This window comes from Cetorhinus maximus, unplaced genomic scaffold (assembly GCF_964194155.1).
Source record: "Cetorhinus maximus unplaced genomic scaffold, sCetMax3.hap1.1 HAP1_SCAFFOLD_1061, whole genome shotgun sequence".
In the NCBI taxonomy this organism is placed as follows: domain Eukaryota; kingdom Metazoa; phylum Chordata; class Chondrichthyes; order Lamniformes; family Cetorhinidae; genus Cetorhinus; species Cetorhinus maximus.
Genome location: NW_027597003.1, coordinates 1 through 114,739, shown reverse-complemented (window position 1 = coordinate 114,739; position 114,739 = coordinate 1). Strand labels below are relative to the sequence as shown.

At 50.6% G+C, this 114,739-nt stretch overlaps 2 protein-coding genes across 2 annotated transcripts; one reads left to right on the top strand and one right to left on the bottom strand.

Annotated features, from left to right (window-relative positions):
* The first annotated feature begins 7,892 nt into the window (after positions 1-7,892).
* On the top strand, positions 7,893-38,301 carry ap4m1 (adaptor related protein complex 4 subunit mu 1). Its single transcript, XM_078536271.1, has 15 exons — positions 7,893-8,026; positions 8,235-8,320; positions 8,898-9,004; positions 10,783-10,879; positions 13,319-13,429; positions 13,663-13,743; positions 17,170-17,232; positions 17,486-17,552; positions 17,917-17,970; positions 27,131-27,237; positions 29,846-29,937; positions 30,267-30,314; positions 30,465-30,515; positions 32,485-32,602; positions 37,783-38,301. Exons 1-15 carry the CDS (start codon positions 7,969-7,971, stop codon positions 37,972-37,974), a joined length of 1,332 nt encoding a protein of 443 aa, XP_078392397.1. The 5' UTR covers positions 7,893-7,968; the 3' UTR covers positions 37,975-38,301.
* Positions 38,302-40,178: 1,877 nt separating this feature from the next.
* LOC144675627 (cohesin subunit SA-1-like) lies at positions 40,179-111,379 on the bottom strand. The gene is made up of 36 exons (XM_078536270.1): positions 111,208-111,379; positions 105,906-106,005; positions 102,823-102,948; positions 101,986-102,123; positions 97,776-97,913; positions 96,878-96,988; positions 95,511-95,607; positions 91,116-91,192; positions 90,162-90,366; positions 89,574-89,725; positions 89,150-89,223; positions 88,779-88,902; positions 86,681-86,779; positions 86,264-86,343; positions 85,303-85,410; positions 79,937-80,051; positions 76,615-76,732; positions 75,817-75,920; positions 74,984-75,076; positions 74,096-74,185; positions 73,721-73,924; positions 72,806-72,876; positions 70,708-70,795; positions 68,987-69,067; positions 65,144-65,236; positions 64,462-64,630; positions 61,852-61,976; positions 59,826-59,927; positions 56,025-56,173; positions 55,367-55,495; positions 46,115-46,308; positions 45,325-45,508; positions 43,375-43,467; positions 42,356-42,455; positions 41,937-42,011; positions 40,179-40,491 (listed from the first exon to the last, which is right to left on the bottom strand). The coding sequence occupies exons 1-36, from the start codon at positions 111,369-111,371 to the stop codon at positions 40,483-40,485; spliced, it is 4,179 nt and encodes a 1,392-aa protein (XP_078392396.1). The 5' UTR covers positions 111,372-111,379; the 3' UTR covers positions 40,179-40,482.
* Positions 111,380-114,739: the final 3,360 nt, after the last annotated feature.

The window sequence follows — 114,739 nt, the reverse complement described above, 5'->3', positions numbered from 1 at the left end:
TCTCCCCCTTCCAATCTCTCCACTTCACCAGTAATCTGCCCTTTCACTCTCTTCCCCTTCACTCACTCTCCCCTTCACTCTCTTTCCGATTCACTCTCTCTCCCATTCACTCTCTCTCCCCTTAACACTCTCCCCCTTCACTCTCTCTCCCTTCACTGTCTCTCCCCTTCACTCTCTCTACCCTTCACTCTCTCTCTCATTCACTCTCTCCCCTTTAATCACTCCCCTTCACAGTATATCCCCTTCACTCTCTCTCCCCTTCACTGTCTCTCCCCTTCACTCTCTCTACCCTTCACTCTCTCTCTCATTCACTCTCTCCCCTTTAATCTCTCCCCTTCACAGTATATCCCCTTCACTCTCTCTCCCCTTCACTCACTCTCCCCTTCAATCTCTCTCCCCTTCACTCTCTATCCCCTTCACTCTCTCTCCATTCGCTCTCTCTCCCCTTCACTCTCTCTCCCCTTCACTCTCTCTCCCCTTCAGTCTGTCTCCCCTTCTCTCTCTCTCCCCTTCACTCTCTCTCCCCCTCTCTCTCTCCCTCTCTCTCTCTCCCCTTCACTCTCTCTCCCCCGTCACACTCTCTCCCTTCACTCTCTCTCCCTTCACTCTCTCTCCCATTCACTCTCTCTCCCCTTCACTCTCTCACCCTTCATTCTCATCTTCATTCTCATCCCATCAATCTCTCTCCCCTTCACTCTCTGTCCCCTTCACTCTCTGTCCCCTTCACTCTCTCTCTCCATCGCTCTCTCTCCCCTTCAGTCTCCTCTCCCCTTCACTCTCTCTCACCTACACTCTCTCTCTCATTCACTTTCATCCCCTTCACTCTCTAGTCTTCACTCTCTCTCCCTTCAATCTCTCCCCTTCACTCTCTCTCCCCTTCACTCTCTCTCCCCTTCACTCTCTCTCCTCTTCACTTTCTCTCCCCTTCTCTCTCTCCCCTTCATTCTCTCACCCCTACACTCTCTCCCCTTCACTCTCCCTCCACATCAATCTCTCCCCTTCACACTCTCCCCTTCACTCTCTGTCCCCTTACGCTCTGTCCCTTCACTCTCTGTCCCCTTCACTGTTTCTCCCCTTCACTCTCTCTACCCTTCACTCTCTCTCCCTTCACTTTCTCTCCCCTTCACTCTCGCCCTTCTCTCTCTCTCCCCTTCACTCTATCTCTCCTTCATTCTCTCTTCCCCTTCACCACTCTCCCCTTGCCTCTCTCCCCTCTCAGTTCTCTCTCTCCCCTTCACTCTCTCTCTCATTCACTCTCTCCCCTTCCCTCTCTCCCCTTCACACTCTCTCCTCTTGTGTCAGTCTCTCTACCCTTCACTCTCTCTCTCTCTGTGTCAGTCACACTGTCCCCTCTGTCTCTCTCTCTCTCTGTGTCAGTGAGCACTGTCCCCTCTGTCTCTCTCTCTCTGTGTCAGTGAGCACTGTCCCCTCTGTCTCTCTCTCTCTGTGTCAGTGAGCACTGTCCCTCTGTCTCTCTCTCTCTCTCTGTGTGTCAGTGAGCACTGTCCCCTCTGTCTCTCTCTTTCTCTGTGTCAGTGAGCACTGTCCCCTCTGTCTCTCTCTCTCTCTGTGTCAGTGAGCACTGTCCCCTCTGTCTCTCTCTCTCTCTCTCTGTGTCAGTGAGCACTGTCCCCTCTGTCTCTCTGTCTCTCTCTGTGTCAGTGAGCACTGTCCCCTCTGTCTCTCTGTCTCTCTGTGTCAGTGAGCACTGTCCCCTCTGTCTCTCTCTCTCTCTTTGTCAGTGAGCACTGTCCCCTCTGTCTCTCTCTCTCTGTGTCAGTGAGCACTGTCCCCTCTGTCTCTCTCTCTCTCTGTGTCAGTGAGCACTGTCCCCTCTCTCTCTCTCTCTCTGTGTCAGTCACACTGTCCCCTCTGTCTCTCTCTCCTCTGTGTCAGTGAGCACTGTCCCCTCTGTCTCTCTCTCTCTGTGTCAGTGAGCACTGTCCCCTCTGTCTCTCTCTCTCTGTGTCAGTGAGCACTGTCCCCTCTGTCTCTCTCTCTCTCTCTGTGTGTCAGTGAGCACTGTCCCCTCTGTCTCTCTCTTTCTCTGTGTCAGTGAGCACTGTCCCCTCTGTCTCTCTCTCTCTCCTGTGTCAGTGAGCACTGTCCCCTCTGTCTCTCTCTCTCTCTCTCTGTGTCAGTGAGCACTGTCCCCTCTGTCTCTCTGTCTCTCTCTGTGTCAGTGAGCACTGTCCCCTCTGTCTCTCTCTCTCTCTGTGTCAGTGAGCACTGTCCCCTCTGTCTCTCTCTCTCTCTTTGTCAGTGAGCACTGTCCCCTCTGTCTCTCTCTCTCTGTGTCAGTGAGCACTGTCCCCTCTGTCTCTCTCTCTCTCTCTCTGTGTCAGTGAGCACTGTCCCTCTGTCTCTCTCTCTCTGTGTCAGTGAGCACTGTCCCCTCTGTCTCTCTCTCTCTCTGTGTCAGTGAGCACTGTCCCCTCTGTCTCTCTCTCTCTCTCTGTCAGTGAGCACTGTCCCCTCTGTCTCTCTCTCTCTCTCTCTGTGTCAGTGAGCACTGTACCCTCTGTCTCTCTCTCTCTGTGTCAGTGACACTGTCCCCTCTGTCTCCCTCTCTCTGTGTCAGTGACACTGTTCCCTCTCTCTCTCTCTCTCTCTCTGTGTCAGTGAGCACTGTCCCCTCTGTCTCTCTCTCTCTCTGTGTCAGTGAGCACTGTCCCCTCTGTCCCTCTCTCTCTCTGTGTCAGTGAGCACTGTCCCCTCTGTCCCTCTCTCTCTCTGTGTCAGTGAGCACTGTCCCCTCTGTCTCTCTCTCTCTGTGTCAGTGACACTGTCCCCTCTGTCTCTCTCTCTCTGTGTCAGTGAGCACTGTCCCCTCTGTCTCTCTCTCTCTGTGTCAGTGAGCACTGTCCCCTCTCTCTCTCTCTCTCTGTGTCAGTGAGCACTGTCCCCTCTGTCTCTCTCTCTCTGTGTCAGTGAGCACTGTCCCTCTGTCTCTCTCTCTCTCTCTCTGTGTGTCAGTGAGCACTGTCCCCTCTGTCTCTCTCTCTCTCTCTGTCAGTGAGCACTGTCCCCTCTGTCTCTCTCTCTCTCTCTCTGTGTCAGTGAGCACTGTCCACTCTGTCTCTCTCTCTCTCTCTGTGTCAGTGACACTGTCCCCTCTTCTCTCTCTCTCTCTGTGTCAGTGAGCACTGTCCACTCTGTCTCTCTCTCTCTCTCTGTGTCAGTGAGCACTGTCCCCTCTGTCTCTCTCTCTCTCTGTGTCAGTGAGCACTGTCCCTTCTGTCTCTCTCTCTCTCTCTCTCTCTCAGTGAGCACTGTCCCCTCTGTCTCTCTCTCTCTCTCTGTGTCAGTGAGCACTGTACCCTCTGTCTCTCTCTCTCTGTGTCAGTGACACTGTCCCCTCTGTCTCCCTCTCTCTGTGTCAGTGACACTGTTCCCTCTCTCTCTCTCTCTCTCTCTCTCTCTCTCTCTGTGTCAGTGAGCACTGTCCCCTCTGTCTCTCTCTCTCTGTGTCAGTGAGCACTGTCCCTCTGTCTCTCTCTCTCTGTGTCAGTGACACTGTCCCCTCTGTCTCTCTCTCTCTGTGTCAGTGAGCACTGTCCCCTCTCTCTCTCTCTCTCTGTGTCAGTGAGCACTGTCCCCCTCTGTCTCTCTCTCTCTGTGTCAGTGAGCACTGTCCCTCTGTCTCTCTCTCTCTCTCTCTGTATGTCAGTGAGCACTGTCCCCTCTGTCTCTCTCTCTCTGTGTCAGTGAGCACTGTCCCCTCTGTCTCTCTCTCTCTGTGTCAGTGAGCACTGTCCCCTCTGTCTCTCTCTTTCTCTCTGTGTCAGTGAGCACTGTCCCCTTGTCTCTCTCTCTCTCTGTGTCAGTGCGCACTGTCCCCTCTGTCTCTCTCTCTCTCCTGTGTCAGTGAGCACTGTCCCCTCTATCTCCCTCTCTCTCTGTGTCAGTGAGCACTGTCCCCTCTGTCTCTCTCTCTCTCTGTGTCAGTGAGCACTGTCCCCTCTGTCCCTCTCTCTCTCTGTGTCAGTGAGCACTGTCCCCTCTGCCTCTCTCTCTCTGTGTCAGTGACACTGTCCCCTCTGTCTCTCTCTCTCTGTGTCGGTGAGCACTGTCCCCTCTCTCTCTCTCTCTCTGTGTCAGTGAGCACTGTCCCTCTGTCTCTCTCTCTCTGTGTCAGTGAGCACTGTCCCCTCTGTCTCTCTCTCTCTCTCTCTCTGTGTCAGTGAGCACTGTCCCCTCTGTCTCTCTCTCTCTCTCTGTCAGTGAGCACTGTCCCCTCTGTCTCTCTCTCTCTCTCTCTGTGTCAGTGAGCACTGTCCACTCTGTCTCTCTCTCTCTCTCTGTGTCAGTGACACTGTCCCCTCTCTCTCTCTCTCTCTGTGTCAGTGAGCACTGTCCACTCTGTCTCTCTCTCTCTCTCTGTGTCAGTGAGCACTGTCCCCTCTGTCTCTCTCTCTCTCTGTGTCAGTGAGCACTGTCCCTTCTGTCTCTCTCTCTCTCTCTCTCTCTCAGTGAGCACTGTCCCCTCTGTCTCTCTCTCTCTCTCTGTGTCAGTGAGCACTGTACCCTCTGTCTCTCTCTCTCTGTGTCAGTGACACTGTCCCCTCTGTCTCCCTCTCTCTGTGTCAGTGACACTGTTCCCTCTCTCTCTCTCTCTCTCTGTGTCAGTGAGCACTGTCCCCTCTGTCTCTCTCTCTCTGTGTCAGTGAGCACTGTCCCCTCTGTCCCTCTCTCTCTCTGTGTCAGTGAGCACTGTCCCCTCTGTCTCTCTCTCTCTGTGTCAGTGACACTGTCCCCTCTGTCCTCTCTCTCTCTGTGTCAGTGAGCACTGTCCCCTCTGTCTCTCTCTCTCTGTGTCAGTGAGCACTGTCCCCTCTCTCTCTCTCTCTCTCTGTGTCAGTGAGCACTGTCCCCTCTGTCTCTCTCTCTCTGTGTCAGTGAGCACTGTCCCCTCTGTCTCTCTCTCTCTCTCTCTCTCTGTATGTCCGTGAGCACTGTCCCCTCTGTCTCTCTCTCTCTGTGTCAGTGAGCACTGTCCCCTCTGTCTCTCTCTCTCTCTGTGTCAGTGAGCACTGTCCCCTCTCTCTCTCTCTCTCTGTGTCAGTCACACTGTCCCCTCTGTCTCTCTCTCTCTCTGTGTCAGTGAGCACTGTCCCCTCTGTCTCTCTCTCTCTGTGTCAGTGAGCACTGTCCCCTCTGTCTTCTCTCTCTGTGTCAGTGAGCACTGTCCCCTCTGTCTCTCTCTCTCTCTCTGTGTGTCAGTGAGCACTGTCCCCTCTGTCTCTCTCTTTCTCTGTGTCAGTGAGCACTGTCCCCTCTGTCTCTCTCTCTCTCTGTGTCAGTGAGCACTGTCCCCTCTGTCTCTCTCTCTCTCTCTCTGTGTCAGTGAGCACTGTCCCCTCTGTCTCTCTGTCTCTCTCTGTGTCAGTGAGCACTGTCCCCTCTGTCTCTCTGTCTCTCTGTGTCAGTGAGCACTGTCCCCTCTGTCTCTCTCTCTCTCTTTGTCAGTGAGCACTGTCCCCTCTGTCTCTCTCTCTCTGTGTCAGTGAGCACTGTCCCCTCTGTCTCTCTCTCTCTCTGTGTCAGTGAGCACTGTCCCTCTCTCTCTCTCTCTCTGTGTCAGTCACACTGTCCCCTCTGTCTCTCTCTCTCTCTGTGTCAGTGAGCACTGTCCCCTCTGTCTCTCTCTCTCTGTGTCAGTGAGCACTGTCCCCTCTGTCTCTCTCTCTCTGTGTCAGTGAGCACTGTCCCCTCTGTCTCTCTCTCTCTCTCTGTGTGTCAGTGAGCACTGTCCCCTCTGTCTCTCTCTTTCTCTGTGTCAGTGAGCACTGTCCCCTCTGTCTCTCTCTCTCTCTGTGTCAGTGAGCACTGTCCCCTCTGTCTCTCTCTCTCTCTCTCTGTGTCAGTGAGCACTGTCCCCTCTGTCTCTCTGTCTCTCTCTGTGTCAGTGAGCACTGTCCCCTCCTGTCTCTCTCTCTCTCTGTGTCAGTGAGCACTGTCCCCTCTGTCTCTCTCTCTCTCTTTGTCAGTGAGCACTGTCCCCTCTGTCTCTCTCTCTCTGTGTCAGTGAGCACTGTCCCCTCTGTCTCTCTCTCTCTCTCTCTGTGTCAGTGAGCACTGTCCCCTCTGTCTCTCTCTCTCTGTGTCAGTGAGCACTGTCCCCTCTGTCTCTCTCTCTCTCTGTGTCAGTGAGCACTGTCCCCTCTGTCTCTCTCTCTCTCTCTGTCAGTGAGCACTGTCCCCTCTGTCTCTCTCTCTCTCTCTCTGTGTCAGTGAGCACTGTACCCTCTGTCTCTCTCTCTCTGTGTCAGTGACACTGTCCCCTCTGTCTCCCTCTCTCTGTGTCAGTGACACTGTTCCCTCTCTCTCTCTCTCTCTCTCTGTGTCAGTGAGCACTGTCCCCTCTGTCTCTCTCTCTCTCTGTGTCAGTGAGCACTGTCCCCTCTGTCCCTCTCTCTCTCTGTGTCAGTGAGCACTGTCCCTCTGCCTCTCTTTCTCTGTGTCAGTGACACTGTCCCCTCTGTCTCTCTCTCTCTGTGTCAGTGAGCACTGTCCCCTCTCTCTCTCTCTCTCTGTGTCAGTGAGCACTGTCCCCTCTGTCTCTCTCTCTCTCTGTGTCAGTGAGCACTGTCCCCTCTGTCTCTCTCTCTCTCTCTCTGTGTGTCAGTGAGCACTGTCCCCTCTGTCTCTCTCTCTCTCTCTGTCAGTGAGCACTGTCCCCTCTGTCTCTCTCTCTCTCTCTCTGTGTCAGTGAGCACTGTCCACTCTGTCTCTCTCTCTCTCTCTGTGTCAGTGACACTGTCCCTCTCTCTCTCTTCCTCTGTGTCAGTGAGCACTGTCCACTCTGTCTCTCTCTCTCTCTCTGTGTCAGTGAGCACTGTCCCCTCTGTCTCTCTCTCTCTCTGTGTCAGTGAGCACTGTCCCTTCTGTCTCTCTCTCTCTCTCTCTCTCTCAGTGAGCACTGTCCCCTCTGTCTCTCTCTCTCTCTCTGTGTCAGTGAGCACTGTACCCTCTGTCTCTCTCTCTCTGTGTCAGTGACACTGTCCCCTCTGTCTCCCTCTCTCTGTGTCAGTGACACTGTTCCCTCTCTCTCTCTCTCTCTCTCTCTCTCTCTCTCTCTGTGTCAGTGAGCACTGTCCCCTCTGTCTCTCTCTCTCTGTGTCAGTGAGCACTGTCCCCTCTGTCTCTCTCTCTCTGTGTCAGTGACACTGTCCCCTCTGTCTCTCTCTCTCTGTGTCAGTGAGCACTGTCCCTCTCTCTCTCTCTCTCTGTGTCAGTGAGCACTGTCCCCTCTGTCTCTCTCTCTCTGTGTCAGTGAGCACTGTCCCCTCTGTCTCTCTCTCTCTCTCTCTGTATGTCAGTGAGCACTGTCCCCTCTGTCTCTCTCTCTCTGTGTCAGTGAGCACTGTCCCCTCTGTCTCTCTCTCTCTGTGTCAGTGAGCACTGTCCCCTCTGTCTCTCTCTTTCTCTCTGTGTCAGTGAGCACTGTCCCCTTGTCTCTCTCTCTCTCTGTGTCAGTGCGCACTGTCCCCTCTGTCTCTCTCTCTCTCTGTGTCAGTGAGCACTGTCCCCCTCTATCTCCCTCTCTCTCTGTGTCAGTGAGCACTGTCCCCTCTGTCTCTCTCTCTCTCTCAGTGTCAGTGAGCACTGTCCCCTCTGTCTCTCTGTCTCTCTGTATCAGTGAGCACTGTCCCCTCTGTCTCTCTCGCTCTCTCAGTGTCAGTGAGCACTGTCCCTCTGTCTCTCTCTCACTCTGTGTCAGTGAGCACTGTCTCCTCTGTCTCTCTCTCTCTCTCTGTGTCAGTGAGCACTGTCCCCTTTGTCTCTCTCTCTCTCTGTGTCAGTGGGCACTGTCCCCTCTGTCTCTCTCTCTCACTCTCTGTGTCAGTGAGCACTGTCCCCTCTATCTCCCTCTCTCTGAATGAGTGCAGTTCCCTCTGTCTCCGTGTGTCACCGTTGCCCCTCCTGCAACATAATATTTCTCTCTTTGCCTTTTCTGTTAGGAGAATGATCTCACAGCTCTTCATCCTGTCCTCTCGAGGAGACCATCTGATTTACAAGGACTGTATCCATTTGGCGAAATCTGGCATTCGCAGGCATCACATGGTGCTTGTGAGGGTGAAGTGCCTGCCTATGCATTTCTCTGCAGGCTGTTCGAGGGGTTTGAATGGGTGACAGGATGGGGTGTGTTTGGGGACATGTCTGATGTCTAATGTTTCCCCCCCAGCCTCCCGAGGCAGGGCCCATTGTTTTCCTAACTCTCATATGATCAGTCCGAGGGGAGGAGTCCAAGGATGTTGTTGATATTTTCTACCAGAAGGTGAGGGGTTTACCCCGCGATCAGGCCCCTGTTGTCATGGTGAGTGATTTAAATTTCTAATCAGTTCGTGTTAGAGAAAGAACTCAGCGTCAGGACCCCACCCTCCGACCCCCCCGTCCGCACTCTCTGCCCCTCTCCACTACCGATACCGCCTTCATTCCACCCCCCCTTCTATCCCAGCACCTACCCACCCAGCCCCTCTGCTCCCCACGCCCGCTCCCCAAACCACTCTCCCTGCCCCACCTCCTCCCCTCTCTCTCTCGGCCCCTTTCCCTGTGCCTCTTTCATCCCCCCACCTCTGACCCCACCACACCTCCCTGTGGCCTCCCTTCCACCCCCACCCTCCTCCATGAGCCACCTCCGAACCCACCCACCACCCCTCTTTGAGCCCCCCCTCTCTGCCCCTCCCTCTCCACCCCTCCCGTCTCCCTTTTCTTCCCTCTCTCGGCCCACCCCCCCCTTCACCCTCCCTCAGCTTCCATGCCCCTCCTTCTCTGCTCCCTCTCCCCCCCACCCCCCCCCACCCGAGTCCCCTCCAATTCCCTCCCTCACCCCCTCCCCTCTTCCCCGTTGCCATGTCTCACTCTGAGCTGACCTTCCTTTTGTCTTCCTGCAGCATCACCAGGGTCTGCAGTTTCTTCACCTTCGCCAGAACACAGTCTACTTTGTGGTGACGACTCGCTCCAACACATCTCCATTCACGGTCATCCAGTTCCTCCTCAGGTACAGGGAGAACCCGCCACCTCCCACGGGAAGGCACTCCCAGCAGGTGCTGGTGGTGGAGGGGGTGGTGGTGTCCCATATTTTCATACATTGTACCGATTGCTTTGTCTCACCCTCCCCAGCGCTTGGGCTAAATGTTGGGGTGTGGGGACTGGGTGCGGGTGCCCAGTAACTGCCCCCTATACCCACCCCAGCACAATTCCTCATTCAGACCAGCCCAGCAGAGAGGGACCATGTGACCCAGACTGCCCCCTGACCCCAGCAGAGAGGGACCATGTGACCCAGACTGCCCACTGACCCCAGCAGAGAGGGACCATGTGACCCAGACTGCCCCCTGACCCCAGCAGAGATGGACCATATGACCCAGACTGCCCCCTGACCCCAGCAGAGAGGGACCATGTGACCCAGACTGCCCCCTGACCCCAGCAGAGAGGGAACATGTGACCCAGACTGCCCCCTGACCCCAGCAGGGAGGGAACATGTGACCCAGACTGCCCCCTGACCCCAGCAGAGAGGGAACATGTGACCCAGACTGCCCCCTGACCCCAGCAGAGAGGGAACATGTGACCCAGACTGCCCCCTGACCCCAGCAGAGAGGGAACATGTGACCCAGACTGCCCCCTGACCCCAGCAGAGAGGGACCATGTGACCCAGACTGCCCACTGACCCCAGCAGAGAGGGACCATGTGACCCAGACTGCCCCCTGACCCCAGCAGAGAGGGAACATGTGACCCAGACTGCCCACTGACCCCAGCAGAGAGGGACCATGTGACCCAGACTGCCCCCTGACCCCAGCAGAGAGGGACCATGTGACCCAGACTGCCCCCTGACCCCAGCAGAGAGGGAACATGTGACCCAGACTGCCCCCTGACCCCAGCAGAGAGGGACCATGTGACCCAGACTGCCCCCTGACCCCAGCAGAGAGGGAACATGTGACCCAGACTGCCCCCTGACCCCAGCAGAGAGGGAACATGTGACCCAGACTGCCCACTGACCCCAGCAGAGAGGGACCATGTGACCCAGACTGCCCCCTGACCCCAGCAGAGAGGGACCATGTGACCCAGACTGCCCACTGACCCCAGCAGAGAGGGACCATGTGACCCAGACTGCCCCCTGACCCCAGCAGAGAGGGAACATGTGACCCAGACTGCCCCCTGACCCCAGCAGAGAGGGACCATGTGACCCAGACTGCCCCCTGACCCCAGCAGAGAGGGAACATGTGACCCAGACTGCCCCCTGACCCCAGCAGAGAGGGACCATGTGACCCAGACTGCCCCCTGACCCCAGCAGAGAGGGACCATGTGACCCAGACTGCCCCCTGACCCCAGCAGAGAGGGACCATGTGACCCAGACTGCCCACTGACCCCAGCAGGGAGGGACCATGGGACCCAGACTGCCCCCTGACCCCAGCAGAGAGGGAACATGTGACCCAGACTGCCCCCTGACCCCAGCACAAGAGGGGCTGTGTGACCCAGACTGCCCCCTGACCCCAGCACAAGAGGGGCTGTGTGACCCAGGTTGCCCTCATTCCAATATTGGTAGCCGTGCCTCCAGCTGCCTTGGCACTGAGCTCTGGAATTCCCCCCACCCCCCCTGAATATCTCAGCCTTTCCATCTCTTGGTCCTCCTTTAAGACGTTCTTGAGAAGCTGCCTCTTCAATCAAGCTTTTGGTCAAGATTCCTGATTTCTTCTGTGGCTTGGTATCAAAAATGTTTTTATTGATATTTCTTTTGTTAAGCACCTTCTAGGAATTTGACTGTGTTAAATATGTCCTCAGATTGGTCAGCCTCATCAAGGATCACTGTGGAACTCTGAACGAGAAGACCCTGCAGTTAAACTTTGCCCTGATCTACGAGCTGCTGGATGAAATGTTGGTGAGTGTTGATGGAACTGGGTCCCAAGAAAGGACAGCGATCCTCCCACAGGCGCCAGGGCAGGACAGCGATCCTCCCACAGGCGCCAGGACAGGACAGCAATCCTCCCACAGGCGCCAGGACAGCAATCCTCCCACAGGCGTCAGGACAGGACAGCAATCCTCCCACAGGCGTCAGGACAGGACAGCAATCCTCCCACAGGCGCCAGGACAGCAATCCTCCCACAGGCGTCAGGACAGGACAGCAATCCTCCCACAGGCGCCAGGACAGGACAGCAATCCTCCCACAGGCGTCAGGACAGGACAGCAATCCTCCCACAGGCGCCAGGACAGGACAGCAATCCTCCCACAGGCGCCAGGACAGGACAGCGATCCTCCCACAGGCGCCAGGACAGGACAGCGATCCTCCCACAGGCGCCAGGACAGCAATCCTCCCACAGGCGCCAGGACAGGACAGCGACCCTCCCACAGGCGCCAGGACAGGACAGTGATCCTCCAACAGGCGCCAGGGCAGGACAGCGATCCTCCCACAGGTGCCAGGACAGGACAGCAATCCTCCAACAGGCGCCAGGACAGGACAGCAATCCTCCCACAGGCGCCAGGGCAGGACAGCGATCCTCCCACAGGCGCCAGGACAGGACAGCGACCCTCCCACAGGCGCCAGGACAGGACAGCAATCCTCCCACAGGTGCCAGGACAGGACAGCGATCCTCCCACAGGCGCCAGGACAGGACAGCAATCCTCCCACAGGTGCCAGGACAGGACAGCAATCCTCCCACAGGCGCCAGGGCAGGACAGCGACCCTCCAACAGGCGCCAGGACAGGACAGCGATTCTCCCACAGGCGCCAGGACAGGACAGTGATCCTCCCACAGGCGCCAGGACAGGACAGTGATCCTCCCACAGGCGCCAGGGCAGGACAGCGATCCTCCCACAGGCGCCAGGACAGGACAGCAATCCTCCCACAGGCGCCAGGACAGGACAGCAATCCTCCCACAGGCGCCAGGACAGGACAGCGACCCTCCCACAGGCGCCAGGACAGGACAGCGATTCTCCCACAAGCTGCCCACCCTCAGTGCTGTTGATTTCTGCTCATTGTTGCAAATACTGTCCCTGCCAGGTGGATGCCAACCCACCACTTTGTTGCACCTTGCCAACTGGGCATCTCCCACTGTCTCACCACAGGGCACTAACCCTTGTCCCCAGTCACCCACCATCAAACCCACTCTTTCCTCACTGTACCTGGGAAAGGAACAGGGCAGTGGGACTAGTTTGGGATTGATACAGGGCCAAGGGGAGAGGGCGGGACAGTGGGATTAGTTTGGGATTGATACAGGGCTATGGGGAGAGGGTGGGACAGTGGGATTAGTTTGGGATTGATACAGGGCTATGGGGAGAGGGCGGGACAGTGGGATTAGTTTGGGATTGATACAGGGCTATGGGGAGAGAGCGGGGACAGTGGGATTAGTTTGGGATTGATACAGGATTATGGGGAGAGAGCGGGACAGTGGGATTAGTTTGGGATTGATACAAGGCTATGGGGAGAGAGCGGGGACAGTGGGATTAGTTTGAGATTGATACAGGGCCATGGGGAGAGAGTGGGGCAGTGGGATTAGTTTGGGATTGATACAGGGCTATGGGGAGAGAGTGGGGCAGTGTGATTAGTTTGGGATTGATACAGGGCTATGGGGAGAGAGTGGGGCAGTGGGATTAGTTTGGGATTGATACAGGGCTATGGGGAGAGAGCGGGACAGTGGGATTAGTTTGGGATTGATACAGGGCTATGGGGAGAGAGTGGGGCAGTGTGATTAGTTTGGGATTGATACAGGGCTATGGGGAGAGGGCGGGACAGTGGGGTTAGTTTGGGATTGATACAGGGCTATGGGGAGAGGGCGGGACAGTGGGATTAGTTTGGGATTGATACAGGGCTATGGGGAGAGGGCGGGACAGTGGGATTAGTTTGGGATTGATACAGGGCTATGGGGAGAGAGCGGGGCAGTGGGATTAGTTTGGGATTGATACAGGATTATGGGGAGAGAGTGGGGCAGTGGGATTAGTTTGGGATTGATACAGGGCTATGGGGCGAGAGCAGGACAGTGGGATTAGTTTGGCATTGATACAGGGTTATGGAGAGAGAGGGGCTAGTGGGAGTGGTCAGGGTTGTGGGGCTGAGATGGGGTGGGGGTGAGTAGGGCGATTGGGGGTCAGTCAGGGGATTGGGGGGAGTTGGGAAATTGGGGTGCATTGTGGGGATTGGGGTGCATCGTGGGGATTGGGGGTGGGGGATTGGGGTGCGTTGTGGGGGATTGGGGTGAATTGGGGGATGGGGGTGGGGGTTGGGGGTGCGTTGGGGGATGGGGGGATTGGCAGGTGAGGGATTGGGGGAGATAGATGGGTGGATCCTGTCCCTCGGACAGTTTTGACTGGTCTTTCCCGCACAGGATTATGGGTACATTCAGACGACCTCGAGCGACATCCTGAAGAATTTTATCCAGACTCAGCCAGAAATCGCCAGGCAATTCAACCTATTCGAACTGAGCAACATCGGCCTGGTGAGTCCCGGGAGTTCATGCCCCTCTTTTCCACCCCCCCACCGCCCAATCCCACCTCTCTTTCTGCCCCCCCCCACCCCCCCAAATGCCCCTCACCTCCTCCCCCTTACCCCCACCCACCCCAGTGACCTTTCCTCTTTGGGGCACGGTTGAAAGTTTCCAGTGAATGGTTTGGTTGAGGTGAAGGGGTGAGCATTTGGGCCCGTGTCTTTCTAACCTGTGTTTTTTTGTAGTTTGGTGCAGATACACAGCAGAATAAAGTGGCTCCCAGTAACGCGGCGAGCAGACCGGTCCTGGCAAGGCGCAGTGAAGAGGTAAGTTTCCGGGGCACGGTCTGGCTGGGTGAGGAATGGGTTCCCTGAGCAGGGATTCCCTCTGGGAACTGGCATCTGGGCACTGACTCACGCTGGGATATGGGTTCCTTGGGCAGTTACTCGCGGTGGGGTACGGGCTCCTCAGGCACTGACCCATGTTGGGGTACAGGTTCCTCAGGCACTGACCCGCGCTGGGGTACGGGCTCCTCAGGCACTGACCCATGTTGGGGTACAGGTTCCTCAGGCACTGACCCGCGCTGGGGTACAGGTTCCTCAGGCACTGACCCGCGCTGGGGTACAGGTTCCTCGGTCACTGACCCGCACTGGGGTACAGGTTCCTCAGGCACTGACCCATGTTGGGGTACAGGTTCCTCAGGCACTGACCCGCGCTGGGGTACAGGTTCCTCAGGCACTGACCCGCGCTGGGGTACAGGTTCCTCGGTCACTGACCCGCACTGGGGTACAGGTTCCTCAGGCACTGACCCGCGCTGGGGTACAGGTTCCTCAGGCACTGACACGCGCTGGGGTGCAGGTTCCTCAGGCACTGACACGCGCTGGGGTGCAGGTTCCTCACACTGACCCGCGCTGGGGTGCAGGTTCCTCAGGCACTGACCCGCGCTGGGGTGCAGGTTCCTCAGGCACTGACCCGCACTGGGGTACAGGTTCCTCAGGCACTGACCCGCGCTGGGGTACAGGTTCCTCAGGCACTGACTCGCGCTGGGGTACAGGTTCCTCATCATCTGGTCCATGCTGGGGTACAGGTTCCTCAGGCACTGACCCGCGCTGGGGTACAGGTTCCTCATCATCTGGTCCATGCTGGGGTACAGGTTCCTCAGGCACTGACTCGCGCTGGGGTACAGGTTCCTTGTGATCTGGTCCATGCTGGGGTACAGGTTCCTCAGGCACTGACCCGCGCTGGGGTACAGGTTCCTCAGGCACTGACTCGCGCTGGGGTACAGGTTCCTTGTGATCTGGTCCATGCTGGGGTACAGGTTCCTCAGGCACTGACCCGCGCTGGGGTACAGGTTCCTCAGGCACTGACCCGCGCTGGGGTACAGGTTCCTCAGGCACTGACTCGCGCTGGGGTACAGGTTCCTTGTGATCTGGTCCATGCTGGGGTACAGGTTCCTCAGGCACTGACCCACGCTGGGGTACAGGTTCCTTGTGATCTGATCCACGCTGGGGTGCAGGTTCCTCATCATCTGGTCCGCGCTGGGGTACAGGTTCCTTGGGCTCTGACCCGCACTGGTGTACAGGTTCCTCAGGCACTGACCCGCGCTGGGGTACAGGTTCCTCAGGCACTGACCCGCGCTGGGGTACAGGTTCCTCAGGCACTGACCCGCGCTGGGGTACAGGTTCCTCGGGCACTGACCCGCGCTGGGGTACAGGTTCCTCAGGCACTGACCCGCGCTGGGGTACAGGTTCCTCAGGCACTGACCCGCGCTGGGGTACAAGTTCCTTGTGATCTGACCCGCGCTGGGGTACAGGTTCCTCGGGCACTGACCCGCGCTGGGGTGCAGGTTCCTCAGGCACTGACCTGCACTGGGGTACAGGTTCCTCAGGCACTGACCCGCGCTGGGGTACAGGTTCCTCAGACACTGACCCGCGCTGGGGTACAGGTTCCTCGGGCACTGACCCGCGCTGGGGTGCAGGTTCCTCAGGCACTGACCCGCACTGGGGTACAGGTTCCTTGTCATCTGGTCCATGCTGGGGTACAGGTTCCTCAGGCACTGACCCGCGCTGGGGTACAGGTTCCTCAGGCACTGACCCGCACTGGGGTACAGGTTCCTTGTCATCTGGTCCATGCTGGGGTACAGGTTCCTCAGGCACTGACCCGCACTGGGGTACAGGTTCCTCAGGCACTGACCCGCGCTGGGGTACAGGTTCCTCAGGCACTGACCCGCGCTGGGGTGCAGGTTCCTCAGTCACTGACCCGCACTGGGGTACAGGTTCCTCAGGCACTGACCCGCGCTGGGGTACAGGTTCCTCAGGCACTGACCCGCGCTGGGGTACAGGTTCCTCGGTCACTGACCCGCACTGGGGTACAGGTTCCTCAGACACTGACCCGCGCTGGGGTACAGGTTCCTCAGGCACTGACCCGCACTGGGGTACAGGTTCCTCAGACACTGACCCGCGCTGGGGTACAGGTTCCTCGGTCACTGACCCGCACTGGGGTACAGGTTCCTCGGGCACTGACCTGCACTGGGGTACAGGTTCCTTGTCATCTGGTCCATGCTGGGGTGCAGGTTCCTCAGACACTGACCCGCACTGGGGTACAGGTTCCTCAGGCACTGACCTGCACTGGGGTACAGGTTCCTCAGGCACTGACCCGCACTGGGGTACAGGTTCCTCAGGCACTGACGCGCGCTGGGGTACAGGTTCCTCAGGCACTGACCCGCACTGGGGTACAGGTTCCTCAGGCACTGACGCGCGCTGGGGTACAGGTTCCTCAGGCACTGACCCGCACTGGGGTACAGGTTCCTCAGGCACTGACCCGCGCTGGGGTACAGGTTCCTCAGGCACTGACCCGCGCTGGGGTACAGGTTCCTTGGGCACTGACTCGTACACGGGTTCGTGTTCCTCGGTCACTGACCCGCACTGGGGTACAGGTTCCTCAGGCACTGACCCGCGCTGGGGTACAGGTTCCTCAGGCACTGACCCGCGCTGGGGTACAGGTTCCTCAGGCACTGACCCGCGCTGGGGTACAGGTTCCTCAGGCACTGACCCGCGCTGGGGTACAGGTTCCTTGGGCACTGACTCGTACACGGGTTCGTGTTCCTCGGTCACTGACCCGCACTGGGGTACAGGTTCCTCGGTCACTGACCCGCACTGGGGTACAGGTTCCTCGGTCACTGACCCGCACTGGGGTACAGGTTCCTCAGACACTGACCCGCACTGGGGTACAGGTTCCTCGGTCACTGACCCGCACTGGGGTACAGGTTCCTCAGACACTGACCTGCACTGGGGTACAGGTTCCTCAGGCACTGACCCGCACTGGGGTACAGGTTCCTCAGGCACTGACCCGCACTGGGGTACAGGTTCCTCAGACACTGACCCGCGCTGGGGTACAGGTTCCTCAGGCACTGACCCGTGCGGGGTTACGGGTTCCTCAGGCACTGACCCGCGCTGGGGTACAGGTTCCTCAGGCACTGACCCGCGCTGGGGTACAGGTTCCTCAGGCACTGACCACACTGGGGTACAGGTTCCTCGGGCACTGACTCGTACACGGGTACGTGATCCTCGGTCACTGACTCTCGCTGGGGTACGGGTTCATCGGCACTGACCCGCGCGGGGTTACGGGTTCCCTGGGCATTGACTCTTCCCAGGTTATGGAGGTTGTGAGTGGTGGGGCAAATTGGGAGGGGCGAATCTGTCTGGGGTGCAAGTGGACTGTATTTAATTCATCAACATTCTTTGTCATCCCAGGGGCTGAAAACTGAAATCTTTGTGGATGTTATAGAGAGGCTGACAGTCGTGATCGGATCAAACGTGAGACCAACCAGTTCCATATTTTGTACAGCTTGTGTGCGTCTGTGTCTGCATGCCTGTGTGTGTGAGTGCCTGTCTGTCTGTGTGTGTGTGTGTGTGTGAGTGCCTGTCTGTCTGTGTGTGTGAGTGCCTGTCTGTCTGTGTGTGTGAGTGCCTGTCTGTCTGTGTGTGTGTGTGTGTGTGTGTGTGTGTGTGTGGCGAGCGATGTTGTTGATGATCGTCGCTGATCTCTCTCAATGGGAATGTGTTACAGGGCAGTCTGTTGAGGGCGGATGTACAGGGAGAGGTGCGGATGAAATGCTTCCTGCCCAGCAGCACAGGTACCAGCACTGTGACACAGCGCAACATGGCACAGCGCGTATGACGCATCTCGGGACAAACTGTTTTGTGATCAGGGACTCCAACTCCTGTATGAAATCAAACTGTTGACACGGCTGACTCTATCCCGAAACTGTTCACACTGCTTCTCTGCCCCTCTCCTCCTCCCTCGCCGCCCCCGCCCACCCCTCCCTCTATCCTGAAACTGTTCTCACCGCTCTCTCCTCTTGTTCTCTGATCACTGCCCTGACACTGGCCCTCCTACCAGGATTCTAAGCTCTGGGTTTTAATTTCAGGCTGGTTTAATAACTCCGTCGATTCGACTTCCTCAGACTCTGACTGAACCTTTGTTTCCCCTCTTTTCAGAGATCCGAATTGGGTTGAATGAGGAGTTCAGCATTGGAAAAGCTGAGATCCGAGGTGAGTGGTACTGATGCAGGTGAAGAGCAGTATGTTTAAAAAAAGTGGAGGTTGTAAGTGGACAGGGAGGAGGAGAGGACTTTGGATCTGTGATGTGGGTATGATGAGATATCCGGGGATGTTCTGGTCTAGATGTGGGGCAGTGTAGAATTAGCAGAATGATACCAGGGCTTAAGCTTTGTTTTCACTTGAACATCAAGGTTTAGGTTATTCTGACTGCAGTTAAAACAATGATTATAGGTTTAATAGGGTAGATGAAGATCAACTGTTTCCTCCGGCTTGCCAGGGCAGAATTAAAAAATAATATAGAATCATAAAATAGTTACAGGACCAAAGGAGGTGGTTCAGCCTATCATTTCCCTGTCAGCTCTGCAAGAGTGCCCCCACCCCCACCCAGCCCTGTCAATGGTTTCTCTTGAGATAATGATCCAATTCACTTCTGAATTGAATCTACCTCCACCTCACTCTCAGGCAGAGCACTCCAGATCCTAACCACTCGCTGCATAAAGACGCTTTTCCTCGTGTCATCGTTGCTCCCTTTGCCGGTCACCTTCGGTTGGTGTTCTATGCTTCACGATCCTTCTACCAACTGGAAGGGTTTCTCTCGAATGGCGTCCCCCTCTGCGCCCTCAGTGATTCTATGGGCAGGATTTTGTGCTCGGCGTGCAGGCGCGTGCCCGAGGCGCCCGAGCGTGAACCAGCACCCGATGACATCGAGCGATTGTCCCGACTTCATCTCGCGATATTTCAGTCACCGGGCGCGCGTGAGAGTCGATAGTCGCCTGCCGACAATTAAGAGGCCTATTAAGGCCATTAAAGTGTTCGCTAAGTGCTATTTTTCATTGCCCGTCCAACCTTATGGTTGGCGGCAGGCGAATCAGCCACGTGGCCTTCGGATGGGATTTCCGCAATTAAATTTAAAAAAACAAAAAGTTTTAGGCAGAATTTTTCAAGTATACACGGTGAGGTGAGTGAATCAGCTGTGTGTACATTTTTTCCAGATTTTTAAAAACTTTACTCGTTGGTTTAAAATTCTTCAGCTCCCGGAGGCAGCTCCCAACCTTCAGGGAGCTTTCAGTGTGCGCTCTCCCCCGCACATGGGCAGACTTCTGCACTTGCATTCCTCCCGCCCCCCCCACCCCAGCTTCTCAGCACCCCTTTCATTCTGTTGAAGGGTCATGAGGACTCGAAACGTCGACTCTTTTCTTCTCCGCCGATGCTGCCAGACTTGCTGAGTTTTTCCAGGTAATTCTGTTTTTGTTTTCATTCTGGCTGGCCGTTTCCCATCCGCTCCCAGGCCCGCCCACTGGTCCAAACTTCCTGCCCCTTATGATTTTTAAATCTCCTCTCAAATTCCAGGTGATGGTGTTCCCACGTGTCTGCTGCTCTTGCTGAGTGGATGATCCATCTCGGCCTCCTCCGGGGGTCCCCAGCATCACAGATGCCGGTCTTCAGCCAATTCGATTCACTCCAAGTGATATCAAGAAATGGCTGAAGGACCCGGACACCGCAAAGGCTACGGGTCCTGACAATATTCCGGCAATAGTACTGAAGACTTGTGCTCCAGAACTTGCCGCGCCCCTAGCCAAGCTGTTCCAGTACAGCTACAACACTGGCATCTACCCGGCAATGTGGAAAATTGCCCAGGTATGTCCTGTACACACAAAGCAGGACAAATCTAACCCGGCCAATTAGTGCCCCATCAGTCCACTTTTGATCATCAATAAAGTGCTGGAAGGGGTCATCAACAGTGCTATCAAATGGCGCTTGCTTAGCAATAACCTGCTCCCTGATGCTCAGTTTGGGTTCTGCCAGGGCCACTTAACTCCTGACCTCATTACAGCCTTGGCTCAAATATGGAAAAAGAGCTAAACTCCAACGGATACAAACCGAGCCTGTCTAACCTTTCCTCATAATACAACTCACCCAATCCAGGTATTAGTTTAGTAAACCTTCTCTGAACTGCTTTCAATGCACTTACATCCTTAAATAAGGAGACCAATACTGTGCTCCAGATGTGGTCTCACTAATGCCCTATATAACTGAAGCATAACCTCCCTACTTATGTATTCAATTCCCCTCGCAATAAACAATAACGTCTATTAGCTTTCCTAATTACTTGCTGTACCTGCATACTAACCTTTTGTGACTTGTGCACTAGGACACCCAGATCCCTCTGCATCTAAGAGCTCTGCAATCCCTCACCATTTAGATAATATGCTGCTTTTTTATCTTTCCTGCCAAAATGAACAATTTTGTATTTGCTTATATTATACTCCATTTGCCAGATCTTTGCACACTCACTTAACCTATCTAAATCCCTTTGTAGTCTCTTTATGTCCTCTTCACATCTCACTTTCCTACCTATCTTTGTGTCATCAGCAAATTCAGCAACCATACCTTTGGTCCCCTTATCCCCGTGGCATACCACTCGTAACATCTTGCTAACCAGAAGATGACCCATTTATGCCTACTCCCATTTCCTGTTAGCTAGCCAATCTTCTATCCATATTATCCCCGACACCATGAGCTTTTATTTTTTGCTGTAACCTTTGATGTGGCACCTTATCAAAAGCCTTTTGGAAATCTAAGTACAGTACATCTACCAGTTCCCCTTTATCCACTCCAAATGTTACTACTTCAAAGAACTCCAAGAAATTGGTTAAACATGATTTCTGTTTCACAAAACCACGTAGACTCTGCTTGATTGCCTTGAATTTTGCCAAGTTCCAATGCTATAACGTATTTAATAATAGCTTCTAATATTTTCCCTGTGACAGATGTTAAGCTAACTGGCCTGTAGTTTCCTGCTTTCTGCCTCCCTGCCTTTTTGAATAAAGGAGTTACATTTGTTATTTTTCAATCTAATAGAACCTTCCCCAAATCTAGGGAATTTTGGAAAATTAAAACCAACACATCAACTATCTCCCTAGCCACTTCTTTTAAGACCCTAGGATGAAGTCCATCAGGACCCAGGGATTTGTCAGTCCGCAGTCCCAACAATTTGCTAATCACCACTTCCCTGGTGATTGTTATTTTCTTGAGTTCCTCCCTCCCTTCCATTTCCTGATTTACAGCTATTTCTGGGATGTTACTTGCATCCTATATAGTGAAGACCAATGCGAAATACCTGTTCAATTCATCTGCCATCTCCTTTATTTCCATTATTAATTCCCCAGACTCACTTTCTACAGGACCAATGCTCACTTTGTTAACTCTTTCCTTTTTATAATATATATCTCGAAACTCTTACTTATCTGTCTTTACATTTCTAGCTCGCTTTCTCTTGTACCCTAATTTTTCCTTATTTATCAATCTTTTAGTCATTCTTTGCTGTTTTTTATGCTCTGTCCAATCTTCTGACCTGCCACCCATCTCTGTGCAATTATAAGCTTTTTCTTTAAGTTTGACACCATCTTCAACTTTTTTACTTAACCACGGATGGTGGGTCTCCCCCTTAGGATTTTTCTTTCTCATTGTAATGTAACAATTCTTCTGTATATTCTAAAATATTCCCTTAAATGTCTGCCACTGCAACCCTATGGACATATCTGATCTTATTAAAATTGGCCTTCCCCCAGTTTAGAACTCTGATTTCTGGCCCATCCTTTTCCATAACAACCTTGAATCTAACTGAATTATAACCACTATCTGCAAAATGCTCCCCCACCGATACCTCTACCTCTTGCCCAGCTTCATTCCCTAAAAATTAAGTCCAGGACCGCACCCTCTCTTGTAGGACCTTCTACGCACTGGCTTAAAAAGCTCTCCTGGATGCATTTTAAGAATTCCGCTCCCTCTAAACCTATCACACTATGACTAACCCAGTTAATGTTGGGGAAGTTGAAATCCCCCACTATTATTTTTACACTTCTCTGAAATTTGCCTCAATACCTCTCTGGCCACATGGAAGGTGCCAGAGGACTGGAGGACAGCCAATGTGGTACCGTTCATCAAGAAGGGAGGAAGGGATAAACCAGGGAACTACAGGCCAGTCAGTCTAACCTCAATGGTGGGGAAACTATTGGAAGCAATTCTGAGGGACAGAATTAATCTACACTTGGAGAGGCAGGGATTAATCAAGGACAGTCAGCATGGTTTTGTTAAGGGGAGGTCATATCTGACCAATTTGACTGAATTTTTTGAAGAGGTGACAAGGTGTGTAGATGAGGGCAATGCACTTGACGTAGTCTACTTGGACTTCAGCAAGGCTTTTGATAATGTCCCGCATGGGAGACTGATAACGAAGGTAAGAGCCCATGGGATCCAAGGCAATTTGGATCCAGAATTGGCTGAGTGGCTGGAAGCAGAGGGTGATGGTTGAGGGGTGTTTTTGTGACTGGATGTCTGTGTCCAGTGGGGTTCTACAGGATTGGTGCTGGGTCCCTTGCTGTTTGTGGTTTTTATAAACGATTCAGACGTAGGAGGGTTGATCAGTAAGTTCGCGGATGACACAAAAATTGGTGGGGTGGTAAATAGTGAGGATAGCCTTAGATTACAGGAGGATATAGGCAGGCTGATCAGTGGCAAATGGAATTTAATCCGGATTAGTGTGAGGTGATGTACTTGGGCAGGACAAACAAGGCACGGGAATACACAATGAATGGTAGGACCCTGGGAAGTACCGAGGATCGGAGGGACCATGGTGTGCATGTCCACCGGTCCCTTAAGGTAGCGGGACAGGTAGATAACGTGGATAAGAAGGCATATGGGATACTTGCCTATATTAGCCGAGGTATAGAATATAAGAGCAGGCAGGTTATGCTGGAACTGTATAAAATGCTGAACAAAAACAAAAATACCTGGAAAAACTCAACAGGTCTGACAGCATCAGCGGAGAGGAACAGTTAACGTTTCGAGTCCGTGTGACTCTTCAACAGAACGGAATTTCGTATAAAATGCGGGTTAGGCCACAGCTGGAGTATTGAGTGCAGATCTGGAATCTGCATTTTAGGAAGGATGTGATTGCACTAGAGAGAGTGCGGAGGAGATTTACCAGGATATTGCCTGGGCTGGAGAGTTTTAGTTATGAGGAGAGATTGGATAGACTGGGGTTATTTTCCTTGGAGCAGAGGAGATTGAGGGGGGACATTGAAGTGTATAAAGCTATGAGGGGCATAGATCGGGTAGACAGGAAGGAACTTTTCCCCTTGGTGGAGGGATCAATAACCAGGGGGCATAGATTTAAGGTAAGGGGCAGGAGGTTTAGAGGGGATGTAAGGAAGAATTCTTTCACCCAGAGGGTGATGGGAGCCTGGAACTCACTGCCTGAAAGGGTGGTAGAGGCAGAAACCCTCATAACATTGAAGAAGTATTTGGATGTGCACTTGTGATGCCATGGCAAACAAGGCTATGGGCCTAGTGCTAGAAAATGGGATTAAAATAGGTACTTGTTTGACTGGCGCAGACGCAGACTCGATGGGCCGAAGGGTCTCTTTCTGTGCTCTAGACCTCTATGACTCTATGACATATCCCTTCACCTAATTTGCCAGTTCACTTTAGCTAGCTCTGCTTTCATGCCCTTATTTAAGTTTAAAATACCGGACTTAGACCCACCGCCATTTGAGCCTGCTTCGCCATTCATAAAGATCATGGCTAATCTGGTTGTGGTTTCAACTCCGCTTTCCTGCCTGTCCTCCATAACTCTCGACTCCCTTGTCAATCAAAAATCTGTCTAACCCAGCCTTGACTATATTCAATGACCCGGCCTCCATTGCTCTCTGGGGAAGAGAATTCCACAGACTAACGACCCTCTGAGAGAAAACATTTCTCCTCACCTCCTCCTTAAATGGGAGACCCCTTATTATTAACCTGTGTCCCTTGGTTCTAGTCTCACCCATAAGAGAAGAATCACCCTCCTGTCTTCCACCCTGGGGAAAGGCCAGTATGACTAAGTTGAGATGTGATTTGGCAAAAGTGGTCCGGAAACAGCAACTGAAAGTAAATCAGCGTCAGAGCAGTGGGAGGTATGCGAGGGGGAGACAGAGAGGGTTCAGAACGAATATGTTCCCACAAAGAAAAGGGGTGGGACTCACAAATGCAAACCACCCCCTGCCCTGGATATCAAAGAACAGACGTTCTAGGATAAGGCAATAAAGAGGGAAGCTTGTATCAAATTCCAAGAGCTCAATCCTGAAGAAAGCCACGAGGAGTATAGCTAGTGCAGGGAGTGAAATTAAAAAGAAAATTAGGTGAATAAAGAGAGGGCATGAAAAATACTGACAAGAAAAATCGAGGAAAACCCAAAAATGTTTTATAAATGCCTGAAGAGCAACAGAAGAACGAAAGAATGAGCCGGGCCTGTTAGGGACCAAAGCGGTAACTTGCGTGTGGTTGATGGAGGATGTGGGCGTGGTTCTCAAAGAATACTTTGCATCTGTTTTCATAGGGTCGATGCATACGAGCGCACGAATTAGGAGCAGGAGTAGGCCACTCGGCCCCTCGAACCTGCTCTGCCATTCAATAAGACCGTGGCTGATCCGGTTGTAATCTCAACTCCACATTCCCTGCCTACCCCTGATAACCTTTCACCCCCTTGCTTATCAAGAACCTATCTATCTCGGCCTTAACAATATTCAAAGACTCTGCTTTCACCAGCTTTTGAGGAAGAGAGTTCCAAAGTCTCACGACCCTCTGAGACAGAAAATTTCCCCTCATCTCTGTCTTAAATGAACAGCCTTCTTTTTAAACAGTGACCCAGTGATGTAGACATTATAGTTAAGGAGGAGTGTGAAATATTGGACCGGTAGACATAGTGAGAAAGGAAATATTAAGGTATTCAATATCTTTGAAAGTGAATAAATCCCCAGGCCCAGACGAAATGTATCCCAGGCTGTTAAGGGAAGCAAGAGAAGAAAATAGCAGAGGCTCTGACCATCATTTTCCAATCGACAGCACCTTCCAAACCCACGACCACTACCACCTAGAAGAACAAGGGCGGCGGATAGATGGGAACACCACCACCTGGAAGTTCCCCTCCGAGTCACTCACCATCCTGACTTGGAAATATATCGGCCGTTCCTTCACTGTCGCTGGGTCAAAATCCTGGAACTCCCTCCCTAACAGCGCCGTGGGTGTACCTACACCACATGGACTGCAGCGGTTCAAGAAGGCAGCTCACCACCACCTTCTCAAAGGGCAATTAGGGAGGGGCAATAAATGCTGGGCCCAGCCAGCGACAACCACATCCTGTGAATGAATTTTTAAAAAGTCCTCACTGGCTATAGGTGTGGTGGCAGAAGACTGGAGGACAGCTAACATTGTTCTATTGTTTAAAATGGGATGAAGGGTCCCACGACTATGTAAAAGGCGTTTCCTTAAAGTGGTCTGCGAGCAAAGCATTTGTGTGTGTGTGTGTGTGTATGTAGCCCACTTTTAATTTGAGTGGTTCAATTAAGAAAAATAACCCAGCAAACAAACTTTAGTCTTATGCAAGATAAAGGGTTAATTTATTACCAAAAGTGCCGCTGTAAGCAACTTGAGTAATAGTGATAAAGTTATTAGTTATTAACTAAATTAAGTTATTAACTAATTTATTTATGGGGGCGGTGGTGACATAGTGTCATTGGACCAGTAATCCAGAGGCCCAGGCTAATTCTCTGGGGACATGGGTTCGAATCAGGAATTTAAATTCAATTAATAAATCTGGAATTGAAAGCCAGTCTTGGAGGCGATGACAATGAAACCATTGTCGATTGTCATAAAAACCCATCTGCTTCACTAATGTCCTTTTAGGGAAGGAAATCTGCCATCCTTACCTGGTCTGGTCTACATGTGACTCCAAACCCACAGCAACATGGTTGAACCTTAAAGCTGCCCTCTGAAATGGCCTAGCAAGCCACTCAGTTCAAGGGCAATTAGGGATGGGCAACAAATGCTGGCCTTGCCAGTGACGCCCACACCCCATGAAAGAATAGAAAAGAATACAGATAAAGATTAATATGTCGACAAACATAAAAATATACTTAGAGACTGACTGGAAATCTCATATTGTTGTGGGCCTGTTGCTTGATTTCCTTCTTTCTGAAGTTAAGGGGTTGAAACTTGAGGTTCAGCTTAGCAGCTGTGATGGCTTCTGCAGTCCACCGGTCAGTGTTTGCTTTTGTCAGGTGGATTCAGCAGGTTTTTGGGAGAGGGAGGTTTCCTATTCCTTTTTAATTCTGAGGTTATGGCAATTGTAGTTTGCCTGGGCTCTTTCAGCAGAACACTAGTTGATTTCTTCATACCCTCCTCTTTGTCCGTCCTTGGCCAAGAACCCTGTCTGAAGTTGTTTCTCAGAGTTCTCCCCCGAGTTATGCGCACAAAATGGCTGTTTTCTAACAGACTTTATAATACAGTTCCAAAACTTAAAATAGCTGCTATGTTAATTTTGATGAAGCATTTTTCCACTCGGCAAAGAAGTTAATTATGCTGAGGTCCTTTGAAGTCCCTTCCTGTCTCCTGTTTTCTCAGAAGTAAAAGGATTTTTCATGCCTTTTAGAAGATTCAATGGACGTTCCAGGAGGAGTGTTTGCATTTTTAATAACTCTTGGTAGCCACCCTTGAGATATAAGTCTGACAAGGTTGGAACACAGAAAGGTGCCATATTATCTGTCCATGATTCCATTTTGAAAAAGGCTTTTGAATTCAATATAAATAGGAAATGTGCCTTTAAAACAGTCATCCTTAAAATCTGTAATATCATAATTACCTGTTCGTGACAGACGAGTCATTACAGGACAATCGGGTGGTGGACAAATTATTGGGTTAAAAGCTTCTGAGACACCGTATAAATCACCATGACTTAAACTAGGAAAGCCAGTGTGGATTGTTAGGGGAAGGTCACATCTGACTATTTTGATTCGCAATTTTTGAAAAGGTAACAAGGAAGGTCAGTGCGAGTAGCTCTTTTAAAGTAGTCTACATGGATTTTAGCAAGGGTTTTGACAAGGTCCCACATGACAGACTGATGGGTACATTAAAAGCTCATAGGATCCAAGAGAGGTGGCAAGTTGGATCCAAAATTGGGATTGGGATAAGGGTGGGTAGCAGAGTTCCGGGATTGGGATCGGGACGAGGGTGGGCAGCAGAGTTCCGGGATCGGGACGAGGGCGTTGGTTGTATTCTGGGATCGAGATGTCACTGGGATCACTGCTCCTCCGTTCATACTCTCTTTTTACAGGATACGCAGCTGCTGTTAAGGTTGATGAGTGCAGCTTCCATCAGTCGGTCAAACTTGAGGAATTTGAGAGCAACCGAATCCTGAGAGTCATCCCTCCCCAGGGAGAGGTAAATAATCTCACGCCCCACCCCATCCTGACAACACCCCCTACCCCCACAAACCCTCCCATTCCCCCCTCTACTCCTGAATCTCTCTCCCCACACAGCCATGCTCTGATTCTTTACTCTGTTTAGCTGACTCTAATGCAGTCTCTCTCTCTCGCTGACTCTGACACAGTCTCTCTCGTGCTGACTCTGACACAGTCTCTCTCTCGCGCTGACTCTGACACAGTCTCTCTCTTGCACTGACTCTGACACAGTCTCTCTCTCCCGCTGACTCTGACACAGTCTCTCTCTTGCACTGACTCTGACACAGTCTCTCTCTCCCGCTGACTCTGACACAGTCTCTCTCTTGCACTGACTCTGACACAGTCTCTCTCTCGCTGACTCTGACACAGTCTCTCTCGCTGACTCTGACACAGTCTCTCTCTCCCGCTGACTCTGACACAGTCTCTCTCTCTCGCTGACTCTGACACAGTCTCTCTCTCCCGCTGACTCTGACACAGTCTCTCTCGCTGACTCTGACAGTCTCTCTCTCTCCTGCTGACTCTGACACAGTCTCTCTCTCGTGCTGACTCTGACACAGTCTCTCTCTCGCGCTGACTCTGACACAGTCTCTCTCTTGCACTGACTCTGACACAGTCTCTCTCTCCCGCTGACTCTGACACAGTCTCTCTCTTGCACTGACTGACACAGTCTCTCTCTCTCGCGCTGACTCTGACACAGTCTCTCTCTTGCACTGACTCTGACACAGTCTCTCTCTCTCTCTCGCTGACTCTGACACAGTCTCTCTCGCTGACTCTGACAGTCTCTCTCTCTCCTGCTGACTCTGACACAGTCTCTCTCTCTCTCTCGCTGACTCTGACACAGTCTCTCTCGCTGACTCTGACAGTCTCTCTCTCTCTCTCGCTGACTCTGACACAGTCTCTCTCTCGTGCTGACTCTGACACAGTCTCTCTCTCGCGCTGACTCTGACACAGTCTCTCTCTTGCACTGACTCTGACACAGTCTCTCTCTCCCGCTGACTCTGACACAGTCTCTCTCTTGCACTGACTGACACAGTCTCTCTCTCTCGCGCTGACTCTGACACAGTCTCTCTCTTGCACTGACTCTGACACAGTCTCTCTCTCTCTCTCGCTGACTCTGACACAGTCTCTCTCGCTGACTCTGACAGTCTCTCTCTCTCCTGCTGACTCTGACACAGTCTCTCTCTCTCTCTCGCTGACTCTGACACAGTCTCTCTCGCTGACTCTGACAGTCTCTCTCTCTCCTGCTGACTCTGACACAGTCTCTCTCTCTCTCTCGCTGACTCTGACACAGTCTCTCTCGCTGACTCTGACAGTCTCTCTCTCTCCTGCTGACTCTGACACAGTCTCTCTCGCTGACTCTGACAGTCTCTCTCTCTCCCGCTGACTCTGACACAGTCTCTCTCGCTGACTCTGACACAGTCTCTCCCGCTGACTCTGACACAGTCTCTCTCTTGCACTGACTCTGACACAGTCTCTCTCTCGCGCTGACTCTGACACAGTCTCTCTCTCGCGCTGACTCTGACACAGTCTCTCTCTCGCGCTGACTCTGACACAGTCTCTCTCTTGCACTGACTCTGACACAGTCTCTCTCTCTCTCTCGCTGACTCTGACACAGTCTCTCTCGCTGACTCTGACAGTCTCTCTCTCTCCTGCTGACTCTGACACAGTCTCTCTCTCTCTCTCGCTGACTCTGACACAGTCTCTCTCGCTGACTCTGACAGTCTCTCTCTCTCCTGCTGACTCTGACACAGTCTCTCTCGCTGACTCTGACAGTCTCTCTCTCTCCCGCTGACTCTGACACAGTCTCTCTCTCTCGCTGACTCTGACACAGTCTCTCTCGCTGACTCTGACAGTCTCTCTCTCTCCCGCTGACTCTGACACAGTCTCTCTCTCTCGCTGACTCTGACACAGTCTCTCTCGCTGACTCTGACAGTCTCTCTCTCTCCCGCTGACTCTGACACAGTCTCTCTCTTGCGCTGACTCTGACACAGTCTCTCTCTCGTGCTGACTCTGACACAGTCTCTCTCTCTCGCGCTGACTCTGACACAGTCTCTCTCTCTCACGCTGACTCTGATACAGTCCATCTAGCTGACTGATACAGTCTCTCTCTCTCTAGCTGACTCTGATACAATCTCCCTCTCTTGCTGACCCTGATAGTCTCTCTCTCTCTAGCTGATTCTGATACAATCTCCCCCTCTCTAGCTAACTCTGATACAGTCTATCTCGCTGACTCTGATACAGTCCATCTAGCTGACTGATGCAGAGTCTCTATCTCACTGACTTTGATACAGTCTCTCTCTCCTTCTCTAGCTGACTCTAATACAGTCCCTCTAGCTGACTGACAGTCTTTCTCTCTCTCTTTCGCTGACACTGATATGGTCTCTATCTAGCTGACTGATACAGTTTCTCTCTCTCTCTAGCTGACTCTGATACAGTCTCTCTAGCTGACTGTCAGTCTTTCTCTCTCTCTCTAGCTGACTCTGATACAGTCTCTCTTTCTTGCTGACTCTGATACAGTCTCTCTCTCTCTCTAGCTGACTCTGATACAGTCTCTCTAGCTGACTGACAGTCTTTCTCTTTCTCTCTAGCTGACTCTGATGCAGTATTCATTATCGGATGATCTTCCAACCTCTCTCCCATTCCGACTCTTCCCGACAGTGGAGAAGGACACCGACAGCAAGTAAGAAACTTCAGCCAAAACACTCTCATCGCTGTCTAACACAGAGGTTTGGGTGGGGGGAGAGGGCGAGCGGTATTTTGAGGGTGCAATTGATGGAATATTGGTGCTGGGAATGTGAGGGGTTCAGTCAGATCAACGGACACTGGAGCTCGTGGCCTTCTTGCTCTTTCCCCCTCTCTCCTTTGTGTCTGTCTCTCTCCTCTCTCTCTGCCCCTCGTGTCTAATTGTGTTTAAAACTTCTTGTCAAATTGTCAACTGCATTCAGCTCTGTCACTGTACTGGGCTTCCATCTCTCACATTCACTCTCTCCTTCTCTCTCTCTCTTACAGCCGTCTGATGGTGTATCTCAAGCTCAGGTGTGATTTGCCTCCAAAGAGGTGAGTAGAGGATTAGGCCTTGGAGAGGCACACGAGATGTCAGTACTGACAGACTGGCTATTGTTTCATTGATCACTGAGACATGACAAGAGGCTTAGCCCTGTCTGCACTGTCCATGTAGCACTAATTGTCTTTTCTTTCGATTTATAGTCAGGCTTTGAACGTCACAGTGCACCTGCCTGTGCCCAAAGGGACAACAAGGTTAGAAAATACATCATTACTCAGTTAACATGTTTTGGACAATTGTGGCTCTTTTTTTATTTGTTCATGGGATGTGAGCGTCCTGGCTAGGGTAGCATTTATTGCCCATCCCTAATTGCCCTTGAGGTGATGATGGTGAGCTGCTGCCTCCTTGAGCCGCTGCAGTCCATGTGGTGTAGGTACACCCACAGTGCTGTTAGGGAGGGAGTTCCAGGATTTTGACCCAGCGACAGTGAAGGATGCTGGGTAGTCCATCTGACTTAATGTAATTGAGTGGGATGTTGGACGATTTTAATGGGCAGTTAAGAGTCAACCACATTGCTGTGGATCTGGAGTCACGTGTAGGCCAGACTGGGAAAAGACGGCATATTTCCTTCCCTAAAGGGTTTGGTAAAACATGTTGGCATTAACAACATCCTGCACTTCTATGGTCACTGATAGCCGCACTGTCGGAGGCTCGGCGCTGAGGGAGCGCCGCACTGTCGGAGGGTCAGCACGGAGGGTGCGCCGCACTGTCGGAGGGTCAGCACGGAGGGTGCGCCGCACTGTCGGAGGCTCGGCGCTGAGGGAGCGCCGCACTGTCGGAGGGTCGGCGCTGAGGGAGCGCCGCACTGTCGGAGGGTCGGCGCTGAGGGAGCGCCGCACTGTCGGAGGGTCGGCGCTGAGGGAGCGCCGCACTGTCGGAGGCTCGGCGCTGAGGGAGCGCCGCACTGTCGGAGGCTCGGCACGGAGGGTGCGCCGCACTGTCGGAGGGTCAGCACGGAGGGTGCGCCGCACTGTCGGAGGCTCGGCGCTGAGGGAGCGCCGCACTGTCGGAGGCTCGGCGCTGAGGGAGCGCCGCACTGTCGGAGGGTCGGCACAGAGGGAGCGCCGCACTGTCGGAGGCTCGGCGCTGAGGGAGCGCCGCACTGTCGGAGGCTCGGCGCTGAGGGAGCGCCGCACTGTCGGAGGGTCGGCGCTGAGGGAGCGCCGCACTGTCGGAGGGTCAGCTCGGAGGGTGCGCCGCACTGTCGGAGGCTCGGCGCTGAGGGAGCGCCGCACTGTCGGAGGGTCGGCGCTGAGGGAGCGCCGCACTGTCGGAGGCTCGGCGCTGAGGGAGCGCCGCACTGTCGGAGGCTCGGCGCTGAGGGAGCGCCGCACTGTCGGAGGCTCGGCGCTGAGGGAGCGCCGCACTGTCGGAGGCTCGGCGCTGAGGGAGCGCCGCACTGTCGGAGGCTCGGCGCTGAGGGAGCGCCGCACTGTCGGAGGCTCGGCGCTGAGGGAGCGCCGCACTGTCGGAGGCTCGGCGCTGAGGGAGCGCCGCACTGTCGGAGGCTCGGCGCTGAGGGAGCGCCGCACTGTCGGAGGCTCGGCGCTGAGGGAGCGCCGCACTGTCGGAGGCTCGGCGCTGAGGGAGCGCCGCACTGTCGGAGGCTCGGCGCTGAGGGAGCGCCGCACTGTCGGAGGGTCAGCACGGAGGGTGCGCCGCACTGTCGGAGGCTCGGCGCTGAGGGAGCGCCGCACTGTCGGAGGCTCGGCGCTGAGGGAGCGCCGCACTGTCGGAGGCTCGGCGCTGAGGGAGCGCCGCACTGTCGGAGGGTCGGCGCTGAGGGAGCGCCGCACTGTCGGAGGCTCGGCGCTGAGGGAGCGCCGCACTGTCGGAGGCTCGGCGCTGAGGGAGCGCCGCACTGTCGGAGGCTCGGCGCTGAGGGAGCGCCGCACTGTCGGAGGCTCGGCGCTGAGGGAGCGCCGCACTGTCGGAGGCTCGGCGCTGAGGGAGCGCCGCACTGTCGGAGGCTCGGCGCTGAGGGAGCGCCACACTGTTGGAGGGTCGGCGCTGATGGTGTGCTGCAGATTTCCTTCCCTAAAGGGTCGGATCCCAGACCGGGTTCAGTCCGGGGGCAGGGTTGGGTCCCGGATCGGGATCCAGTCTGGTTCACTGATGAGTATCCGTGTTGACGGTCACTAATCCTGGGCTTTTTCTTATCAGCCTGTCCCAGGAACTGAGCAGTCCCGATCAGAGAGTGGAGCTGGACTCCAGCACCCGCTCCGTGCACTGGGTGATTCCACGTTTCCATGGAGGCTCTCAGCTCTCTGCCCTATTCAAGGTGAGAGTGGCCCCGGTTGGTGGCCGAGTGGTGCGGTGGGTGGGTTAGTGGTGGCGATTTGAGGGTGGGGATTCGGGTGAGATTGTGGGTGGGCGACAGTGTGGCATGGCTGGGGAGGGGTCAGCTGGGTGGGCGACAGTGTGGCATGGCTGGGGAGGGGTCAGCTGGGTGGGCGACAGTGTGGCATGGCTGGGGAGGGGTCAGCTGGGTGGGCGACAGTGTGGCATGGCTGGGGAGGGGTCAGCTGGGTGGGCGACAGTGTGGCATGGCTGGGGAGGGGTCAGCTGGGTGGGCGACAGTGTGGCATGGCTGGGGAGGGGTCAGCTGGGTGGGCGACAGTGTGGCATGGCTGGGTAGTTGCATTTGGAGGAGTGAGCTGGGAGGAGTCGGTGCTCCCGATTAACAGTAAAACATTTTGAGAGAAGAGGCTGCAAAGTTAAATTAAACTCAGGCCATTTTTAAAAAGGAAATTACCGTAAATGTCAGTGTGGTGGATAGATTAATAACAACTTGAAGGATAGAAACGGAGAAAATAAGAGGTGAACAGTGGGATGAGGGAGTGTGAAGAGCCAAACTCAAACATGGAGGCAGACTGAAGGATTGTACAGTACAATGTAAAAGAAAGAATCATTAATGGAGGCGCTACTTTGATTGGGGAGGGGTTAGTGACATAAAACTACAGCGTGTATAACACCACCTTTACTTCAGTCTTCACACAAAAGAAGAGATTGCAGAGAGGGGAATCCTCAGTTGGTTGAAGGTGAGATATTTTAATAAATAGTAAACGCAGAAGTTATTTATCCTCCTCAAGGGCTGCAACTTGATGGGTTTGGCGTGAAGGTGACGCAGGTGAGCCCCAGAATTGATGTTTTTCAGTTGTGTGGGGAGACTGGAGAGTTTGTGACTGTTCCTCTTCCAACAGAGAAAGGGGAGATTAAATAGAGCGTTTAGTTTGAATAAATGAGAGGGTGTTTTATCTGGCAGGTGGATCATTAACTGGAGAGCATAGATTTAAGAAAATTGGGAAAAGAACCAGGGCGGGGAGATGAGGATTTTTTTTTAACACAGCGAGTTGTTGTGATCTGGAACGCGCTGCCTGAAAGGGCGGTGGAAGCAGGTTCAATAGAGGAATTGGATAAATACTTGAAGGGGGAACCATTGCAGGGTTATAGAGGAAAGAGCAGTGGGGGGTGGGTTAGTGGGACTTATTGGATAGTCAAGGCCGAGGCACGATGGGTCAAATGGCCTCCTCCTGTGTTGTAAGACTGAGATTCAGGTTTCTCGGAGAGTGGGGGATGTGCTTTGGGCTCGAGAGCAGCCAGACGTTGCAGCTGGTTTCAGAAAGGGAGACAGATCACAGAGGTTCAGTCACAGGCTGGTTAGCTAGAGCAGACACGATTTTCAGTCTTAATGAGATCACTAGATATTGAGATACAGTGAAAATAATTATCAAGAGACAAGAGTGATTTCTGGAAGAAACATCCTGCTTAACCAATCTGCCGGAGTCTTTGTGGAGCTGTTAGGTGTACTGCGTGGGGGGGACTGTACTGGAGGTGCTATGAACAGGAGCCACCCGGAGCAGATTAAACCAGAATGGAGAGGGGACAGAACATGGGAGCAAGTGAAAATGGGAGAGGGCTGTCCTGCAGGCATCTGCTCTGGGAGCACTTCACTGTAACGTGACTGATTTGGATCATTATGAATTTCCAGGATTCTCTCACGGTATGTCAGTGGCAAGGCCTTGATTTGTTGTCCCGTCCCTAATTGCCCTTGAACTGAGTGGCTTGCGAGACCATTTCAGAGGGGTAGTTAAGAGTCAACCATACTGCTGTGGGTCTGGAGTCACATGTAGACCAGACCGGGTAAGGACAGCAGATTTCCTTTCCTATAGGACTTAGTGAACCAGATGGGCTTTTAACAGCAATTGATGATGGTCTCCATAGTCTCACCATCTCTGAGACAAGCTTTATATTCCAGATTTTATTAATTGAACTTAAATCCCACCAGCTGCCGTGGTGGGATTTAAACCCATGTCCCCAGGGCATTAGCCTGGATTGCCAGCCCAATAACATGACCATTATGCCATTACCCCGAAGAGACTGTTAATTAAAGTTGAAGTTCATGGAATTGAAGACGTATTATTGACCTGGTTAGGAAATTGACAGTGCCAGCAAACAGAATCTGGATAATGGGCAGTTACTCTCGTTGGGAAAGTGTAGTGTCCTCACCTATTCATCATCATGATTAACAACTTAGACGACGGGGTAGAAAGCTACATATCCAAGTTGTCCAAATGGCACACAATTAAGCAGCATTGTAAGCAGTGTAAAATTGCAAAGATACTGACAGATTACGTGATGGGCAAATGAGGGTCCCGTTGGCCCTGAAAAGAACAGGGTACTGTCTAAATGTTGAACGGTTAGAAATGGTGAGGACCCAAAGACTTGAGAGTCCAGGTACGGAAAATAACCAGGAAGGCCAATGGAATGCTGGAACAAAAACAGGAAATGTTGGAAAAACTCAGCAGGTCTGCGGAGAGAGAAACAGAGTTCACGTTTCGACTCTCCTTCAGGGCTGAAGAATGGAATGCTGGCCTTTCTATCCAGAGGACCAGAATAGGCTAGAAATGTATACAGCAGCCATACAGAGCCCTGGGCTGACCACACCTATAATTACTGTGAGCAGTTCTGGGCACCAGCCCTGAGCTAAGGTATGTCGGCTTTCTTGGGAGTTGCAGTGTAGATTGACCAGAATGGATATCTGGATTCCGAGGGTTGATTAGTAAGGAATTACACAAGCTCGGGTTGTATCCCCAGGAATTTAGGTTAGACGGTGATTTGGTCAAAGTTTTCACGATATCAAGGGGATCTGACAGGGTAGATAAGAGAGAAACTATTTCTGCCGATTAGGGAGTTTCAGACTGAGGGGCAGAGTCTAAAAATTAGAGTCAGACTTTTCCAGAGTGACAGCAGGAAACACTTCTCCATACAAAGGGAGGTAGAAGTTTGGAATTTTCTTCCACAAACTACAATTGATGCTGGACCAATTAAATTTAAAACTGAGATCGACAGATCTTGACAGAAAATGCTGGGGAAAAAAATCAGCAAGTCTGGCTGCATCTGTGGAGACAAAAACAGTTCACGTTTGGAGTCTGGATGACACGTCTTCAGAGCTCGAAACGTTAACTCTGCTTCTCTCTCCACAAACGCTGCCAGAACTGCTGAGTTTTTCCAGCATTTTCTGTTTTTATTTCAGATTTCCAGCATCCGCAGTACTTTGCTTTTATTGGAAGATCTTGGCTAGCGAAAGGTATGAAGGAATATGGGGGCAAAGATTGGTATGTGGAGTTAGGGTATAGTCAGCCATGATCTCGTTGATCAGGCTCAAGGGACTGAATGGTCACTGCTGTGCCTGTATATAGGGCTTGAGAGAGTAGAGTCCAAATTTACAGACCATACTTAAATAGGAGGCTACATGGATAATTCTGAAATCAAAGGAAGGGGACACTGATGGGGAAATGGAACTTGAGTCAGTATGGGGAGGCAGATTTTTGTTAGAATAACCTGTCATGTCATTCCTGGGATGAAGGGGCTTATCTTATGAAGAAAGTTTGAACTTATACCCATTGGAATTTAGCAGAACGAGAGGTGATCTTATTGAAACATACAAGACCCTGACGGGACTGGATACCTGGAGGATATTTCCTCTTGTGGGGGAGACTAGAACTAGGGAACGCAGTTTAAGGATAAGGGGTCATTCTTTTCTCTCCGAGGGTCGTTAAGTCTGTGGAATTCTCTTCCCCAGAAAGCAGTGGAGCCCTGGGTCTTTGCCTTGAAGAAATTCTGAGTTAGATTTTTGATAGACGATGGAGTTGAGGGAGGGTGCGGACAGGAAAGTAGAGTTGAGACCACAGCCAGATCAACCATGATCTTATTGAATGGTGGAGCAGGCTCCAAAGACCTAGTCCTCCTATATCCTTTCAAGAGAAAAGGCTCGGTGGTGTGGAGGAACTGAGGGATTTGTGGGCTTCAGGTTCACAAAGCGTTAAAAGCAGCTCCTCAACTGGGTAAGGTTGCAAAGACATTCATGGAACCCAAGGGCTTATGGCACAGAATATACCTTCTCAGAATAAGAAACTCTGCCTTCGATGGTGAGAAAAGTGAATGTGAGACTACAGAGGGATTTGGGTGTTCTTGTACATAAATCACAAAGTTAACATAAGGTACAGCAATCAGTGTCATTGTGTTTTGTGAAGGTAGATGTTTTTAATATTTTTGGGAATATGGTGGTACTCTGTAAAGAAGAGTGTGTGTAATTAAACTTGGGGGAAGGTTAGTAAAGACAGCTTGTCTGTGGGAAGCAGAGATGAAAGGTAAAGGAGCTAAATGCATGCATTTGTAATGAGGGGCTATGGTGGAGATGAATGTACAAGTAAATAGGTTGCATTTGAAATTTGCATTATAAGATAAGTAGGAACTTGACTTTTCAGCTGTTAAGTTTCAAAGGCAGTTCAGAAATGACAAGGAACTTTTACACCATGAAGGTTGTTAAATTTTATTTTACCCTAAAGTGAAGACAATATGAAGACATAGAAGATTTTTATATTTTGGAAAAATTGAGTTCAAAGATCAAAGGGGGAAAGGATATTTAAGGAAAGGTGTTGAGTTGTGTTGGCTGTAAGGGGGAGATGTCCCAGCACAGAGCTGGTCTCAGGACAAGTTATGAATTTGAAGCAGCCATCCAGTTTCAAGCCAGAAAAGTGTTTTCAGAAACAGACTAATTTCTGAACGTCCTTGAGATTTCCACAGCAGAGTGGAAGAGAGAGAGAAGTCATGTGGTATACTTTATTAAAGTAGCAGCAGTTTTTGCCTTGGGTAATATTACTGGATATTTATGGTTAAAAATCTATTAGGTGTTTACTTGTGTTTTGACCGTCTAATTTTAAAATCCTAAAAATGTTACTGGGATTCTACGCTTCTGGGATTAGTAGTTTTCCCCTTGTTTTCAAAATAAAAGTTATGATGTGTAAGACAAGTTTTCCTTTGGGATTTGGTTTGCTCAGTGAATAACATCGGCTGCAGTTGTAACAATTTACACATTGATATGTTTGGGTGGATCATTGAGGGAGATGTGGAGAAGTAGTGACTGCTGTTAATGTGTCTGCATTTCCCTTGTTGTAGCTGGATGTTCCTGGACTCAGTGCCTCGTCTCTGCTGGAGCTTGGTCCTGTCTGCATGCAGTTTGAGCTCCCGATGAGCACTTGCTCAGGGCTGCAGGTCAGATTTCTACGCGTTTCCAGTCTGCATTCTCCGCTGCCTCATCGCTGGGTCCGATACGTCACACACAGTGACTCCTACGTCATCCGCATGTGAATGGGAGACCGGGCCGGGGGGGTCCGAGTTTGTGTCAATGTAGTTATGGCTGAGAATTGCGTTGATTGAAATGGGAAATGAACCAGTCAAAGTGAGGGCTGCACAGAATTGGATACATGGTCACTGAGTCAGCACCCAGTCACAGGGCTCATTCATGTCAGGCCCTCCAGTCTGTTCTGCCACTGAATCAGCTTATGATTGGTCTGTATGTCTCTATTAGAGTGAAATATCCAGGACAGTGCTGACCCCTCTCTATGCGGGGTCTCGAGTCATCACTGTCTTTTCTGAACAAACTTGTAAATAAAAATCTTCAACAGAAATGACACCAGGGTGTGTGCATAGAATTTTTAAAAATGTATCTTTTCACAGGATGTGGATATTATTGCCAATGCCAGCATTTGTTGCCCATCCTTAATTGGCTTTAAGGCAGTTAAGAGTCAACCACATTGCTGTGGGGCTGGATTCACATGTAGGCCAGACTGGGTAAGGGTGGCAGATTTCCTCCCCTAAAAGGCACTAGTGAATCGGATGGGTTTCCTGGTCACTATTACTGAGCCAAGCTTTCATTCCAGAGGTTTTTTTTTGGGTTATTTCACTGAATTTAAATTCCACCAGCTGCTGTGGCAGGATTTGAGCCTGGGCCTCTGCATTACACGTCCAGTAACAGGACCAGTTTCCCCCTGTATGTGATTTTTCATAGTGGTTTAGAGTTTTGAGAGGCTGGCTTTGGACACTGTCGGAATTGTCACATCAGGAGGACCGGTTCGTGACCTGCAGTCAGCGAGTCACTAAGGGTCCCATGAGATAAAGTGAAAGTGCTTGCCGAGCAGGATTGGTGGACTTCATCTGTGCTGGGATCACATTGTGCCTGTCACTGCTTTAAGACACTGGGTTGAAAGCCCGAGGAGTGATATGGCAAATGTTAATAGTGGCCCGAGCCTCTTAGGTTGGTACGTTCACTCAGGAAGGGACAGAGAAGCCGTCCAACTGGTGTCAGACCATCCTGCAGCCAGTGCGATGCAACGACACAGCTTCACCAGACCAAGTAACTCAAATTCAATTTTTAATTACCTGGCATTTTAATTTATGAACAGCAGCCAGGGACACATTCTGAAACTCTATAAATAAATATAAATGCATTAGAAGTAGTTCAGGGAAGATTCACTCAACTGATACCTGAGAGGTGGTGGGGGTTATATTACAAGGACATTTTGGGCAGGATGGGCTGTGTCCATTGGGGTTTAGAAGAATGAGAGGCGACCTTATTGAAACATAAGATCCTGAGGGGACTTGACAGGGTGGATACTGAAACGATGTTTCCTCTCATGGGGCAGATGAGAACAAGGGGACACAGTTTAAAAATAAAGCATCTCCCATTTAAGATGGAGATAAGACGACGTTTTTTTCTGAGGATCGTAAATCTTTGGAACACTCTTCCCCAGAGAGCAGTGGAGACAGGAATATTTTTTAGGGCAGCGTTAGATAACCTTTGACTCCCTTGTTAGTTAGTCAAGAATCTATCAGGGATAGGCAGAATGTGGTGCTGAGGCCACAATCAGATCAGCCATGAATTTAATGAATGGCCTGCTCCCAATTCGCATGTACATATGTATCTCATTCCCTTGGGAAACCAGGAACAGTGACTTTTACAGGGAACGATCCAAGAGCGCCATTGTCAAACATTAATAACAAGGAAAGACTGACTCTGCAGTGAAATGCAGTCATGGCCATTTCACCGAGTAAATACCTGTTTCCTTAAAAATATTAAAACACTCTACATGCAGCACTTTCATAAGAGTATTATAGAACCATAGAACACTACAGCACAGAAAACAGGCCATTCGGCCCTTCTAGTCTGTGCCGAAATATTATTCCGCTAGTCCCATTGACCTGCACCTAGTCCATAACCCTCCAGACCTATATGGATGTCAGACAAGCAGCGTACCTAATCATTGTAGGGATACTCGAGGAGGGAGCTCAGACAGATTTCTCGTACCTAATCAGTGTAGGGATACTCGAGGAGGGAGCTCAGACAGATTTCTCATCGCATTACCTCCCGTTCAGGAGGAAGTCCAGCCTTTGTGCCTGAAGACTGAAGGTCCGTGGGTGTTGAAAGGTCCAAGCCCCCTTCAGCTGGCTTCTCATGTTCAAACGGTGCACTCTCCCTGTCACTGTTAACACTTGACAACACTAATTGGTGAGGATTTCACTTGATATAACTTTTATTAACAGAAGATAAACTAAGCAGAAAAAAAATCTCTTTACATCGGAAATATACAAAAAAAACACAGCTTAACTGTACAACAGAAGGAAGAAACCTGGTCTGGATCCTTGTTTGAGAGCAACGCCCACCTCTCCATCCTGTGTTCTCAGTAACAAAATGCTCCAAATCGCAAACAACTGATCAACAGATACAACTAAAAACAGTGGCTCAGCTGTGTTACCGGGGTGAGCGGGTCCCAGGACAGAAGGCCTGAAATCCACAAATTCAGTCTGTTTGCAGCCACTTCAGAAGTCCTGAGGACACAAAAAGAGAGAACTGGAGTCAACACGCGAGACATAAATAGACAGCCGGGAGTCCAGAGAACGATCGTCCCCAGAGCCCTCCTAATCCCCCAGCCCACTGAATGACCCACTGCCCAACAGCAGTCATTGGATAGTTGCACGGGGACGCTGAAAGATTAGGGGAAATTGGGAGATTCAAGGGCACAAGAGGAGATTTACTGGAACGGTTCCAGTGTTAACAGGTTACAGTTAAATGTACATTAGACTGGAGATGCTGCACTTGCTCATGAAGGATTCAGACAGAATGAAACGGCTGACAGGTCGACAACCAGAGGACACGGATTTAAGATGATTGGCAAAAGAACCAACGACAACGCTAGGAAAACCTTTCCTTACACAACGAGTGGTTTGCAAATGGAATGCACTACCCGATAGGGCGGCGGAAACAATAAGGAGCTTTCATAAGCAGATTGGATAAACACATGGACAACAGGGATTATGGAGAAAACAAAGGGAGTAAGACTCACCGGACTGCTCTTCAAGACAACCAGCAGAGACTCACTGGACTGAATGCCCCCTCCCCACCTCATGTGCTGCACTATTTTAGAGAGAAGTGTGAAGCCATCCGTTTGGGTTTTGAAATGCAATCACTAATACATGTCCTACCTAGCGTGCCATAGTCATGTGACCTATCCCATGAGGGGCTCCCTGCAGGCAGCTATGATACAATCAGCTCGATAAAGACCTCACGCTGAGAACACCACAGTCTTTGACCTCGTAACACCATCCGCTTTGGAGCCAAGAAAAGAGAGAGAGCAGAGTATTTGCTAAAGGGTGAAACTTTGGCGGAGCAGAGAGATTCAGGCGGTGAATGGAATATTGTCCATGATCTAAAGCAGCCGGGAACACTAGGTGGAAGGTGTGATGTTCCAGCTGTACAGAGCTCTGGACAGGCCCCACCTGGAGTAGTTCTGTTCCGTCCACCTCAGGAAGGGTATGGTGCCTTGGAGGGGATGCAGAGAGGATTCACCAGAACAATACCGAGGACAGGTTGCACAGAGTCTGCCTGTATTGCCTTAAGCACAGGAGTTTAAGGGGTGATCTAATCGAGGTGTTTAAGGTGATTCGAGAATTCAACAGGGTAGAGACAGAGATAAACTATTTCCTCAGGTGTGGAGGTGAGGGGGGTCCAGAACAAGGAACGGGGCAGAACCTTAAAATCAAAGCCAGGCCATTCAGGGGTGAGGTCAGGAAGCACTGCTTCACACCAAGGGGAGTGGAAATCTGGAACTCTTCCCAACCGCTCCCAATTGGAGATCGATAGGGATTTTGTTTGGTACAGTACAGATCAGCCATGATCTAATTTAACGATGGAACTGGCTTGAGGGGCTGAACGACCTCCTCCAGTTCCTGTGTGCCAAGCTCGAGGAGTTCACTGTGAACAGGTAGTTACTTACATCAATATCAAGAATGCTGGAGTCGAACAGATCCTGTAACAGTCCAGCTCTGCCTTGTCTACTGAGGGGTGCCGGCTGAAACAGAGACACACACATATAGAAAATCAAGAAAACTACAAGCGATTAAAAACCAATCTCTGCACATTCGTTCTCACCCGCCTTGTGTACCAGCCGTGTCATAGCAGGTCACACCTAGAGCTCTTTACAAAGGAGCCCATAATACAGGGTGGCACTGCATTCGGAACCGAGGGAGCGCCTCAGTGCCGAGGGGGCGCCGCACCGCACGGGGGATGGGACCAAGGGAGCGCCTCAGTGCCGAGGGGGCGCCGCACTACGCGAGGGACGGGGCCGAGGGGGCGCCGCGCTGTCTTGTCTCGCACCCTCTCTCCTGTCCCTTCCGCTCGGCTTTAGTTACTGACCAGACTGATCTCGCTGTTTGTATCTGACCGCTCACTCGTGGCGTCCGATATTATTTCTCCTGCCTCAGAATCCTCTCCATCTTCCTCCATCAGGCTGAGGCTGTCAGAAGGAACAACACAATCACCCTTTAAACAGGCCGTCACCGTTAACACAGGAGAACAACATTTCACACAGTCCACAAACCCCGTCTCTGCTCCCAGTCCTGCCTCCTGGCCCCGGCTCCCCATCCTGGTCCTTGCCCTGTGACACTGGCTCTCCCCGTCCCTGTCCTGCCCTGTGACACTGGCTCTCCCTGTCCTGGTCCTTGCCCTGTGACACTGGCTCTCCCTGTCCCCATCCTGGTCCTTGCCCTGTGACACTGGCTCTCCCTGTCCCCATCCTGGTCCTTGCCCTGTGACACTGGCTCTCCCTGTCCTGGTCCTTGCCCTGTGACACTGGCTCTCCCTGTCCCCATCCTGGTCCTTGCCCTGTGACACTGGCTCTCCCTGTCCTGGTCCTTGCCCTATGACACTGGCTCTCCCTGTCCCCATCCTGGTCCTTGCCCTGTGACACTGGCTCTCCCTGTCCTGGTCCTTGCCCTGTGACACTGGCTCTCCCTGTCCCCGTCCTGCCCTGTGACACTGGTTCCCCCTGTCCCCGTCCTGCCCTGTGACACTGGCTCTCCCTGTCCCCGTCCTGCCCTGTGACACTGGTTCCCCCTGTCCCCGTCCTGCCCTGTGACACTGGCTCGCTCTGTCCTGGTCCTTGCCCTGTGACACTGGCTCTCCCTGTCCTGGTCCTTGCCCTGTGACACTGGTTCTCCCTGTCCAGGTCCTTGCCCTGTGACACTGGCTCTCCCCGTCCCCATCCTGCCCTGTGACACTGGCTCCCTGTCCCCGTCCTGCCCTGTGACACTGGCTCTCCCCGTCCCGTTCCTAACCCACGACACCAGGTCCCCCGTCCCAGTCCTGCTGAGTGACCAGACTGAAATGCCAAGGGCTGTGCAAAGTGAGCCAATGACAGGATCCCCGTCACTTACAGCTGCTGTTTGTTGGCTCTCTGTCGGGGTCGGCTCTTCTGAACCCTCTCATTCTGCCGTTTATTCTGACTCTGCGAGTCAAGCCAGGATCGACTGGAGAGAGGGAAAAGGAAGACGAGGTTAGATTCTCCACACTGGCAACTCCAGGCCACGTGCAATACAAACTGGTTCGGTGAAAAAGGTGCAAAATAAATATTCTTAGTAAACAAAAGGAAATAATGAAAGCTTTTAGAGAAGATCGATTATTAGTGGAAGGTGCAAAGCACCTTTTGATGAAGGACGGTGGTAAACTGGAGTGGGGGAAAAACATTTGCATGATGGCAGAACTGAGACAGGCTCTCATTTCTGCAGAACTTTCCACCACCAGAGCACGTACCAAAGAACTTTCCATCCAAAAATACTTCACTGCTGACAGTGTCTGCTGTAAAGTAGGAAACATTGCAGTCATTTTGACAACAGCAACATCTCACAAACAACAATGATCACATCATCCATTTTCATGATGCTATTTGCCAGGACAGGAGAACACGACTGCTCTGTTTTGAAATTACTCAAGCAATGCCTTGATTGAAGGTTTCACCGGAAAGACAGCATCCCTGACAGTGCGGCGCTCCCTCAGTACTGAGCCTCCGACAGTGCGGCGCTCCCTCAGCACTGAGCCTCCGACAGTGCGGCGCTCCCTCAGCACTGAGCCTCCGACAGTGCGGTGCTCCCTCAGCACTGAGCCTCCGACAGTGCGGCGCTCCCTCAGTACTGAGCCTCCGACAGTGCGGCGCTCCCTCAGTACTGATCCTCCGACAGTGCGGCGCTCCCTCAGTACTGAGCCTCCGACAGTGCGGCGCTCCCTCAGTACTGATCCTCCCACAGTGCGGCGCTCCCTCAGCACTGACCCTCCGACAGTGCGGTGCTCCCTCAGCACTGAGCCTCCCACAGTGCGGCGCTCCCTCAGTACTGACCCTCCCACAGTGCGGCGCTCCCTCAGTACTGACCCTCCGACAGTGTGGCGCTCCCTCAGTACTGACCCTCCGACAGTGCGGCGCTCCCTCAGTACTGACCCTCCGACAGTGCGGCGCTCCCGCAGTACTGACCCTCCCACAGTGCGGCACTCCCTCAGTACTGACCCTCACACAGTGCGGCGCTCCCTCAGTACTGACCCTCTGACAGTGTGGCGCTCCCTCAGTACTGACCCTCCCACAGTGCAGAGCTCCCTCAGTACTGACCCTCCCACAGTGCAGAGCTCCCTCAGTACTGGCCTTCCGATAGTGCGGCACTCCCTCAGCACTGACCCTCCCACAGTGCAGAGCTCCATCAGCACTGACCCTCCCACAGTGCGGCGCTCCCTCAGTACTGACCCTCTGACAGTGTGGCGCTCCCTCAGTACTGACCCTCCCACAGTGCGGAGCTCCCTCAGTACTGACCCTCCCACAGTGCAGAGCTCCCTCAGTACTGGCCTTCCGATAGTGCGGCACTCCCTCAGCACTGACCCTCCCATAGTGCAGAGCTCCATCAGCACTGACCCTCCCACAGTGCGGCGCTCCCTCAGCACTGACTCTCCGACAGTGCGGCGCTCCCTCAGCACTGACTCTCCGACAGTGCGGCACACTCAGTACTACCTAGGATTGTTAGGCTGGATTATGTTCTGAAAATGAACTTAGTGCAAGTGTGAAGAGTTTGATCATTGAGTGTTCAGGATGGAAGGGGGACATAACCAGAGGCTGCAGGAATCACACGGTGGTTGAGGGATGTATTACGACCGTAAACATTTGATTATAAATGGCAGTGACTGCCTCTCGCTGCACAGACCTCCGTCAATGGCATACAGATAACATGGGCTATCAGGAACAACACTGGATTCAGCTAGGTCTTGGACCCTGTATTCTGAGACCTGTATCAGAACCCAATATGGACTCGCACTGCCCGTTCTCCCAGCAAACTGCAACCCAAACCTACCTTTGTGTAAACTCCGATTCTGAACCCTTCTCCGAATCCTGATCGTCAGAGCTCTGCAGACTGCCTGTGTCCCATTGGGGTGGTCTCAGGATGGTCGAGGTCAGCATTGGGGTTCTCAGTTTACCGCCCGGCTGCAAACTGCCTGCACTGTGCGGCCACGCTCCGTCCGAACTCAGGTCTGAAACTGGACAGACACACAAGGTCAGCGACACCCCCAGAACCCAGTCAGAGACCCGGGAACAGACAAACCATCTCCCCACAAGGGGGCCCGGGTTTCAATCGGAGAACCAGATCCTCGAGCGCAAAGAATAAACATCCTGAAGGGGGAGTGGGGAAGATGATCCAGTCAGGGCGGGGGCTTCAGAGTGAGGAGTGGGTGGTGAGATTCATACAGGAGCACTTGGGAGTTGGGTGGGCGGGGGGGGGGGTCCCTCCTGTGTTGGGGGAGGGGCACTCCCCTCTGGTTCTGGAGGGGAGCCCTCTTCAGTGTGTGTGGGTGTGTGTGGGGGGGCGGCCCCTTTCGGAGTGGGGAGGGGGCCCTTCCTGAGTTTGGGGGGGGTGGGGGGATTAGGGTTTGGGGGTGGGGTAAATTCTGTGCTTTAACTGGAATCACTGGGTGGGTTCAGGATTTTTAACCTCTTCCTGCCCACGGCAATGGGACTAATTCCAGCCTCTCCTGCTGTCCAGTCGAGAGCTGCTCAACGGGGGATGGAGCTCCTGGGTGGGATCCAATGTCACAGTGCCCCCAGCCCCTACCCCTCCAAACTCAGAGCAGTGCCCACGCTGTTACCTTCCAGTTTCCTCCTCTTGGCAGACGTTGTTGGCGCTCTCCTGCTCCGCACACTTGCTGTCCTGCCGCTGATCATGGACATGGTGTCATCATCCCCTCGGGCCAGCAGGGAGCGGCGGTATGAGGCTAGCGGGAGCCAGGCCTGAACAATCAGACTGAGGGGAGCTGGGTATGTCTTGTCCAGGTAGGTCAGGCTGCGATCAGAGGAGACGGTTAACAGAGCTTTGCCAGCTCTCCACACACCCCTGTATCCCCACCCGTCTCAACATAGGCACCCCCCTCCAATTCATCATGGGAACCGGCACCCATCTCAACATGGGCACCTCCCAAAACCCCACCCATCTCATCATGGGAACCCCCACCCATCTCAACATGGGCACCCCCCCCACCAAAACCCCACCCATCTCAACATGAGCACCTCCCAAAACCCCACCCATCTCAACATGAGCACCTCCCAAAACCCCACCCATCTCAACATGAGCACCTCCCAAAACCCCACCCATCTCAACATGAGCACCTCCCAAAACCCTACCCATCTCAACATGAGCACCTCCCAAAACCCCACCCATCTCAACATGAGCACCTCCCAAAACCCCACCCATCTCAACATGGGCACCCCCCCAAAACCCCACCCATCTCATAATGGGAACCCTAACCCATCTTAACATGGGCACCCCCCAAAACCCCACCCGTCTCAACATGGGGACCTCCCATACCTCCACCCATCTCAACATGGGGACCCTCACCCATCTCAACATGGGCACCCCCCCAAAACCCCCACCCGTCTCAACATGGGGACCCTCACCCATCTCAACATGGGTACCCCCCCAAAACCCCCACCCGTCTCAACATGGGGACCCTCACCCATCTCAACATGGGCACCCCCAAAACCCCACCCATCTCAACATGGGCACCCCCCCCAAACCCCACCCATTTCATCATGGGAACCCTCACCCATCTCAACATGGGCACCCCCAAAACCCCACCCGTCTCAACATGGGCACTGAGTCCCCCAGAAATTTGATCAGGAGGGATATCGCTGCCAGGAACAAGATCAAACAACCAAATCCACAACCAGCCATTCATGGATTCTCCATGAAGAGACCCCAAATCACCCCCTATCCCACCCCCCGACACCCCAGCACAGACCCTGAATCACCCCCTATCCCACCTCCCAACACCTCAGCACAGACCCTGAATCACCCCCATCCCACCCCCTCCCCCAGCACAGACCCTGAATCACCCCCCATCCCACCCTCCTCCCCCAGCACAGACCCTGAATCACCCCCCATCCCACCCTCCTCCCCCAGCACAGACCCTGAATCACCCCCCATCCCACCCTCCTCCCTCAGCACAGACCCTGAATCACCCCCATCCCACCCCCCGACACCCCAGCACAGACCCTGAATCACCCCCTATCCCATTCCCTTCCCCACCAAAGTGATCTGGGATTAGAGGAAGGGTTTTCAGTGATGAGGAGGAATCAGATACCAGACCAGTTCATGAGAACCAGGTGGACTCTGAGCGACCCTGACAGAGATTTTAGATGTGAGGGCTTTTGAGGAAAAATCAGCCCATCATGAAATGAGGCCATTCAGTCCACTGTGTGTGTGCTGGCTCTTTGGTAGAGCTTGTCAATGTGTTCCACTCTGCTACTCCACCCCTAAAGCTCCGTAAACGATTCCCCACCAAATCCCAGCACCCCACCCCGGCCTTCCCGGTCAAGCAACGCCTGGATTTTAAAATTCTCATCCTCGTTTTCAAATCCTTTCATGGCCTCACCCCTCCCTGTCTTCTATAGTCTCCTCCACAACTCTCCGAGATCTCTGCACTCCTCCAAATCTGGCCTCTTCAGCATCCCTGATTTTAATCGCTCCACCATTGACGGCCTCCAGCTGCCTGGGCCTCAAGCTCAGGAACATGGTACCTAAACCTCTCCAACTCTCTCTCGCCGGTTAAGACCTTCCTTAAAACCTACTGACCAAGCTTTAGGTCAGATCCTAAAGCGGCTCGGTGTCATATTTTGTGTTGAAGAGCCTGTGAAGCGCCCTGTGACGGATCATAACGGTAAACACGCGATATAAATATTATTTGTCGTTCTACATACAGAGCCCCCACTTTCACTGAGAAAGAACCAATTGTGCATAGACAATCCACTCATAGCCCTGGCCCACTGGACTCTCACAGCTCGGACACCGTCCATCCCACTGGACTCTCACAGCTCGGACACCGTCCATCCCACTGGACTCTCACAGCTCGGACACCGTCCATCCCAATGGACTCTCACAGCTCGGACACCGTCCATCCCACTGGACTCTCACAGCTCGGACACCGTCCATCCCACTGGACTCTCACAGCTCGGACACCGTCCATCCCACTGGACTCTCACAGCTCGGACACCGTCCATCCCACTGGACTCTCACAGCTCGGACACCGTCCATCCCACTGGACTCTCACAGCTCGGACACCGTCCATCCCACTGGACTCTCACAGCTCGGACACCGTCCATCCCACTAGACTCTCTCACACAGCTCGGACACCGTCCATCCCACTAGACTCACACAGCTCGGACACCGTCCATCCCACTGGACTCTCTCACACAGCTCGGACACCGTCCATCCCACTAGACTCACACAGCCTGCTCATATAACATAGAAAATAGAAGCAGGGTAGGTCATTTGGCCCTTCGAGCCTGCTCTGTCATTCAATATGAACATGGCTGATCCTCTATCTCAACACTGTACTCCCACACTTCCCCCATAGCCCTTGATGCCTTTAGAGTCAAGAAATCTATTTCCTTCTTAAATATATTCAGTGACTTGGCCTCTGCGGCCTTCTGTGGTAGAGAATTCCACAGGTTCACCGCCCTCTGAGTGAACAAGTTTCTCCTCAACTCAGTTTTAAATGATCGACACCCTGTATCCTGAGACTGTGACTCCTTGTTCTAGACACACCGCTCCCCCAGCAAGAGGAAAAATCATCCCTGCATCCAGTCTGTCCATCTCTGTCAGATCTTTCAATCAGATCCCCTCTCATTCTTCTAAACTCCACTGAATACAGGCCTAGTCGGCCTAATCTCTCATATAACCATCCAGGGAATCAGTCTGATGAACCTTCACTGCACCCCCTCTATGGCAAATATATCATTTCTGAGGTAAGGAGACCAAAACTGCACACAATACTCCAGGTGCGGTCTCACCAAGGCCCTGTACAGCTGCAGTGAGACATCTTTGCTCCCATACTCAAGTCCTCTCACAATGAAGGCCAACATACCATTTACCTGCTTAACTGCTTGCTGCACCTGCATGCTTGCTTTCAGTGACTGGTGTACAATCGAGCATCATTTAAATAATACTCTGCCATTCTGTTTTTCCTACCAAAGTGGATAACTTCACACTTATCCACGTCGTACTGCATCTGCCATATATTTGCCCACTCACTCAACCTGTCTAAATCGTCCTGAAGCCTCTTAACACCCTCCTCATTGCTCACATTCCCACCAAGTTTCGTGTAGTCAGCAAACTTGGAAATATTACATTTGATTCCCTCATCCAAATCATTGATATATATTGTGAATAGCTGGGGCCCAAGCACTGATTCCTGCAGTGCCCCACTATCACCGCCTGCCACTCTGAAAAAGACCCATTTATTCCTACTCTGTTTCCTGTCTGCTAACCAATTCTCAATCCGTGCCAATATATTACCCCCAATCACGGGTTTTAATTTTTACACACTAACCTCTTATGTGGGGCTTTATCAAAAGCTTTCTGAAAATCAAAATACACTACCATAAAGAACCTTATTTTACTTTTCTTGGACTGTGGTTTTTCAATTGGACTATGGCTTTAAAAACTACCATGGCTGCAGTTGAAATACATGTCCGCTGAAACAGGATGAGGAATATCTACAATGTTGCTATCCTGGAACATAGGGTGCCATGAGAGATGATGGTGCCGGAAAGGAGTTCTGGACTAGGGGAAACTGCCCAACGACAGCATTTTAATTGGCTCCTGACCAGGTGACCAGGGTTTTATGTGGTAACAGTGCAGGCAGAACAACTCCTAGCCTGCAAAGAGGGAGGATCCAAAACCTCTCCGTGTTTATAAGATTCCAGCAATGCTGCCATAATAGCTAGCCGGCTATTCTTCATATAACCTGCTTTCTCTGAAAACCCTTCATCAAGAAGAAAAGGGGAAAAATCACCAGTAGAGACTTTGAAAAGCAAGTTTTTCAACCAGTGAGCCACAGACTAAAAGTGCTGGGAAATCACCTCGTGTCATCAACAACAAACTGCAAGGAATTTGGAAGACATCAATCAAAATCAACCCATCTATTCCTGTACTCCAGATTGGTGCTATTAAACTGTTTTATCTCACCCTTAAAATCCATGTTTTGTGTGTCTTATGTGTATGTGTATACGGGTTTAAGAAGGGGTAGAGTTTAAGTTATTGAATTGGAAGTTAGCTGTTCATATTTCTTTTGCTACTAGTTAAAGACAATTTGTTCAATAAACAGTTATTTACTTGTTAAGTTTACAAACCTGGTGTTCGTATTCTATTAACCTAAATTAAACAGTTAGGTAGAATTGGGGCAATCTGGTGGTTTGGTCAAACTTTTCACATTTGTCACAGCTCGGGGAACAGTGAGGTTGGATATTACAGCGCACTATCCCCAGTGAGTCGTGACAAAGTTTGGGGGCTCGGGTCAGGGATATTTTGGAACAAAAGACAATGACGATTTGGGTGTAGATTTAGCAAGTAATAAAAACTAAAAGCAAACACCAGGTTTATACTACCAAACATAAGATGGAACTGGAAACTGCTAAAACCTTCCTGCAAGTGGAAGAGATGTCCCTGACAATTTTACAAGTGTCCCAAAAGCCAGGTTAATCGAATTGGCAAGTAATTTAAGAGTAGGATTGCTTGCCAAAGCCAGGAAGGCAGAGGTAATCGAAGAGATGGCACAGTATTTAAAACTGGAAGGAACATCCGAAAGACTGAGTTCTCCAAGGGGTTGGGCTCAAATTCAAGTGCAAATGAAAAAATTGGAACTAGAGGCAGCAGAAAAGGAAAGGGCATTCCAAAGGGAACAGGCAGAAAAGGAAAGGGCATTCCAAAGGGAACAGGCAGAAAAGGAAAGGGCATTCCAAAGGGAACAGGCAGAAAAGGAAAGGGCATTCCAAAGGGAACAGGCAGAAAAGGAAAGGGCATTCCAAAGGGAACAGGCAGAAAAGGAAAGGGCATTCCAAAGGGAACAGGCAGAAAAGGAAAGGGCATTCCAAAGGGAACAGGCAGAAAAGGAAAGGGCATTCCAAAGGGAACAGGCAGAAAAGGAAAGGGCATTCCAAAGGGAACAGGCAGAAAAGGAAAGGGCATTCCAAAGGGAACAGGCAGAAAGGGAAAGGGCATTCCAAAGGGAACAGGCAGAAAGGGAAAGGGCATTCCAAAGAGAACAGGCAGAAAGGGAAAGGGCATTCCAAAGGGAACAGGCAGAAAGGGAAAGGGCATTCCAAAGAGAACAGGCAGAAAGGGAAAGGGCATTCCAAAGAGAACAGGCAGAAAGGGAAAGGGCATTCCAAAGAGAACAGGCAGAAAGGGAAAGGGCATTCCAAAGAGAACAGGCAGAAAGGGAAAGGGCAATCCAAAGAGAACAGGCAGAAAGGGAAAGGGCATTCCAAAGAGAACAGGCAGAAAGGGAAAGGGAAAGGGCATTCCAAAGAGAACAGGCAGAAAGGGAAAGGGCATTCCAAAGGGAACAGGCAGAAAAGAAAAGGGCATTCCAAAGGGAACAGGCAGAAAGGGAAAGGGCCTTCCAAAGAGAACAGGCAGAAAGGGAAAGGGCCTTCCAAAGAGAACAGGCAGAAAGGGAAAGGGCATTCCAAAGGGAACAGGCAGAAAAGGAAAGGGCATTCCAAAGGGAACAGGCAGAAAGGGAATTAGAAACAGCAAAGTTAGAGAAGGAGGAAAGAGAAAGAGCGAGAGAGAGAGACAGAGAATTCCAGCTTAGAATGTTGGCAGTTAAAAAAAGAGACACCAGGAGGTGAGGCAGGACTTATGTCCAGATCAGAATCCAGTGGCGAGATGTTTAAATTTGTACAAGCTCTTCCAAAATTTGAAGAAAGAGATGTTGAAGCATTCTTTATTTCATTTGAGAAGATAGCTAAACAGATGAATTGGCCAAAGGAAAACTGCACATTGCCCATGCAGAGCAAATTGACAGGTAGAGCACAGGAAATTTATGCTTCACTGTCCGAGGAAGTTTCTAGGGTCTATGATGTGGTGAAAAAGGCCATTTTGAGTGCATATGAGCTGATCCCTGAAGCATATAGGCATAAGTTTCGAAATTTAAGGAAACAGCCTGGGCAAATTTACATTAAATTTGAAAGGATTAAGCAAAATCGTTTTAACAGGTGGATACGAGCATTAGGAGTTGATACTGCTTATGAAGTTCTCAGAGAGACCATTCTCTAGGAAGAATTTAAAAACTCTTTACCTTCTGTAACAAGAACCCATGTGGAAGACTAAAGGGTTGCAACTGCTAGACAGGCAGCAGTAGTGGCTGACAATTATGAGCTGATCTATAAAACTAAACCTTTTTTTCCATCGCCCCCCCCCATAAATTTGAAAAGGATAGAAAGTGGGAGAATGAAAGGAAGGCAAGTAACCAGGGTAATGAATGGATAGCTGGGAATACTTTGAGATCTCCTCCCCAGATCAGGAAGGAAGGTACTGAGTGTGGAGGTGAAACTCGAAGGCCTAAGTGTAATAAAGTGGGACACATTCATTCAGGATGCTGGAAGTTGCGAGGGAAGCCAATGGGACTTACTGGAGTTCGTAAGAGCGAGTCTGAAAAGGGAGCTCAAAAATGAAACGCCAGAGATAAAATTGTAGCTTTAACTACAAATAAGGGTTTGGAGGTAACCACTGCAGTGAATGCAGATGAAGTGAAATAAGGTAGATGAGAGATATAAAGGGTTTTTGTCTAAAGGAAAGATAACCCCTTTTTCATCAAATGATGCAGCTAAACCCATAACTATATTAAGGGACACAGGAGCTACTCAAACTCCTTTGCTCGAGAAGGGCCTAGAAAGCTGAAATATTGGTAAACGGGATAAGTGGAGATTATATCCCAGTTCCATTGTACAAAGTGCAATTGGAATGTGATTTGTTGTCTGGATCGGTGGATGTAGCCAGTGGTTAAGAAATTACCCGTGGATGGAGTTGATTTACTCCTGGGAACCATTTGGCAGGAGTGAAGGTTATAGTTTCGCCCATAGTTACAGGAGATCCGAGAGAAGCTAAATAGAGAGAGGAGTTACAAGAACAGGTTCCTGGTATTTTTCCATCGTGTGTGGTGAACGGAGCAATGACTAAACAAAGTCCATCACCAAAGGTCAAAGTAATACCACGAGCAGATGTTAGAGTAGCCAAAACTTTCTTTAAGGATTAGGATAATTCAAAGGAAGTGTTTGGTATGTCTTCATTAATTGAAGCTCAGAAAGCAGATCCAGAGTTAAACAAGTTAGCACAGTCAGCTCACACTGAAGCTGAGGCTGAAGGAGTTCCAGAGTGCGGCTACATTAAAAACGGAGTTCTGATGAGGAAGTGGAGACACCCTCACAGACCTGCGGACGAGGAATGGACAGTTGTTCATCAGATAGTGGTACCGCCCAAATATCGTAAGGAGATATTGCGAGTAGCACATGAAATCTCTATGGCAGGACATGTAGGAATACCAAAAAGCCAAGCATCGATAAACAGGCATTTTACCTGGCCGAGACTTCATAAGGACGTGGTGCATGTCATACATGTCAGGTAGTAGGTAAACCCCAATATGTAATCAAACCAGCACGTTTAATACCCAAACCAGTTTTTGAAGAACCATTCAGTCGGGTATTAGTAGATTGCGTAGGCCTATTACCCAAAACGAAAGCAGGACATCAGTATATCCTTACAATCATGGATATGACAACCGGATTTCCAGAAGCGATTCCTTTAAGGACAATTACAGCTAAGGTGGTAGTGGAAAAGTTAACTCAGTTTTTCACTCGTTATGGCCGACCAATTGAAATACAATCTGACCAAGGTCCTAACTTCATTTCTAAGATTTTCCAGGGCATGATCAGCAATTTGGGTATCAAGCAACTAAAGTCTACCGCCTCTCACCCAGAGACACAGGGAGCTTTAGACAGATATCATCAGACTCTCAAAACCATGATTAAGACCTATTGCCATGAATACCCAAAGGATTGGGACAAAGGATTAGATTTCTTACTGTTTGCTACCAGAGGGACTCCCTCTCTGAGGGAGTATACTGGATTTAAGTCCATTTGAATTGGTCTATGGCCATGAAAAAAAAAGTCCATTAAAATTGATCAAAGAAAAGTTTCTGTAGCCGAAAGACGAATGCTCCATGTTGGATTACGTGTCCATGTTTCTAGAAAGACTCACAGGGGCGTGTGAAGTAGCACGAGAGCATTTAAACATTTCCCAAGCCAAAATGAAAGAATGGGCAGACAAACATGCTACAACTAGAACATTCCAAGCAGGAGACCAAGTATTGGTATTGTTACCTTTGCAGGGTGAGCCCCTGAAAGCGAAATTCAGTGGCCCCTACAAGATAGTTAGGAGAGTTGGTGCAGCGACTTATCCGATAGATACTCCTGAGCGCAGGGAGAAGAAACGGTTATATCACATAAACATGTGGTTTGGCCAAACTTTTCACGTTTGTCACAGCTCAGGGAACAGCGGGGCTTAATATTACAGCGCCACTATCCCCCAGTGAGTCGTGACACCACAGGTTCTCCCCTATCTATTCTGCTAGTTACATCCTCAAAAAACTCCAGCAGACTTGTCAAATGTGATTTCCCTTTCATAAATCCATGTTGACTTTGTCTAATCCCGTTGATATTTTTTTTAAGCGTCCTGTTATCACATCCTTTATAACAGACTCTAGCATTTTCCCGACTACGGACGTCAGGCTGTGGGCTTATATTTGCCACCCTCCAATCTTCCAGGGACTGTTCCAGAATCTACAGAATTTTGGAAGATGACAACCATCCACTATTTCCATGGCCACCTCCTTTCGTACCCTGGGTTGTAGATTATCGGGTCCTGGGAGTTTAACGGCTTTCAGTCCCATTAATTTCTCCAGCATCGATTGTTTTAGTAATACTAAATTTCCTTCAATTCCTCCTTCTCACTAGACCCTTGGTTCCCTAGTATTCCTGGGAAGTAGCCCGTGTTTACTCACACTGCTTTCTTGTCCTGCCGCAGCAGTTTGGACGAGAATTCACTGAGGACATCGAGGAATGGCAGATTCAGCGGAGGCGAGTCCAAAGCACTGGGTTGATACAGCTGGAAGGCAAACTTTATCCCGTCCCTAAAAGGGGAACGAGCAGACCAGAAACACGAGCAAAATGATTGAATACAAGCAAATAAATCAGACCCTAAATGCACGGCATTAAAATAAATCAAACTAGAGACGTTAAGTAAATGCTCACACAGTTTCCCATCTCCCGTCACGCTATACGAAGTCTAGCCCAAAACGATCATTCTCCGTTAGCCTGTACTTCCTGCTAAACTGGAGAATGATTAAGTTGTGTGAACAGCCTGTGCCTGTAATACATTTGTGCACAGGAATCGGCTGCTGATCATCACCACCCCGTCCCCCAGCCCATAAAAAAAGCCTTCAATTCCACCTGGCTGCATCATCAGACAGCAAAACATATAAACTCCCCACCCCAAACACTCAGCCCACCCCAGACAGACCCAGTCTGAAAGCTCCAATCACTCACCCCACAACTTCACCCCCAAAAATTTAATCCACCAGCATCCCTCACAGACCCTGCCTCTTAAACCCCCTCACGGCCGCCACCCCACGACAGTTCAGACCCAGGTCCTGTACTCACAAATGCAACGAGACAACGGACTGCCTGTTTTTGATCAGGTCCATCCCGAACGTCAAGGCAAATCTCCGGCCAAGATCCTTAATGGCACTGAACCCGCCGGAGGAGCGATCGATGACGGAGCCCTGATCCTGAAGAAGCTCATTGAACAACTGCAGATGAGAAGAGAACACGCAGTCAGGACAAAGCTGCAAAATATAGTGGGCATAACAAACTCCTTAAATTCAAGTGGAGAAAACACCACCATAGCCCACAGGTCCCAAACCCACCATCAGCCCCTCACAGAAGGGTTACTGTAAACACCGCTGTCAGGAAAGGATTCCCAGCAGGAACAATCCAGAGTTTGAATCCCTCACAAACGTTCAGTACAGTACAGTAATCACCCCACCCCCACGCATCCAAACATACACACCCAAACCCCATTCACCACCCCCCACCACAGACACACATGCCCCCAAACCCCATTCACCACCCCCACCACAGACACACACAGCCCCAAACCCCATTCACCACCCCCCACCACAGACACACACACACCCCCAAACCCCATTCACCACCCCCCCACCACACACCCCCAAACCCCATTCACCACCCCCCCACCACACACAGTCCCAAACTCCATTCACCACCCCCACCACAGACACACACCCCCCCAAACCCCATTCACCACCCTCACAGCCCCCCAAACCCCATTCACCACCCTCACCACACACACAAAACACATTCACCCCCACCAGCGCACACACATACCCAAACCCCATTCACTGCCCCCCACCGAGACACACACCCAAACCCCATTCACTGCCCCTCCAATCCATTCACCACTGCCCCCCATGCACTCCCAAACCCCATTATCTCACACACGGACAGGCGCAGAGACGCACAGGCAGGCGCAGAGATGCGCACAGAGTCAGGAAGGTATAATCATTTTCATAATGTTATTGGAACTTATTGTAAAGTAGAGTATTGGTGGAGTCTGTATCTATGGGCGTGTGCGTGTCTTAATGAATTAAAGGCAGCTGGTCTGAAGGCTTTGATGTGTCAGAAGATAAGCTTGGTTTGAAATGTTAAGTAGGTAAACATGGGTGAAGGTTTAGAATGTGAGGTGTAAAGGGAGCATTTGCATTTTAAAATAAACCAGACTAGCTTGAATTCAAAAGAGGGGGTGAAATGTTTAACTTAGCCAGGAGAAGTTAAGAAACAGTGTGTTTATTTTCCCTCCAAAGATTACTGGTAAAACATGATAGATTTTTATTATTAGAGAGGTAAAGTCCAATGACATAGTGAAACAATGGGAATTTGCATTCAAACAGGAAAATATGTAAAAAGGAGAGAATGCTGTGTGCAAGAGAGGGCATTCGAAGATCTCGCAAGTGTGAAAAGCCTCCAAGCCTCAAACTGCTGTCTGCAAGAACTGAAGTTAAGAAAACTCACTTTAAATTCTACTGTTTAGGGCATCAAGTTACTTTGCCTGGGTCTTTTAAAATCTGTGTGCTTTACTGTTGCCTTAACAGAGGTGTCACTGGGAGTTAGATTAACTAGGGGAGTTAGGAGTTATCATAATAGTCAATTGTAAACCTATGAACGTGCTTAAAATCTTTCTTTTCTACCTAGTAAAGGTTTAATTCAGTTTTGTAAGAACCCTACAAGACTTGGTGGTCTTATTACAACTGAATTCAGGGCACGTATCTCGAAACATATAAATTGCAAAACAGTTGTAGCAGTTGTTTCAAGTTTCCCTTTGGGATTTCAGCAGCTTAGCATTCACTATCACGGATGCACACAGGCAGGCAGGCACCGGCGCGCGCAGGCAGGCAGGCACCGGCGCGCGCAGGCAGGCAGGCACCGGCGCGCGCAGGCAGGCAGGCACCGACGCGCGCAGGCAGGCAGGCACCGACGCGCGCAGGCAGGCAGGCACCGACGCGCGCAGGCAAGCAGACAGACACCGACGCGCGCAGGCAAGCAGACAGACACCGACGCGCGCAGGCAAGCAGACAGACACCGACGCGCGCAGGCAAGCAGACAGACACCGACGCGCGCAGGCAAGCAGACAGACACCGACGCGCGCAGGCAAGCAGACAGACACCGACGCACGCAGGCAAGCAGACAGACACCGACGCACGCAGGCAAGCAGACAGACACCGACGCACGCAGGCAAGCAGACAGACACCGACGCACGCAGGCAAGCAGACAGACACCGACGCACGCAGGCAAGCAGACAGACACCGACGCACGCAGGCAAGCAGACAGACACCGACGCACGCAGGCAAGCAGACAGACACCGACGCACGCAGGCAAGCAGACAGACACCGACGCACGCAGGCAAGCAGACAGACACCGACGCACGCAGGCAAGCAGACAGACACCGACGCACGCAGGCAAGCAGACAGACACCGACGCACGCAGGCAAGCAGACAGACACCGACGCACGCAGGCAAGCAGACAGACACCGACGCACGCAGGCAAGCAGACACCGACGCACGCAGGCAAGCAGACACCGACGCACGCAGGCAAGCAGACACCGACGCACGCAGGCAAGCAGACACCGACGCACGCAGGCAAGCAGACACCGACGCACGCAGGCAAGCAGACACCGACGCACGCAGGCAAGCAGACACCGACGCACGCAGGCAAGCAGACACCGACGCACGCAGGCAAGCAGACACCGACGCACGCAGGCAAGCAGACACCGACGCACGCAGGCAAGCAGACACCGACGCACGCAGGCAAGCAGACACCGACGCACGCAGGCAAGCAGACACCGACGCACGCAGGCAAGCAGACACCGACGCACGCAGGCAAGCAGACACCGACGCACGCAGGCAAGCAGACACCGACGCACGCAGGCAAGCAGACACCGACGCACGCAGGCAAGCAGACACCGACGCACGCAGGCAAGCAGACACCGACGCACGCAGGCAAGCAGACACCGACGCACGCAGGCAAGCAGACACCGACGCACGCAGGCAAGCAGACACCGACGCACGCAGGCAAGCAGACACCGACGCACGCAGGCAAGCAGACACCGACGCACGCAGGCAAGCAGACACCGACGCACGCAGGCAAGCAGACACCGACGCACGCAGGCAAGCAGACACCGACGCACGCAGGCAAGCAGACGGACACCGACGCACGCAGGCAAGCAGACGGACACCGACGCACGCAGGCAAGCAGACGGACACCGACGCACGCAGGCAAGCAGACGGACACCGACGCACGCAGGCAAGCAGACGGACACCGACGCACGCAGGCAAGCAGACGGACACCGACGCACGCAGGCAAGCAGACGGACACCGACGCACGCAGGCAGGCAGGCAAGCAGACACCGACGCACGCAGGCAAGCAGACAGACACCGACACACACATGCATGCAGCAAAGTCTGTACAAAGGATTGAGAGCGTGGCTTAACATTGAGCAATGAGAGGCATTGGGTGTGAGAATGGGGTTAGACTGGATTAGCTCATTGGGTGTGAGAATGGGGTTAGGCTGGATTAGCTCATTGGGTGTGAGAATGGGGTTAGGCTGGATTAGCTCATTGGGTGTGAGAATGGGGTTAGGCTGGATTAGCTCATTGGGTGTGAGAATGGGGTTAGGCTGTATTAGCTCATTGGGTGTGAGAATGGGGTTAGGCTGGATTAGCTCATTGGGTGTGAGAATGGGGTTAGACTGGATTAGCTCATTGGGTGTGAGAATGGGGTTAGACTGGATTAGCTCATTGGGTGTGAGAATGGGGTTAGGCTGGATAGTTGACAGAGTTTGACAGGCTGAATGGTGTAATATTGTGATTGTGCTGACACACTCACCTGCTGTAAGCTGAGGAGGAGAGTTTTGGCGCATTCAATTTTATCAACAAGTCGAGCTTTAGCCAACATCTCCTTGATAATGTCGCCATAGTCACCGTAGTACTGCAATGAGGAGGACACAGAGCTCAAAGCCTGACACAAGGGCAGTGTTTTTACCCACACACACACACTAGCTTAGTCAAGCTGACCAGTACAATGGTTCACCAACCCTCCTTCCCCCAGGACCCTGTCCCCCAGATCACCTGCCCCACACTACACACACCGTACTTCCCTCAACCTACACCTCCCCACCCCACCAGACCACCCGTGTCCTGCCCCAACATCCCCCAGAATACACACACCCTATCCCTCTCACCCCACCCATTCCCCCAGGCTACCAGCACCTTGTCACCCTCATTCTTACCCTATACCCACCCCATCCCCAGAACACTCCCCCAGGCTACTCGCACCCCCTAATCTATAACCACCCCAACTTCTCCTGCATCTTCTCAGCTCTGGGGAACAAAGTGCGTTGGTGCAGAATGAGCGATACAGCACCCAGAGTGAGGGGGTGAGGGTCTGGGCAGGTCAGACAGTGTCTGGGGTGAGGCAGCATTATGGGTAGTCTGGGGCAACAGTGGGCTGTATGCCGCCTGTGAGGGAACTAAGACCTTACCCTGAATATTTTTTGTAAAATCTATAGAGATATGCTCATCGCCATCTCTAGAAATTTAAAACTGGACAAAGACTGAATCTATGTCTGTCTGTGACCACTGAACAAAAGGAGCTACCTGGCAATATCAGAGAAACTCACACCGCATCGTCTCTGAAGAGCCCCTAATGACACATTGTGGGCTGCACAGTCCAAATTCAAAGAGAGCTAACAAGGGCCATCTACATTTCATAGCTCAGGCTTGCCAACCGGAGTCCACACGTCTACTTGGGCAAAGGGCCCACAACCTTCCTTTCAGTTCTTAATAGTTGAGACATTTAACAATCTCAGGGACCCAGACGAAGGATACATATCCCTTTGTCAAAGACACTGTGAAGAAGTGGAAATCATGTGTCATGGACCTCCAGTTCACGGAACTGCAAAGTCAGTCTGATGTTTACCACCCTACAAGCAGCCTCATAGAAAAAGAGCTCTGCCCAGCCCAAACACTTGGCCCCATCTACACTGCTGCTACTGGGAATTCTGTATCATTGCCTATCTCATCGTGTGAAGTCAAAACCATCGTAAAAGTGAATTATCCAGCATCGGTTTTCAACCCACTGACCTCAGTGAAGGAATACCTCATTGGACTTTGATTCTGGACTCCGGAGCTCATTTGAAACACTATTTCCTTTCTCTGTGGCCTCTGCACCGGAAATCATTCCTTTTTCTCTATCCCTCTTTTACTTTTTGAATGCAAAGGAGGTGACATTGCTACCCTCCTCCGACGTTTCAAGTGTGTGCAAATAAACTAACCCTTTGAGTTCATCCTATCTCTAGTTTGCTGTGGGGTTATTAATCGAAATTGGATCGCACAAAACCAAGGGGTTGGGAAATATGCCACCGCTTATAAAGGGGGAAGCAAATCAAAACACCTTTCTGTTTATGGATGGGTGGAGGGAGGAGAAATTGGTGCTGTTTAAATTGCCCTCCCCTGCTGCCCATAACATCCCTCATCCCTGCACCCCTTTACCCACCTCTTTACCCCGGAACACCATACCCAGCACCCTGGACTCCACCCCCACCCCCACCCAATTATATCTAGCCCCCTCACCCCTACCCTATCACCCCTCACCCCTCTTGTACCTTGCCCCACCACCTCACCCCAGCCCAGACACTCCTACACTGCCCCCCCTCACCCCTGACCCTCCGCCCGCAATGATGGGCCCTGCTGCCACTTTGGCTGTGTTGGGTGTCTGACCAACGGACCTGGGAGGCCATCATGGCGCAGGAATCACTGTATAAAAGCCACTGCATTATCGGAGCTCCCTCCTGACTGAGCCATCAGTGCAACTCTCACACCTACAGTTAAATGCAGGTCAGTACTGCCCCTACCTTCATATAGTGTTTGAAGATGTCAGCTGCAGTCCTCAGATCCACCATGTTGTAGATTATGAGCTTGCAGAACCCAGCCAAGAAATTCCTCCTCTTGTGCAACATCTCAATCTTCAGTGACTCATCTAAATTCAAGAAAAACATAGTTAAAGCCAAGCTAAACCAACGAGGAGTCCCACAACAAAGACTTGGGAGCTGTACCTAGAGCCGATGGTTGCTAAGGGAGGTGGGGGGTAGGGAAGAGTTAGCGGAAGGGCTTGCCATAATCTTCCAATCGCCTCCAGAAAAGCTGGGGTTGTTCTTTAGTTCGGAGAAGGTCAAAGTTAACTGTAGAAAATAGGATAAATGCAAACAAGCAGCTTAAAGACTATTACACAGAAAAGATAGGGCCATGCTGACTTAAATGGTTAACAGCTAGAAAGGTAAGATCATAAAATAGTAGGCGGGCTTACTTAGCTGCAGAATTGGAGACCAGGCGTCTACACTGTTTGCAAAGAAATGTAGCCCAGAGTTGTTTTGTTTTGGGAGCTAAAGCTACAATTAATTTAAAAGCAATCGGTAAGCCCTGAAATGCTACATTGTCATGGAGATGGTTGCAGCTCATCATGAAGTGATACTAATGTCTATAATGTTATTGGAAATTATTTTAAAATTTGAATAGTAGTGCGGTTTGTGTGTGTGTGTGTGTGTGTGGCTTAATTGGATTAAAGCCAGCTAGTCTGGGCACTTTGATGTCTAGTAGTTTTGAGAAGTTAATTAGATAAACGTAAGGAAGTTAAAAGGTAAAGTACCATTTGTATTTGTTGAATAAATCATTCAAAAGAATGGGTAAAATCTTGCACCTAGCTGGGGGACGCCAAGCAATGTGTTTATATTACTAATAAAATTGGTGGAATGAAAGGATTATTGTTAGGAGAGGTAAAATTTAAAAACCTAGTAATACAATGGAAAATTTACATTCAAAGGGGAAGCTGGGTATAAAGGGAAAGGAGTTTGTGTGTGAGAGTCGGAGGCATTTAAGCTCTAACCAGCCTGTAAGCCTAGGACTGTGTCTGCAAAGAAACCAAATTGCAAAGGAACCTCATTTTGAATTCGTAAGGTCAAATGTGCTTTGCCTGGTGTCTATGGGTTATTGTTGCCTTGGTGAGGATATACCAGGGAGTGATTAATTTGGGGATTTGTTTAAAAGTTATGATAGTAATGTGTAGACACGTGTATGTGTTTAATTTGTTGTTAAATTAATAAATGTTTAATTTAGTTTTATATAAAAAAAACCTCTCGAGGCTTGGTGGTTTTATTCCTGAATTCAGAGCTGCATCTCAAACATACCAACTGAAAATATAGGTTATGACAGTTGTTCAAGTTTCCCTTTTGGATTTAAACAACTCAGCCTTTATCAACTGCTGTGTCATAACAAGCTTAGGAAAGTTCTAGGGTTTCAATTTATCAGTGTTTGCTGGGGGAGTGAGTGTTTTGAAGCAGGTGAGAAAAGCCATAGTGGAAAGGTGCTGATGTTAGCAGGGTCCAGGCAGCAAAAGTGCTGCTGTTAGCTGGCTCCGTGTGGTTGTGGCTCAGGAGAAGTCACAGGAGCCGTTTGATAGCTCTGTGCAGTTAGGGCTAAGAAGTACTGGGGAGCTGAGAAGGTCACTGGCTCCGTGTTGGAAAGGGTTAGGGCTCAGAGGAAGCCATTCATAGGTTGGTGTGGCTGGGAAGATTGGAGCTTGGCAAAATCCAGGGACTGTGCCAGCTCAGTGAAGTTAGCCGGCTATTAAAAAGCTGAGATTATCCCAGTGTGCAGAAGCTGGGGAAAGACTCGGAAATCCAGGGAAACGAGACCGAAACCATGGACCGTGTTCAGTCACTGAGGAGCAGCTTTGAGGGGATTCAGAGGCTTGATCTTCGAAAGTGAAAAGTTTGGAGTCCCTTGTGAGGGAGACAGAGTTTCAACAAGATTGGTTGACTCTCACTGTTCACTGATGTCTGGGTGGGTTGCTGAAAAATCCGTGGTATCGGTCTTGGTCACATTTGCTATTTATTATACACCGTGGTGTGCACGGCCACAGCTTGCCTGTTCATTCACATGTACCTCATATTAACCCTGAATATTAGAGTATAAGGTAGATATTGAAATTGTTTTGTCTTTTTGACCTTGTATAGTAAAATGTTATTTGTGTTTGTTCAAAACCCATGGAATCTTATGGCTTTATTCTCTTAGCAAGTGTCTTGAATCTCAAACTTTGTCCACTTTAAAACAAATAGTTATTAGTCCTTAACAGATTGCACCAAGAACTTGGGGGTCAGGTCCAGGATCATAACAAGTACAAAAGCAGGGGAAGTTATGCTGAACCTTTATAAAGCTCTGGTTAGGCCATAACTAGAGTATTGTGTCCAGTTCTGGTCACCACATTTTACGAAGGATGTAAATATCCTTTGAGAGGGTCCCAGGAATGAGGGATTTTAGTTATCAGGTTAGTTTGGAAAAGCTGGGGTTTTCTGCTTGGAGCAAAGGAGGCTGAGGGGTGATTTAATCAAAGCGTACAAGATTACGATAGGTTTCGAAAAGGTAGACAAAGCGTAGTTCAGCGAAAGGCGGTTTGAGTCTCTCCTCACCATCTCCGTCGTCCTCTGGTTCGACAAACACATGGTCCATGACAAAACTCAGCAGCTCAGACACTAGTGGAAGGTCAGCAGTGAAGACCAGGGGTTGTAACTCTTCACGACCATCCTGTGTCATCTGGGAGCTGAAGATCACCAGCAGGTCACACAGCAGGATGAAGGACTGCAGCAGAATAAAACAGAGAGATTAACAACAGTTTATCAACCGGGAAAATCTGCACTCCGTACACAGCATAAAGCTTTCACACTAAACCAGGAGAACGATACTGTGTAACTAATCCCATTGTACAGTCTCTCAGTGTACGAAGCCATCATATTCTACCCAGAGAGAGAGATACTGTGTGACTCTAGCCAAACCGTACAGTCTCATTATCAGATTCTTAGACTGGCGTTCCCCTCTCCCAGCCTTGCCAGTCGATCATTCTCAGACTGTGTTGTTTTGTGTGGGATACGGACTCCTTATGGCATCTGTTCCCCTCATCTCTGCTCTTCTCTGGTGAACGCGCTGACTCTTGGTTCCACAAATGTGTGTTCCCCTGTCTGCGCTGACTCCTGGGATGGGGTGGGGAGTCAGTCAGTGGGGCAGGATGAGGGGACGGTCGCTAGTCGGTAGAGCCGGGTGTGTGCGCGGGGACAGGAGGGGGGTCCGTCAAGCCGTTTCCCAGTGCTCACTGACCTGCTCTCTCACTCTGGTGCTGACATTACACAGGCCCTGCTGACACATGGTGAAGACCATGTTCCGTTGCTTCCTCAGTCTGATGAGCTGCTCCTGTGGACGGCAGCAAATGCACATTAAATAGTGACAATAACTGAAGGACTACGGCAGAATGAAACAGGGAGATTAACAACAGTTATCAACCGGGAAATCTGTACTCCGTACATAGCACAAAGATTTCACACAACGCCCGGCCAATCTCTACCTCCAATCCCATTTCTGCACAGCTCCCCCACCTCTCCGCCAGCTTTCAGACAGTTGATGGTGTCTCCAATGCAGACGGTTACCACGTGCTGTGCAGCAGTGGTAGCAATCTCACAAGATTGGAGTCTGGTGAGTGGTGGAACCTGGCTGCATTTGGGAGGCAAATTGACAGATGTGCTCAGATGGCAACATTTTTTTAGAAGATGGTGGTGAACCTAAATGCGACTCCACTGCCAAAAGAAAGATGAGGGGGCATACTCTGATTGACAGGCAGAACCAAGTTGTCAGTTAACAAAAGCTACCAAGCCATTTGCTTTCCTATTTGCTTAGTGTACTGGTATGTTAAGTTTGTGATTCATGTATAAAGATACCCAGGTCCCCCTAAATTCCAGCACTTCCCAGTCTCTCACCCTTCAAAAAATATTCTGCTTTTCCGACTAAAGTGGATAACTTCACACTTCATGTTATACTCCACCTACCCTATAGTTGTCCACTCACCCAAGCTGTCTATATCCTTTTGCAGTCCCCATGTCCTCCTCACTGCTTACATCGTATCTATCGTCAGCAAACTTAGATACATTAGTAAGTTGTGAAGAACACATAAGGATATAGATTGGTTCAGTGAGTGAGTGAGCAAAGATGTGGCAAATGGGGTATTATGTGGGAAAATGCGAAATTATCCATTTTGACAGAATGAATAAAAAGGAAGCACATCGTCTAGAAGGTGAGAGATTGCAGAGCTCTGAGGGGGCAGAGGGATCTGGGTGTCCGAGTGCATGAATCACAAAAGGCTAGTATGAAGGTACAGCAAGTGATTAGGAAGGATAATAGGATGTTATTATTTATCGTGAGGGGAATTGAATACAAAAGTAGGGAGGTTACACTTCAGTTATACAGGATGCTGGTGAGAGCACATCTGGAGTACAGTGTGCAGCATTGGTACCCTTATTTGGGGAAGGATATAAATGCATTGGAAGCAGTTCAGAGAAGGTTTACTAGACTAATACCCGGAATGGGCGGCTTGTCTTATGAGAAAAGTTTGGACAGGCTAGGCTTGTATATGCTGGAGTTTGGAAGAGTAAGAGGCGACTTGATTGAAACATAAGATCCTGAGGGATCTTGACAGGGTCGATGTGGAGAGGATGTTTCCTCTTGTAGGAGAATCTAGGGCTAGGGTTCAAAAATAAGGGTTGCCCACTTAAAAAAAAAAAGGGGAGAAATTTTCTCTCAGGGGATTGAGTGTCTTTGGAACTCACTTCCTCAAAAAAAAAGTAGTGGAAGCAAAGTCTTCGAATATTTTTCAGGCAGCGTTAGATAGATTCTTGATAAGCTAGGGGGGTGAACGGTTATCGAGAGTAGGCAGGAATGTAGAGTTGCGATTACAATCAGATCAGCCACGATCTTATTGAATGGCGGAGCAGGCTTGAGGGGCTGAGTGGCCTAATTCTGCTCTTAATCCATACGTTCATGACACTCGGTCCCCTTATCTAAGTTATTAATGCGGGCGGTGAGGCCCGAGTACTAATCCTTGCGATGCCTCACAAGTTAGAGCCTTGCCAACTTTAAAATTTCCATTTATGCCAAGACAGTGCTTTGTTTGCTGTCCACTAACGAACTTTCAACACATCACCCCCAATCGCAAGTCTTAATTTTGTGCAGTAACCTCAAAGGTCACTCTATCAAATATTAACCGTTCCTGGTCTTCCATCATATATTTGAATGAAGTTTCCCCAACCTACTTTAGCCACCTCACATCCACACAGTTCACTTTGTTTATATTTAAGACCCTTCGTTTCGGACTTTAATTATTTTCAAACTCAATTTAAAATACTATGGTATTATGATCACTCTTCCCTAAAGGTCCTTTTACTACAAGGTTATTCAATGGCCCTCTCTCGTTACACAATACTGGATCCAAAATAGATCTGGCCCCTAGTTGGCTCCTCGACATACTGATCCAGAAAACTATCTTGAATACTGATTCCACGCACGTCATCCACACTATTGCTGCAAATTTGAGTTGCTCAGTTTACATAAAGATTAAAGATTCCATGATTACTGTATTACCCTGATTGCATGCACCTCAAATTTCCTGACTTCCAATATCTGCCCTAAATTAAGACTGTTAGGTGGTCTATAATGTTTTCTGCCCTTTGTTGTTTCTTATTTCCACCCAAACTGATTCTACTTCCTGATTTTCTGAGCTAAGATGTTTTCTCTCCATTGCCTTTATCCTATACCTTATTATCAGGGCTCCCACCTCCCCCTCCTCCATTTTGCCTCTCCCTTCTATAAGTTTAAGTATTCTGGACTATTTACTTTCCAGCTTTGTCACTTTGCAATCACATCTCCATAATGGCTATTACACCAAACCAATTAATTTTTATTTATGAATCTAATCTGTGGTGAATCTTTCACGCATTCAGATGGTGTCTTTACGCTTTGACCTTATTCTAATTTTCCTGCTGTTGCCTCAGTCACTAATGTCCTATTACTTTTGTTACTCTCTCTGTCACTTCCTGACCCACTCTGCTCATTTATATCCAAAACGCTGCTCTGCTTGACAGCCTTTACATTTCTCTTGCAGTTTTTGAATTTACCCTTCCCCGAATCCTCTCACCACTTCCTTTTATCGGGTTAAAGTCCTGTCTACTACCCCAGTTATTCGATTCGCAGGACACTGATGCCAGCCCAGTTTACACAGCTTCCTCCTTCCCTGGTACTGGTACCAGGGGCCGATGAGGTGAAACTCCTACCTCCCACACCACTCCTTCAGCAATGCCCTTAACCTTCTGATTATCCCAAAGCCAAGCGCCGCATGGGTGAGCTAACCACCCAGACTTTATTACCTTTGATGTTCTGCTATTTAATTTGGACTCTAACTCCTCAAACTCTCAGCAGAATATCATTTCCCATTCCACCAATGTGAGAAGGATGTTATTAATGGAATGGAGCACTTTACCATTTCAGATGCTTAACAGAGAATGAAACACTCCCAGGACACGTATAGCATGAATTAAATTTAGAGTAAAGCTCCCTCTACACTGTCCCCATCAAACACTCCCAGGGCAGGTACAGCACGGGGTTAGATACAGACTAAAGCTCCCTCTACACTGTTCCCATCAAACACTCCCAGGACAGGGACAGCACGGGGTTAGATACAGAGTAAAGCTCCCTCTACACTGTCCCCATCAAACACTCCCAGGACAGGTATAGCACGGGGTTAGATACAGAGTAAAGCTCCCTCTACACTGTCCCCATCAAACTCTCCCAGGGCAGGTACAGCATGGGGTTAGATAGAGAGTAAAGCGCCCTCTACGCAGTCCAAAACACACACAGAGCAGGCACAGCACTGGTTAAGTGTCAGTACCTTCAGCTACTCTGCACCATGCCCAAAGGTGATACGTCTTTCCCATTCAGCACAAGCCACCTGACAGCTCTATTGGCACAAGATTGCAAACTGCGCACCAATAAAACCTTTGAGGAACTCTTTTGCTCTATATCCCACTATCAGTTTGACTGAGGCTGCACCCTCTTATTTGGAGTGGGGTGCTGGCAGCTAGCTGTGGAAGCCCAGCAGACAGGGTCGGCCAATCTTACCTTGGTTGCTGGATACTCGGAGATGATGGCCAGTCTCCAGAGAATATGAAAGTGAGCACAGAGCAATGCTTGAATAATAATCTGGGGAATGAGAGAGAGAGGGAGAGAAAAATCAGCATGACCACAATATCTTAACATTCGGCTGACTCAGCTGTCTGTGCCCACAGACAATAAACTGGATCTATACTCTTTGGAGTTTCTAAGAATGAAAGGTGATCGCACTGAAGCATAAAAGGTTCCGAAGGGACTTGACGGGGTAGATGATGTGAGGATTCCTCCCCTGGGCGGAGAGGTTGAAACAAAGAGTCATTGTCTCAGGGTAAGGGGTCGGCTGTTTAGGTCTGAGATGCGGAGAAATTTCTTCACTCAGAGGGTTGTGAATCATTGGAGCTCCCGACCCCAGAGAGTTCAGTCGTTGAGTTTATTCATGACTGAGATGGATAGATCTTTTGGACTCAAAGGAAATCGATAGGATTTGGGGATAGGACCACATAATTGGAATTGAGGTAGACAGGGTTTTATTGAATAATGGAGCAGGATCGAGGGGCTGAATGGTCTACTGCTGCTCCTAATTTTCATAATCTCCTGGAAAACCTGCTCCAGCCCTACCAAACGGGCATGTAACAGAATTCCGAGTCCAGTGAGGAGCTTGCGGAGAAAGTGGCTGTGACTTCACATCCCCGAAACTATTCAACAAAAAGAGGAGTGCATTGTGGGATGATGAGTGCCCCTTGTAATGTCAGTCATTTCTCAGTGGTTAGCACTTGTGCCTCGGAGACAGAAAGTCATGGGTTCCAGTCCCACTCCAGAGACTTGAGCCATGACCAAGCTAACATGGGGAGGCAATGTCGCGCTGTCAGAGGGCCAGGGCCGAGGGAGCGATGTTGAATTGTCCAAGGGCCAGGACTGAGGGAGCAATGTCGTACTGAGGGCCAGGACCGAGGGAACAATGTCGCACTGTCCGAGGGCCAGGACCGAGGGAGCAATGTCGCACTGTCCGAGGGCCAGGACCGAGGGAGCAATGTCGCACTGTCCGAGGGCCAGGACCGAGGGAGCAATGTCGCACTGTCCGAGGGCCAGGACCGAGGGAGCAATGTCGCACTGTCCGAGGACCAGGACCGAGGGAGCACTGCACTGTCGGTGTGGCCGATTCTCTAATGAAACATTCAGTCTACTCTATCTGGTGGATGTAAAAGATGTCAGGCACTACTTAGAAGAGCTCAGGCATTCGGTGCACTATATTAGCCAATAAACATCCTTTAATCAACATCTAAATCAGATCATCTGGTCAGTATTTCAATCCTGTTCATGGGATCTTGCTGTATGCAAACTGGCAGCCATGTTTCCTACATTACAAAGGAAAGACACTTCAAAAGGACTTCATTGGCTGTCAAGCACTTCTGGACATTCCAAGACACTCGCTCAGTCTAATAGTGGCCCTAAATATCCATTTGCCATTATTGATCACATGTCAAACAGAATTCGGAGAAGGTGCAGGGACTCGGGGTCCTTGACGTACATCCTAGACCCACACTTGGAAGTTTTGCTGCCCATCGACCAGGGAAACCCAGAATCACTGACTGTCCGACATCATCTCCAGGCAGTGTGTGCAGGCTCAGCAGAGCCTGACCTGACCTGACCTCTGCCTCAGAAAGGCATTCTAAAGAATTTCATACACTGTTAAACCAGGAGCTGGCTGGCACGCAGATACGTTGCTTTACCTGTTCCGGGATCTCCCCTGTGTCAATCCCTCGTTCCAGGACACGGCAGCAGTTGTCAAATAACTCCCATCTGGTAAGGTCATGGGCGCTGTGAAGACAAGAGTCAGGCAGATTGAGGACACCAGGTCTCACTCAGGCAGCCAACAAGAACAACTTATATTTATGTAGCAACTTCGATGAAAAGAAAATCCCAAGGTGCTTCACAGGAGCATTGTAAAACAAATAAGACACCAAGCCACATGAGCTGTTAGGGCAGATGACCCATAGCTGGATCAAAGAGGTAGGTTTTCAGGAGCTTTGGAAAAGGGCTGGGGGGGGAAGAGGTAGAGGGGTTTAGGGAAGAATTCTGGAGCTTAAGGTCGAAGTAGCTGAAGACACGTCCACAAATGGTGGAGCTATAAAAACCGGAGATACTCAAGAGACCAGAATTAGATGAGCACAGGTATTTGAGGTTGTTGGGGCCAGAGCAGGATACAGACATAGGGAGGGGGGCGAGGCCTGGGAGGGTTTTAAAACAAGGAGGAGAATTTTAAAATCTCGGTGTTGCCAGACCTGGAGGTCAACGTGGACTAATGAAGACCGGGGTGGGGGGTTGATGGTGAACATTAGGAAATGGGCAGCAGGGTTTGGGATGGCCTCAAGTTTACGAAGGGCGGAACATGGGAGGCTGGCCAGGAGTGTGTTGGAATAGGCAGGTCTGGATGTAACAAAGGCTTCAGATGAGGAGAAATTTCTTCACCCAGAGAGCGGTGAGCCTGTGGAATTCGTTACCACAGAAAGTAGTTGTGGCCAAAACATTGTATGTTTTCAAGAAGGAGTCAGATGTAGCTCTTGGGGCGAAAGGGATCAAAGGACATGGGGAGAAAGTGGGAGCAGGCTATTGAGTTGGATGATCAGCCATGATTATAATGAATGGCGGAGCAGGCTCGAAGGGCCTAATGGCCTACTCCTGCTCCTAGTTTCTATGTTTCAGATAAGGGCTTCAGCAGCAGATGAGCTGAGACAGCAGCTGAGGCCGGCAGTATCACCGAGGTGGAATTAGACCCAGTGATGGTGGGAATGCGTAGTTAGTGGCTCATTTCAGGGTCAAATAGGACACCAAGGTTGAAAACGGTCTGGTTCAATCTTAGAGAGCGGCCAGGGAGAGGGATGGAGTCGGTGCTTGGGGACCAAAGGCAATGACTTCAGTCTTACCAATATTTGATCGGAGTAAATTTCTGCTCATCCAGTACTGGACGTTGGATAAGCAGTCAGACAGTTTAGAGACAGTGGTGGAGTCAAGCCACGCAGACATGCCCCGTTCTGCTTTTGGCCAAGCTGAATTTAAAGGGGCGGCAGCAGCAACGACAGAAATGTAACAATGTCAGGTTTCAACGGTCACTCCAGCCTGGGTGATTAACCCTGGATTCAGGTGACCCGGGTACCTGGGCACAATGTGATCAGCGCACCCGAATGGGTAGAAACGTGCCACGCAGACACTGGGGGAGAGCCAGCTTTGTGGGTGAGGATTCTGCTTCAGAGGAATAGGCAGACGCGCGAAAGATCCCAGATACACGAGCAGAAAGTAGCTCGAGACAAACCCACACGTGAATCCAGCGACCTTTTCTGCCATATGATTCCATGCTGTCCGGATTCCACCAAGAGCTGGACAGAATTACGCAGAAACCCGACACCGTGGCTTCAGGAAACTACTCTGGATACAGGCCAAATTATTGCCTTTAGCAGTTGACCTGTTTTATGTCTGTTAGTCCATATGGAAGACAAAATCTCGTTTGCTACATTCTTTACTGTGACTGTATCACTGTCAGGAGGCCCGTACATAACATCCAGCAAAGCTTTACATCCTTTCTTATTAATCCTACCCAGTGTTTCCACTGTGTGCTCACCTGAACTGATTTATTTCCCTTCAGTTGCTGTAAACCCTTGTCTTTTAGCCATACTTCCACTGACTTCCCCATTTCTGAGTGTTTCTGAAAGACCGAACAGCCTGGAATGTGAAGGCTGGTTATACCCAGGAAACCAGGTTGCTCAGAGTTACAGGGCCCCAGTAATACCCGGGGTTTCAGGCTCTCTCGGACACACTTAATGCCATACTTACTTGTAGAGGGCGGTGATTCTCTTCAGTGATGTCGCCACCGTGTACAAATTATCCTCATCGGTCTCTCCTACCTGCAATCACAGAGACCAACTTCAATCACACCCATCGGAGCCCAATGTCCCCCACTCCTCCCCACCCCCACTGTTAAGTCACACCATCGGAGCCTACTGTCCCCATTCCCTACCTTCATTGCTCCCCAGCCCTGACCCCTCCCCCATCCAACATCAGTCACACCCATCAGAGTACATCATCCCCCACTGCCCTCCACCCTCATTGCTCCCCACCCTCCACCGCTCCCCCAACCCAACGTCAGTCACACCTATCAGAGCACATTTGCCCCCACTGCTCCTCAACCCCCACCATCAATGCTCCCCAACCCCCACCGCCCACCCACCCCCACCCCAACCCCAACGTCAGTCACACCTATCGGAGCATATTGACCCCCCACTGCTCCCCACCCCAAACCTCCCACACCCATCGGAGACCCCATTGTTCCCCACCCTGACCCCACACCTCTTTGCCCTTTTGTCTATGACATCTTTTGGGTATCTCCACCTATCATTGGCCCTCTATCCAGCTCTACCTGTCCCACCCCCCCTTAAACCAGCTTATATTTCACCTCTTTTCTATTTTTCCTTAGTTCTGTTGAAGAGTCATACGGACTCGAAACGTTAACTGTGCTCCTCTCCGCAGATGCTGTCAGACCTGCTGAGTTTTCCCAGGTATTTTTGTTTTTGTAAAGGAGTGTAAAGATGTCGAAGGGTCGTAGGGCGGGAGATTAGAGATAGGGAGGGACGAGGCCTTGGAGGGATTTGAAAACAAGGATAGGTAGTTTAAAATGGAGTCATTGTTAGACTTTGAATCAGTCATTCTCATACTGCCTCCAGGTAGCAGTGAAGCCACAAGCAGACTGACCTCATGCAGTAGTTCCTCCACGGAATGAGTGAATATCTCAACCAGCGTGTCGACGATCTGGCTGCGAGCAATATCCACACGGTTCCGGATGGTGTAGTCCTCGTTACACAAGGTGTAGTATGCCCGGCTACAGGCCTCCAGCACATCCATCTCTGTGTGCTTCTCGACAATGTCCCGGATCTGCTTCAGCAGAAGGTCCAAATACTGGCAACAGTTGGAGAGAGAGAGAGAGAGAGAGAGACAGAGAGAGAGAGTATTAGCTTGGTGTATGGAGCAGGTGGGGGGCTGACAGCAGAGGGATACATGGAGGAAGCGAAAGAGGGAGTCAGGCGAGAGCGCTATTCCTGCACGTGTCCCTCCCACACCTGGTCTTACCTTCTCCAGTCGCCTGCTGCAGTAAACGTCCAGGTCGAAGAAACCAGGGATCAGCAGCAGGTTTGCCACTTTCTCAGCATCGGCAGAATACTGAAAATCAAGAAAGGTCGGGCATCATTAAATGGCCCCTTGGTTCCTCCCGCATCAGCAAACAGCCAAGCCCCTCTGTAATCAACCCCTGCCCCTCCGGAAACCAGCCCCCTTGTACCACCTCTGTAAAAGAATGCCCACGCGCCGATAAGCACCCTCCACTCGCCCTGACACCAACATATGAATGAGGAGGACTAGGCCACTCGGCCCCTCGAGCCTGCTCCGCCATTCATTAAGATCGTGGCTGATCTGACTGTAACCTCAATGCCACATTCCCACCCACCCCCAATAACCTTTCAACCCCTCGCTTATCCGGAATCTATCTACCCCTGCCTTAAAAATATTCAGACTCTGCTTCTGCCGCCTTTTCAGGAAGAGAGTTCCAAAGACTCACGACTCTCAGAGAAAAAAATTCTCCTCATTTCTGTTTTAAATGGGTGACCCCTTATTTTTAAACAGTGACCCCCTAGTTCTAGATTCTCCCACAAGAGGAAACACCCTCTCCACATCCACCCTGTCAAGACCCCTCAATGAAATCGCCTTACCCTTCTAAACTGCAGTGGATACAAGCCTTGCCTGTCCAACCTTTCCTCATAAGACAACCCTCCCATTCCAGGTATTAGTCTAATAAACGATCTCTGAACTTCTTCCAATGCATTTAGATCCTTCGTTAAATAAGGAGACCAATACTGTACACAGCACTCCAGGTGCGGTCTCACCAACACCCTGTATAAACAACTCTTGATAAACAACTTCACCCTAACCAGATGCTGTAGGATGATGTCCCCCTCCCCTTACCTTGGCCAGGAGCTGTGGGATGATGACGATTAGATGCTCCGACAGTTTAACCCGGTCGTCCATCTGTTGCTTCTTTTCTTTCACAGTCAGCAGCTGTTTTGACACAAGAAAAATTAGAGAATTCAGGCTGGAGAGTTCAGGGACACCTGGCCCATACCCTGACCCCTCTCACCCTCAGGGCCATCTGATCCACATGACCCTGACCCCTCACCCTTGGTTACCATCCAAACCCTGGCCTCTCACCCAGGGTTGCCTGACCCACACTCTGACTCGTCCCCATGGTCACCTGATCCATACGACCCTGTCGGCTCACCCTTGGTTACCTCATCCACACCTTGAGCCCTCACCTGAGAGTCACCTGACCCACACCCTGACCCCTCACCCCCTTGCTTACCTGATCCACACTGCACTGATCGCTCAACCAGTTACGTGATCCACACTGTATAGACCCAAGCCCCCCCCCCCAGGGTCACCTGATCCACACCACACTGACCCCCAGGGTCACCTGATCCACACCACACTGACCCCCAGGGTCACCTGATCCACACCACACTGACCCCCAGGGTCACCTGATCCACACCACACTGACCCCCAGGGTCACCTGATCCACACCACACTGACCCCCAGGGTGACCTGATCTACATTGTTCTGACACTTTCACCTCATTCCCTCTCTCACCCTCCACTCCCCCAGAGGGTGCTGGCTGCCAGATGCCCCCCTACCTCCACTGATTCCCTGACTCCTCCAGAGCTCCAACTCCCCCAGCTCGAGTCCCCTCTTGATGTTCCCAGGCTGTTAGAGAATGTCCAGGATGCTTGGGAATGCAGCATTACCTTCTTTCCTGAAACCCTGCCAATGGGTGGGTGACCCTCCACAGCCTGTCGCATAGAGCACACCATCAGTTCAATCAGAGCACTCTCCTCTCGGTCACTGAGCCCTGCAACACAGGGAAAGTATTGTCACAAAGGAACCAGCTCCCAATCATAGGATACAATAACACCCCATCCTAATCTAGCGCATCCCCACATGCCCCTAGTATGGCTCCAGATGCACCCCATATGCAGAACTCCCAAGCGCGGCCCCACATGAACGCGTCCCCCCTCACCCTCTACAAGTGCAGCCCCACACAAGCTACTCCTCCCTATCCCCAAGCGCGGCCCCACATGAACGCGTCCCCCCTCACCCTCTACAAGCGCAGCCCCACACAAACTACTCCTCCCTATCCCCAAGCGCGGCCCCACATGAACGCGTTCCCCCCTCACCCTCTACAAGCGCAGCCCCACACAAACCACTCCCCCCTACCCCCAAGCGCAGCCCCACAGGGCTCCCCAGCGCAGCCCCACTCACATGCCCATACTGGGAACTCACCCTCATCTTCTTCAATCTCTTCCAGACGCAATCCCCCCCGCCCCCCCTCCACCCCCTCAACCCTACCACCCAGCGCAGTCCAGCAGCACCAATGCCTGCGTGAGGCACGGACTGTCGGGTTATGAGCCGAGAGTTCTCAACAGTCCCGGATCTCACTCCCATTGTCACACTCTAGCGGAAGCCTGATGGCAGCATCACATCGCTGAGGCACCACCTCGTGTCACTGCACCGTCCCCCTCACACAGCCCACGCCAGGAACTCACCCTCCTCATCCTCTCCAATCTCTTCCAGAAGCAACTCCGTCATCCCTTCCCAATCCTTCAGCACTGAGCCAGCATGGTCCCACAGACTGTCCACTAGGTATGCGCAGTGCTCATGGAGCTGAGGAGGGAAATGGATAAGCAGAACAGAAGTGGGTCAGCAATCAGGGCAGGAAGAGAAAGAGAGAGAAAAAATGTTCATCTTTGCCAGCATTCGAGAATAAAGACATCTGCGCCAATGGGAGCAGATTACCCAATCTGCTCGAAGGGGCAGTGCAACTGTCCTTTGACTACATGGATTAAAGAATGCAATACAAAAACATAAGAGATAGGAGCAGGAGTAGACCAGACAGCCCATTGAGCCTGCTCCACCGTTCAATACGATCGTGGCTGATCTTGGGCTTCAACTCCATTTTCCTGCCCGTGCTCCATATCCCTTAATTCCCTGAGACACCAAAAATCTGAATGTATTCAGTGATGGAGCATCCACAACCCTCTTGGGTACAGAATTCCAAAGATTCACAACCCTTTGAGTGAAGTACTTTTTTCCTCATCTCAGTCCTAAATGACCGGCCTCTTCTCCTGAGACTGTGCCCCTGTGTTTTAGACTCCCCCGACCAACGGAAACAATCTCTCAGTGTCCACTCTATCAAACCCCTTCAGAATCGTGTAGGTTTCAATAAGGTCGCCTATCAATCTTCTAAACTCCAGAGAATATAAACCCAATTTACTCAACCTCTCATCAGAGGACAACCTTCTCGTCCCAGTGAACCTTCGCTGTACCACCTCCAATGCAAGTTTATCCTTTCTTAAACCTGCAGGCCAAAACTGGGGATGGGGGGATCAGGGGTCATCCCTTGTCTTGCAGTGGACTCCACCTCCTGTACTATTTCTATAGCACACCCCAAGGGGCAAACAAAGCATTTAGGTATAGCGGCAGACACCACGTGTCTCACACGAGCCCTAGGCTTGCTCGGCCTTTCAACCACAGATTGTTCACGCTTTCACGAGACATCAGAACAAAACCTTAAGTGGTATTTCTGGCCAGAGCATCAGTTCAGGTCAAATTCACTTTATTCAATCAGGACTAATTCTCTTCACAAAATAACAAGGACGATATACACCTCCACATTATATTTTTCATTCTTTCTTGGGATATGGGTGTCACTGACAAGGCGGTGGTGAGCTGCTTTCTAGAACTGCTGCAGCCCTTGTGGTGTAGTACCCCCACGATGCTGTTTGGGAGGGAGTCGCAGTATTTTGGCACAGCAACAGTGAGGGAACAGCCATACGGCTCCAAGTCAGGGTGTGTGGCTTGGAGAGGAACTTAGAGGTGGTGGTGTTCCCATGCATCTGCTGCCCTGATCCTTCTAGGTGGTAGAAGCTGTCGAAGGAGGCTTGGAAAGTTGATGCACTGCATCTTGTAAATGGTACACACTGTTGCCACTGTGCATCTGGTGAAGGGAGTGAATATTGAAGGTGGTGGATGGGGTGCCAATCAAGCAGGCTGCTGTGACCTTGATGGTGTTGAGCTTCTTGAGTGTTGTTGCAGCCACACTCATCCAGGCAAGTGGAGAGTATTCCATCATTCTCCTGACTTGTGCCTTGTAGATGGTGGACAGACTTTTGGGGGTTAGGAGATGAGTTACACTCTGCAGAATTCCCAACCTCTGAACTGCTTTTGTAGCCACAGATGCACAGCTAGTCCAGTTAAGTTTCTATTGAATGGTAACTCCCAGGGTGTTGAAGGTGGGGGAATTCAGTGTTGGTTAGAGTTAGATTCTCTCTTGTTGGAGATGGCCATTGCCTGGCATGAGCGTTACTTACCACTTATCAGCCCAAACCTGAAAGCTGTTAGGTCTTGCTGCCCGTGGACACGGACTGCTTCAGTACCTGAGCAGTTACGAACGGTACTGAGCATCATGCAATCATTAGCGAACGTCCACACTTCTGAGGTTATGATGCAGGAAGGGTCAGTGATGAAGCAACTGAAATAGGTCTAGGACACTACACTGAGGAGCTCCTGCAGCAGGTCCTGGGGGTTGCTTTTCTGGACAAAGTACCTTGTGACTCCCCGACTGTAGTCTAACCCATTTAATTTACTCAGCCTCTCAATCCTAAAACAACCCTCCTCATCCCAGGAATCAATCCGGTGAACTTTTGCAGTGCCGACTCCAATGAGAGTGTATTCTTCCTTAAATATGAAAATCTCTTTTGTTGATACACTGTTGAAGTTAAATTCGATATCCGTTCCTCTCCCACTCTGCTCATCTTTACTCAAATCACTCCTTTATTCTACTGCCTCGACTTTCCTCTTTCGATTTCTAAAAATCCCTTTACCCGATGACCCTCCACCCAAACCTAACCCCCTCGACCCTCTTTTAGTTGAAAGCCCTAGCCAAGTTGTATGATTCACAAGGACATTAATCCCAGCCCTGTTTAAGTGAAGCCCATCCCAACAGTTCCCTTTTCCCCCTGTACTGCTGCTGGTCTCCAGTGAATCGAAATGTAAGATTCTGAGGAGGTTTCACAGGGTAAATGCTGAGAGGATGTTTCCTCTAGTGGGGGAATCTAGAACCAAGGGGGCGCCGTTTAAAAATAAGGCATCTCCCATTTAAGATGGAGATGAGGAGGAACTTCTCTCAGGGGTGGGGTTGCTGGTGTTTGGAATTCTGTCCCGCAGCGAGCTGTGAAGGCTGGTTCATTGAATACATTCAAGGCCGAGTTAGACAGATTTTTGATCGACAAGGAAGTCAAGGGTTATGGGGGACAGACAGGAAAGTGGAGTTGAGACCACAATCAGATCAGCCATGATGTTATTGAATGGCGGAGTCGGCTCGATGGGTCGAATGGCCTACTCATGCTCCTAACTCTTACGATAATCTGCCAGAGAAGGTAATGCAAAGAGGGCGATATACAGGAGATCAGGCAGCAAGGAATGGGCAGGGCCATGGCAGGTAGTGTACAGGAATGTCCAGAAAAGGACAGGTTATTCATTTTGAAAAATTATCTTAACTCCTTGGGATGCAGCTCAACATGGCATTGTAATTCGTTCTTTAAAAACGCCAATTGCCTTGCCTGCCAAAGCGTTGAGCACAAGCGCTCATTTATACCCGATCATTACAGGGACCGACTGTAACACAGACACTGTTTCTCAGTCCTGACCAACTCACTCAGCACAGAGCACAGTGCAGGCCAGGTCCTCCTGCGCTCCATCAGCCTTGGTACAGAGACATTGGCTCTGGGTCTCTCAGGTCACCACAGCACTACAGGTTTTGGGACAGGTGGTGGAGGTTACCCATTGAACAGCAACATTACTACACACCTCACTCTCCAAGAAAAAGGTGAGCAGCAATTTAATGAATTCTCCATTGACACTGCGCTTTCCTCGGTCTTTAGCCACAGCCTCCTCGTGTTCTGCATCATAATGTCTCCGCAGCCTAAAAGAGAAACAGAGAATGGCACCCGATCACAGCTCTGACACGCAATCGGGGTCAGCACAGCACAAGGTCACTTACATTCATCAGTGGATCCAGGCACCATATGGAGTTACCACGTATATCATACAAACATGTGAATTAGGAGCAGGAGTAGGCTATCCTGCCCCTCGAGCCTGCTCTGCCAATCGATTAGATCATGGCTGATCTGACTGTGGCCTCGACTCTACCTTCCTGCCTGTCAATCCCTTGTCAATCAAGGATCTAACTCAGCCTTAATAATATTCAATGGGCCCAGCCTCTCTGGGGAAGAGTGTGCCACAGACTCTCAACCCTCAAGCAGAAGGAAATTTCTTCTCACCTCCACCTTAAACAGAATCCTCTTATTTTTGAATTGTGTCCCCTAGTTTTAATCTCCCCCACGAGGGGAAAACATCCTTTCAGCATCCACCCTGTCAAGTGCCCTCAGGATCTTGTATGTTTCAATAAGATCACCTCTCATTCTTCTAAACTCCAATCGATACAGGCCCAGCCTGTCCAACCCTTCCTTATAGGATAATTCCCTCATTCCAGGAATCAGCTGAGTGAACCTTCTCTGAACTGCTTCTAATGCAGTTATATCTTTTCTTAAATAAGGAGGCCAAAACTGTATACAGTACTCTAGACATGGTCTGACCAATGCCCCATACAACTGTAGCAAAACATCCCTACACTTTTATATTCCATTCCCTGAATGAACAACAACATTTCATTTTCCTTCCTAATCACTTGCCGTACCTACATACTAACTTGTTGTGATTCAGGTACCAGAACACCCAGATCCCTCTGTATCTCAAGAGTTCTGCATTCTCTCCCCATTTAAATATGCTGCCTTTCTATTTCTCCTGCCAAAGTGGACAAGTTCACATTTTCCCACATTATACCCCATTTGCCAAATATTTTCCCACTCATTTAGCCTGTCAATGTCCCTTTGCAGACTCATTGTGTCCTCTTCACAACTTATTTTCTTACCTTTATGTCATCAGGCAAATTTAACAACCGTATATTTGGTTCCATCATCCAAGTCATTAGTGTAGATTGTAACAGCTGAAGCCCCAAGGCCGATCCCTGAGACACTCCCCACTTGTCACATCTTGCCAACCCAAAAATAACCTATTTGTGCTACTCTCTGCTTCCTGTTAACTAACCAATCCTCTATCCATGCTAATATGTTACCCACTACACAATGAGTTCTTATTTTGTGTAGTAACCTTTGATATGGCACCTTGTCAAATGCCTTCTGGAAACCTAAGTAAAGCACATCCACAGGTTCCCCTTTATCCACATTGCTTGTTATTTCCTCAAAGAACTCCAAAAAACTAGTCAAATACGATTTATCTTTCACAAAATCATGCTGACTCTGCCTGATGGCACTGAGATTTTCGAAGTGCCCTGCTATAACATCCTTAATAATAGATTCCAGCATTTTTCCTATGACAGATGTTAAGCTAACTGGCCTGTAGTTTCCTGCTTTCTGTCTCCCTCCTATCTTGAATAGAGTTACATTCGCTATTTTCCAATCTGATGGGACCTTTCCAGAAATTAGAGAATTTTGGGAAATCAAAACTAATGCATCCACTATTTCAGCCGCCAATTCTTTTAAGCCCCTAGAACCAAGTCCATCAGGACCTGGGCACTTGTCAGCTTTTAGTTCTAATAATTTTCTCAGTACCCTTTCCCCGGTGATTGTAAACGTTTTGAATTCTTCCTTCCTTTCCCCCTCTTGATGCCCGCTTATTTCTGGGATGTTATTTGCATCCTCTTAAGATGAAGGCAGGTGCAAAATATTTGTTCAGTTCATCTGCCATTTCCTTACTTCCCATTATTAATTCCTCAGACTCACTCTGCAGAGGACCAATGCTCATTTTACTTACTCTTTACCTGTAGAAACTCTTACAACAGTCGAATATCCTTTATCCACACATCTGAAAACCAAATACATCCAAAAATCTAACTGTTTTTGAATGGCTATGCAGTTAATTTGTATGTTAATAAAGCAATGTAATATTATATTACAGGTGGAATAAGTGGGAACAAATAGTCGTTTGGTAGTAAAGATCTTGAGTATTTCTAAAAAAAAGAGACATGTTTGTCTTGCACACAGGACACTTGCGAGAATACCAATATAAGGAAGAAACAACATTGCATACTGTATGTGAAGTGTGCTGATTGGTTGGCAAGTGGCATTGCAAAGGAAACGCGCCACTGATGATAACTGACAGTTAACTGCCAAGCATTGTTTGAAATTTAAACCAGGCAGCTTGACCCCGATTGGTCAAAGTATTGCCCTGAGGAATGAGTCAACGAATGGGCTGTCATTTATTTTGTTTAGCAGAAAGAACATGTCAACACACATTGCGCCTGTTTCAGCTAAACAAAGTAAGCATGAACAGGTAAGTAGGGGTGTGGGAGTTAGCAAGTCGAGAAACAGCCTGGTATTTGTAGACGAGAGCTAGCCCCGGCTTAGGCTATTATAATGGAAGCAGGCTTAGGCCTACCATTTATACAAAAACCGGAGATCCAAAATCCAAAAATATCTGAACACCGAATGCAATCATCCCCAAGGGTTTCGGATAAAGGATACTCGACCTGTATCTGTTTCTATATTTCTAGCTAGCTTTCTCTCCTACTCTAATTTCTCCCTCATTGTTCTTTTTTAGGCCATTCTTTGCTGTTTTCCATGTTCTGTCAATGGTGTACTCGCTCTCCCTCTCCATAGCCCTCGCTCATCCCCTTCAGACCAAGGTGCCACCTCAAATACTTTCAATCCCATTCTGTTGGCCAGTGCTGCCCACAGTGTAGAGGCTGTTGTAAACCCCACAAGCTCTATATTAACTCAATGATTGCAGCGCTGTTAGATCGGTGACTGGTGAAACTTCCCCCACCATCATGAAGTTGCTAACGCCAGCTCACCGCACCGTTCCTGGTGCAATGGGCTCCTGCAGTATCCTGATCTTCCTTGCCACGCACTCACTCTGCACTGGGAGGCAGTGTGGATTTGCCCGAGCCAGTCACCAAACTTCCCTACACGCAATTTACAGAGCGATCAATGCATAGAATTCTCAGGAGCAGAAGTCGCCCCTCCCATTAGAGACCACATTTAGAATATTGTGAGCAATTTTGGGCCCCGTATCTCAGGAAGGATGTGCTGGCCCTGGAGAGGGTCCAGAGGAGGTTCACGAGAATGATCCCAGGAATGAAAGGCTTAACATATGAGGAACGTTTGAGGACTCTGGGTCTATACTCGATGGAGGTTAGAAGGATGAGGGGGGATTTGATTGAAACTTACAGAATACTGAAAGGCCTGGATAGAGTGGGCCTGGGGAAGATGTTTCCATTAGTAGGAGAGACTCGGACCTGAGGGCACAGCCTCAGAGTAAAGGGAAGATCTTTTAGAACAGAGATGAGGAGAAACTCTTTTAGCCAGAGAGTAGTGAATCTATGGAATTCATTGCCACAGAAGGCTGTAGAGGCCAGGTCATTGAGTGTATTTAAGACCGAGATAGATAGGTTCTTGATTGGTAAGGGGATCAAAGGTTACGGGGAGAAGGCGGGAGAATGGGGTTGAGAAACTTATCAGCCATGATTGAATGGCGGAGCAGACTTGATGGTCTGATTGGCCTAATTTCTGCTCCTACGTCTTATGGTCTTATTAGATCAAAAGAAGTAGGAGTATGCCATTCGGCCCATCGAGCCTGTTCCACCATTCAAACAGATCATGGCTGATGATCTACCTCTATGCCATTTTCCCCCACTATCCACTTTTCCCTTGGTGTATCCAAAAATCCATCAATTTCTGTCTTGAACGTGCTCAATGATTAAGCTTCCAGAGCCCTCTGGGGGAGAGAATTCCAAAGATCTGAGTAAAGAAACTCCTCCTCATCTCAGTCTTAATTTTATTCTTTTAACGGGACATGGGCGTCGCTGGCAGGGCCATCATTTGTTGCCCATCCCTAATTGCCCTTGAGCTGAGTGGCTTGGCAGGCCATTTCAGAGGGGCAGTTAAGAGTCAACCACGTTGATGTGGGTCTGGAGTCACATGTAGGCCAGACCAGGTAAGGACGGCAGATTTCCCTCCCTCAAGGACATTAATGAACCAGTTGGGTTTTTACAACAATCGATGATAGTTTCATGGTCACCATTACTGAGACTAGCTTTATATTCCAGACTTATTAACTGATTTCAAATTCCATGAGCTGCCGTGGTGGGATTTGAACCCATGGTCCAGCAACATTACCACTATGCCACGATCTCCCCGTTTTAAATGGCCTTCCCCTTATTCTGAGACTGTGTCCCCTGGTTCTACTCTCATCAGCCAGGTGAATCATCCTATCTACATCTACCCTGTCACGACCTGCAAGGATTTTGTACGTTTCAATGAGGTCCCCTTTCATTCTTCAAAACTCTAGAGAATACAGGCCCAGTTTCCTCAATCTCTCCTCATCAGGCAATCCCATTATCCCTCCAGTGCACTCCCTCTAAGGCAAGTATATCCTTCCTTAGATAAGGAGACCAATGCCGTACACAATACTCCAGGTGTGGTCTCACCAAGGCCCTAGACATTTGCATCAAGACATCTTTACTCCTGCACTCAAATCCCCTGGCGATGAGTGTCAACATAACATTTGCCTTCCTAATTGCTTTCTGGAGCTGCATGCTAGCTTTTAGTGACCCGGGAACAGGTGCACCCATGTCCCTTCGGTCATCAACGCTTCCCAAACTTTAACCATTTAAGAAATACTCTGCCTCACAATTTTTTCTAATAAGATTGTGGCCGATCCGATTGTGGCCTTAATTCCACTTTCCTGTCTGTCCGCCATAACCCTTGACGCCCTTGTCGATCAAACATCCATCTAACTTAGCCTTGCATATATTCAATGACCCAGCCTCCACTGCTCAATGGAAGAGAATGCCAATGACTAATGACCCTCAGAGAAAATTCCTCCTCCTCATCCATCTTAAATGGAAGACCCCTTATTTTACAATTGTGCCCCCTTATTCTAGATTCCGCCCCCAACTTCGTGGAGGGGGGAGGGGAGCATCCTCTCAGCATCTACCCTATCAAGCCCCCTCAGAATCTTACGTTTCAATAAGATCACCTCTCATTCTTTGAAACTTAATTTGAGGCATTAAGGCTTTGAATAAACTCCACCTTACAGGGGGGATTCCTGGTAATAAAAAGAGCGAGTTAACAAAGAGCTCGATTCCAACTTACTTCACGTGGACAAAGTGCCCGGCAGCCGTTGCGGTAGGTCGGTGAGAGGCATAAACCAGGGGGTAGACACACTCACACTCTTCATTGCTCAGTACATCTTCAGCATTCCTACGGGGAGTCACACAAAGAAAGACTGGCATTTACATGGCACCTTCAAGGACCGGAGGAAGTCCCAAAACGGCATTACTAGCCGTTATCCACCTTTCGAAGTGTAGTTGCTGTTGCAACATAGGAAACGAGGCAGCCAATTCACGCGCAGCAAGATTCCAAAGATAGCCACGAGATAATGACCAGATCATCTGTTTTTCGTGGTGTTGGTTGAGGGGCACATATTATCCAGGACACCGGGGAGAGCAACTCTGCTCTTCCTTGAATAATGACCTGTGGGATCTTTTAGCCAACAGGGAGGCCGGGACGTAAGATCCACATCGCGTCCGCAAGACAGCCTCCTCCAATAGAGGAGCACTCTCTCAGTGCTGTACAGGAGTGTTGGCCTGGATTATATTCTCAGGTCTCTTGGGTGGGACTTGAACCTACAACCATCTGACAGGAGGGAGCATCAGAAAGACTAAGACAGCTAGTTAGGCCTCAAAGTCCACAGTCACTGCACAGCCCCCAGCACAAACCCCACGGAGAGCTCAGATACATTAGAGCAACTCGTCAAGGCTCCTAACGGCAGCATTTTCCTAATCCGCAACCTCTCCAGCCTAGATGGACGAGGGCAGTAGATGCATGGGGATATCACACCTGAAAGTTCCCCCTCCAACGTCATCCAGACTCGGAACTGTATAACCGTTCCTTCACTGTCGCTGGGCCAAAATCCTGGTACTCCCTCCCTCCCTACCAGCACTGCGGGAACATCTTCACCATTTCCCCTTGGGTAATTAGGGAGGGGCAATAAATGCTGGCCTTGCCAGTAATGCCCTCATCCCATGAATCGATAAAGTATAAAAGTACTCACTGCAGAATGAGAGTCAATAGACCGACTGCTTCCACAGCAACGTCATAATCCACATCCAGGACCATGGAGACCATTCGGTCCTAAACAGACATCAAAAATGCAGGGAGTCAAACCTGCCACAGAGGAGCAGTCACAGTCAGAGAAGAGGCTGGCGCCAGACACCCAGGCCAAACCCAGAGCCCTGGGCAGCTCCGGACACGCGGGCCGAGCCCAGGCTGGCGCCGGACACGCGGGCCGAGCCCAGAGCCCTGGGCAGCTCCGGACACGTGGGCCGGGCCCAGGCCGGCCCCGGACACAAAGTTAGAGAGCAGTCCAGTACCGGTCTCCAGTCGCACTATCACTCGACTGGCGACGGTAACTTGGCCACGGCTCTGTAGACCGGCCGTTGGCCGGTGGGACAGAGGGAGAGACATTTACCTTGAATCGGTTAGTGAAGAGCTCCAGTTTCTGAGTGATTTCTTTGCTTTCGTACAGATGTTGGAGAGACTTCAAACATTTCAGCCTCACCTCCCGTTGCTGAAAGAGAAAGAGAGAGAGAGAGAGAGAGAGGCAGGTCAATGCGTTTAGGGAAAAGTTGTGGGGTTCCAAACCTGGATTTGATTCTCACTCGGCAGAGAGAGATTTCCACCCCCCCCTGCGCTCCTACACCCAAAACGAGCACAGCTCCTGGTTGGGTACAAGACAGTGAGCGAGAATAGTGATATTTCATAAAAGGGGATAAGACACGACGCATCTGAACGTGGGCCCGAGCACCGCTGCCAAACCTGTCTGGAGCACAAAGTCTCTCCAGCCTTACCCCATAGCTCAGGGGCCTGACACCAGGTTTTTGTTTTGCCCTGTTTCAGTCCGTGAATGGTGCCTCCCATCTTTTTTTTTTAACTCTTTCATGGGATGTGGGTGTTGCTGTCAAGGCCAGCTTTTGTTGCCCATCCCCATGTGTCCTCACATGTAGGCCAGGCCAGTTAAGGATGGCAGATCCCCCTTCCCTGAAGGACATTAGGGAACCAGATGGGTTTTTATGAAGTACATCCAGTACTGAGACTAGCTTTCTATGCCAGATTTATTGATTGAATTTAAATTCCACCAGCTGCCATTCGCCTGGGCCTCTGGGTTACTATCCAGTGACATTACCACTGTGCCACCATTTCTCAGTGAACACCATTCTCTGCATTGCGTCTGACCACTCCCTCTCATTGTTCAGACTACACACTGGTCAGAGGCTAGAAACCCTGCAGCAAGTAACTCATCTCCTGACTCCCCACCATCTACAAGGCACAAGCCAGAAGTGTGAAGCTCGACACCATCCAGGACAGAGAAGCCCGCTTGATTGGCACCCTATCCACAAACATTCACTCCCTCCACCACCAACACACAGTAGCGGCAGTGTGTACCATCTACAAGATGCACTGCAGCAGCTCACTTAAGGCTCCTTCAGCAGCACCTTCCAAACCCACGACTCCTAACATCTGGAAGGACAAGGGCAGCAGATAGATGGGAACACCACCACCTGCAGGTTCCCCTCCAGGTCACACACCATCCTGACTTGGAACCATATCACCCCTCCTTCACTGTGGCTGGGGCAAAATCCCGGAACTTCCCAACATCACATGGACACAGCCGCTCAAGAAGGTAGCTTACCACCACCTTCTCAAGGGCAATTAGGGATGGGTGATAAACGCTGGCCCAGCCAGCAACGCCCACGTCCCATAAAAGAATAAAAAAAGAGAAGCAATTTCTGAAGTTATGTCACAGCTGTACAGAGCTCCAGTTAGACTCAACCTGAAGTAATTGTGTTCGACTCTGGCCATTGCACCTCAGGGAGGATGTATTGGCCTTGAAGGAGGCTCAATGCAGCTTGAACAGAATGACACTGGAGCTTAAGGGGATTAAATTATGAAGACAGGTTTGCGTGGACTAGGTTGCGTTCTCTATAGAAGGTTAAGTGGTGCTCAAACACAGATTTGGTAGTTTTTACTGTATTTCCTCTGATGGCGGGGTAGGGAGGGGAAAAATCCAGAATAAAAGATCACAACAGCTAGGTTGCACAGGAGTGATGTCAGAATGCACTTTTTCACCCATGAGACCAAAACTACAATCTTCTCTACTAAAGAGATTTAAAGCCTAATTCAATCCTAATGACCAGGCCCTGGTTATTGTTCTCTCCACGCCCTCCCTCCCCAGGTTAACTTTCCAGGTCTAATGTTAGGGTGGCCATTTCGATCAACTGCGATCTTTCACCTACTCGAATCTACTACACAGCCCCTCACCATCCAAAGCCCCCATGTCCATCTTCAGAAACTTCACTGCTGAGCTGCCTAAACCCTTTTCTCATGATGCCTGGCATTTTGAGTCTCTTCCGCCATTTAACAAGTCCGCTTTCTTCCCTTCGGAACATCCTTCAACAACACGCTGACCCTCTGACCCGCAGTCAAAAAGCCAGTACACGCTGTGACCCACACAGTGTCTCCCTCTCCGCCTCCCCTTCTCCCTGAGACCGTGTCCGCAGCGCCCGTACCTTGTCATGCAACATCCAGCCGACATACTTCAGATAGCTGTCGTTGAGAAACGAGTCACTGTAACGCTTCATCCACACGCCGATCTCCTCCATACAGAGAGCCCGGATCTCCGCGATCAAGTCCCTGCAGAATGAGTGAAAGGTCAGAGTGCCGGGGAGAGAGAGCAAGGCTCAGCACAAGCGCATCACCGCCCGCACCTCCTCGGTGACAACATCGTCTCCTGCATCCCCTCGGGGACAGCACCACCCACACCCCCTCAGGGCCGCGTCCCCCACACACGGGCGCACACCCTCAGGACTGCTCCATTTCAGGATCACCTCCGGGATCTCCTGCAGGTACGGGCCTCCGCATGAAAGCGCCTTCAACTTACCGATACCGGTGGACAAACACTCCCTTGAAGATTGCATTCATCATATTCTCAATCTCCTCCTGATTCTGTTGGAGCTGCATGAGAACAGAAGTGGTAAAGGTGAAGAACTCACTCTGTGGAACAGCAGGCAATGGACACAGCAGAGTGCGGGTGGTTAGAGTTAGTCTGAGAGCACCGGTCAGCTCTGCAGCCTGTCAATACTGTCGGCCAAGCGGTCTTACCCTGGCAGCTGGGGACTGTTGCTGTGAGTGCCACTGCTTGTAACCCTGAAGGTAACGTTCCTGGTGGATTACTGAGTGTAACGCTACAGAGGGGAGACGCACACTGACTCTCAAAGCCCCTCGCGCGCACATATACCACCCACCACCCGCACCCACCCACCCACACACAGTCATACTGGGCCTTCCTATCTCTTGCTCCTCACCTCCTTGCGTTTCTGCAGCAACATCTCCAGACGATCATTGGCCCGTTTCCCTGCCGCTTTGTTCCGCTCAGTGTCGTACTGACGCTGGATGTTTTCCTGATGGACGTTCAGATTCAAGGCCACATCCACCAGAGCAGTCATCAGCTTCATCGCTGCAGACACCAAAACTGGACATCAGACAGAGAACAGAACACCTTCTCCACTGAGAAATCCCAGACACCGGCACCCCCCTCCCCGAGACAAACCCCAGACACCAACCCCCCTCCCCGAGACAAACCCCAGACACCGGCCCCCCCCTCCCCGAGACAAACCCCAGACACCGGCCCCCTCCACGAGAGAAACCTCAGACTCCAACCCCCTCCCCGAGAGAAACCCCAGACTCCGACCCCCTCCCCGAGACAGACCCCAGACACCGACCCCCCGCCCCCTCCCCCCTCCCCGAGGCAAACCCCAGACACCGACCCCTCTCCTCACCCTGAAACATCCCCAAACAGGTGACCAGGAAAGTGAGACACAGCGCCTGTGTTTCCATTGAGTTTATGGTGCAACATTCAACACAGGCTGAGCAGGACGGTGCTATAAACTCACCGGCCAGCGTGCTGGTGTGTCTGAACGCTCGGACTTGGGAATCAGAGAGTCCGGTCAGCAGGGAGATCAGCGTATCCACCATGTATTCATCATAGATGACGTTGTACTGACACTGGCGCACCAGCACAGCGATGAATTCACAGAAATTCAGCCGGAACTTCTTCCACACTGGGCCAGCCATCGACAGAGGATAATCACCACTGTCCTGAAATAGGAGAGAAGGAATCACATAGCGCTTCCCCCTTTGCAGAGTAATTACACAAAAAGCTGCACTCTCTCCCCCACACACGGCCTGCAAATCCTGGAAACACACACACACACACAACAGAACAGACAGTGTGTGGGGGGACGCCCACAGAGTGGGGAATGCCCAGACACACCAGCACTCTCACCCTGTTTTACCCCCGCACACAGCTCTCTGCCATTCGATTAGAGAAGCTGTCGTAAAATGGCCAAGCAGGTTCTGCACAGAACGTACGTGACTGACCGACTGGCCACTCACCACCCTGGGCTGGGCACGCCCCAAGCTTTGATGGGGTCGGAGTCTGTACGGGTCTGAGCCCAACGTCCTACTCTTGCTTTGTGCCAAAGGTCACTAGCCCCAGCCAGAGTTTTCCTTGGATGCCAAACAGGAGCAGTCAGGGTTCCACACGGTCACTCCAGGCACACACACTCCACTTCCAGGCACGCATGGAGCTACACGGAGTATAAACAGGGGAACGTAGGAACTGAAGGGGGTTCATTCAGCCTCTCCACCCATTGAATGAGATCATGGCTGATCCTATCCTAACTCTACGTTCCTTGGTTCCAATAACGCTTCATACCTTTGGCTAGCAAGACTAACTTCTGCTCTTGATTCTCCTGCCCAAGTCATTAATAGATTCGGTAAGCAGTTGAGTCCCCAGCATGGATTCTTGGAGCATAAACAAGGCAACTGGCATTCCCCCTTCATACCTCGTCAAATTCCTCGGTCATCTTCCGGATTATCTCCGCATTCTGCAGCTTTCGAAACATCTCCGAGGTAACAACACCTGGAATAATGGAGAAGTTATGGGATGAGTGAGCCAGACTAGTCTAAATGACAATAACCCCTTCCTTCTCAGTGCCACTCTCAATGCCTGATAGGGACAGAAGGAGGCCATTTGGCCTCTTGAGCCTGTTACACAGGAACAGGAGGAAACCATTCAGTCCTTCAGCCTGTTGTACAGGGATAGGAGGTGGCCATTCAGCCACTCGAGCCTGTTACAGGAACAGGGGTAAGCCATTCAGCCCCTCGAGCCTGTTACAGGGATAGGAGACGGCCATTCAGCCCCACGACCCTGTTACAGGAACAGAAGACCATTCAGCCCTTCAAGCCTGTTACACAGGAACAAGAGGCCATTCAGCCCCTCTAGCCTGCTCCACCTTCTCTCCTTTATGCTACAGCCTTTCCTACCCCACCCCTAGGTTCTGCCCTCCCCACTCTCACCACAACACAAAGTGCTTGGAATAATTCTGCTGCGTTTGTACTTTTTTTTTTTAAACGGCCTGTGACAGCAAAAGGGCTGAGGTTGGAGAATGCCCACACCCCACTGAACACCTCCCAGCAATCGAACGATGTAACAGGGAGAGGGAACACATCCCACGGCCCTTTCTGAGCTCGAATCAACTCGAGAGAGATTGGGAAAGCTGCCCAGAAGAATCAGTCAGAAGATGTTCAGTCCGATCCGGGGTCTGTGTCTCCCTCAACCGGTTCTAAACTCCGGCAGCTTTGAGCAATGGATTCCACCAGAGCGGCAATCCAGCTGGAGAGCAGCCGTGGCTCAGGGTTGGGAGGGGGGGCGGCAGGGTCAGGCGGGCTGTAAGCCTCTACAACCCCCCACGATCGAGAAGCCCATGCCCCAGCCCAGAAAAGGGACGGATGCTCAGGGTAGGAACTGTGAGGGCTATTAACGTTGGAGTCATGCTACAATGGAGCACGTGCTTTAGCTTGTGATGGAGGGCAGCTGCCATAAATCGGGGAAATATTATAGGGAATTATTCCAAATGTATAAAAACCAGTTTACACCAGGTGTAGGCCAGGAACAAGGGAATCTGTGCCAGTGCTGTGTCGGACTGGTGAATAAACCTGGATTAGGGGAAAGACAGGCTCCAGATGCATCGTTTTCTCAAAGTACGAAGAGTGACTTTAACAACAGCATGGATTCGTGTGTAGGATAAGGGACTGGCGGTGGTGGTGGTGGGGGAAGGAAACCACCTCCAGCTTCAGAACAAAGTTGGTTATGTGAAATTAGTGAGCCAGCAGGAGGAGGCAGAGATTGCTCACTTCTTCAGGAGGATGCACAGCGCTACCCCACCACCTCCCACCACACACCCCCCCGCCCCCTCCCACCCCCACCCCAGACCGAGTAAAGGTGGCTCTGACCCTGCAGCAAGTTCATCAAACACCGCAGCGAGGGCGAACCAAAACAGGCCTCAGCACCCCAGGTGAAGGAAGGAGGCGGAAATCCCACAAACCCGTCCTTTCTACTCCGACAGCTTCCTCTTGTTTTCCTTTTAAAATTCACAACAATCAGCTGTACATGTTCACCTCCTAACTCCGAACCATTCCTTTCTGCGCCAGGGTCAAGAACCTTTCACCCAAGATCCGGTCATTGGTCAGTGACAGCTCACCGCTGCATTTGTCAAAGAATCTCACTACCATTAGGTAACTGGATAACTAGCATGAACAGGTTCCCTAGCCAGCAGCGCCAGTATAAGTACAAGAGGTTTAGCAGATGCATGAAGTTGGCAGTGGCGGCCAGATTTACTGCTTAAATCCAGGAATTCGGCGCAGTGAGGGAATTCGGCGCAGTGAGGGAATTCGGCGCAGTGAGGGAATTCGGCGCAGTGAGGGAATTCGGCGCAGTGAGGGAATTCGGCGCAGTGAGGGAGGATGTGCTGTTTTGACCTTCACGAAAGGGAATAGTTCAAGACAGGAAGCCAGAGACAGCAAGACCCAAGAGCTGAAGCCCAGAGGCATGTCAATTAAGTGAGTAGGTAGATGACTGGTGAGTTTTAAATTGTTTTTCCTTCTAAACTGGGGTAGTTTAAACCAGTACTGGGGAAATACAAGCATCAGATTAAATTTATAGCCCAATGAGTTAAACTCAATAATATAACTACAGATGATCAGAGAGGGGGAAAGGTAGTAGCGTAGTGGTATTATCACTGGACTCGTACTCCAGAGAGCCAGGGTAACCCGCTGGGGACCCAGATTCAAACCCCACCACGGTAGATGGTGAAATTTGTATTCAATAAATAATCTGGAATTAAAAGTCTAATGGTGACCATGAAACAATTGTCACTTGTCGTAAAAGCCCACCTGGTTCTTACCTGGTCTGGCCTACATGCGACTCCAGACCCACAATAATGTGGTTGACTCTTAAGTGACCTCTGAAATGGCTTAGCAAGCCACTCAGTTCTCAAGGGCAATTAGCGATGGACAATAAATGCTGGCCTAGCCAGCAACGCCCATATCCCATGAACAAATTTTTTTTAGAAATTCTAAACTTGAACCCCAATTAGTTTTTTTTAAAAATTAAGATGGAATGGCAGGTGATGTGTTGCAGCTGTAGTATGTGGGGTCTGGTGGACACCAGTGCAACCCACAGCAACCACATCTGCAGTAAGCGCCTGCAGCCTGAGGAACTTTGGCTCAGAGTCGATGAGATAAAGTCCGAACTGCGGACGGAGGGGGAAAGTTACCTGGACGCTTTGTTCCAGGAGGCAGTCACACCCCTTAGGTTAGGTACTTCGTATGTGGTCCTTGGCTAGGGACAGGAGGGTGTGATTGCAAAGAGGCAGAAATGGGGATCTAGAAGGCAGCATTAGCAGAGCCTCAGCCCTTGGAATTCACCCAACAGATTTGATGTTCTTGCAGCTTGCGTGGGCAAGAGCAGGGACTGTAAGGGAGGAGCAAACTGACCACAGCACCGTGGTGTGAGGGAGCATTCAAGTGGCAGAAGCAAAAAGGAATGTAGTTGTAGTAGAGGTGTAACAAGCAGGATGGATAAAGGGGAGTCAGTAAATGTAGTGTATTTGGATTTCCAAAAGATATTTAATAAGGTGCTACGTAATAGGTTACTGCACAAGAGTTCATGGTGTTGAGGGTGATATATTTACGTGGATAGAGGATGATTGTCTGCTTCCTGTTAGTTAGCCAGTCAAGATAAATGGATCATTTTCAAATTGTCAAACTGTAACTAGTGGAGTGCAACAAGGATTAGTGCTGCAGCCTCAACTATTAAAATCTATATCAAAAACTATAGATAAAATCTATATCTATATTAAAATCTATTAATGACATGGATGAAGGGACTGACTGCACTGCACCAAATTTGCAGATGATACAAAGGTAGGTAGGGAAACAAGCTGTGAGGAGGATGCAAAGAATCTGCAAAGATAGGTTAAGTGAATGAGCAAAAATTTGGCAGGTGGAGTAAATAATGCAGGAAAATGTGAGGTTGTCTACTTTGCCAGGAAAAATAGAAAAGCAGAATATTATTTAAATGGAGAGAGAACGCAGAATGCTGCAGTATAGAGGGATCTGGGTGTCACTGTACGTGAATCACAAAAAGTTAGTATGCAGGTACAGCAAGTGATTAGGAAGGCAAATGAAATGTTGGCCTTTATAGCAAGGGGGGATGGAATATAAAGAGTAGGGAAGTCTCGCTACAACTATACAAGGAATTGGCGAGACTACACCTGGAGTACTATGTACAGTTTTGGTCTCCTTACTTAAGGAAGGATATACTTGCATTGAAAGCAGTTCAGAGAAGGTTTATTAGGCTGATTCGTGGGTTGAGGTGGTTGGCTCCTGAGGAAAGGTTGAAAAGGTTGGGCTGATATGCATTGGAGTTTAGAAGAATGAGAGGTGATCTTATTGAAACATACAAGATTCTGAGGGGGCTTGACAGGGTTGATGCTGAGATGATGTTTCCACTTCTGGGGAATCTAGAACTAGGGGGCACAGTTTCAATATAAGGGGTCCCCCATTTAAGATGGAGATGAGGAGGAATTTCTTCTCTCAGTGGGTCATTAGCTTTTGGAATTATTTTCCACACAGAGCAGTGGAGGCTGGGTCATTGAATTTATTCAAGGCTGAGTTAGGCATATTTTTGATCGACAAGGGACTCAAGCACTGTGGGGGTGCAGGCAGGACAGTGGAGTTAAGAGCACAATCAGATTAGCCACGATCGTACTGAATAGCACAGCAGACGAGCGGTGCCGAATGGCCTACCCCTGCTCCCATTTCTTATGATGCTATGAATTCATCTACTGAATATCAGCCCTGCTCTCAGACACCGAGTGTGGCCTCTATCCTCTCACCTTTACATCCACAGCAGTGGATGAAGAAGTTGAGCAGTTCCAGCAGACCGGCCTCTCTGTCCAGCTTGTAAGCCTCCAGCCACTCATCAACCAGCGTCTGTTGGAGGGACACACATCAGTTACACTCACGGCAGCGACAGTACACTACACCCCTCACACTGATACATATCAGTAACACCCCAGCAGTGTTCATCCACTCACTACACCCCGACACTGATACATGTCAGTTACACCTACAGGAGTGTTAGTACACTCACTACACCCCCAACACTGATACACGTCAGTTACACTCACAGCAGTGTTAGTACACTCACTACACCCCCGACACTGATACACGTCAGTTACACTCACAGCAGTGTTAGTACACTCACTACACCCCCGGCATTGATACGTTAGTTACACCCACAGGAGTGTTAGTACGTTCACTACACCCCCAGCACTGATACGTTAGTTACACCCACAGCAATGTTAGTACACTCACTACACCCCCAGCACTGATACATGTCAGTTACACCCACAGCAGCATTTGCACACTCACTACACCCCCGGCACCGATACATGTCAGTTACACCCACAGCAGCATTTGCACACTCACTACACCCCCGGCACTGATACATGTCAGTTACACCCACAGCAGCACTTGCACACTCACTACACCCCCGGCACTGATACATGTCAGTTACACCCACAGCAGCATTTGCACACTCACTACACCCCCGGCACTGATACATGTCAGTTACACCCACAGCAGCGCTTGCACACTCACTACACCCCCAACACTGATACGTTAGTTACACCCACAGCAGCGTTTGCACACTCACTACACCCCTGGCACTGATATATGTCAGTTACACCCACAGCAGTGTTAGTACACTCACTACATCCCCAACACTGATACGTTAGTTACACCCACAGCAGCATTAGCGCACAAACTACACGTCTGACACTGACTCACGTCAGTTACACCCACAACAGTGTTCGCACACTCACTACACCCCCGACATTGACACACATCAGTTACACCCACAGCAGTATTGGTACACTCACTACACCACCGCCCACCCAACACGGACACATGTCAGTTACACCCACAGCAGTGTCAGTGTACTCGCAACACCCACCCTGGCACTGACACACACGCCAGTTACACTCGCCAATGTTACTGCCTTTACTCACCCCCAACATTTGTGTGGTATCCTCTCTTTCACCTCCCCCAACCCTCTACAGGCTCTCTGCCATGCTCCCATTCAGAAGCCTCTCTTGATAAAACCTCGCTCCACACTTCGATCTTCTCACAACGCCATGAACTGAAACATTTACGATTCACAGCCCCGGACCCCTCCCGTTCAGGAATGGCGGGCACTGACCTGCATGGCACTCTTCGCTAGTTTCACCGCCTCAAACAGGTTGCTGGCTTCTGTCTGCTGACCCGTAGTAGCCGCTTTCACGCTTGGCGTCTGTCTCACTTTCCTGGAAGACTGGAAACAGAGTTGTGAGAAAAATCTTTTAAACAGCGTCAATTCCCCAGTATCCCCTGTCACACAGACACACACACACACACAATAACAAGGGTCTAGGCGGGGGTTGATTTCCTTATTTTTCATGGGATGAGAGTATCTCTGACAAGGTCAAAATTTATTGTCCAACCCTAATGTCCCTTGAACTGAGGGGTTTGCTCGACCATTTCATGGGGAATTTAAGAGTCAAGCACGTTGCTGTGGGTCTGGAGTCACCCGCAGGCCAGACCAGGTAAGGACGGCAGATTTCCTTCCCTCAAGGACATTAGGGAACCGGATGGGTTTTTTTTTACAACAATCGATGATATTTTCATGGTCACCATGGCTGAGACGAGCTTTATAATTCCAGATTTATTAACTGAATTTCAATTCCACCAGCTGCCGTGGTGTGATTTGAACCCCTGTCCCCAGAGCATGAACCTAGGCCTTTGGATTTCTAGCCCAGTAACATCACCACTACGCCACCATCCCCCGCAAGCTCAGTGATGATGGTTTGGAGGAAGGAGAGGAGGGGGTCAGGAATCACAGTATCGACAGCTCCCCAAAGGGAGAGAGTGATATCTAGCCAAGTTTCCTGGCTCTCCGCCCAATCCAGCTGTTCCCCCTCTGACAACACGCCCCCTAATCCTTCTATAATCACATGGTGCTGTACTTAAGCCAAGTCAAAGGCAATTACGTAACCTCTGACAAATGGGGAAGTGGTAGGCTCAGTTCCAGACGCCAGTCTTCACCCAACTCCAACACTCACCTGTGCCACACTTTTCGGCTGCCTGGTGCTCACTGACAGGTTACTTGCTTCCTGATCACTATCCAGGTGCATCGGAGCATTCTCTTTCCCCGCCTTCTGGTTACTCTCTGCCAGCACTCGCCTTGGTCTCCTGGAGATCTGCCAACACAGTGGGGGGGGGATGTGAGTATACACGGGAGACAGCGAGCACGTCCGTGGGGGAGGATGCAAGCCATTTACAAAAGGCAGTACACAAATAGGCCATTCAGCCCACCGAGTCCATGCTGGTATTTACACTTCACATGTGCCGCCTCCCCCCGCTGCTCATCCCCTCCCCCCACTTCCATCAACACATCCTTCGATACACTTCTCCCTCAAACGCTTATCTAGCTTCCCCTTCAGTGTTTCTACGCTACTCATCTCAACCATTCCCTGTGGTAGCGAGTTCCACAGTCGCATCACTGGTTCAAAACGTTTCTCCTGAATTTCTTACTGGATTTCGCTACGACAATCTCGCATACATGGCCCCTTGTTTCATCCCACCACAAGCAAAAACACCTTCTCCACATCTACTCTATCAGGTCACCCCTGTCTCAATTTTTCTAGAGAACAGAGGGCCAGTCTGTTCAGTCCTTCCCGATAGGTAAAGCTTCACATTCTAGTAAACCATTTTTGAGCCTTCTGCAGTACATCTATTTCCTTTACATGTGGTCTAACCAAAAAGAAACGAGAAAGGTTTGACATAATTTCTCTGCTTTTTAATTCCATTTCTCTAGAAATGAATCCCATTGCTTTCATAGAACGGTTACAGCACAGAGGGCCGTTCAGCCTCTCAAGTCCATGCTTACTTTCTGCAAGACCAATTTAGGTCCCACTTACATGCCCTTCCCCTCCGAGCCCTACAATTCCTTTCCTCCTTGGGTGCTTATCAAATCCCACCTAGAAGGACATGCGCACAGACACATGGGAACGCCACCACCTAGAGGGTCCCCCCCGCAAGCCACACATCATCCTGATTTGGAAATATATCGCCGTTCTTTCACTGTCACTGGGTCAAAATCTTGGAACTCCCTCCCTAACAGTACCGTGGGTGCACCTACACCACATGGGCTGCAACGGTTCAAGAAGGAAGCTCCCCACCACCTTCTCAAGGGCAACTAGGGATGGGCAACAAATGCTGGCCTAGCCAGCAACACCCACGAACAGATTTTTAAAAAAACTCCTCTTCAAAGCCATGATTCAGTCTGCCTCCCAGGCAGTGCATTCGAGATCCTAACCATTCACTGCGTAAAAAAAGGTTTTCTTCACATCACCTTTGTTGTGTCGATCACATTAAATCGATGTCCTCCGGTTCTCGACCCTTCTGACAAGGGGAACAGTTTCTATCCACCCCGTTCAAAATCATGAGGGATTTAGACGACCTGCCAAATCTCCTCTCAACCTTCTCTGCTCCAGGGAGAACAGCCCCCAGCTTCTCCAATCTATCCACGTAACTGAAAAGTCCCTCAGCCCTGGAACTATTCTCGCAAATCTTTCTTGCACTCCCTCTAAAACCTTCACGTCCCTCCTAAAGCGCGGTGCCTAGAATTGGGCACAGTACTCCGGCTGATGTCAAACCAGTACATTGAAAAAGGACCATCATTTATTGAGCCTCTATTTTTAAAAGTCCAGAATCCAATCTGCCTTAGCAACTGCACTCTCAACCTGCTCTGTCACCTTCAGGTGCACAAATACCCCAGATCCCTCTGCCCCTAACTTCCTTTAAGAATTGTGGTCCATTATATTGCCTCTCCTCATTCTCCCCACCAAAATGCATCACTTCCCACTCTCTACATTAAATTTCATCTGCCACTTTGTCTGCCTATTCCACCATCCCATGGAACCATAGAAAAGACACAGCGCAGAAAGAGGCCGTTCAGCCCATCGTGTGTGCGCCAGCCATAAAAAGAGAAAAAAAAGAAACTAGCTGCTCACATTTAATCCCAGTTTCCAGCCTCTGGTCCGTAGCCTTGCAGGTTACAGCACTTCAGGTGCCGATCCAGGTACCTCATAAATGAGTTGAGCATTTCCGCCTCAACCACCAATTTAGGCAGTGAATTCCAGACGCCCGCCAACCTGTGTGAAAAACTTTTTCCTCGTGTCCCCTCTAATCCTTCTACCAATCACCTTAAATCTATGCCCCCTGGTAATTGACCCCCCCGCCCACCCCAGCTAGGGGAAACAGGTCTTTCCTGTCTACCCCATCTAAGCCCCTCAATTTTGTACAACTCAATTAGGTCACCCCTCAGCCTCAACCCATCTACATATATCTCTTGAAGTCTGTCACTATCTTCCTCACTGTTCACCATAACTGTGCCGTCTGCCAATTTTGAAATTGTGCCCAATACACTAGGTCGTTAACGTAGATCAAGGAAAGCAGTGCTCCCAGTACTGACTCCCCCTCCAAACCCCGGAGAACTCCACTTCCTTCCTTCTTTCTGTCCGAGAAACAATCATGCAACCATTTTTTCAGGTGATAAGAGAGAGTAGACATTGGTAATGCAGTAGATGTAATTTATCTGGATTTTCAAAAAGGCCATCGATAAAGTGCCTCGTAATATACTAATGAATAAGGTGAGAGTGTGTATGGAGTCAAGGGACAAGTGGCAGAATGGATTGCTAGCTAGCTTCAAGCAGAGGATGGGTGTAAAGGGTTGCAGGGGGAGTCAATACTGAGAGGAGAACTGCAACCAATTGCAGGAGGCCATTAATAAATTTGCAGAAAGGGCAAATAATAGGCAAAGGAAGTACAACACAGATAAATGTGAGGGAGTACATTTCGGTAGGAAGAGTATGGAGGTCAACAATTTTAGATCATGAACTCTCTCCTCCATCCCCACCCCTTTTCTGATCCCCCTTTTTTCCAATAATTTATATAGATTTTTCTTTTCCCACCTATTTCTATTATTTTTAAATGTATTTCCATCCATTGTTTTATCTTTACCTTTTAGCCTATTTTGAACCCTTCCCCTCACCCCACCCCCACTAGGGCTATCTGTACCTTGCTCGTCCTGCTTCCTACCCTTAATGTCACCTATTAGCACATTCCTTAGATAATATCACCACCTTCAACACCTCTTTGTCCTTTTGTCTAGGACATCTTTTGGCTATCTCCACCTATCACTGGCCCTCTATCCAGCTCTACTGGTCCCATCCCCCCCTTAAACCAACTTATATTTCACCTCTTTTCTATTTTTCCTTAGTTCTGTTGAAGAGTCATACGGACTCGAAACTTTAACTGTGTTCCTCTCCGCAGATGCTGTCAGACCTGCTGAGTTTTTCCAGGTATTTTTATTTTGGATTTCCAGCATCCGCAGTTTTTTTGCTTTTATATTATGGAGGTCACTTATTACTTGGAAGGTGCAAGCCTAGGTGGGGTAGAGGAACAATCACTAAAGGTTGTGCCACAGTTTAGCAAGACCAAAGTACAAAAATCAAACTCAACCTTCAACTTAAAGGATATGGGGTATTGCATGGCACACAGGCACAAACACCCACACACACACAACTGTTAGTGTATAGGAATGGCCAGCCATTACTGGTGAATGAGTGCGATCATTTAAAAAGATTGGGAGCTGAGGGTCAGAGCGAGATTTAAATAGAGGGGGAGCCGAGAGTCAGAGATTTAAATAGAGCGGGAGCTGTGAGCGGAGATTTAAATACAGCAGGCATAAAGCTGGTGTCAGCACACCCACAGAGCTATTAGGGAGAGTGCTCCAGGATTTTGACTCAGTGACAGTAAAGGAACAGTGATATAATTCTACGTCAGGTTTGTGTGTGGCTTTAAGGTGGTGATGTTCCCATGTGCCTGTTGCCCTTGTCTTTCTGGTTGGTAGAGGTTGTGGGTTTAGAAGGCGCTGTGGAAGGAAACTTGGCAAGTTCCTGCTGTGCATCTTATAAATGGTACGCTGGTTCCACTTGCCCATGCTGGAGCAGTGAACGGTTAGGGTTTAACTTGCTGCTTATGAGGGTGGTGGAAGCAGGGCGATGAATAATTTCAAAGGAAGATGAGCACTGGAGAAAAATGAGCATGCAGGGCTAAGCTCATAGAGTGGGGGGGAGTGGGAATGATTGGATTGCTCTACAAAGAGGCAGCATGTTTGCGATGGGCTGAATAGCCTCCACTGTGTTGTAACGATTCTATCTCAAGGGCCAAAGTCTTTCGCTCACCTCCTGTCGCTCTGACACTCACCTGTGTCGTGTTTTTAGACTGTGTGGTGTTCACAGACAGGTTACTGGCTTCCTGATCACTGTCCAGCCACATTGTACCCGCCTCTTTCCCCAAGTTCTGGTTACTCTCTGCCAACACTCGTCTCGGTCTTCTGGAGGGCTGGCAACACATTGGGAGGGTGTGAGTATACATGAAAGGCTGCAAGCACATACACGCAGGAAGAAGTGATATATACGGACAGAATTAGGTTCCACTCTGAGGCCCTACAACGCTCCGCGTCACCAAATGTTAGGCAAAGGACAACTGGTGCCACCTGAATCACACTCTCAAACCAAATCATTTACTAAAGGAATGGAAGGAAGAAAATAGGGAAGAAACACCATTATCAGCAGCAGCAGTGAGGGAACAGTGGCAGGCGGGTAAATCTGGTTGGGAAGCAGCATCTGTAAGAGACAACATCAGCATGGTGCACTGCGGCTCAGGGAGAAGTACTGTCGCCGGGAGTCAGAACATTGTGAGACTGGAGAGGGAGTGCCGCACTGTCAGATCGGCTGCCTTTCCAATGAGACATCCTCCAGCTCACGTGGATGTACAAAAGTCCCATGGCTGTTATTTGAAGGGAAATTGAGTTCTTCAGCATCCTTCAACCAACGGTTTCGCTGGTGATCACATATTGCTGGTGACAGGTCTGCAGAAACCCCCATGTCATATTTTCTAGGAAACAACAGTAACCTAAGGTTAGAAGTGCCTTAATTTGATGGGAAGTGTTTTTGGGAGCTCAGAGCCCACTGATGGGGGTTTCAAAGTGCAAGTGTTTCACCGAAGCCTGCGCCGAGCTACTGTCACACTAACACCCACCTGTGGGGCACTCTTAGCCAGGCTCACAGACTCAGCTACAGGACTGGCTTTTTGCTGTTTAGCAGGGTTCCTCTTCTGCGCAGCCACTTTCTTCTCCACCAGCGCAGGCCTTGGTCTCTTGGGCTGCTGCAAACACATCAGGACAACAAGCAGAATGTCACCGCAGGATATTTAGCTAGCTGCCTCTGTAACGGCACCCACCCTTAGCTTGTCCACTGCTCAAAGCCTTGTCCGTGCTTCAGTCACCTCCAGGCTTGACCGTCCCGACACTCCCCTGGCCACATTCCCACTTTCCACCCCCCATCTAAAACTCCACTGCCTGTATGCGAGCTCGCACCTCATTCCAGTCACCCATCAGCCCTGTACACACTGACCAGTGGTCACAGGAACCGCCAGACATCAAGAGACCCGAGCCTGCCCAGTTTTCCCTTTACAATCCTGATATTTGCATAACCCAACAAGGCAGTTTTTCTTTTGGTTGGACAGAACTGGGCAACAGTTTGGACAATCGATCAGACAATATTTGCTAAATAATCCTCAGTGCTAAGAATTACGCTGACAGACAATTTTAAGATTGTCAGCCGGGCTCGCAATGTGACACATTTGTGTATACAGGAAGCTACGTATATTAATACAGCGCCCTGTTCTTTGCTGACAGAAAGGACATGCGCACACATTGCGTCTGTTTCAGCTAAACAAAATAAGTGACAGCCATTCCCTGGCTCTTTCCTCAGGGTAATGCGTTTAAATTTCAAACAATGCTTCGCAGTTAACTGTCAGTCACCATCAACTGGTGCAGTCTCCATGACAACGCCTCTACCAATCAGAGTCCACTTGCCAACCAATCAGCACTCTCTTCTCATACAGTAGAAATTTGTTGTGTCCCTTGGATTTGTATTCTTGCAACAAGACAGTTGTTGATTACAGCGATCAATGGCTGTCCTGGGAGTGTTTGATAGGGACAGTGTAGAGGGAGCTTTAATCTGTATCTAAACCCATGCTGTACCTGCTTTGGGACTGTTTGATGGATGGCAATATTAGAAATGCAAGTCCCTTTAAGAGTAAACCAAGGCAAGCTTCAGGGTGAATTGAGAGCAATGTCGCTCATTAATGCCTGTACTTAAGAGCTGGGTTTTTCCTCTGTAAAGGGGGTGGTTTTTGCTTCTGGACAAGGAAAGGATTCAGAAGGGAAGAGTGGAAACTGGTATTTGTACTGAACTATAGCTTAGCAATAAAACAGTTGTGATTCATACAATGTCTTCTGCTGCCTGATTCGGTTAATGGATATCCACCTATTAGACAATGGGTCAGTGTAGAGGGAGCTGTACTCTGTCTAACCCTGTGCTGTACCTGTCCCGGGAGTGTTTGATGGGGACAGTGTAGAGGGAGCTTTACTCTGTATCTAACACCGTGTTGTACCTGTCCTGGGAGCGTTTGATGGGGGACACTGTAGAGGGAGCTTTACTCTGTATCTAACCCCATGCTGTACCTGTCCTGGGAGTGTTTGATGGGGACAGTGTAGAGGGAGCTTTACTCTGTATCTAATCCTGTGCTGTACCTGTCCTGGGAGTGTTTGCTGGGGGACAGTGTAGAGGGAGCTTTACTCTGTATCTAACCCCATGCTGTACCTGTCCTGGGAGTGTTTGATGGGGACAGTGTAGAGGGAGCTTTACTCTGTATCTAACCCCGTGCTGTACCTGTCCTGGGAGTGTTTGCTGGGGGACAGTGTAGAGGGAGCTTAACTCTGTATCTAACCCCATGCTGTACCTGTCCTGGGAGTATTTGATGGGGACAGTGTAGAGGGAGCTTTACTCTGTATCTAACCCTGTGCTGTACCTGTCCTGGGAGTGTTTGATTGGGACAGTGTAGAGGGAGCTTTACTCTGTATCTAACCCCGTGCTGTACCTGTCCTGGGAGTGTTTCATGGGGACAGTGTAGAGGGAGCTTTACACTGTATTTAACCCCGTGTTGTACCTGTCCTGGGAGCGTTTGATGGGGACGGTGTAGAGGGAGCTTTACTCTGTATCTAAACCCGTGCTGTATCTGCCCTGGGAGTGTTTGATGGGGGACAGTGTAGAGGGAGCTTTACTCTATATCTCACCCCGTGCTGTAACTGCCCTGGGAGTGTTTGATGGGGATGATGTAGGATGAATTTTACTCTGTATTGGATCTGCACTGTATCCCCAGTGATGAACGTGCTCCCTCTCTGTACTCGGCTTTTCCCTGTTTGGTGATGTTCTTAATCATAACACTAAGCTGCACGGTAGGATATGGAATCTATAAAAAGAACGTAGCTTATGGTTTTGACTCGTGTAGGCTATCCAACCAGAACAGTATATACAATTTCAATACTAAAGCTTCAATAAAAGCTCAGTCCATCAAGCTTTGGGAGCAGGGCTGGTCAGGTAACAGTCTGTGATTCTCAAGCTGCTGAACTGTGGCAGGTGTCTTTGTGCCTTTTTTTTCCACAACAGAGTTAGACAGCCTTGTCAGGAAAAGAAAAGGAAGGCATATTATGGAGGCTTCAAAAGCAGCCTCAAGAGCCGAGGGAAAAACAGATCTGTGTCCGTCAGAGACCCCCCCGAGACTTGAAAATCACTGGCTAACAACCAAAACACTCCATATCTGGATGATTACCCACTTTAGTGAGCTGAACCAAGTTCTGAAGAACATCAGAAAGTGAGAATCTGCAACCCACCCCCATCCCAAACTTAGCACATGGTGTTGGAACTCTCACTGTATTAAAGGCAACGACGTTTGAATTTCAGTACTGCAGTCAGGGAGAAAGAGAGAGGGGTGGTCCGACCAATTACTGAATCCTACAACCAACCAGTCATGGGTGATTTGTAGGAACAAACTTCTTCTAACTCCATATTTCTGTGTTTTCGATTGCTCAACTGAAAGTACTGGATGTCCGGCTTTGCAAAAAGGTAGCAAAGGCTTCTGACGGCTAACTGAAGCTTTAATGTCTCATCCCATTTATTTCTGTAATTCTCAGGTCAGAACTCTTAAACCGGTTAGAACCGTGAAAAGCCTTGCACAACACCGACACAGAGCTGAAAACCCCCAGTTACCACACCTACCGGGGCACTGCGTGGAGCTGGGGCCATCTGTTTCCTCCCTTTCTTCAAGGTCTCCTCGAAATCACTCCCGCTGTCCGACTCCGATTCACTCGTTTCGTCGCTGGGAGAAAGCAGGAGTGTTAGATCCCGAGGGATTGCTGTGCAGAGATAGTGCCCTAAACACCCGCTCCAGATGGAGGGCAAGGTGATAGGAGATAGATGAGATGAGATGTGGGATTGGTAGATCACCCAGCTTTCAGTGTTTCTGCGCAGCGGTCCATGACCCAGCCTCCACTGCTTTCTGGGGAAGTGAATTACACCTGCCAACACTCCTCACAGGAAAAGGTTTCCTCACCTCCATCTTAAACTGTGTTCCCTAATTCTGGCCTCCCTCACAAGAGGAAACATCCTCCTGATATTCACCCTCTCAAGTCCCCCCAGGATATGCTGCAATAAGATCACCTCTCATTCTTCTAAACTCCAATCAGTATAGGCCCAGCCTGTTCAACCTTTCCTCATAAGATCAGCCCTTTATCCCAGGAATGAATCAAGTGAGCCTTCTCTGAACTTCTAACGCAATTATATCCTTTTTAAATAAGACAACCAAAACTCTACAAAGTTTTTGTTCTAGATTTCCAGCATCCGCAGTATTTTGCTTTTATCTTAGTGTTTAATTTGATTGCCACCTCTCTTCAAGGAACCTTGAAGAAGTATCGTTCTTCTCTCCGACAGGATTTCCGCCTATCTCTTTTGCCTTGTTCACCTTCATTGCTTTACATCTTTTGGCAATCTCCACCTTTCACTGGCCCTCTACCTGTCCCACCGCCCCCCGTTAAACCAGCTTATATTTCACCCCTTTTCTATTTTTCCTTAGTTCTGATAAAGAGTCATTTGGACTCGAAATGTTAACTGTGTTCCTCTCCGCAGATGCTGTCAGACCTGCTGAGTTTTTCCAGGTATTTTTGTTTTTGTTCTAGATTTCCAGCATCCGCAGTATTTTGCTTTTATCTACAAAGTACTCCACGTGTGGTCTCACCAGGGCTGCAGCTGCCGTAAAACATCCCTACTTTTATATTCCATTCCCCCTTGCAATAAATGCCAACACTCCATTTCCTAAACACTTGCCATTCCGGCATACTAACTTTGTGATTTACGTACCAGGATACCTGATCCCTGTGTCACTGAGTTCTGCAATCTCTCCCCATTTAAATAGTACACTGCTTTTCTATTCTGTCTGCCAAGTGGACTTTTCCCACATTATACTCCATCTGCCAAATTTTTGCCCATGCACTTAACCTATCTATATCCCTTTGTAAACTTGACAACTTATATTCCGACCTATCTTGGCATCATCAACAAATTCAGTTACCATCTATTCGGTCCCTTCATCTATGTCATTGATATAGATTGTAAATAGTTGAGACGTCAGCACTGAACCCTGTGGCACACCATTTATCCCTACTATCTGTTTCCTGTTAGCTAACCAATCCTTTATCCATGTTAATATGTTACTGCTTACACCATGAGTTATTGTGGCACTTTATCGATCGCCTTTTGGAAACCCAAATACACCATATATCTACAGGCTCCCCTTTATCCACCTCGCTTGTTACTTCCTCAAAAACGCTAATACATTAGTGAAACACAGCTTACTTTTCACAAAACCATGTTGACTCTGCCTGACATTACGATTTTCTAAGTAACCTGTTATAACCTACTTAATAATGGATTCTGCCATTTTCATTATGTCAGATGTTAGGCTAACTAGCCTAGAATTTCCTGCTTTCTGTCTCCCTTCTTTGAATAAAGGTGGTACATATGTTTTTTTCCAATCTGCAGGGACCCTTCCAGAATCTACAGAATTTTGGAAGATTATAATCAATGCATCTACTATCTCTGCCGCCAATTCTTTTAAGATCCTGGGATGCAAGCCATCAGGTCCTGGGGGCTTGTCAACCTTCAGGTCTAATAGCATTCCCCAGTACTCTTTTCCTGGTGGTGGTGATTGCTTTAAGTTCCTCCCTTCCTTTCACTTGTTGATTTCCAAATATCTTTGGGAGGTTTTCTAGCTCTTCTAGAGGGAAGTCAAATACAAAATACCTGCTCAACGCCACTATATATTTTTAAAATGTATCCATTCATGGGATGTGGGTGTCGCTGGCTAGGCCAGCTTTTAATGCCCATCCCTAAATGCCCTTGAGGTGGTGACAGTGAGCTGCCTTCTTGAATCACTGCAGTCCCTGTGGTGTAGGTACACTCAGTGCTGTTAGGGAGGGAGTTCCAGGATTTTGACCCAGTGACAGTGAAAGAATGGCGATATAGTTCCAAGTCAGGGAGGTGTGTGGCTTTGAGGGGAACTTGCAGGATGTGGTGTTCCCATGCTGCCCTCGTCCTTGCGGGTTTGAAAGGTGGTGTCTGAGGAGTCTGGGTGATTTGCTGCAGTGCATCTTGCAGATGGTACACACTGCTGCCACTGTGCGTCGGTGGAGGAGGGAGTGAATGTAGAAGATGGCGGATGTGGTGCCAATCAAGCAGGCTGCTTTGTCCTGGATGGTGTTGACCTTCTTGAGTGTTGTTGGAGCTGCATCCAGGCAAGTGGGGAGTATCCATCACACTCCTGACTTGGGCCTTGTAGATGGTAGACAGGCTTTATGGAGTCAAAGGTGAGTTACCTTGACTTGTTTATCCCCTCGTTTTCCATGATCAATTCCCCAGACTCACTCTCAAGAGGACCAACACTAGTTTTAGTTACTCTTTTCCTTTCTAAATACTTGTAGAAACTTATACTATCTGTTTTTATATTACTAGCTAGCTTTCACTCATACTCTCTCCCTCGTCACAAATTTTTTAGTCATTCTTTGCTGGTTCTTAATATCTGACAATCTTCTGACGTACCACAAATCTTTGCAGATTTGTTCAGTGTTTCTTTCAACTTGATACTATTCAGCCATGGGTGATGCATCCTTCTCAAAGAGTCTTTCTTTCTCACTGGAATAAATCTTTGCTGAGTTATTAAGTATCTCCTTAAAAGTCCACCACTGCCTCCCTACTGTCCTACCTTTTAACCCAGTCTCCCAGTTCACTTGAGCTAGCACTGTCTTCATACCCTTATAATTAGCTTTATTTAGGTTTGAAACACTCACCCTTCTCCCCCTTCAAATTTAACATGTATTTCTATCAAGTTATGGTTGCTGTCACCTAGAGTCTCCTTTACCATGAGGTTACTGATTAATCCTGTCTCATTACCAGGTCTAGAGTAGCCTGCTCCCTGGTTGGCTCTAGAAAGCACTACTTTAAGAAATTGTCCCAAATACAATCGATGAACTAAAAACAGAAAAAGCTGGAAAAACTCAGCAGGTCTGGCAGCATCTGTGGGGAGAGAAACAGAGTTAACATTTCCAGCCGTTTGACTCTTCTTCTGATTCCCAGCATCTGCAGTCGTTTGCTTTTACACTCTATGAACTCATGTTCCAGTCTGCCTTTGCCAAGCTGATACTCCAAATCTATGTGTAGATTAAAGTCACCCATGATTATCACGGTACCGTTCTTATATGCCCCGTTTATTTCTTCCTACCGTGTAACTACTGATCGGGGGCCAATAAACTACTCCCACAAGTGACCTCCTACTTATCCTGTTTCTTATTTCTACACAAGCTGATTCTACGTCTTGCTCTTTCAAGCCAAGATCATCTCTTACCACCCTACCAATTACATCTTTAATTAACAGAGCTACCCCATCGCCTTTTCCGAGCTTGCTGTCTTTTCGATACTTAGGCCCAGCCTTGGTCACCCTGCAACCATGTCTCTGTAACGGCTATCAGGTCTTACACATTTATTTCTATCTGTGCTAACAATTCATCTATTTTGTTCTGAATTCTGCACACATTCAGGTACTGAGCTTTTAACTCTGTCCTTTTACCAATTTTTTGGCAACCTTTGGCTGTATCTGCTGGTGCACTCTTAAGTTTGTATTCTCAGTCTCTTCCTGCCACACTCTGGTTATCTTTACCAAAATCACTACCCTCGTCTTGTAACTCAGTGTTACCCTTTGATTCACCACATCTCCTCTCGCATGACTCTTTTCCCCCACGATTTAGTTTCTCGGCTTGCCAGGATGCTGTTCCCAGCATTGTTCAGTTGAAGATTGCTCCAACGGTACAGCTCCCATTTTTCCCCGGTACTAGTGCCAGTGCCCCATGAACCGAAACCCAGTTCTCCCACACCAATCTTTGAGCCACGCATTCATCTCTCTAATCTTATTTGCCCAACGTCAGTTGGTTCACAGCTCAGGCAATAATCCAGAGGTTATTACTTGGGAGGTTCTGCTTTTCAATTTGGCCCCTAGTTGCTCGTAATCCCTAAGCAGATCCTCTCTCCTAGTCCTATCTATGTCATTGGTACCCACGTAGGTCACGACAATTGGATCCCCTTCCCACTACAAGTTCCTCTCCAGCCCCGAGCATTTGTCCTGAACCTTGGCACCAGGGACAACAAAGCCTTTGGGACTCTCGCTCTTGCTGCAGAGAACTGTGTCTATTCCCCTGACTACACTGTCCCCCACAACATTCCTATTTAGGCCCCCTCCCTCTAGCTAGTGATATAAAAACAGACGCACAGTGGCAGCAGCGAGTACCATCTGCAAGATGCACTGCAGCCATCCAAATGGCTTCCTGCATGTGCCACGATGTCATGATCAGTGGGTGATAGGGGAACGGGACTTGCTGCGAATTAAGACATGGGGGCAGAGTTTTGGATGACCTCAAGTTCCTGGAGGGTAGAACATGAGAGACAAGCCAGGAGTGTGTTGGGATTGTCGAGTCTAGGGGTAATGAAGGCATGAATGAGGGGTTCAGCAGCAGATGAGCTGAGACAGGGCAATGTCGGGCGATACTACAGAGGCGATCTTAGTGACTGTACGATTATGAGGTGAGGAGTTCATCTCAGGGTCAAATGCGACACCAAGGCTGTGAACAGACCGCTTTAATCTCAGACTGCTGCAAGGGAGAGGGATGGAGCTGGTAGCGAGAGAACGGAGTTTGGAGCAGAGACTGAAAACAATGGCTTGTTTCCCAGTAAAATAACCAGTGCAGCCGGTGCAGTGATGGATACCCGGACTCCTTCCTCCAACAGTGCCAGAGGACCTTTGCCATTCACCTGAACAGGCTGACGGGGCCTCAGTTTAACAATGACAGTGGAGAAATCCTGAGCTGACTGGGAGCTCCAACACCCAGAAATCGGGAATTCACCGTGTGCAGGAGGAGCTCAGGGTGACTGCTTAAACCCAGATGTTTCCTCCACCTTCCCAAGGGAAATGACCACTTACCCAGAGTCCGAATCCTGTCCAACCAGCAGCTCCGCCACCTCCTCCCGACGGAAATAGGTTGGGCTGGAATACTGTGACCTCGGGAGCCCGGGACCACTCGCCGGAGACATGGACACCCCCCTCTCAGAGCTGGGGGGGGTTTTCTTTGACCTCAACACCGGCATAACTGCGAGAGCTGCAAAATAAAGAGAAACCCAGAGTCACAGACACGGGAACGAGGACAGGGAGGTCAGCTTCTGTCCACCTGTCACATCCTGCCTCGGTTACCTCTCTCTCTCCCTTCCACACTCCTGTTCTGCTTCCATGTCTCCCCCTCCCCACCTCGCCGTCTCCCCCTCCCCACCTCGCCGTCTCCCCCTCCCCACCTCGCCGGCTCCCCCCTCCCCACCTCGCCGGCTCCCCCCTCCCCACCTCTCCGGCTCCCCCTCCCCACCTCGCCGGCTCCCCCTCCCCACCTCGCCGGCTCCCCCTCCCCACCTCGCCGGCTCCCCCCTCCCCACCTCGCCGGCTCCCCCCTCCCCACCTCGCCGGCTCCCCCCTCCCCACCTCGCCGGCTCCCCCCTCCCCACCTCGCCGGCTCCCCCTCCCCACCTCGCCGGCTCCCCCTCCCCACCTCGCCGTCTCCCCCTCCCCACCTCGCCGTCTCCCCCTCCCCACCTCGCCGGCTCCCCCCTCCCCACCTCGCCGGCTCCCCCTCCCCACCTCGCCGGCTCCCCCTCCCCACCTCGCCGGCTCCCCCCTCCCCACCTCGCCGGCTCCCCCCTCCCCACCTCGCCGTCTCCCCCCTCCCCACCTCGCCGTCTCCCCCTCCCCACCTCGCCGTCTCCCCCTCCCCACCTCGCCGTCTCCCCCTCCCCACCTCGCCGTCTCCCCCTCCCCACCTCGCCGTCTCCCCTCCCCACCTCGCCGTCTCCCCCTCCCCACCTCGCCGTCTCCCCCTCCCCACCTCGCCGTCTCCCCCTCCCCACCTCGCCGTCTCCCCCTCCCCGGCTCTCCGTCTTCCCCTCCCCCCCCGGCTCTCCGTCTTCCCCTCCCCCCCCGGCTCTCCGTCTTCCCCTCCCCCCCCGGCTCTCCGTCTTCCCCTCCCCCCCCGGCTCTCCGTCTTCCCCTCCCCCCCCGGCTCTCCGTCTTCCCCTCCCCCCCCGGCTCTCCGTCTTCCCCTCCCCCCCCGGCTCTCCGTCTTCCCCTCCCCCCCCGGCTCTCCGTCTTCCCCTCCCCCCCGGCTCTCCGTCTTCCCCTCCCCCCCCGGCTCTCCGTCTTCCCCTCCCCCCCCGGCTCTCCGTCTTCCCCTCCCCCCCCGGCTCTCCGTCTTCCCCTCCCCCCCCGGCTCTCCGTCTTCCCCTCCCCCCCCGGCTCTCCGTCTTCCCCTCCCCCCCCGGCTCTCCGTCTTCCCCTCCCCCCCGGCTCTCCGTCTTCCCCTCCCTCCCCGGCTCTCCGTCTTCCCCTCCCTCCCCGGCTCTCTGTCTTCCCCTCCCTCCCCGGCTCTCTGTCTTCCCCTCCCTCCCCGTCTGTCTATCTCCATCCCACCTCCCTGACTCACCCTCCCTCCTGCCGCATCTTCCTCCATGCCCCGGGCCTCGCCCTCCCTCCCGCACCCCATTGTGTCACCCCTCCCCGCCTCTCCGTCTCCCTCCCTCACCCTCTGTCTCCCTTCACCTGCCTCAGCCTCCCTCCATCCTTCTCACCCTCTCTATCCCCGCCTTCTCCCTCTTTCTGTCGCCCTCCCCTCTCCGCCATTCCCTCTGTCGCCCCCTCCCTCCGCCCGTCTCTCCCTCCCTCCGTCTGTCTCATGTTTGTCTGTCTCTCTCTCTCTCTCTCTTTCGCTCTTCTCCCTCTCTCCCTACCTTTCTGTGCCTGTCTCACGCTTCTCACACCCTCCCTCCGCCCCCCCCGTATCTCCCTCCCTCTCCCCTCTCCCTCGCCCTCCATCTCCCCCCGTCTCTCCGTCTGTCTCCCTGTCCCCCTCTCCCTGTCTCTCCCCCCCCTCTCCCTGTCTCTCCCACGCCCCCCCTCCCTGTCTCTCTCCCCCCTCCCCCCCCCACCCTGTCTCTCTCCCTCCATCTCCCTCTCCCTGTCTCTCTCTCTTGCTCCCTCTCCCTGTCTCTCTCTCGCTCCCTCTCCCTGTCTCCCTCTCGCTCCCTCTCCCTGTCTCCCTCTCGCTCCCTCTCCCTGTCTCCCTCTCGCTCCCTCTCCCTGTCTCCCTCTCGCTCCCTGTCCCTGTCTCTCTCTCTCCCCCTCTCCCTGTCTCTCTCTCTCCCCCTCTCCCTGTCTCTCTCTCTCCCTCCCTCTCCCTGTCTCTCTCCCTCCCTCTCCCTGTCTCTCTCTCCCCCCCTCTCCCTGTCTCTCTCTCTCGCTCCCTCTCCCTGTCTCTCTCCCTCCCTCTCCCTGTCTCTCTCTCCCCCCCTCCCCCTGTCTCTCTCTCCCCCCCTCTCCCTGTCTCTCTCCCTCTCCCCGTGTCTCTCTCCCCCCCTCCCCCTGTCTCTCTCTCCCCCCCTCTCCCTGTCTCTCTCTCTCTCCCCGTCTCTCTCTCTCCCCCCCTCTCCCTGTCTCTCTCCCTCTCCCTGTCTCTCTCCCCGTCTCTCTCTCCCCCCCTCTCCCTGTCTCTCTCCCTCTCCCCGTGTCTCTCTCCCCCCCTCCCCCTGTCTCTCTCTCCCCCCTCTCCCTGTCTCTCTCTCTCTCCCCGTCTCTCTCTCTCTCCCCCTCTCCCTGTCTCTCTCCCTCTCCCTGTCTCTCTCCCCGTCTCTCTCTCTCCCCCCCTCTCCCTGTCTCTCTCCCTCTCCCTGTCTCTCTCCCCGTCTCTCTCTCTCCCCCTCTCCCTGTCTCTCTCTCTCCCCCTCTCCCCGTCTCTCTCTCTCCCCCTCTCCCCGTCTCTCTCTCTCCCCCCCTCTCCCCGTCTCTCTCTCTCCCCCTCTCCCCGTCTCTCTCTCTCCCCCTCTCCCCGTCTCTCTCTCTCCCCCTCTCCCCGTCTCTCTCTCTCCCCCTCTCCCCGTCTCTCTCTCCCCCCCTCTCCCCGTCTCTCTCTCCCCCCCTCTCCCCGTCTCTCTCTCCCCCCCCTCCGTCTCTCTCTCTCTCCCCGTCTCTCTCTCTCCCCCCCTCTCCCTGTCTCTCTCCCTCTCCCTGTCTCTCTCTCTCCCCGTCTCTCTCTCTCTCCCCCTCTCCCCCTCTCCCCGTCTCTCTCTCTCTCCCCCTCTCCCCGTCTCTCTCTCTCTCCCCCTCTCCCCGTCTCTCTCTCTCTCCCCCTCTCCCCGTCTCTCTCTCTCCTCCTCTCCCCGTCTCTCTCTCTCCCCCTCTCCCCGTCTCTCTCTCTCCCCCTCTCCCTGTCTCTCCCTCCGTCTCCCTGTCCCTGTCTCTCCCTCCATCTCCCTGTCCCTGTCTCTCTCTCTCGCTCCCTCTCCCTGTCTCTCTCTCTCCCCCTCTCCCTGTCTCTCTATCTCGCTCCCTCTCCCTGTCTCTCTCTCTCCCTCGCCGTGTCTCTCTCCCTCCCTCTCCCTGTCTCTCTCTCCCCCCCTCCCCCTGTCTCTCTCTCCCCCCG

Bases quoted from the DNA above. Each gene is read 5' to 3' on its own strand.
- ap4m1 (XM_078536271.1), top strand. From the start codon at position 7,969: ATGATCTCACAGCTCTTCATCCTGTCCTCTCGAGGAGACCATCTGATT. The intron at 17,233-17,485 runs GTGAGACCAACC...AATGTGTTACAG, and splicing joins CAGTCGTGATCGGATCAAAC to GGCAGTCTGTTGAGGGCGGA. The intron at 32,603-37,782 runs GTGAGAGTGGCC...CCCTTGTTGTAG, and splicing joins AGCTCTCTGCCCTATTCAAG to CTGGATGTTCCTGGACTCAG.
- LOC144675627 (XM_078536270.1), bottom strand. From the start codon at position 111,371: ATGCCGGTGTTGAGGTCAAAGAAAACCCCCCCCAGCTCTGAGAGGGGG. The intron at 90,367-91,115 runs GTATGAAGGGGG...CTCCTATTTCAG, and splicing joins TGACCGAGGAATTTGACGAG to GACAGTGGTGATTATCCTCT. The intron at 61,977-64,461 runs GTGAGGAGAGAC...TCTTGAATTTAG, and splicing joins ACCAGAGGACGACGGAGATG to ATGAGTCACTGAAGATTGAG.